Source organism: Spea bombifrons, chromosome 3, assembly GCF_027358695.1.
Source record: "Spea bombifrons isolate aSpeBom1 chromosome 3, aSpeBom1.2.pri, whole genome shotgun sequence".
Classification (NCBI taxonomy): Eukaryota; Metazoa; Chordata; class Amphibia; order Anura; family Pelobatidae; genus Spea; species Spea bombifrons.
The window spans coordinates 58,850,405-58,994,583 of NC_071089.1; the positions used below are offsets into that span (position 1 = coordinate 58,850,405).

Sequence of the window (144,179 nt, forward strand, 5' to 3'; positions counted from 1 at the left end):
ATAGAGGCATGAAGCACTGTTAGAACATAATTTTAACCCCAGAGGAGAAAGTACTCTTGTAACCTATGATAGATTACTAGACAATTACATTAGTGTTTGATTCGAAACCCCACGTTCAAGCTGGTTTTGTAGAGAAAGGTAGTTTTGGGTGGTTCAAAAACTTACAGAGCAACAAAGTGGACATACATGCATTTATTTTGGCCCTTCCAGCACAACTATGGGACGCCACTCACTGAAAAACCAGGCCAGTTGGATATGTCCAGGTCTTGTGGTGGAATTTGGAAAAAGAAAAAAGAAAACATTATGCTGGCTATGGCAACAAGAATAAGAGTGACTTTGAGGTCTAAAGGACAAGTAGATTGGAAGTATGTATGTAGGTGGCTTCCAGGAGGTATAGTTTAGACTAGGCTGGTCACTTTTTCTCATTCTGATATCTAAGTATGGTAAAGACTGTTCTATTAACTCAATACCAACAACTATGTGCTTCATTAGCAATGCTGAGTAAATTATATTATATTTTCAGAAACAAGAGCAGACAATACTTTCCTGATTTAGGATGTAGTATTATAGGCTACATGTGCCAGTTACAGTCCAATAATTGCAGTAGGCCTGCACGTTAACCTAGGGTGATCAGTTCTGCACATTTTGTATAAGTGTCCCTAGTTAAAGGGAGTTTTGGTGGCTTGCTGAATACTTGCTATGAAAGGTTATGCAATATTATTGAAGGCAACAACATATTGTATTAAATGATATTGCTTATTGCTTTTTATGTGATGCATTTTATAGCCACTTAAGAGTCTGATGCCTGCGTGTAGTCGATGACACAGAGAATAGCCAAAATATGAATCCTTTTAAAGGCATTATATTATTCCTTTTTAAAAGAATAAAATATTTTTAATTGTGAATTTCAAATTGTGAATCCTGAATAATACATGGTGCTCTGTATAATGGTTCCCCTTTTTTAATATTTTTAATATTTTAATGCATACTAAGATGCACATCTTAGTATGCTTTTTTTTGTTCCCTTTACAATACCATAAACTGTAAGGAAATACTGTCTATAAAGTGAACATACCAGTGAACATTGCTGGTATGTTTAGTGACATATCTGGACTGCTGAATATACTACGCCAAAACACTATATAGAAAAGTTTAGTAATCCGGATGCATACAGCTAATGCAAGGAAAAAACAAACATACAAAATACCTTTTTTTAACAACTGAAAATATATCCTTGTATCCCTAGGTTTATATAGTTTGCATACCATGGGCAGCTAGCACATCTTCCCTCTAATACATGGAAATTCTGAAAAACAAAAAAAATCTAGTAGTATAGTTATTCCAATGCTGTTTTTTTATATATTAGGTTACGTTTTAAAACAGAAACTACATGGAACCTGACATTAGCTAAACCTCGTATCTTATTCATTTAGCTCCTTCTTTAATGTAAACTATTTTAAATGAACTTTGTCATTAGGACCACAAATTCAGAAACTAAGGTGCATCCTTCATCTTTTGGGTTTATATTGTTGATGGGTCAGTTGAGGTAAGAGTTAACCCAACTGACCAAACTTGACTTAAGTCACCGGCTAAAACACCATATTCCCTTTGATATGTTGATATGGTTTCACCTGCTATTTGATTGCAGCTGTGGCCCTTCAAGGGTGAGTTTGGTTAGTGCTTATCATTTCCCATGTTTTCTATGCGGGAGGAAGTCAGCAAGTCTCATTAAGAAATTACTGTACCATACTGTGATACTGTAGCACTACCTTTGTTCAAGTATGCAATACTACCTTTCAAGGGTGCTTTATTTTTCCTTAAAGGGCGACACATTATGAATAGCTAATATTATAGGGTTTACTACACACACGGGTCCAGTAACGGGTCCAGTAATATCATCTTCCCTTTAGTAAAATAATTCTTTACTCTTGAACCAAATATCCCCAAAACAATTATACATAATGACAAGATTTGCAAGCTTTATGTAATATATGAATTTGTTTTTCCAAAAACTGTGAAAATGGTGGTACCCCTTTAAGATAGCTATGTGGTCTAAAGTGAGAAAATAATACTGTGCTGTGGCCTTATCAGGAGCAGGCTGGCCTGGGGGGCACGGAGGCTTCCGCTCCATATAAGGATGGCCCACGGCCCACTTTGGGCCAGCTCGCATATGGAGACATGGATCAGTGGGGTCATCATGTAACATGATGTTGCACACCATGTGCAATCTGCTCTAAAAACAGGCTTTGCATAAGCTAAGGTGCGTGTGTCTGTGTGCTACATTGTGTGGGTGTTATCATGAGTGTGTGTGTGTCTTGTTGTAAGTTTGTGTGAGCCTCTGTTATGGGGGGGACACTTGGCTCCCCATGCAAGGATGTGTATGCACCCCGGGTCTTTATCCCATTTGGAAAAAATAGAGTATTCAAAATTCAGTATGTCAATATGTAAACAAGTGAAACATGTATTTATTATGAGATACTTTACATATAGGGTCCTGTTAGGAAACTAAGACAACATAGTTGTACAACCATTAGCAACTTTGCAATAAGACACTGGATTTTTCTTCAGTTAAGAAATTACTTCATCTCTATGCTTATCTTATGTCGTCCTCTGTTTGTAGCTCAGAAAACGTTGAGTTTACATCCTGCTGAGAGACAGATTTTGTGTATTTGAACTAACATATTCGTATTATATTTTTCTTTGTAAAACCGATAATGCTAGTTTCTTCACAGTTGAATGGGGGCCATTATAATACTATGTTTTCACCAGAGCAGAAATCAAATCCTATTCAGTTTAGTAAGAAGAGTTTTATTATTATCGTTATGGTTTATTTGTAGAAAATGTGAAATGAATCTCAAAATATATACACCATTTTCTTGTCCGGGTTATACTTTCCATGAAGGCTACAAAAATATTTAATAATAATATTGAAAGTCACCTTGAGTTACAGTGAATTTATCTTATTAATGATCATGCTGTCCATAGAAAGAATATTCCAGCAACCCATGCAACAGGGCAGATATACCACTAAGAACATCATTCATGGAGAACACTAAATGTAAGCATTTCAGCACTTTCCTAGGGGCAGGGTAAGGCTTCTCCAATGTTAATTTTGTAAAACTGCTGGTTGAGTTTCCAGTATTCCAGGAGTTATCATCATCAAACTTTCTTTACTAAGAGGAAGGTTAGGTAGAAGGGCTGACCTTGATGGACTTAGGTCTTTTTTCAACCTTATGAACTATGTAACTATGTAAGAGATCTCTTACAGCCGTTTTTTTCCCATTCCATGGACCTATCTCTGCCCAAAGGCAGGTTTTTGACCGATCTGCTGTATTCTCTTCAGTACAGAAGACATTATGTTTAACTGTAGGATTTTATCTTTAATGGAGATCTATCACAGAACCGGGTCTATACGGATAACTGAAAGGACCCAGCGCGCCCAAAGATTGTGTGCAGGAGTTACGGTGCAGTAGTGGAGTAGGACAGGGCCTGGTTGCAGGGCGACTGCACTCACCCAGGTGATGAGCACCTAGGGTTGTGCAGCCACATACCAGCGCCCTGATATAGCAGCAGATGTAATCCAAAAGGAAACAAAGTGATATCCTGCAGGCACCCTGGAGCAGGCATGAAACATATCGCTAGGATCACGTGCAGGATGCTGCAGGCTGGGAGTATGGAAGCTAAGCAAAGGATATAGCAGAAACATAACAAGTAAGGGGGACAGGGAGCACAAGGGGGACATAGCAAGGAGCAGAGAGACCAAGCAAGAAACAGAACCAGACAAGACATAAATACAGGGCACAACAAAGAACAGGGAACAAGGCAAGGAACACCCCGCTGCCGGGGATGCAAGACAGGACACCCCGCTGCCGGGGATGCAAGACAGGACACCCCGCTGCCGGGGATGCAAGACAGGACACCCCGCTGCCGGGGATGCAAAACAGGACAACCCGCTGCCGGGGATGCAAGACAGGCTAACACACATAAATACAGAAACTAGCCTAGGACTACTTGATAACTATTGGAGATTCCGTCACATTTTATGGCCATAGTATGCTTAGCCCACCACTACGCCAAAGTACTCCAATGACGGTGGGTCCTAACGCTAATCTCTGCTGACAAAGGTACGAAACAAACCAAACATGAAATCCAAACACACAGCACTGAGACATACTTTAGACTGCAGACTGAGACAAACAGAACACACAGGTGGGGCACAACTTATAAAGGAAACAGAGCTGAAGCAAAGAGCAGAACTAGAAGCCAGGAATGGAAGATCAGAACTGAGCATACGGAAATCCAGGAATGGATTAAAGCAAAACAGAAAAACTGAAGCAAAATAGATATGCAGCTCCCCAGCCTGGGTAGAACGTGACAGATCTTTTATGTACAGTTAAATAGGTGACACTAGGGCTGCAACAACTAATCGATAAAATCGATAATAATCGATAATGAAATTCGTTGCCAACGAATTTCATTATCGATTAGTTGAATCGATTATTATCGATTATAAAATGAGGGTTTTTTCACAGCAAACGCTCTGAAAAATACCCCTCATTATATAATAGTTTAGTCTGACTCACAGCAGCAGCTCCTACTTACCAGCCCCTCCCTGTAATCACTGTGACAACTGGCCCCGCCCCCTTCCTTCTCCCAGAAGGCCAGAACCACATGGCTGTGACACTCATCTAACTGTAAGTATAAAATTAATATTTGGGCTGCTGAAAGTTAGGGGAGGTGGGGGTTAATTTAGGGGTTGTTATGGTTAATGGGGTGTTTAGGGTTAATTTAGGGGGAGCTATGGTTAATGGGGTGTTTAGGGGCAGCTATGGTTAATGGGGTGTTTAGGGGCAGCTATGGTTAATAGGGTGTTTAGGGTTAATTTAGGGGCAGCTATGGTTAATGGGGTGTTTAGGGTTAATTTAGGAGCAGCTGTGGTTAATTGGGTGTTTGGGGTTAATTTGAGGCAGTTGTGGTTAATGGTGTGTTTAGGGTTAATTTAGGGGCTGTTGTGGTTGACAGGGTCTTTAGGGTTAATTTAGGGGATGCTGTGGTTAATGGGGTGTTTAGGGTTAATTTAATGATGAGGACTGAGGGTTAATTTGATTAATTTAATAAAGTTAACTTAAGGTGCAGTTAGAGATAAAGGGGGGCCAAACTAAGGGGAATCTAAATCCTGGGGGCAGTGAAGATTATTTATTAAAGTATGGTGTCAGTGTGCTGTGAACGGGTCTGTGACTCTATGAGGGGACTATGAGATATCTGGGGGGGTATAAGGCATATCTGGGGAGGACGGAGTGACATATCTGGGGGTATAAGGCATATACATTATATAAGGCATATGTGGGGAGGGCAGCGTGGCATGTCTGGGAGGCAGTGTGGCATGCCTGGGGAGGATGGAGTGGTGTATCAGGGGGTATAAGGCGTATCAGGCACAGTGGCATATGTGGGAGGCAGCGTGGCATATGTGGGAGGCAGCGTGGAGTGGCATATGTGGGAGGCAGCGTGGAGTGGCGTATGTGGGAGGCAGCGTGGAGTGGCGTATGTGGGAGGCAGCGTGGAGTGGCGTATGTGGGAGGCAGCGTGGAGTGGCGTATGTGGGAGGCAGCGTGGAGTGGTGTATGTGGGAGGCAGCGTGGAGTGGTATATGTGGGAGGCAGCGTGGAGTGGCGTATGTGGGAGGCAGCGTGGAGTGGTATATGTGGGAGGCAGCGTGGAGTGGCATATGTGGGAGGCAGCGTGGAGTGGCATGTCTGGGAGGCAGCGTGGAGTGGCATATGTGGGAGGCAGCGTGGAGTGGTAAATGTGGGAGGCAGCGTGGCATATGTGGGAGACAGCATGGAGTGGCATATGTGGGAGACAGCGTGGAGTGGCATGTCTGGGAGGCAGCGTGGAGTGGTATATGTGGGAGGCAGCGTGGAATGGTATATGTGGGAGGCAGCGTGGCATATGTGGAAGGCAGCGTGGCATGTCTGGGAGGCAGCATGGCAAGCCTGGGCTCAAATGTGCATACATTGAGGGGGCTGGTTGGGAAATAAAGACAAGAAATGCATTTTATCAAAGTTTTTTTTTTATTCTGCTGTTTGTATTTAACATCATTTGTTTATTAACCCCTTAATGACAAAGCCCGTACATGTACGGGCTCAAAATGCATTGTTTTCAATGGGTTTAGGGACCGCCCATTGTCCTTAAGGGGTTAAATTATTTTAAATAAATGAAAAATTTACATTCATTTTTTTTATCCGATTAATCGACAAAATAATCGGCCAACTAATCGATTATGAAAATAATCGTTAGTTGCAGCCCTAGGTGACACTTTTAATCTTTCCAAGCTAGGGAGGAGGGCATCAATCAGAATCCCAGTACAATACAGATAAGTAGCAATTGTGAGGGTTGGTCATGGTTAGACTTTTCTTCTAAACACACATCACGTATGTTGTAGGCACTAAAAAGGTAAAACCCAAGTTTACAGGGTCATATTGCATACAACCAAGCACTTTTGTGTTAAGAGGTGTAACTAGGAGAAGGACTTTTGTTATAGTCATCTATGTAACCTTGTGGCCTAATGGCAGCTTTCTTATATAATTAACCCCTTAATGACAAAGCCCGTACATGTACATGCTCAAAATTCATTGTTTTCAATGGGTTTAGGGACCACCCATTGTCCTTAAGGGGTTAAGACACGTTTTATTTACAGAATTACATTTATTAAAGACATACAGAGATTCCAGCCTATTTTTAGTTGCTATACCCTTTTAATAATAAACTAACATATAGGTACACATGTTTTGCTAGAAAGTATACTGCTTTTAATAATTGTTATATGATGTTTATCTAGTTCTACTTCAGCTTTGTGTAGTTTTTTTTCCGTTTTGAAAATTTCTCCTCCTTCTATCATCTAATTTTGTTTTACAGCATTGATGGATTTGTACCAAATATAGAATGAAGCAAAGAGACAGCTTTATCTTAAAAAAATATTTTACAACTCTCTTTAAAAACTGAAAGAAAGAAAAAAACATAGAAGAGGCAGAAATCATTAAAATATATGGCATTCACCAAGGAAACGAAAGTATCTTTTAGAGATTTACAAACTAGATTTTTGTTACATCCAGATGAACTAAATGTACTTTCGTATTTCTCTTTTTTTTCTGTTAAAGTACCAAAAGCACCATAATGAGATGCGGACCATTAAACCACTTCAGTTAGGCAGATGGTTACTTTTCAAAGCATCCAGTGATGAGAAATTTATGCAAAAATGAATGTGCAGGGGAATCAATGAACAGATCACTTTACAACCGTTATCTTGCACATCTAGCACGTGCTTGCTTTCCTGATTAGACTGTAACTTTGCGATACAATCACAGGGCCTTTTTTAATTAAATCACAGTGGCTCTTATATTGATAAATCTGATACACAGTCACAGATATACATGTGTAGTAGAGCACATCTCTGCTGTTGACAGAGCTTGTAGTCAGACGTGGAAAGTGATAAGACCTATCAGTCCTTATCTCACTGATATCATCAAGTAATTCTATGAAATCTTGGGCATGATGTGTATCCACATATCATACACATGCTTTATTTGGAAGAAAATGTTCAGGAAAACATTAAAAAAGTAATTTTCTGTTATAATACATGTACATCCCAATTGTTCCAATTAAAGCAAAAGGACCAAAAATGATTGAGACTAATTTTTCATCTGCTTTTTGGTCCATTCCTTTTCGGACAATGAATTCTATTGTGTACCCTTTTAGAAGATACACCGGTGTGAATAGTAAACATTTCAAGCTATGGCCAAGGCCTTTTTATCCAGTAATGAGGCATTTTGTCCTTTCACGTTCTTAGCACCTACGGGTTCCTTGGGGATTATAACAGCCTTTAAATACAGGTAGTAATTTTGTACTGCTAGACTGTTTAGATCATGTAAGAAATCACCGATGCCTATCAATTATCCATATATCTAGTACTAGTGTAGTTAATTGTGCAACAAGGTTCAGTGGAGGTTATCAGGGTTAATTTAGTTACAATACTATATTCTTCCATTAGAATTTCACTTCTAATAATGATTAGGCACCACTTTGAGTTAAAATTCACTAGTGAGTGAATAACTTCCCTCTTACTGTGGATTTATGGTATTCATGTTTATTTTTATCAACTGCAAAATGTTAAAAAATAAACATAGAGCTGGTAAGCTGGTGTGAGCTTAGCCTGACCCAAAAGAATGAGAAGAACAGAAGTCAGAGATGCTTTAAACGCCTTCCCACTTTCAAGTTCTGGTCACATAGCAATTTTATTTTTTCTGCTGCTTAATATTTATTGATATATTTTTCTGGCTAATATGCTTTCCCTCATCTGAACTGATGTACTAAAATGGAACATTTGTGCTTTTAGAACCAATAAATAGTATGAGCTTCTTACGCCAATAACTAAAATGCATGGTTTTGTGGCTAAGCCTTCTGATCAGGTTCAGCCAGAGCTTAAAGAGATGTGCTTTTAGAAAGAGGGGACGTTGGATCTTTTGGATGACATAATAATTAATAATTAAGATCACAGAAAAATACAACCGAAAAAATGGTGTTTACCCTATACAGTATAATTTAAAAGGAAAATGCATAAACAAAAACAAGAAAAACTCAAATTGGAAAATGAACCGCTAACACTTATCACAAGATCTTCAGAAGTGGTGATCATGGTTATTTTTTTTAATCATCTCAAGGGCTAAAATACATAACTGGATATCAGGAGAGACACATTTGTAACCACAGGAGGAATTATTCTGCAGGTTAGATTATTATAAAAATTAATTTTAACAAATGCCTTTTTGGCTACACCATTTACATCCAAATGCAGAAATCTTAACAAAATGTTTTGTACTAATTATCACCCTGGAGATGTGTTTTCATATATGTGTGTGACACTGGAAGGGATTTTGATGCACAGTTGAGCACCAAAGATAATCGTTGTACTGGGTTCACTTGGTATGTAATCATCTTTTTGTTATGCTCATGTATACAAGATCATCACTTACTGGTGTTTACAGCCTGCGTGCCATATTGGGAGGGCGCGTTGTTTTCACCTTATGAAATAAATAAAGCAAGTTCAGCAAAGCTGGGACCTATGTACCTTTGTTGCTTTGGGGAAAAAGCAGGAAGCAGTAAAAGCTGTCATTTCTATTCAGTTACCTCCCTAAGCCTGTTTGACAAATACAATTCTCTGGGGGTATAATAATATACTCATCACCCCCCTGAGCATTTTGTTTGTGTAACCAACAATTACACTTGCACATGGGAGAGAATAGCATACATGCAGATAGCTTATTTTAAGGCCTTATTTTAAGAATATTTTCGATATTTTCTACAATAATAAAAATACAGCCGACTTTTAACATATTGTATTAGGGGGATGGTAATTGTAGGTCAGTTCACAAATATTTATTCACTAAAAATGTAAACAAAAGAAAAACTTTAAAAACACACGTGCTTGCCACTCATGGCAAAAATTCCATAAAACATATCTGGAATAACAGATTCTGGTAGGGAAACTTGGCACTCCAAGCACTCCCGCAGATATCCCCCTAGATATGCTCGTCCTACAGCTGGTATGCTGGGGAATCACAAGAGAGTGGGCCCCTGTGTTCAGAGGCCCCTAGGCACACTGCTGTAGTTGTTAGTGGGTAACCTCTGATAGTAGAACTACTACAAGCCATTGACCCAACCTTTGTACAATTTCCCTGCTTTTGTATTCTGTTTGAGTGAGCTTTTCTTCTTCAGTCTAACCTGGAAAAGTCCTTTAAAACATGGTTTTAAGGACACAATTGCCAGTAATTACATAACCAGATGTAACCAGATGTATTTATCATCTCCAACTATATATATATATATATATGTATATATATATATATATATATATACCTTTCAGTATGTATAAATTAATATTTAAATTCTATTTTGCATGATTCCAAATGAAGAACATCAAAAATTTGCTGTTAGGAGAATATGAACCACTATTAATTGCTCTCTAGACATATGTGTCTCTAGACACATAAATGTATTTGCCCCCAAGAAGGAACAAATCTCATTCATTATATTTGCGTGCGGTAATAGAAGAACTGAATGGAGTACATGCGGAGGCTTTTGGGGATCAAAATAAAATAATAAAAAAATAAATACTGACGTCAAAGAAATTGCACATTAAATTAAATTATATATTGTGAATGTCTGGCATACTTATTGATACTGAATGCAATATTCATGGACAGCTGGTAGCACCATTTAGTGTTATGGATCTGTAATGAATATGATACGTAGGGCATCCTTTTAGAGCATAAAAGATCAAATTTCCCATTTTATTCCAGCAAGTCAATGCAAAAAAAAAAAAGCTAATGAATCATCTGAGCAAATTCATGGGAAGCTATTTAAAGAATAAATATGCCAATCCCCAGGTTGCATTTAAATCCTCCCATCACTGCATGTGACGTGAATTATTCAAAGTCCCATTAACAAACTGTTCTCTTCTGCTTGGCTTACTGCAGTGCACCTGGGTCTGATATGTACTTTCTCTCTCTTTTCTCATGGGTAGCTACTAAAAGCTCACACGGCCTCTTTTTCTGTGGATTCTGGCTGCTGCTGAAGGAACACGCTGCAGCCGATTTGTCACGCACCCGTTGGGACAGCACAAACAAATGAAGTGCAGTCTCCACAGCATTGAATGTTCCTCTCTAAGTCATTAGAGATCACATGCTACCTAACCACAGAATTAAATATTCAGCCTTGTTGAACCAACTCTAGCCTTTTATTACATTTTTCATGATCTGGCGTATGTTATTCAATCACTCAAGCCCTCTTCATCACATGTAATTATATTATCTATATCTGCAGTGTCAAAGCTAAGGATACACAAGATTGATATGTTTTGTGCTTTGTGCACTTATGATGCAACCTGTAATGAGTGTGGTTTATATAACGACTACAGCTCCTCTGTTTGGAGTTAGATGTCACATAGACTCATTATGTACAGTAAAGCTCTGTTCCTCCAGACACCATCTGGGATTTTTAGTTTCTAAGGATTATTGAGACTCTAGATATTGCTTTCAAGGAGGCTGAATTTGTCCACTGAGGTCAGAAATGACCAGAGTGCTTGTTACGAATGCTTGAAATACAAAGAGACAGTTTAGTGTATGTTACAGTAAGCGTGAACATGCCATCTTGCTTGACCTAAATGCTGGTCACACATTTTATAATCCAGTGTGTTGTTTCTTTAATTTCTTTGTATACTAAACAGCTGTAACAGCTATCATGTGTAGAATAATAATAATAAAAATAATATCATTATTGTTTAGAGTTGGTCCTCAATTACATCTCATCTACACCACATCTACACCATAACTCAATACCCTACTCCAATAGATCGCAGAGTGGCTCCAAAGACTGGTAAGATTTTGATTTCCAAGTGGGCCCAGTTCCATCTTAAACCATGTCCACCCAGTGAAAGTCCTGATATGGGTATCTGTGTTTGGGGTAATGATTTCTGTGTTATGTCTTAAGATCATCACCCACGTACAGTTCCACCCTGTTCACTGCATATTTTTCATTGATTGTGGTTATGTGTAATAAAATAGAATAGAATTTTGGTGCAAAGTTCTGTTGCAGAGTTTTAAAGCTGACTAGTCTGCTTCAGTGGTTGCTTTGGTAATAAGATCAGTTTTGGTGGCTGTTCTCTGCTGCCTTTGTCGGTAAGTGTGTTTATATAGCAGAAATTTGTGTACATTAAACATAGAATGCTAATTACAAGAAATACAATGCAGTATAATGCCAATGCTCTTGGAGGTGTCTGTAGCAGTATTGAATTGGAGCAGTAAAATTGATTATGGCCCTTTAAGGCCAGCAGCCATTAAATCTCAGGAGTGCAACCACATGCTCCACTTACACCATGCTGCCATACAATAAAGGTAGATGGAAGTTGCTTTCGGACACATGTACCTGGCAGGTTGTCCATGCTTCATCTTTATTGTTACTTTGTTATTAGCTATTTAGCTATTAACCTTGGTCTTATTCTGAATATACACAGCCCACAAAACAGAAAAATATAGCATTTCACATGGTTTATGATCATGAGTGTGGAAGCAGATTTAAATTTTTGTGTTCCCTTTTTTTTTACCAAACCAGCAATATGTCCACAGGACTTACTGGATCTTTCATTCCAATTAAAGGCAGTTATTTTTTTCAAACTAGTTTAGAGTGTGTGTTCATTAGCTCTGGGGTTTGGTATATTCAGTTAGCTCTGACAAATTTATCACTGTTATCATCTCCAAACTGTATCACAAACAGCATGGTAGGGAATGAAGAAAAATGGTGATATGGTTTGCACCAGTAACAGAATTTCCTTTTGTTTTCTAATACCAACTGCCTTAGGCTAGAGCAGATATTTTGGGTAAATGAACTGTCAGGCCAAATTACAGGACCCACCAGCTAGTCCCTCACTCCATGTTTATAAAGCAGTTCCAATGGCCAACAAAGAAATAAGACCTTCCTGATAAAAAAACACCCCAGGGCTTTTTGGCATGTGCACACATTCATACACATTTACACACAAAAATAAATGTGCATGTGCAAGACCTACCATGCTAGCAGTATGCTGAGCACCTACCTCCCAGATACAGTAGTGGATTAACCACTAAAGCAGTGGAGATGAAGAGTGTCTAAGAATGGGACAAGTGTACCTAATGGATGATCAGCGATGAATGCAGATGTTTTCACCAAACAGATATGTCTCCAGCTCATTTACACATGTTTTTATCTAACCTATTGTGGAATATTTTACTTTAGCAATATATTATGGCATAAATAAAACAATCGTGTGTATCCTTAGCATTAGACACAGCCAATATTGTATAATTAGATTTATAAAGAGGAGTTCAGCCATGTTGTACTGTAGTCTTGGCATGTAGTCCCTTAGCTTGACAGAAGTAATGAGTCAAACAACAGAGTTATATATTTATATAGTATAGCTATATATATGTAGGAAAAATGTGAGCTTTGGGGGAAAAGAGAGAGAAACCCCAAGAGCACTACAAATGTAGGTAAAATCAGAAGAGAAAACTAATCCAACAAAATCCTTAAAAAATATTAAAGAAAATTAGAAAATGGTGATATGATTTCTTTACTGAGAGTAAAATTATTAAATTATTATGACATAGATAATTATTGTCATATGCCTTAACGCAGTATTATATTATTATATTGTCTTTAATTATAGTATCAATTATTTGTAAAATATAGCACTGATCTGTAAAGTACATTTCCCCCCCACCAGGGCTGATGTCACATGACACAAGAGCAGATGTAGCGTTTCCACCGAGGCTATATTTCTGCAGTTTTTGTGTGAGCTGTCACTGCATAATTAATAGACTGTATCCTCACCAAAGTTACATTGCGTACTATCTAGCTATGGCCATAGGCTAGTATTTAAAAATATGTGATTGTGTGGAGGAGGCGCTCTCATTTAAGTATTATTTTAGGTCAATTGCCTCAGATAATGTATAAAAAAAAAATCAAACACAGTCACGTTAAAAGTTAGTCAGAAGCTTACTATAATCTGAGTACTGAAAATCTATCATATAGTGATATAATTATTGATTAACGATGTAAAGGTCCTCCAGTAATTTCCTAAACAGATGAATTGTGAGAATTATTTTACATCATTATTGCTTGTGACTAGTGAATACAGCATCTCCTGTGGGATAAGCGAGACAGAATTGAGGTTATTTATGGGGCCTTACCCGAGAGAATAGAGTGAAATAGACTTTTAGCTAAATATACCTATACATTTTAAAAAGGTTGAAAAAGCTAACAAAGTTCCACCTTGGAGGGTTCAGGACCCATGCATATAATCAATGGAATATTTTTTAAGATATAGTGTATCTAGAAAGCTTCATCTCATTACACATCTCAAAAAACATCAGCTGACTGGAAATTTGTAGTGAAATTTGACGTTTCCTATATCCATCAACAATCCGAGTACTATTATGAAACACAAAATGCTTATATCGTTAGTGCATAGAATCACAAAATACATTGGTTGAACTGTACTTAATATAAATGAGTTGGAGACATTTCTGTCTAGTAAAATCATCTGTATTGCACGAAGCCTTTTCAACCATGGAAGCCATTTTATTAAGTGCTGGAGGGATTGGTTTCTGAACCGTTACTTAAGTCTCCAGGTTCACACACCCCTAATATAGGCATAGATTGACAAGACAGAAAAGTGGACCTTGTTACTTGGAGATCTAATACCATTTTTCTTCATGTCCTCCTTTAATCTGTATTGCGTAATTTGGCATTATAAATGTGTCACATGTAGCAGAATATACCAAAAGCCAAAGCACATATGAAACTAGTTCAATGTAAAATAACTTGCTTTAATTAGTATTGTGGCTGTTTGGCAAAACATCCAAGTAAACGCAACTCTTTCTTCTTAAGGTCATGCTAATAGCCGAGCTTTACAACTTCACTATAATGTTAAAGGAGTCAGTCTGATGTGAGCTAAACACTAGAGAAGGTATATCCTTGGGCAGGGGCGTAACTAGACGCCTCAGGGCCCGGGTGCGAGAATCTGTTAAGGGCCCCCCCACCCCCCCAAAAAAACATGATTTTTACCCAACAATTTTTTTTCAACAAATTCAACAAATTAAATTTACATATTGAATCATATCTGTAAAAAATCAAAGAAAAAGGGGCGCATGTACAAAGGGCATAATCAAAGAAAAAGGGGCGCATGTACATAGGGCCCCTTTTGTACATGCGCTCCTTTTTCTTTGAATACATAAATAATGTATGGAAACATAGCATAGCAGATATAGATCAACAGAATAACACACAAACCCAGCATTGCAGATATAGATCAAATAGAATTCACATAAAAACTCTGCATTAAAGGTATATTTAAAACCCCCTAAATTATAGGCATAGATCACAGGTTGCACACCCCAAAACCAGCCCTGGCCTCCACACTGCCCACATAGAACCTGACCAGCACCCAGATAACACACGTAGGGTTTGCCATCTTTGTCCCCAAACAGCCCATCCTGTGCCTGGCTGGATGGGGACAAAGGTGACACTGGGGAGCTGAACTTGTGTGTCTAATCTATATATAAGTGTTTATATATGTATATCTATATAAAAATAAATCTAGAAATCTCCATTTTTTAAAGAAAAAAAACTTTATGCGTTTTGTCCCCCTCCACAGACACACACATATATTTATTTTTATGTTTATAATTGAAATAATAATGAAATAATAATTTAATGCCATATACAATATTTTTTTTTTTTAAATACATTAATGTATCGACCTCCCTATTCCTTCCACTTTGGGGCCCTGATGAAGTGCTGATGGAGTGATAGATGAAGACTGCCGTTTTATTTTCAAACTGGATGTATGTGACTGACACGACATCCGGTGCTCCAGCAGTCTGTGTGATGGGGAGGAGCTTTCAGCCCTCATGCAGCTCTTGTGGCACGATCCAGTGCTCCTGCAGTCTGTATGAGGGGGCGGAGCTTTCACCCCTCATGCTCTATGTGATCCGGTGATCCTACACTCTGAGCGTGAGGGGGCGGAGCTTTCGCCCCTCACGCTGCATCAATGATTAGGCGGCCGTCGCCAGCTCCGTGGCGCGGCTTGCCTTATTTAAAAAAAAAAATTAAAAAAAAACATAAAAAGGTATCGGGCGGCCCCTTGGCTTGGGCCCCCCTTCCACCGGGTCCCGATTTCGTGCAGCCCCTTGGCTTGGGCTCCCCTGCCGCCGGGGCCCCATTTCATGCGGCCCCTTGGCTTGGGCCCCCCTGCCTCCGGGGCCCGATTTCGTGCGGCCCCTTTGCTTGGGCCCCTCTGCCGCCGGGGCCCGATTTCGTGCGGCCCCTTGGCTTGGGCCCCTCTGCCGCCGGGGCCCGATTTCGTGCGGCCCCTTGGGTTGGGTCCCCCTGCCGCCGGGGCCCGGTTGCAGTCGCGACCCCTGCGACCCCGGTAGGTACGCCACTGTCCTTGGGCATTTTGCAGCTATTACAAATGAAAATTGTTCTATACTTAGTAAGCCTTCATTCAAGCAGTAGTAGGCTTTATCAGCTAATACAGAATCCAAAAAAGCAAGGATAAAACTATATGCATGGATATATTTTTATCTATATAAATAAATCTTACTTCATGTACTCAGTGGGAGGCATTTGTTAAAAAGTTACACTTTATAGCGTCCTTGGTTGCATTAATGCTATATTTTCCAATTTTTATGCAAAAAAACTAAGTATTTGTTTCAAAATAATTATGTAGAAAATCATGCATATTCTTAAATTTATAAAGGTTGGAACTATCTGCAAGTGAGTTTGCGTTTAAGTCCACTATAGGCACAGAAATGTTCTAATTAGCATATGTGTACTAGGGTTTATTTGATCTCATCAAGCGAGTTGTAACATAAGAAGGGCTCATCCCAAAAAGGCTCAATGTTTCAGGTACTCGAAGCAGGACACCATCATTGGGGTCATCATGATAGGTGGGAAAGGACTATCAACCTACCTTACATGTACAGCGATGTTGGAAGTAAAACACCACGATATGAAAAAGTTATTGAAGATTGCAAGACGGTTGTTTGGGAGCTAAGATTGAGGTCTGTGCTGCAAAAATACAAAGCTTGATTGATTATACAGTTCAGTAGGCAGTCAGGAGATTCCTCTGATCTCTAACTATTCCATGATCTCCTTTGCCTGCAAAAGCAGACAGGAGGACAGTAAGCAAAAATAAGGTATATGTAAATTTTTAAGGCAATCACACAGATAAAATTATGATGTATACCCCAATGAACATAACTGTCCATCTAGCAGATTATATATATATATATATATATATATATATATATATATATATATATATATTCCGCTTATAAAAAAAAATACCATAGTTGCAAATTTGGCAATTGTTTCTTAAAGATATCATTTTGCGACATAAACACAAAGGTGTTACCTTATGCTAGTAATTATGAATGATAATAATGGCTGGTTATTTTGCATCTCACTAAAAAGCTATGGTGAAAACAAGTACAAATTAATCTCACTCTTGGCATTATAATTATTGAGGGCAGTAAAAATGAGAGAGTAATTACTAGTATATTAGCAATGCTGACATTGGGAATAAGAGCCATTATGGAATTATGATACTGGCATGAAAATAAAGTTCATTAGTCCTGTTTGACAGTATAACACAAAAGGACCATTAAGAGCTGTTTTGTGAATAAGGCTGCCTTGACAAAATATGTTTTATAAGAATTGTTTTTTTTTCCTTTCATGCGACAATCTCAGCATTGTGTTCTCTTTTTTTGTGTTTGGAAAAAATAAACTATATTGTATTTAGAACAAAAATGTTATTTGCATGTGATTTAGTACTGCATTTTTAGACATTAAAACTAGTATCCCTGTGCCTAAAAAAGGACTCTGTCTCATAGAAATTATTTAAAGAATGAAAACAATTATGTAAATTTGATACCTTTAGTTGGAGGGCAAAAGAGTAAAAGGTTTCAGGTCCCTTTTCAGACCTGGCTTCATTTTTGAACTTACAAGCTAGCTGCTAAAGATATCAGCCTTGCTTCGCTGTTAGCAGTGATATTGACTGCAGTAGCATTGACTCCCACCCTAAGCCTCCCAAGAAAAACACATAACCCAATAAGCACAACAAGCAAAGTTGGGTTTGAAAAAGTCACAGACCTTTTATGTTAACACTAGCCATCGCCATGCAGACCTAAAACAAAATAGGTGTGTTAACAGGGCAATGACCACCACACTGAACAAATAAATAACATACGTTAACATAAACTATTAACATAAAGAAAATCATCCAAGCATACCACGTATCCAGGTACTACACCTCTCAGGGAAGGACATACCCAAATTCCCAAACCCAGACCTGATGCTCCCAGCTGCGCCTGCCAGGAAATCACCCACCACAAGTGTCACGGAGCTGGATAGTGCGACCGACTACCTCCGCTGATTTGTGCTCCTTTAACCTGGGACAACACACTCTTTCCCCAGTTTCCCAGTCACTAGCCGAGACTCAGTGTAGGGTATAAACAAAATGAAGACTACTTTATTTTTCACACACAGGGCTGGATATAGCCAGCAAAGAAAACATTAACATAAATCAAGATATTAGGATACAAATCACCCCCTTAATCTGCCTCCCAGAGACAACAGGGTCAGTAAAGAGATTAACAATACAATAGGGTCCCAACCTCCTCTATCTATTACTGGCCAAAATCAGTTCCAGGGATGGTTTGGTCGGGGTAAATGTCTGTAGTGGTGGTACTGGGGGGGAGACCGACATGCAGTTTATATGTATATGGGCAGTTTATATGTGTCTGTATGGGCAGACGTGTGTAAAGGCAGCAGTGAGTATGGTCAGTGTATATGTGTGTAAATGGGTAGATGTGTGTAAATAGGTAGTGCATATGTGTCTGTGGAGATTCGTGTGTAAGGGATGTGTATGTGTATATGTGTGTTTATGGGCATGTGTGTATAAAAGCAGTTTGTATGGGCATTCATGAGTAAGGGCAATGAATGTGTATATGTGTGTTTCTAGACAGGTGTGTGTAAAGGCAGTGTTTATGGACAGTCACGCATAAGGGCAGTGTACGTGTGACATCAACATCTATATATTTAGGGTTAAGTTTTATATAGGAGGGGAAGATGATAACCTGAGAAAAGATTTATATAATAATAATAATAACAATAATAATAATAAAAGGTTCTGATGATTTTATGAGGAGTATGACATTGGTATGGTATAGTTTATTAAAATACATATTTTATCTGTGGCAGCAAACTAGGATAGGATATTGGTATAACTTGGCACCTTCTAAATCTGAATGATGGATTTCACATCCACCAGACTTGTGTCATAGTCACATAGTTATAATTAGTAACGTTAAAAGAGGCACACATCCATCATATCCAGTCTTTATATCTACTCTTATTTGCTAATGAATGCAGGGCAAAAAGTCAGGAAAGGACAGACGAAGGAAACGTCATGTATTTGATAAAACTCAAAAGAACCAGATGTGCCAGTTTGACTTCTTTCAGCAGTGGAATTAATTCTCTTAAGTGTCCTCACTGCACCAAATAGTATTTCTATTGATTAACACAGATCTGAACCTTCTAAGAGAAGAGCTTATTTGGTGACTGATTTGCCCTTGCTAATAAACTTATGTATGGATAACGCTCTGCTGTTTGAATGTGAGGATATTAAACTATTTTGCCTGTATCCGAAATCACCACAGGGACAAAGATAACCACAAAGCAATTACAGTTCACTTGATGAATATTACACAACATTGTGTAGAAATGGCTAATTGAATTTAATAGGGGATTGTACAAGTGTGTTCTGGTGAGATACAAAACCCAGTCTTTCACCATTAATATTTTATACATGGAAAACACGGGCATTCAAATTAATAGTAAACTAGGGAAATATAAACTAAAAGAAACTCTCTTTAATTTCCCCTGAATTTCCATTAATTACAACTTTCCTGCAATTTTCCTAATTTCTGTGTACTGCTTATTTCCTATTTAGTATTTTCAGTTCTTTATTATTTTATTTAGTGGCTTTGACAGCTTTAGAATGATTTCTGTACTATTTCATATTTAAATGTTATTAAGCTCCTTTTTCATGTCCCTTTCCCCCCCTGAGTTAATAGCAACAGTTTTTTTATAGTTAAGTATTAACCCCTGTCAGTTATGTATTTAACTATGTTAACCAAGGACAGTAGCCCCCACACACAAAAAAAACAACAACCAATGTGCACTTTTAATTCCTCCTTTTTTGCATTATATGATTAATAAGTAGCCCCTACATACAAATAAAGTACTATTGTGTGCTCACTGCACTCACTGCTTTTTGTATAGGTTTATCGTCAAGAACCAATGTGCCTATACTTCACAACTGCAAAATCCCACTGGCCACAATTTGGGGGTGAGGGGACGCAAAAGACTAAAGACTCCATGTTCTCTTGAAGCAATATGTATATATCCATTTATTTTATTAGAATCAGCAAATGTAACATTTGATCATAATTTGTAAATACTATGTATCTCGATATAAAAACACTCAGAAGATTCCAATGTCGACAAGTAAATCACCTCCACCTAAATTAGTATGAGAAAGTCCCAAGAGTCGGAAATCCATGGCCCCAATAATTGTACTGCTGGCACATACACTTTTCTTCGTGCGTTACTGTGAGTTTTGCATGAGTTACCAAACTTTGCATATTTCTTTATATATATATTTCTGGTCTGATCGCTTTGTGGGTTATAGTCTGGGAGAACAAACACCAAAGTTTGGCGCTTCTTTCATTTGTTTGATGAGCCAGGTAAGCAATGCTTAAAAGCTTTGCCTTTTCTGTAGTTCTGATGATAAAGCTGAAAGAGGCAGTAAAAGTATTGAAATGTTGCAAAGTGAAAAAAAACAATACAGTGTAATTCCCTTGGTAACCTTTTATTTTCATTGTAATACTTAACACTGACATTTTTTCTTAGTTCTGTATTTATTTGTTTTTATTTTTTCCACACACAAAGTTCGCTAGCTCTGGCTGTATACTTGTAGATTAGGGATGCCCCATCTGCTGTATTCTCCAGTGATCGACAAGACTATAACTTGAATACAGATATGAATCAGTCAGGCAACATTTGTGGATCATTTTCTGGTGAGAGTCAACCAAAAAAGTTATTCATCAACTCTTGACTTTGACTTGTGCATGAATTTCATTTATCATTTGCTATATAAGTGTATGTCTTACTGATTATCTAATGATAACCTTACCATTGGCAGTTACATTATTATTCTACTTATCTTTATTGTGATCAAGATTGTTTTATTTTAATGTTACAACTGTGTTTGGAGTTATGGGATGGTATATTTTTAATGATAAGACAACCACATGATTTACTTTTCCTTTTGGTAATATCATTTATCATTTATAATTTTGTTTCTTTTTTTGTCCTATAGTTTCTCCTGTGTTACTCATTCTGTATGGTATAAAATACAAATTATTTAGAAACTGGTATCTGGTATCTATTACTAGTATTTCACAGTGATATTGAAAAAAATAGCACCTGGTATAGATGCGTGTGTTTTTATATTGCAACATATAAATATTATCAATCCAAATAATAAAAAAACATGATTTATTTTTATAGTTCATAGAATTGATTTGAGTTGGCTTGAATTGGGAATTCAGAGTTGAAGGGCTTGGTAGTTTGTTGCTAGAGATTGTTGCTCCTGAAATAACCATTAGACCTGCACCCATTTTATACATCTCTCACCCATGTTAGAAAATGCAAATTGAAAAGAACAAAGTACACGTAATGATATATAAAAGATATTCCACAGTATATTCTATAGAACATCGGAGACCATCTTTGGAAATTAAGTATTTTTAAAAAAATTTCATAGCCATCCAATCATCACTGACTTTTTTTTTAAAGATGTTTGATGTTATATATGTGTGTTTAGGTGTATATTCTGTGGAACATATGTTATGAACTATTATCTATAGCATACGTGTTTTGTTCTTTTGGGTTTGGTCGTTTACTGCATGGAGTTTAGATGACCTAATGTTAAGGGGAAAAAAGATTAACAAAAACAAAAAAAACTTTGTAACCCAAAGTAGTCATCACTTTGGCCCCATAGATTTACCAAAACATACCTGTACATTATGTGCTATACTACAGGGATGTTAGTAAATACAAATAGCAGTTTTACATGGAGGAGAGGGTCAGAGTCCCTCCATGGTCAACTACAGGCATGTATTTAATTGCAGTCATTACTTCTATAGGTGCTGTAACCTGTTTTAGGGGTTTATTACTCATATGATTGACATAAGTGGGGTTGGTAGAGTATGGAATTACATTCAAAGAATGTAGAAAATCAGACAAGGAGCAAGTTTATTTAAAACTGCACCTTGTATAGGATTCATTTTTCATCAAAATGCTGCTGAGCGTTTCAATTAAATTCACCTGAGAGAAAGGCTATATCTCTAAACACGATTACACTCACAACACACTTTCCACGTAAAGATCTTAGCTTGATATTTACAACCTTGACGTGTGGAACCATTTAGCCTGAGGGAAGTAGAGCCTAGTGGTGCACGCACACACACTCTACAACACAACACCAAATCCTTTCTTCATTACCTGTGATGCCCCAGGGGTTTACTTCTGCTAGCACTTAATGCTAGCTAATGTGTTACTGGTGCTGTCCTTGAAGAATTCCGACTGATCCAGGAGACATTTACCTCTTAGACTAGACATGCCCTAACCTTGGCGTTGCATAAGGAACTATTTTACACTGACACCCATGGCTTCGTATGTAGAACATTTTGACCTATTCCACAGTTGATACATGCAGAGTTGTGTATAAAAGGGTGATTCTGGTGCAGAGTTTGAAAGTGGTCTTCTTATTATAATAGGAACCAATTACACAATGTCCTTAGCAATTGGACCATTTCATTGGTTGCTATGGTGACCACTTTTAAAAATGTGAATCACTTTTTTTTTTATACAATTTCCAAAGACTACCTTGGCATCTGAATCATCCTCAGCTTGATACATAAACCACTCTCAGCTTGACACATGAGACACTCTCAGCTTGATACACAGAACACTCTTACCTTGACACATTGAAACCACTGTCATTTTGAAATACGCTGCTCTCCTCCCACATTTTGTCAAATGGAAAAATTTACCCTTAAAACACGGAACAAGCTTATCTTGTATTTTCCACTGTTTGAGGTTTCAGAATTCTGCTACGGAAAGAAAATCAAAAATAAACTTTCTGATGTTTTCTGTATATTTCTGCCCTTGTTTAATGTATCCAAAAATACGTTCTATTATGTTTAAGCTGATGTATTGGCTCCCAGACTATTATTATTTTTATTATGTTTTACAAAAGACGAAAACATGGTTCTAAACAACATAAAACTAGCAGCACCATGTTATGAACCAAAATAGTAGGTTATTTTAAAAATAGTCTTAAAGGCCTGGATAGTTCGAATGTTAGTAAAAGGCAATATCTTTACATTATTTTACACCGTGAAAAGATCTGCTATTAGTCTCTATTCTTTTTGCTTATGTGTCAAACCACAGTAGGCCTCAAGTTTATTCTTTCTCAAGTCTTGTCCAGATAAACGCAAGATAAAGTAAATACATAAACAAATTATACATAAAAAATAATACATAATAAAAATACATAAACATTAATAAAAGCATGGAAACTCTGACTACTATGAACTTGATGGTGACTTAAAATTGTCCCAGTGGAATTTTTTTTTATCAAAGATCAGATTGTATCATTATTCAAATGCCACACTGCATACAGTGTAAGACTGAAAAAATATAATAAAAAAGAATGTGATACAGAATCTAGCACAGCCAGTCTGTAGGGCACTAGAATTTTCTCATTTTAAATTAATCGTATCATATGGCTCATTCTTGTCCATAATATATTATGCCAGACAAAGTATAGAAAACTGTTCCAAGCAACTATCAAATCCTAAATCGCCGCTTCCAACCAAGGTATTCATAATTCCAAAAGAACAGATGCTTGTCCCTTTTAGGCAATTGTAATGTTAGGATTGTTTTGAAGTAAGATTATGCCACATGAAGCTGAATTCTCTAATGTAAACCTACAACCAACATTTCAAGTATATTTGGAATTCAGAGCAAAACAACATAAGCACCATAATAAAATTACATTTCTCTAATACTTACTTACAGAAGACTCTGGGGCATGTATTGTTCATTTAGTAATGTCAGGTAGAGAATCATAAACAGAGAAACTATGCTAATTAGGGTTCTGTAGGGTCTGTTTTGCTTTGTAAAGTAAGGTCGCAACAAGGGTTAAGTATAACAAGAATTAATATATATATATATCTATATAAATATATATATATTTATATATATATATATATTAGACTTGTGCATTCATTTTCATATGAACTTTACTTTTAACGGAAATTGCCTGTTTTGTGCATTGGTACAAATCAACGATAACTCTGACGAAACTGAATAAAACGAACTGCAAAGTTCGTCATGTTTCATCCGTTCATCGTCATGTGTAGTCGCCGCCATTACAAGCCGTTTTGGCACCAGTTGATAAGGTAAAGCGGGAGGGACTGTATGTAGAAGGATACATATCAATGACTGATAGATAGAAGTAGCCAAAAAATGAGGGACGCTCTCATTGATGGTTATGGCTGTAATTCAGGGGTCCAACAACCTGTGGCAGTTTTTTCTTACTTTTTTCACTCTGGCCAGTCAGCATTCACAAGGGGAAAGGACAAGCATTAGATATATAACTGTGCTGATGCCATGTTAACTTTTCAGTATATATATATATATATATATATATATATATATGTAATATTGGGGAAATTCTTGCTCCAGAGGGTTGCATGTTCATATCATCTGCCCGTGTCATTCCGCCCAGGCCCAGTGCTCTAGTACTGCTGCTGCACCCCTGGGAACCCTTTTTCAAAATTTCTATAATGAAAGGTGAATCCAGAGGGTGTCAGGCACCTCCCTCTTTCTGAATGCCTCTTGAATAACATTCCAAATAAAAAAAAAAGACGTCCGAGCCAAATGGCCAGGAAACAAAATTTGTTGCCTGAAAAACGAATGTGGCAAAAACAAGTCAAATATATAAATATATATGTACTGTGCAGAAGTTTTAGGCAAGTGTGTAAGAAAATATATAGGGCCAATACAAACTTCAAATAATTGGATCACATAAATGTATGTGCGTCAAAAATAGGCAGAGTCACTTAGATGCAAACAAAGGTAAAACATTTAATACGAACAAAAATAAAAGAAGAATATAAAAAGAAGATAACAAAAATAATACGAAACAAGTCTTACAAAACCTTGGAAAGGAATTTAGTTGATGGCATCTGTCCTATGCATTCCTGAGGATGGAGGGAGGGAGTGTTGGGACAAGAAGAGTCTGTGGATGGCAAGTACATCTCTCCTCTACCTCTCCTCCCATGCCTCTCTTACACCAAGCTTATATACCATTTGAAAATGATGTCAGTCTATTGGTCTTCACCTAATTAGGTGTTCAAACATGTTCACTTAGGTCTTACACGCCCAAACCCTATTTTAGGTGGTCGCTGTACGTATATTGTAATGCCCTTTTAGAGTTACAACTATACCATGCATTAGCAAGCTACTATCCTATCTATAGACTGCATGTTCAGCAAATCCTTCATTCTATATTTAAGGTCAAGGAAACCTTGAAACATATTAATATATCTTAATTATCATTTATTTATGCCCAATAATTACATATCTTTGACTATTGCCTATACTAATAATTATATATGGTCCATTTCTTAATTGAGGTTAGAAAATGTATTAGAATATTTTACAATTCCCCCTGATGATAGGATAATATCCTTATCATATCTTTTCAAATATACACATTTACTCACCATTCGTATCACATTCGTATCACATTTATACAACAATCACATCACACTTTACCTGGGACCATATGATAATCATTAGCATGAGACACCCTTTTCTCTACATTTGTTATGGAATGAGAGGATTGTGCCCTTTTTATCAATTCCCTTAATATTCCATCTCCCTTATCTACTTCATACTTAACATGTTTATATATCTTACTTATTCTACACATAAGAAAACTTTGATAAATAATACATAATAAAACAAGTATAGCTATAATAACAATTGGATTCAACAATATATTCCCAGCTGCGGATTTTACTGAAGATTGTGACCACATATTTACAGATTTTTTAAAATTTGACCACCAACTAACTCCAGACATATCATTCCATTGATGTAGAATTTGTTCTAATTCACCTTGTTTATGTTGGAAAACAATTTCGGCATCTTTCAATTGTTGTTTTAATATGGCCAATAATCCCTTATCTTTCTTTATTTCTTCAGTCCATGTTTTCCAAGGAAAATGGTCTATCTGTGTGAGATTAAATTGCTGAGGTAGTGTTTTTAAACGCTCTATGCCCATAGTGGAGACATTAAACTTTTTCCCATCTACCTCCAACTTTTTCAAATCTCCTTCTATGCAATATAATCCTCTGTGAAGAGTTTCATTATGCATACAATTTGAAAAGAATGCTCTGACCAATGACTCTTCCTTCATTACCTGAAAACAAACTTTTCCTATCTTTACTTGAGTCATTAATTCATGCATAGATGTAACACTTTCAATTCTGGCCTCACATGATGAATGATTGTGAAAACAAGAATGATAGACAACTTTTTCTTGCCCTGGAAGACATATTACTTTGGAAACAAAATGAAGACAAGCTGAAACATCTAATTGTTCCAGATTTTCCTATCAAATACAAAATCTGTATATCTTAAATTATAATGAATCAATTGTCCAACAATGTCTCTTGATGTATCAATGTCTGATGTCAGGAGTCGATCCACCCGAACTTCTCTTATTTTATGTGATAACAATGTCTTCTGTGGTAAATCCTTTGTTGGATCATCAATTCCAATTGGCTTCTGATATAGTTCAAACAACACAGCAACCAAAAAACTCAGCACCAACAACCATGGAAGTAATATGTAGCACGCTATCTTGATGTCACGCTTCTTGTATTGCTGTTTCTTTGGAGATTCTCTGTCCAATAGTTAACTGCTTTGTTTCTCCATTTTCTTGCAGAACTGTGTTCCTGCAAGAACAGAATTTAGTTAGAAACATACAATTTACACTGGTCAACATGTACCCACAGCTTCTGTTGCCTACGGGTATTTTTCACTGTTTTTTCTGTTCTTTGAACAAGGATCATAACTTGACCCATCGTGTCGATTATTTCAAACGGTCCTTCCCAATTACTTTCCCAAGGTCCCGCCTTCCTAAAAGTCTTAATCATTACTGATGCTCCTTTCACAAATTTAGAAGAGTGAGGCGGTACCATACGCTGCATTCTAGACGCTGCGTGAGGAAGAATTGTTTTTAAATTCTCCTGAAGTATCTGTAACCACTTAGTTCTTGCAATGGCATCTTTCTGTGGAGTAGACAAAAACGGTTCATGAGGAAAGATCAATGGCATTTTCCTTCCTGTCATTAATTCAAAAGGTGTATACTGGGTAGTTGAGGAGCTTGTTCCCCTAATACTCATCAATACCAGAGGTACTGCATCAACCCAAGTATTTCCTTTATCGAGTAACATTTTTGCAATTCTAGACTTAATCGTTCTGTTCATTCTTTCTACAATACCTGCGGACTGAGGATGGTATGGAACATGGAATTGTTGACGTACCCCCAGGATTGCGCAAACAGCCTGCATGACTTTGCCAGTAAAATGGCTCCCCCTGTCAGATGAAATCATCCTTGGGATTCCCCAAGTACAAAAAACATGATTCACCAATGCTTTTGCCGTAGACAAAGCATCATCTTTCCTGACAGGCAACAGTTCTACCCACTTAGAAAATACATCTACCACAACCAATGCGTACCTGAGACCTTGTTTACCTGAAGGTAGGGGACCTACGTAGTCAATCTGCAATGTAGACCACGGACCGTCTGCAGGTGCAATTCTTAGAAGTGGAGGCTTTTGTCCTTTAGGCCTGGGGTTTACTTGAGCACAAATGAGACATGACTGAACAACATTTTGTACAGAGTCCTCCATTTTGTCCCAATAAAACTTCTCTTTGAGAATTTCCAGCAACTTTTGCTGACCCACATGACCTAAACTTTCATGATTATAGCGGGTGAATTCCGTCTGCAAGTGTTTAGGCACAACTGGAAGTAAATTACCTTGCATTTCATAACAAATCACTCCATTTTCACAAACAAAAGGAGGTGTTATTTTATTCTTACATTCCACAATGAACGGATCTTTCATCTGTTCATCACTAAATGAAGGTAAATTTGCTTCCTTACTCTTTACTGGTAGTACTTCCAACGGTTCTAGTTCCATCACTATCTCTCCTATCAAAGCTGCTTCCTTGGCTAGAGAATCTGCTTTCTCATTTCCCAAAGCTAAATCACTAGTTCCTCTGCTATGGCCAGGTACTTTGACAATAGCATATCGGTTAGGATTTTTAGAAGCAAGCTCAAAGATAGTCTGCAATGTATCAACATGACTTAAGATTTTGTTAGATGAATCCACAAAACCTCGTTTTTTCCACACAGGTAAGTAGTCTGTTAGTGAACGTACGACATATGAACTATCGCTATAGATTACCAAAGGATCATTATTTTCTTTCTCATTAATTTCCAATACTGTTTTAACAGCTTCAATTTCTGCTCTCTGTGCAGAAAAATGTCCTGGTAGTCTATGCTGAATAGCTCGACCTTTCTTTGGAAACCAAATGGCATATCCGGTATAATATTGTCCTTTCAAACAAAATCTAGAACCATCTACAAATACTGGTTCATCAGTTTCCTCTACTTCTTTTCTAAAAAGAGATGGAAAATCCCCCTGAAATGTCTCAACACACTCATGTGATTCACCCTCATATTGCATTAGTTGGGGGAGCACATATTTAGCTTTATGATCCACTTCAATCTGTTTTGGAGATAAAGACAACAACCAATGTGCAAATCTTTGATGTGACACTCCTGGGATACTTTTTTCAAGAAGCAATTTCAAGGTGGAGTGAGGAGTCTGCAAAATTAGTTTGTTAAACCCAACTATATGTTCAGTCGCCTTGACTGCAAAGTGTACACCCACCAGATGTCTTGCACACGTTTCAAACCCTTTTTCCACAGGTGAAAGGAGTTTGGAAAAATAGCCAACTATTCTCCATTCCTTTCCCTGTAGCTGCAGTAAAACTGCCGAGACAGCCGTCTCCGAGGTATGAACTTGTAAAGCAAAAGGCTTAGATGGATACACCGTTGTCAAAGCTGGTGCTCTCTGTAAATCAAGTTTAAGTTGTTCAAACGCTTTCTGCTGCTCATCTCCCCATGGACCAAACAAATTGTCATCATCAGTACTTTTTAGTAAGTCATATAAGGGTTTAGCTTTTTCAGCAAAGCCCTCTATGAAGTCTCTAGAAAAATTTACAAGTCCCAGGAATTGTCTTAAAGCTTTGAAAGTTGTAGGTACAGGCAAAGCTGCTACTGTTGCTACTCTTTCATGCAAAGGACGTCTCTGGCCTGGACTTATCAAAACTCCCAAGTACTGAACCTCTTGTTTCAGTAATTGGACCTTCCTTGGATTTAATTTCAATACTGACTCGTACAACAGATTAAACAATTCTGCTAGCAAGGTGAGATGTTCCTCTCTACTCTCTGTTGCCAACAAGATATCATCAACATACTGTAGAATACAATCTTGCCTTGAGAATTTTGATAACACTTTTGCCAATGCCTGATGAAACAGACTAGGTGACATGTGCGCCCCTTGTGGTAATCTGCAAAATACATATTGCTCATTCAGAAAAGTAAAAGCAAATTTGTATTGACAACTCCTTTCTATCTGAATACTGAAAAAACCATTACTGATATCCAGTACCGAGAAAAACTTTGCCTTAGCATTCAATCGAGACATGATGTCGGGGGTATCTGCTACAATTGGCGCCACATTTGGGGTACATTTATTAAACATACGCAGATCTAGAAGCATTCTATAAGAATTATCTGGTTTCTTAACTGCCCATAACGGATAATTTGTCACCGAATTTGATTTGCGTATGACGCCTTGTTGAAGTAGTTCTTCAATAATTTTGGACAAAGGCTCAATTGAATCTGGAGGCAATCGGTACTGTTTCTGAGCTATGGGATCTGTTCCTTCCACTTTAACAACAACATCTTTCATCGTCCCTACCTCATTCTTAGATTGAGCCCATAACGAGGGATGTTTCTGCACAATTTCTACAAGAGTCAAGTCATTACAATCCATTTGTGGCCATACATGATTTGGGGATACCTCCTCAATTAAATTGATGACGGCCACTACACTGTAGTCACTTGGATCAATTACTACAGGCCCTTTAAGATTATTACTTCTCCAAATCACTTGATTCCCTAAGTCAATGACCCAACCTCGTTCTCTCATTACATCAGCCCCTAAGATATTTTCTGAGCTAGGACAATGCCAGATATCAATTTCAGTACACAAATAGCCAGGAATCTCAAACAAAACACCAGTAACCAAAGTTGCTGAAGTAGTACCTTTACCACTAAAACCTACAATCGTGCAAACAGGTGAGTTAGATGTTATAGGTAAAGCTTGATTAGTCACACTTAATTGAGCTCCTGTATCAATTAGGAATGTAATCTCTTTTCCCTGTAATTTTCCCTTGACATATGGTCTGCCACAGTTGTCAGTTGACACTGGAGCTACATAGGTCAACTTACAGAGTGATTGATTCTTATCTAGTCACTGAGAGGGTGTCAGACCCCTCCTGACATTCTTTCCTGTTACATTAGTAGCAGTACTATTTGTTGTGAGCTCTTGCACCTGTCTAATTAGTGGAGTGTACGGGGACGTTGACTTAAATTGTTCACCAGTAGGTGGGGCTGTTGGCATCAGCCCATTTTCTTTCCCAAAATTTTGTGTTCTAGGGACAAATTTTCTATTTTGAAGAAATTGTTTACACTGCCACTTCAAATGTCCTCTTTGACCACAATGATAACAACTAACATTCGGTCTGAATATCTTTCGGTTAGTATTATCAAATCGTTCAAAATTAGTAGGATTAGTTTGTGGCTTGTGACAGTCATTCTGAGTTAATTCTCGCCGTTTGTCAGTTAGTTCCTGTACTGTAGATACTTTTACCTTTACAGTTGACATTTTCATTGCTCTTCTAATACGATCAATGAATATGGCTGCTTCTTGCAAACTAGGTTTTTCAGAGGCAAGCTGAACAGATACAGGATCTAGATATTTAAATTTCCTTACAAATGCTATAATCATTGCCTGTGGTTCATCTCCATCATCAACTCCCATTACCATTCTATAGGCTTTCTCAAATTTCAACAAAAATGCAAAGGGATCATCTTGAAGATTTACTTTTAGAGATTCGATTAAGTCAAGAGATGGAGATGAGTCACCAGTTGTAAACAGAATTAATTGTTTCAATCTATCCATGTCATTTGCATGCACTAATTGACCTAATGCATCCTCTGTAGGTGTGTCCTGTAACCTTTTGGACATATGTGAAGGTATCCATTGCTTAAAAATGGCGTTTCTTTGTTTATTACTTAATTGGAATTTGTCTGTATTTGTTTCAAAAACATCAATATTATGGAATGCATCCATCTTATCGTCATATTTAGGAATATCTTTGGCAATTTTCATTAATTGATCATTAATTTTTAAAGTCAATTTTGTTGCACTATCTCTGAGCTTTTGTCTCTCAACTCCTCCTACGTCAAGTTCCTCATCAGAATCTATTGTTGAGGTACCAGCTATTTCAGGGACAAAAGATACGCCCTTCTTACCTTCTTGTCTTGTGATAACTGACACCTTCTTATTTTCTAAACATAGTTTAGACAGTAACTGAGCTTGTCTGTCCCTAGCCCTCTCCAAGTTCTCTAATTGCTGAGCTAAAACAAAACAGTCGGGACAGCTGTTAAAGTCGTCAGTACTGTCATCAGGGTTAGATTCTGGTACAACTTTGTTAATCATGCAAATACTTTGTCTAGGTTGTAAATCCTCCACAATCAAGTCATTAAACGTTTTAAACATGCTTAGGACATTTTGCAGTTTCTTCTTAAGTTTATCAATACATAACAATTTCTTATCTATCTTCATATTCTCTAGCTCACATTGTTTGTACATACTAGCCCATAACTGTGCATTAGTAGGACAATTATCAAATTGAAAAGTTATTTTACTTTTGTTAGCATATGTTTTTATAAAATCCATGACTTACCCTGTTTAGTGAACTCTCCTTGAGTGGCTGTTGTATCACGCTGTATGGCTTTCTTGCGTCTGCCGTCAATAGCGTCTTTTAGCACTTTTGGTTCCAATAAAATCTGAAAGTCTGTATCCTCAAAGGTTCTTTCTTAATTCTCTCCCGACAGTTTGCAAAAAGTGTACAGATATATCTGCCCTTCCCCCTGAGCAAGCTGGAGGGCAAAGGTCAGGAAAAAAATACGCAGGGCTGGCACGCCAGATATGTAAGAAAATATATAGGGCCAATACAAACTTCAAATAATTGGATCACATAAATGTATGTGCGTCAAAAATAGGCAGAGTCACTTAGATGCAAACAAAGGTAAAACATTTAATACGAACAAAAATAAAAGAAGAATATAAAAAGAAGATAACAAAAATAATACGAAACAAGTCTTACAAAACCTTGGAAAGGAATTTAGTTGATGGCATCTGTCCTATGCATTCCTGAGGATGGAGGGAGGGAGTGTTGGGACAAGAAGAGTCTGTGGATGGCAAGTACATCTCTCCTCTACCTCTCCTCCCATGCCTCTCTTACACCAAGCTTATATACCATTTGAAAATGATGTCAGTCTATTGGTCTTCACCTAATTAGGTGTTCAAACATGTTCACTTAGGTCTTACACGCCCAAACCCTATTTTAGGTGGTCGCTGTACGTATATTGTAATGCCCTTTTAGAGTTACAACTATACCATGCATTAGCAAGCTACTATCCTATCTATAGACTGCATGTTCAGCAAATCCTTCATTCTATATTTAAGGTCAAGGAAACCTTGAAACATATTAATATATCTTAATTATCATTTATTTATGCCCAATAATTACATATCTTTGACTATTGCCTATACTAATAATTATATATGGTCCATTTCTTAATTGAGGTTAGAAAATGTATTAGAATATTTTACAAAGTGTAATAAAATGTTCTAAAGTAAGAATGCTTTCAAAAATAGACGTTAGTAATTTATTTTTATGATTTCATAAAATGCAAAGTGAGTTAACAGAAGCAAACTCTATACAGTATTTGGTGTGACTACCATTTGTCTTGGAGGCTGCATCAATTCTTCTAGGTGCACTTGCACACCGTTTTTTATGGCAGGTAGGTTGTTCCAAACATCTTGGAGAACTAACCGCATTTCTTATGTGGACTTAGGCAGCCTCAGCTGTTTCTCTCTCTTCATGTAATCCCAGACAGACTGAAGAATGTTGCGATCAGGGCTCAGTGGTGGTTTTTGTTCTTCTTTATGCCAAATATAGTTAATTACTTTTTCTGTATGTTTGGTAATTCTGACCAAATCCCCAACTCCATTTGCAGCCCCAAACCTACAAGGTACCTCCCGCATGCTTCACTGTTGCCTGCCTATCCAGTATTTCAGTGAACAAACTGCCTTCTGCTACAGCCAAATATTTCCAGAGCACCTGCTCCCTTTTTGCACCATATTTCCTGTATTTCCAGGAATAGTTGGGTTGCTTGACCTTTTTTTTACACGTCAAAGACATGGCTTTTTGGTCACAAGTCCATGGACACCACTTCTGACCCACTTCTCTGGACAGTAGATAGGTATACCAGGGTCTCACTGGTTTCTGTCAGTGTTGAGCTGATGTCACTACTGGACATCTTCAAGGTAATTGACAATGATGTGTCTTTTTATCTGCTGCACTAAGTGTCCTTGGCTGACCAATGCATCTGTGGTGCTCAACATTGACAGTTTGTGCTTCTTTAAAAGAGCTTGGACAGAACATCTGTGTGCCTTGAAATTTCTGCCTGGGAGAACCCTGTTGATCCAGTATAACTATCTTGCACCTTGCTGTGCTCAGTTTTTCCATTGTGTATGACATTAAAACCTCACCTTGGAAATGAGTTTGACGCCCAGTTCCTCACCCGGTTTTATTTCTCGTACACAGATGTTTCTGTTTCACTTAATGATTGTGTTTCAACCTGCATATTCAATTGCTGATCATTAGCACCTGCTTTGTATAATTGTTTAAACATACACCTAACTATATGCCTGCAAAAGTTCCCCTTCTAAATCCTTCTTGAAAAGACAAATTGGTTCCCAGCCATTAGAGTTCTACTTGTGTTTCTTTTCAGTATCAGATTACTTCTAGACATGAAAATTATGTTTACTCAAAACTCCTCACGAAGGCAGTAACTCTGTTGTTTTCTAATTATGTTGTCTTTTTAAAGGTGAAATGAGCCTAAGTTCAAATGTAAAAATGAGATTAAAATGTTTTCCTGTGATTTGAAAGGTGTCCCTGTGACAAGCACATTTATTTGCCTCTCCTAAACTTTATGTGACCTTTCTAAAGATGTTGATGAAATTCCCCTGTGGCTCTCTACCTCATTAAACAATTATGACATGTACAAAGTATGCAAAGCCTGAATGAGATCTTGCTGTGTTTCTTTACAAATGTAGAATAGGTGGAGAAAATATCAGAAATAGATCATCAAGTACACATGCATGCTCACAATCACATACAAGTACACATCCATGCTCACACACACACACAAAGTACACATCCATGCTCAAACACACACACAAGTACACACAGGGGAGGGCTGGCAGCCTAAGGCCTGGGGGGCAAGTCAAGTGAAGTGGCTCCGCCCCCTCGCACTTACCTTTCACCCCTCAAGCTGCTCCCATCACTATGCGGCCATCAGACTGCTGGGAAACTTATCTAAACGGCCGCTGGGTGCTGATGCCACCGGCCGGAGCTACTGAGTACACATCCATGCTTACACACATACATACATCCCACCTGCCTCCTGCCCCCACATCCCACCTCTCATCGCTCCTGCAGCTTTCTATCAGGTTGCTCACGCACTGTGCGGGCAGCCTCGGTTTCACAGGGGGGGGTCACAGTGCGGTCCAGGTCGGAAGGGCCCTTTGTAAACTATTTTGAACCGGTGCAAGGAGACATTAAGAAGGGGTCGCATAAGTCGCACCATGCCTCCTAGAGGTACGGCCCAGCTGCGACTACTGTGACCCCTGTAGTTACTCCAGTGTCTGTAGACCTTGGTGGTGCCATTCTTGTCAATCATGAGATATTTTGAAAGACTTTCCCTGCTGAAACCACACACTGGGCTGATCCTTTATGGCAGTGCTCATGAAGTCCATTCCTCCACAGTCTTTCATTAGTCAGAGTATCATAAAGTATGACAGGGAGTCAGAGTGTTTTATGCAGAAAAACTCAAATACCGTATTTGCTCGATTATAAGACGACCCCGATTATAAGACGACCCCCCAAAATCAAAATATTAATTTAGGAAAAAAACAAAAAGCCTGAATATAAGACGACCCTATAGGAAAAAAAGTTTTACCAGTAAATATTAATTCATGTAAATATATTTTTTAAATTTCCTTTTATTTGCCAACCTGCCCCCCCCAGTTATGCCACTCTGCCCCCAGAAATGCTTTATACCCCCCTATTTGCCACTCTGCCCCATGATATGCCTTATACCCCTATATGCCACTCTGGCATATAGGGGGTTAAAAGGCATATCATGGGGCTGAGTGGCATATAGGGGGTTAAAATGCATTTCTGGAGGTATATATGCATATCATGGGGCTGAGTGGCATATAGGGGGTTAAAATGCATTTCTGGAGGTCCAGAAATGCATTTTAACCCCCTATATGCCACTCAGCCCCATGATATGCCTTTTAACCCAGCATGTACTGGCTGCCTTGGCTTGATAGGAGTGTGATTGCTGCTAACAGCAATCACACTCCTATCAAGCCAAGGCAGCCAGTACATGCTGGAACCTGGGGATGATAGTAGTGGGATTACAGCCTCCCTATGCCATGCTACAACCCCCACCCCCCTTACACATCCATGCTATCACACACATTCACAAACATTTAAATACTCATTCATTCCATTAATCACACATACTTCACACATTAATCACACATACTTACCCAAAAACCCTCCCCCACCCCCTTACCTGAACTGCAGATCTCTCACTCGAAGACTTCTGCAGGGGACCGGCTGTACCAGCAACTTCTCTGGCCCCGCCCCCAGAGGAGGGAGGGGGAGATAGAGTTCTGTGAGGAAGCTACAAGCTTCCTGTCCTCCTGCTTCTAACGGAAGAGACGCTGCTCGCGACCGGTAAGCAGCATGGCCCCAGCCATTTTTTTGGGGTCTGATTAGAAGACGACCCCGATTATAAGACGAGGGGTATTTTTCAGAGCATTTGCTCTGGAAAAAACCTCGTCTTATAATCGAGCAAATACGGTAATTTAAGACTTTAACTTCAATTACAACCAAATAGCTAGTGTTTTTTTGTTTTTTTTTCTATAAGTTCACTATGCCTAAAAGTCTAAAACTTCGTACTTATTATTTTAATGGTTATAACACAAGCTTGCAGTAAATACAGAGGCGTAAAAATAATGGTTACTTCGCCTGTAATTGTAGAAATGTCATGGTGTCCTAACAGATGTTCCTTCTCAAAAATGTCAAGAAAGATGAATTTGAAGCATGAATTAAGGCCTTAACCTACTGTTAGGGGTTGTTATAACATATTTCCAGTCTCATAGTAATGATCAATAAATAATGAGATCAATAAATTTGAGTTTTTATAGTCTAATGAATTTGACCTAACATGGTCATTTAAAAGCATGGCTATAATACATCCATATATTTCGTTAGTAAAGCAGAACAATACATACTGTTGAATTAATTGGGCGAGCAACAAATTTCAAGTAGTACTGAACATTATGACCTAGTTACCAAGACAGCGATAAAATAGGATGCATTTCTACTTATGTCTTTATTGTTTTTAAGAATATTTTTTTATTTCAATCTGTCCATACATCTATTTTATTGTGTTCTTTCAATAACATCTTGCAACAAGAGTTTACCAAACCATACTCTGAATAAAGTGTCCTAACCAAATGCGTTGTATAGTGATTTTTGTGACACACACAACATACAGTGCATATCTTATTTGCCAGCATTAACCCCCTAAGGACCAATGTTACTTAACAATGTTTACCAAACCAGAGCAGTTTTCCTGTTTTTGCAATGCCTTTTTTAACTATGATTTCCCCTAGCTCATTAAGTTATCATCATGTATGGGGAAAAAAAGTGATTCACCTATAAAAACTATACATAACCTGTGCAAATGAAAAAAATGTATTTAGGTGTTTGTTCTAATTTTGAAGAAACACATCATATGACTGGTATTTTCATTTGTTTTTGGTTGGTTTTTTAAATACTGATTTGCTGGGAGTTGGGCTCCAATCACGGATAGAAAAAGCATGAGTGCTGAAAAAAAGTATATATTTTTTTAAAGTTACAGCTGGAAGTATTTTATTAGGGGTACCATGGTAACCCATGAGGCTGAGGACACATAGGGATGGATTTAAGTTTGGGAGGGGGATACTGATGGATTTCTGGGGAGACTTCTTGCCTGCCTGCCCAGCCCTCTCTTTGGTCTAAGTCACCCTGTGCTCATTGGGGGGCACAGGGTGAACGCTGGTCCTCCAAGGGCATATTTGCTAAAGGGATAGTAATTCTCCCTAAAATTGGAAATCTCTTTATATGAACTATTCTTTGTTCTCGGATCTGTATGGTCATTTAGGGAAATGGAAAGGCTTATATTTGTCATGGATAGGAAGGATGAACCCCGTAAAGGCATACCTTCCGAAATGGCTTTAGATATAGTGTATGATTCACTTTGGATAAAATTTTGGATTACACAATTCCAGACAGCAGTTGAAACATTTGTATGGGCAGATAAAATAAGAAAAGAGAACTAGAGATGCGTAGAGATGGAAACATGCTGGTATAGCTGTAATCAAATTAGGAAAAGTACACACTGTTTAAATTTACAAGAGCTACACTATAAAATGCTGAATAGGTGGTACTTAATTCTGCAAGTTTTACATAAATTTGATTCTTCGGCTTCTTGCAGTTTTCTGGAGATGTAAAGAAATCTTTCAGCAGCTTTATTCAAATGTGGTGGGCATGCAAAAAAATTAAACATACATGGGAGAAGATTTTTTGTATTTTGTCAGATGATTGGTTCCCCTCAGCCTGAAAGGGCACTTTTTTATATGAACGTTAACTCAGTTCCTTGCAATCCAATTTTTTTTATGGCAGCAGTATTTTACCAAATACAGCATCAATGCCTAATGGGAAAACAATGTTGCTAATCAAAAGCTAAGTAAAGTTTCCAATAGTTTCTCAGATTGGATTCAGAAATTCCCTGGTAAAGGTGCCTCTCCGCTCCATAAATATATTAATGACAGAGAATGTCCAAGTTCCATGCTGCATGTAGATTCTCTTAACGTATTGTGTTTGGTTTAATTTTTGATTGGTTTGTTATGCATTTTATAAGTACTGTAATGCATGTGGAAGTACAAGTTAATTACAATTCCTGTTGTAATTAAGTAAAATAATTGAAAGATAATAAAAGGCAGTTAAATTACAGTTCTCCATAGAAATACAGGAGGACAGGCAGAGAATGGAGTATCCCCAATTTGCCTTTTAATGCTTTTTAAAAGAGAATGTGTTTTGGTTTTTTTTATACTGTTTCAACAATTATTAATTGCATGTGCTTTATGCAAATTAACCTTAGGTTTTCCTCCACCCTTAACATTCCCAGAACCAGCACTGATGTGACTGGCGGTATAAATAACATGTGCCAGGAGATGCGTTCAGTGGGACACATCTGCTGAACTGAAAGCATCTGGGGGTGGGCAAACGGGCAAATGCATATGAAAGGATTTGGCAGAAACCCCATAAACATTTGCAAGGGGGGTACCACATGAATTTATAGGTACTACCACACAATGTATATAGTTTTCCGTAGTTTACAGATGAGTAATTATCTACTATGTTAACATGATAAACATCCATGAACAGGTTCCTACAAAATACATAGAACAGGTGATTAAAACCCAGCTTGGTTGTGATCATTTGTGCTAATTTCTCTTTTATAATCATTTGAAATAATTATTAATTATACACATTTTGGACGTTACTCCTCTGAGTATTTGTTAATATTTTGTCAGTAATGAGGCGGTACATCAGCAATATACTGCAAAAAATGTGCTGATAAACAAAATAATTAGCTTTTCCCATGACTACATAATAATAGTTCAGCTTTTGAACCTATTACAAACCAGCATACTTATAATTAGTTGCTCTGCCAGCATAAAGCTGATATTTAAGCTGACTCAGACATTTAGCATAAAGGATATGGCTTTGGAAACTAAAATTCAGAGTTTCATTAGAATCATGATTATTCCCAAGTTCACTGCACAATTTAATTATGTATTGTTAAAAAAAAAAAACAACGTAGAATGATTTGACATATTATTCAAAGTGCTTGTTCCCTTAAAATGACTATATTTTGGAAATTGGTAATATACTGTAGAATAAATGTATAACCCTTTGTAAATGGGGACGATAACATATTAAGAAAACTAGGCACTTAAAATATCCATGGTCATAAAGTCTGGAGATGACCCCTTGATTTTCTACTCCGATTTCATAATATCTGTACAGCTCTTTGCTTTTCTCACTGGTATCACAGTTGAAATCAGTGTTTGGATAGGGACAACATTAATATTATTGTTATCTCCTGACAAGTCATGATTTTCATACGATTGTCCTTACAAGTCAATGGAATCTATTATTGAGTTAACATTTAAACCGTATCTTAGCCCATTTCAGTTCAGGTATGTTCAGGTATGGCCATAACTTGATACATTCTGATAGTTTTCTAATCGTTCTCAAGTTGCTCTTGAACTACAAACTTAAAAATCCTGGCAGGGGATCATAGGAATTGTAGTTGACTTACATTCACAAGGTGTAGATACAGGTTCTCTTAACACAGATTGGCAGTTTTATTAAATAATAGGGCGGCATAGGGTGTTTCTGCATGTCTTCTGAAGTTTCATATAATACATTTGCCAGAGAACGATGCCAACAAAAATATCCTAATTTTTAAAATAATACATATCCATCAATGCAGCAGATGTATCACTCTATGAAGATAAAAAGTTCTAAATTAATCGTAATCAGAACCAGTCTGAAACTGGCAGTATATTCTTACAGGCCTTATGGTTACAATATGTATTTATCCAGATAATCTCATGAAAGATACTCTGTAATTCAATTAATTATGTTAAGCATGGCATTTAGATTGCCATTTTTATTTTTCCATCAGACAAGCCCTTATCACCTATCCCCAAGAAGCCCACCTCTCCTTAATCTAAATCCTTACCTTCCATTTATGTTTGCTTCTAAACTGATTGAATGATTTGTCAACAACTATTTCATATACCACATATCTAATGATTCCATTCAGCACAATGGGTTCTAGTCTTTGGAACAGCTCTTGCTAAAAAAGCTTTGCCGGCATCTCCATCACAGTTGCACATTTCTTGTCTTACCATCGGTAGGTTCCAGTAAATGTGGGACAGTGCTACGGTTCCAGGAAAACCAGGACTATTTAGAAGATATGCACTGGATCTTTTGCCCTCTTTCCCCTTGGGCCAGATGCAGCCAGCCCTCTGATTTTGTTTAGATTGTAAGATTTTACAATGAGGCTCCATTGTAATTTTTTCACAGTACTTGTCCTTCATAATACATAATGATTTCAGGGAGTTAAAATGTTTAGCTCTCCTGCAAACTGTCTCTGTAGTCAATGGACCCCACCGATTCTTAATTGCTATCGTTTCACTCACTCGTACAAAGTAAACAGTTGTTGTCTATGTCGCACTAGCTAAAAATATTCACATTATCTTCCTAGCCAAGCTTGATCATACCTCACATGTGCTATGTTCATCCCCTTTAATGGAGATAGCATGAAATCATAGAGGTAGTTCAAAGAAGACTATTAGTCTTGAAGAATGTACTTCAAATGCAATGAGTCAATAATAGAAACAATGAGGACAATACGTAATATGGCATTTGCAAGAACAGGGTCAATTTAAAGTACACAGAAACATTTTAAATTAATATTGATCTATTTTTGCATTATTTACAGGTGCCTTAAAGTCTGTACACATGACTATAATGGAGCTTAGCTATATTACGATTTTAAGATAAACACTACATTAGTGATCCCTGGGGTAAAAAGCTTTCCACGGATAGGGATAATGACAAGGCTGTATGCCGTGAATGTTGAAAATGATTGCACAGTCTTGCACTTTGTAAAACTATTGTTAGTCTAATTATTGCTCAGGAGTTTGCAAGCAATTGTGGAATAACACGATGGTTGAAATTGACATTTGGTAGAACACAGCAAACATTTATGTTTACTTACCCTTCACATCGGGTTAATACATCTTTATTTCAGAACATAAAATGTACATAGTGATAGATCTTACTAGACAACAAATATATTCAGCTGGTCTAATAAAGTGATCTCACTATAACTTTGGAAATCCATCTCAGTGTTATCTAGATATATGCTATAGCTTCCATTGTCCCTTTTATGGTACAATGGATGAGAGAACATTGAGAGAACATTTTGTATAATGTTCTCTGTAAAATCCTATATAATAGATATTTAAGAAAAATAATTTTTTTTCTATTTGACCTTGAAAATGCTAGTCTGTTACTACTGCACAGACTGAAATTAAATTATGGGAAGGGGTGCAGGCAGGAAACATTAATGGCGGAGCTTGATTTTTTTTTTTTGTATTGCACGGTCCCAAATGTTAAGTAAATTATAAACTGGCTACTGAAAACTGATTTACTCTTCTTTAAAGACATTGATATTTGTTCACTGAACAACTGTGCGCTTTGATCAGTGATATTGTTTATACGTGACCTAGTACAGTAGACACGCTTACTGGCAGAAATCATATGAATTACCAGACGTTTTCAGTAATTTAGTTATTTGGCCATTCTCAAAAAAAGACTAGATAAAGACAAGTGGAAACTGGTTGGGATGGGACCGAGAACAATATAATCGACCATTACCTCATAGCTGTGAAGAAAAATAGAGTGAATGTCAAGGGGCATTTTTTAAAAAAATCTTTGCTTTGTTTCTTTAAGATTTCAGGTTTTGAGTAAATATACTTTGGGCAGGCCACTATATAAGAAAATATATAATATACATGTGGAAAATAGATGCTTATTATGACATCTGGAAAATTCCCATGTTGGGCTACCCAGTGCTGTTCCTCTTCTGGTGGAGTGGCTTTATGTAGGGGTGGAGCAAGCCACACATGGAGTGGGACTTACTTCGAAAAGCCTTTAGTGAAGAAGAAAATTGGAGGAAAGTAGGCCCAATGTGGGCAGCAAGTGGGTGTGGCCGAACACCAATCCCATTAAACTGACCCAGAGGCTTGTGGAAGCAGGGCTTCACCCAGAGACTTCAGATTACATCTAAAGCATTCAAAGATTTAACCATAATGTCACGACACAGTGTAAGAAGGAGACACCGAAGTCAGGTAGGACTGGAGAGGGATGGTCCAGAGCCGAGGTCAGGATACTGGAGAGCAGGAACGTCGTGGGAATAGCCGAGGTCAGGATACCAGAGAGCAGGAACGTCGTGGGAATAGCCGAGGTCAGGATACCGGAGAGCAGGGATGTCGTGGAATAGCCAAGGTCAATAACAGGAAAACAATTGAAACGCGTACTGAGATAGGCACTACCGAGATAGGCACGACCATCAGAAGGCAATGTCTCTGAGTTAGGGAGTCTCTTAAATAGGCACAGGAGTTTAGGCACTAATTGGAGATTTCCCGCCAAATTTTCAAAGTGCTGTTACGTCACTTCCTGCGCGGCCATCTTGTGTGTGGCAATTTCGTAATCTCCCAATATAAGTCGAGGTAGTACCTCCCGGCGCCACTAGGTGGCGTGAAGAAGAACGAGTCCGGACTCCAGAACCGGACCTGTCTCCTGGCTGCAGCTGCTGGGAACGCAGCGTGGAGGTAGGAGGTCTCCCCCTTCTTCGCGGCGGCTGCTGTGTAGAGGCTGGGGGTCTCCTCCTTCCCCGCGGAGGCGGAGGCTGTAGTTGCAGTGCAGAGGCGGGGGGTCTCCCCCTTCCTCGCGGCGGCGGCTACTGGTCCGAAGCGGGGGGTCTCCCTCTTCTTTGCGGCAGCTGCGGCTGCCGGACCGAAGCGGGGGGTCTTCCCCTACCTCGCGGCGGCAGAGTTTGCTGACTGGAGGATCTCCCTGCCAGGTACGTAACACATAATATTTATTTTTAGTGCACCCTACCTCAAATTGTGTAAGAAGAGTATACACTATGATACTACAAATGGTAAAAAAAAATTACATCTGGATGAAACAACAAAACATTAATGTTTTTGTGTGTTTCTCATTGTGTTTCTCAGTAAATGGTTAAATATCCTGGAAATAACCCATACCACACTTTTGTTTTCAAGGTCCCTGACTTTGCCCCTTCAGTTTTTCTGAGGCTTTTCATGTCTTGAGTACAAAATCATTATGTTAAGTTAGTGGAATTTAGTGTTTTATACATCATTTAAATCATTAGTGCTCCCTTGTGCTTAACATCTGCTCATCTACATTTTCATACTTTATGACTGTCACTTTATGTGTTACTGCATTGAATGTATATTTGGAAACTCTGACTTTAAGAACACTTCCTAAGTGTTGATTCCAAATTCGAAGGTGATAGCGTTCTATGCATTCCTGCTTCTCGGGGCAGCAGTTCACACCAAAAACGTGTGCTCTAGAATTAATTTTGTTCAGCCGTTAATTAAGCACTCACATCTGTTACAATTGTTTTTAAGTTTCCATGTTTAATTCATGACATGTTGACTCATTTTACTGGGTTCAGCTGCAATGTCTCTGTGTTTACATTAGTGCATGTTTCGTTTGCTTGGTGGTTTAATTGAGGGCCTGTAATTATTATAATCATGTAGACAGTCAGCCACAGGCATGCCCAGACAAGCCATGCACACAGCATTCAGAATCACAACATTTATAAGTACTAAGAAATAATTATGAAATGTATAGAAGCAGAAGAAGAGGGACCAGACTTATTTATCACAGAATTATTTTTACTTAACAAATTATAAAAATGGGTACTTTTTATTTTACATTTGTAGACTTTAAGAAAATACTGTGCATAAAAATCTGTTAAATTAGTTAAAATCTCAAGTAAAGCTTTAGTAATATATATTTATATCAATATTATACAAGTACAGAAAACTTTTCAGGGTAAGTATATGTTGAGCTCCTTGATGGTCTTCCTGTGTGGTGAAAGCTGGACCTATGATTATTCTTTGGCAATGCAGATCACAAGGATAAGACATCACATAATGGTGTTCTGTCTGTTAAGGTGGAAAAGTAACTACGGACAAAGATATGAGAAGCAGAGGTTTCCGCTTCCCTGAGCCATCTGGGGGATACAGACATCTGAGACATCTGTGGGATAGGGTAGCCACTCTCAGAGTACCATTGTATGCATAGTCACTCTTGTTTGCGACTGTCTGATTGCTCAATACCTTGATTAATCAGGTCTTGAGTAGAAAGAAGATAATGATGAATTCTAGTACATTCCATGTGTCTTTTTCCCCATTGTATTAAATTAGGTGAATAACAATATACAGGAAGACAGTCTGTGGCATATTATAAAGAAAACACTAAAATCACACTACTTTGTAGAAATAATCATGATTATTTATGTAAATTCAATGCATCATGTTGGACTAATGGATTGGGAGGCTTTTTAACTGTTCAAGTTTACTTATGGTTTGCTTTGAATATACATAACAGTCCACGTTTGGTATTTCCAATTTCTTATATGCTAAAGTGGGTGTCATTTACCATTAGTATTTTTAACTGCACAAATGCTACATTTGATTTTTTAATGTCCTTTTTTCTTTTTTTCAGATTGCTATTTTTCTGTGTTCTCCTATATAATGGAATGTACTTTTGGATGTCTTCAGTATCAATGATTTTAATTACGGAGCTTATATGAATTAAATGTCTGATGGTCAGAAGTAACTATCCCCAGCCAGATGTATAAAGATTTCTGGATGTGCAGAAGAACACAAAGGTCTGTATAAAGTGCCTGCAGGCCCTAAATAAATATATCTAGATTTTTTTGATATTGTGAAAATATGTTGCTGTCTAAAACAAATCAAGGCTTGTGTAAAGATCACCATGAAATAAACAGTCTGTAGAACGCTAGCTTATTAATTATATACAGCAGAAAGAAGCACAAAGTATACTCTTCTGTACACTGTTTTAATTATGGTGCAGGATATCATATCACAAGAGACCAAGGAAGTATGCTTTATAGCACTAAGCTAAGTGAGCCAGCATGGGCTTGACCTCAACCAACTCTTTTCCAAGGGATCTGATAAAAGACTCTCTGCCTTCCTTTTTTGGATCTTTGCTCATGTCTTTTGAGGCTGGTGAGCAGTGCTGAGTCTTCATATGACTGGAAGAGTTGAGCCTTCCTTCTGACTTCCAAGGCCAGCGCTAACGTATTGGTTAACTAGGTGGCTACCTATGAAGCTAAACTGGTTATGGGCACCGCTATGAGGTTCCTTCTTATGTTCACAAGCGAGGAGTGGTGCACCAGACACATAGTTCACCAAGGGTGCCAGATGCTGCTGTTTCTGCTTATGCTGCATCACTGGCTAGCTTCTCCACCGCTATACCTGTCTTCCTTTCTACCAACAGGGTTCACAGGATGTTTATTGCTGTCAGAGTTACTTGAGACTTGTTTGATTGCAATTGCACTCCAGTGACCCTTTTAGTTGTACCATTCATATAATTACAAAGATATATAAAAAGATATCTTTGGTGTAGCTGTATCTTTCTATATAAAATACAATATGAATAACCACAAAATATAAAATCACAAGCTGCATCACAAAAGAGTGGCCGTATGACTACAAAAGATATATATAGAAATTTCACAGCATATGAAAGGAGAGAAAATAAAATGTTCACGTAAACCTGAGCTGGCCTGTAGGGGCCTGCTTAAACATCTGGTAGAACTGTATTTCAGCACCATGGCCAGTTCACTAACAATGCAAATATAACCATATGTTTCTTCATTCGTTTTCAGTGTACCCAGTCTAAAACATCTCTGATTACTTTCAGTTGCCTAAATATTCACTTTAAGTGAGATGTGGAGATGACAAATATATATGGTATCCTTGAGTTGGTAGCTAGATAGATGATAAAATACATAATTATAATACATAACGATTACACTTCTTTTGTTTAACACAGAATATAACTTACCAGAGAACTGGCTTGTAAAATAAAAAAAGAAAAATTAAACAAAGCAAATGATTGCAAGAATCCTAGCGTTATATATTAATATGACTCAAGTATTTATAAATTCTTTAAAAAACTAATTTTATATCTTACTGTTACATTTCAAATATATCTACTATAAGAGCCAATGTGTACAGCTAGAAATGTTCATATTCCACATCTTTCAAAACTCTGTGACTGAACATGTTTCTTATTTTCCATATTGTGCTACGAAAAATATCACAATTACAAAGCTTCTCTAGAAGGGGTTAATCTCATATAAGCCTGAGGCATTTTATTGTTTATGACAAAGCAGTATGATAAGAAGCAAGTGTGTTTGTCTAGTATGTTCGGACAAGAAAATAGACCTACACACAAACAAAAACACAATATACAGCAGATACAAACATATTACATTTATTATATTATAACATTATTATATTATAAAATAAATGTAAAGTGATACTATTCAAAAAGCAGTATTGAAATGGCTTACAACTGAGCCAGTTGGACAGTAAATAACGGACATCACTGCCCTTTTACAAAATATAATGCAAGATGACCAACTGTTAAAAATTAAAGGTTACATACAAAATAGTCGGAATTCTATATTGTATGTAATCCAATTAAAAATGTAGAGCTATAAAAGAAAGTTTAAATGAACAGAAATATAACTATAGTTCCAATTATTAAACTATTGAATTTGGATACACCATTCTTTTCACTTTTTTATCCCTGCTTTAACATTCAAGGATCAGAGTCAATAAAATATATTTATAGATGTTGGGGTAGGTTTAGGAGCTATTAGTAACTGGAACAGAAGTATCAGGCGGAGGGGGTATGTGGTCAGGTTAGTATAATGGCAAGATTTAATCTACATACTTATCAAAGCTAAAAATAAATGTAATTCCTGTGATATTGTTGTTTCGGTACTAAAGCATATGCATTGTGCATCCAGCTGTTATACCTTTGGGTTACGACATTTTTAATGGCTTTAAATAAAATGTTCTCTTTTTCTTGTTTAACGGATCCATATATGATTTTAAGAGATTAAAAGCAATGGTGTCGTATAAATGAACAGGAACAACAGAGTTATTTAAAGCAGCAGGGAGCAATTTTTGAATGTTTGCAGTCGGCTCACTGTCTGCTTAATCAATTATGGGATGCAGATTGCAATCATTATGCAGTCTAGAACCCAGCAGGTTGCCTACTACCAGTGTGTAGACTGCAAACTGCTTCTAGTTATGTCTCAGTTTACGAAATTCAGTTGTTTAGATATTTATTTAGTCTTCAACACAGAAGAAGCTCAACTCATGCATGCAGTAAACCTATACATTACTCAGTAACTGTTTAATGATTACATCATGCTAAAATCACCTGATATCCAATTTTGTATAGGATATAAAATTATAGAGACCTTGCAACTTCGGTAAAGTGATTTAAGGGGCATCAAAGTTCCCGTAAGAACATTGGGAGGGGAACGTTGCCACTATGTTTAGAACATCATTTTTCAATGTACATTGACTATATTCTCTCCAAAGTTGTTGGCTGTTTTAATGGTTCATTTGGCTAGATAGTCATACCTGATTATGATATCCTAAACATGAATTGAACACAAAAATACAAATACACTGAATTTTGTGTCTTTTCAATATAGTAAAGTATACTGAATAATGAATTGCCACTAAGTAATTGTAAAAATCAAAAGAAGATATCAGAAAATGGAATGACAGCATTTACAAGAAAAAAATCTTGTGATTCTAAAAAAAAATATTATTTTAAATGAACTGCTTTGCAATGGCTATAAAAAGATATAGTTTAAAAAACAGGGAAACACACATCAGTACATGACAGTGGGACGATGGATAATCTGTTCACACTGCATGTTTATATTTTACTGAGCAGTTCATAAAGCTGAACAGAAGGTGTCTGTTTTGAATTCAGATTTGCTTCCTGTAAGGAAATGCTTATTCATGCAGGGAAATGGGCTAACAGCCTTCATGTAAATATTTGTTTAGTCCCTTAAGCTTTACTTGATTCCAAATAACATAATACACTTCAGAAGGGATAAGACTTTTGCGATAAGACATTGTGAGAAATCAGAGAGAATGTCATGTAATTGTTGTATGGCAGGCTCTGGACCTTTAAGCAGATTCTTGTAGAACATGATAAACCAGACACTAGACATTCTGTTGTGTGTGGTATAATAGGTATATAGTTAGATATATTAGACATGTGCAAATGGGCCAAAAACAATTCAGACAAATTTTCAGTTCGTTTTTGGCCCATTCGTTTTTTCAGGCGACAAATTGAATTACCTGCCCATTTGGTTCGGCCCTAAATTCGGGGGCATTCAGGGGCGTTTTTAATTCGGTGCCCACATTCACTCTCATTCACACTGTCACTCACATTCTCATTCTTGTTCAATCTCGCTCTTACGGTCTCTAAATGTTTTCCTACCTTCTCTGCAAACCACTTCTGTTTCTGCTGACCACTTCCACTTCTGCATGTTCTTCTGCATCTTTTTCATCTTCTCTGTTCTACCTTCAATCCTTAATCTGGCATCTTCGTTGGCATCTTCGTGGGTATAACTCGTCAATTACCACCAAAATGGTGACATCTCCTCGATCCTTCAATCGGTGGAGAGGACGTCACCGCAAGCGTTGCCATAGTGTCATCAGTTGACGCTTTCAGTGACGTCCTCTTCTCCGATCGTCACTGCAGTGCCACCATTTTGGTGGAAGTTGCTGGGTTATCTCCACAGAGATGCGGATAAAGAAAGATTAAGGATTGAAGAATAAAGAGAGAAGAGAAGGGAGAAGAAAGAAGTGGTCGGCAGAGAAGGTAGGGAAACATTCAGAGAGCGTAAGAGGGAGAGCAAACGAGAATCCGAGTGTGAGAGAGTGAGAGATTGTGAGTGAATGTGGACCCACAAATTTTGGATGAAAATTCTAAGCTTTTTGCTTTGTTTTAGTCTGATTTGTGGGGGGGTCTGGTCTCGTTTTCGGGCCTTCATATGAATTGCAGAATAGTTTTGGGACACCAACAGGGACTTTTATGACATTGCATTCTAAAGACATTAATGTGCAGTTGGTCCCCCCTTTGCAGCTATAACAGCTTCTACTCTTCTGGGAAGACTTTCCACAAGATTTTGAGTATTTCTATGGGTATTTTTGCTCATTCATCCAGAAGCGCATTTGTAAGGTCAGGCACTGATGTTATATAAATATATATTGGATGCTATTTATTATATTAGATGTTATATATTATTATAAATTCCTTTTTCTGTGAATGTGTGTTACAAGTACACAATGATCATGTTGTCTGACAAAAATGTTTTGAGTTCAGCGTCACTGGTCACCACAGTAAATTGCTAAAAACTGACATCCTTCCTCTGGTTACAGCGCAAAACTGTGTTGCCTGGTTTTAAAAGAGCACACTTAAGCGGAATTTGTAACGAACATCACATTAGTGTACCATGAACCATGCACCATGATATTGCACTCTGTAGGTGATAAATTGGCTGTATTAAAATTGTTTTCATTTAAGTTGGGTTAAGGTGGAACTAATCAAAAGAAATAAACAAAGAAACTTTTAAGTGTAAGTGATATAATCCAAAACAGTAAAAGTGAAGCAGATAAAGTGGCATACTCTTGTATGTAATAACACCAAACCATAACAATGCATTTTTTTCTCCCATCAACAATAAAAAAACACGGTTTATCACAAAAACCTAAATTGTAGAGACAAGAGGCAGACACCTCCATAAGATCCTCCAACATTTCAGTAGATCACTGCTCTCAAATTTCAACGATACTAATAATTTAGTTGTAACAGGCAAATCTTTTTTTTCCTAACTTGTCTTGAATGTAGATAATGAAGGGGTTATTATATAAACATGGAAGGCTTCAACAGTTTTGAGGATTTTAAGACCCCTTTTTAATTAAAGAGGTACCCCAGATGCAATGAATGCAATTCTAACTTGAATACAAACAGGTTTAGTTTTGACTAAAATGAATGTCAGTCCAGCCTGTATATTTGCAAATATTGACTTGTATTGACTTGTTTTTACGTGTATGTGAGTTGAGGTGGAATGGGTCATAGTGTATACACAGACAGGGTACTTAAGAATGCTTTCTGCTTCAGTAGAAGCAGGCAGGGAGGAAGTCAAAATAGAAGTCTAGTTTTGTAGCCCCAATAAAAAAAAACTCATGTTCGACTTTGCATGCAGTAGATTGCACTGAAGTCCATGCAAAATTGACTACCATATACATTGTTTTTTAACACGGGACTAAAATCTTCCTTTAATATAGTTACAACAATCTCGATTTAGCAATTACATCAGCTAATACTGATGATCAATGACTAGTTTGATGAATATATGAGTTCAAAAGCGGAATTAATTTTGTATTCACTTTAGATGTTAAAATGTTCTTCATAGGCTGTGTTTCTTCTATTTTAATTGGTAAGGTAAACAGCTTTTATTGTACCTTAAATTAAACTTCCACACTCAATCCTTCAGGGTCTTGTAATAACAATGCACTTTGTGTAACATCTAGCAGTACGTGACACAAACCCTGGAGCATGTTTTCTTTGACCTTGCCTACATATGTTATCTGAATACCTTTTAATATAATTACCATCTGCTGGAAATTGTGATTAGAATTAGGGTGTTGTTCACAGGATTGAAAGCTCTTCTAAGGCCTTGGTGGGTTTTAAAAAACATTGTAGACTAAATTGCAAATTAATAACACATAATAATACATAGATTGTCTGTATATATACAAACAGGTATCTACTTCTGTTACAGACGCTTTAGACTGTAGAAGTTAGCTATTTTCATTATATTATTGTTACACACTGTACTACTTTGAAAATTGAGTACGACAGATAGATAGATAGATAGATATCCTATAGATAGATAGATAGATAGATAGATAGATAGATAGATAGATAGATAGACAGATAAACAGACAGATCATAAATAGCATAATTTACAATATCAGACCAACATCCAGCCAGTGAGCAAGTTCAGCCAAGTGGCCCAACACATTCTGAGATACATGCTCCATGTGGACTATTCAGTTTTGTCCATAATACATAGAGTACTTTATTATACTTTCTTCTTTATCAGGGCTGTCAAGGACACAAACCTGTCCCTTTAAGTCAGACCAGCCCAGGGGGTAAGTGCGCCCTGTCACTTGTCAGTCCTTCCCTGTACAGTATTTACAACCAATGCAGGAAAAAAAAGACCATGTACTTTTTAACATTCATACTACATATACTATAATAGGAATAAAGTAACGAAGAAAAAGGGTAAAAGAATGCATTTAGTATCGGAATTTAGCTGAATTTGATAACACATGCACAGTAGTAACAAACAATTAGTACATTATTTAGTAACATGTTAACATTCTATGACAAAAAATATATTAAAATATAAACTATAAATAATTGAATGGGAGACTACCTTTGGTTTATGGAACATTAGAGGAATGTATAGGAGAATATAATATGACGGCACCTAAATATATCACAGTTCTTGAAAATAATGTAATATGTAGATGGGCATTTATTTTTAATCACTCTACATTATTTTTAATGTTATATTTTAACTGTCAAAAACTTCCAGTTGTGTTTGCACACCAATTTAGAGAGCTTTTTCTTACACGGTTTGGAATATAGTACATAAAGCTAATTAAATCAAAATACATTTTCTTGTTTCCTTCCCTTTCCCTATAACATTTTGTATGCATGCTACTTCTCAATATTACATTTTTACACCCCAATATTTTAAAAAGAGAATTTGACCACATATAAGAACCATTTGCCCCATCTAGTCTGCCCATTTCTCCTGATGTAAGATTCCAGTCTACATTAGTCCTTGATCTTGTCTTAGATTCAGGACAGCTTGTATACTAAACAAATTAAATAATTATCTTTTTATTGTGTAGCTAGTAGATATATTGATGATATACAGCGGTTTTACAGAGTTTTACAATTATTTTCTGCGCAAGCCATAACCTAAATAAAAGACATATTGTTTAGTTGAAAAAAAGAAATTATTTTATAATGTACTGAATGTGCTAATGTTTCGCCATATAAATTATAACGTAGATTAAATTATTACAAAAATAACAAAGTAGCAAAAAATATACTTAAATAAAAGACTTTTAATGCCCACCATGTTCCCACTTGTGTATCTGTAACTACAAAAACTATGTGGCTTCTATGCGTCACACAAGTGAATCTCCATTTTCAAAATCATTTAGGAAGTCCCCTTTGTTGTATCTGTTTACTAACAGAAATGAATAGAATTATAAATCATGGTTTTCATTCACAAAAGAAAATCAATAAAGATGGATTGGATTTATGATGAACTTTTAGCTATCAATGTCACTGAACTAAGAAACCTTACAAAGAATAGATAAAATATTATATTATGTGCAGTCAAACACAATAAAAATATTTAATGAAGCCTGTGGGTAAAAGGTAATGCAACATTTTCAAGAATATAATGAAACTGTAAAATGTCATAAAACTGGAAGGCATTAAGATGAGTGACCTCAAGTTCCTTCCACTTACTTTGAAATCTAAGAATGAATTGGGGTTATGATGATTATTATTATTATTATTATTATTATTATTTATAGAATACTATTCAACTTAAAATTTGTGCAGAGTAGGGCTGGCAGATTCTGGGCTTACCTTGTTGAACCAAAAGCAAGCAAACAATACTAACAAAGGAGACAAGGTAGTGTTTTAGCCTGCCTATCTCTAGCTTTAGACAAGCCTGTCAGGCATTGAGCTAAACCCAATCTGGCCTACCAGCTATGCAGTAGATATATTTCTTGATTTTCTCTAGGTTTGCCTTAAAAGCAAATGTATCATTATTCATTGATAGTTTTCAATTTACATAATTATAGTAATTTTTAGATGCAAAAAACAAACATTCTGGAGCAAAGAAAAGAAATCAAAGTTGCCATATGAGATGAATTAAACCATTATAACCAGCTGTCCACATTACATATATGTTATTTTCTGCTAGATCTCATACATAAAAAACATATTCAGACATTGACCTCAGGGCAAAGGTGTCTAAATATTCATCTGAAAAAACAACTTTGATGGATATCTGGAAAACAAACAGTGCCATCTAGTGGAACTGAGAAAATTGTTCCTAATCCTTACACAACGCATTGGGTAGTACCGATCAAGATACAAGAACAGACTAATTCTTAGTGCCGACTAATATTCAAAATATTCCGCGGAAATCCATGTTTTTGATTTTTTTTTTTCAAGCATAGTAAAGTTTAACAATCGTTTCCAACATACCAAAATACGCTAAAACTAATGAAAGGCCGACATATCCTTTGTAGATATATGCTACTTTTGGTATTTAATATTAAATAAGGTTACGTTTTTTTCTAGGTGTTGGGTGTAGATTTTGTAAACATAGTATCTATATATAGGGCTTTAATGCTTTGTTAATGCAATTCTTTCAATAACAAAAGCATGGATCCAACATTTATTACAAAAAGTTACTACTGTTGTGGCTCTGTAATGGCAGCAATAATAGTTCTAGCAGCTGTACTTCTGAAAATTGTGATGGGAGTTATACCTATTCCCGATCAAATCACATATATTCAAACAGAGCCTTTTTTTCATTCTTTTAAATGTTGTCTATTATTTTATGAGCTCTTATGATGCTTAGTAATTATTTAGTGTGACAATATACAGTAGGTGTTAAGTGTCAACTCCAGATTGTATGACCCTGATAATTTGGGACTGGGAGTGTTCCCAGGTATGGGCATAACCATTTGTCTTGCAACATTTATGGAATGTATTAAATGTCTTGAGTCCAATGACTCGATTGTCCGTGTAAGTTAAGGGAAACAATAGTTTCAAAGTTTGCATGCTTGTATATGTGATGTATTTACATAGCATTACATGTTATTAATAAGAAAAGACCCTTTTCTCTTTTCTGTTTTGATTTTTTAAGCAACAAATGCGAATTGAATACTCTGGAGATATTTTAGCATAAGGTACAAGAATGTCACAAGATTCCTAAGATCCATGTAATCACAATGACACACTTCTGAACAGGTATTGATTGATGCAAATAATTATTACTTGGTTTTGTCTAATGTTCCTTCCTGTGTTTGACCCATGGCTTAGCCTGAGCTGTATAGACATAGTGCTGCAGATGCATTACATATGCTACTCGATCAATTGCGCTACCAGCCTACATTTAATATTGTTCCAAAGGGCAAAATAACAGTATATAATGAATGCAGAAAATATCTATCATGAGGCAGAAGGCTGCTGACACCATGACATAAAATGCACAGTTGCTATGCTTTTGCTTTATAAGTGTCTTCTGTCTTCACCTTTGTGGATATTGAATGAATAATGCAACACGATTATTTAATCCATCCAGTGCTGAAATTGTTAAAAACAATGCATAGGGTTTTTTTGTGCATGATTTGGCTCTTGCCTCTTATCCATTTTGAACCACTTGGCAGTAAGAGCAGGCTGAGAATAGACGCAGAATCGGCTCTCAATGGGAGGTAAGAGAAAAATCACTTCTTTTGCAACATTAGACTGTTAACGAGTAGACCATAATGGGGCAATATAAAGTGTTTCATATTTTTGTGTTTGTTAGCACAAGATATGTAAATTTGTATTTTTTCAAACTAAGTGTGGAACATTTACAGGACATGGATTCTGAGCAACACTCTTCTTTCACGTGTATGTACGTCAGTTTTTTGTACTTTGTAACTATGTAATACGTCGGCGCAATAAGAAAAAATTATATTAGGAATGTTATAATAATATCTATACAAGAAGGGTTAATATTGTTCATCGATACTGACACAAGGGGTTAAATCAACAATGTCTCGTGTAAGTTCTAAAATATATGAATGACAGAAGCATCAGTATCATCTTCTGCCTATTACTGTTGTGACAATCTAACAGATCTTCAGATTTATAGTTTAATGTATGCGGTGCTGTAGTAAATGATTACATTTAATGTTACTTCCGATTTTCTCAGTATAGTGTTACGTTTGAAAGAACACACTGTGCTTCTCTCTAGGAAGTGAAAAAGCTGTTTAGTTCTGATCCGCAGACTCTCAGTTGCTGATGTGTGAGCGTCAATTTCTGGCCAGACTTCAAGCTATTCTAAGAATATTATTTTACATGCACTGCTTTCAATAGCGTCCCTTACGGGTGATATTATTACAAATAAGGCTGACTGGCACCAACTCATTTGTGTTGTGTGTGGCATGGAGATTTCCATCTGGTTAATTTTGGCTTTGTTCGGAGATAGTTTCAAAGCAAGCTATCCTTGATGTTAGCAGATGCTCTGATCATCTAAATTGAAACTGGAAACCCTTAAGGTACTGTAATAAGATCACGGTTTAGAAAATTACCAGCTATTGGCAACATAATTAAAGTCCATTTTTTAAGGATGCTATACTCAAAATAAATGTAAAAAATACCTACAGGCTAAAATACCCAGGAATGTTTTTTAATCACTCCATCTCATACAGAATGTGTGTTTGTAATTAACAGTGCATATAAATATTTTGTTCTTTCAATATTCATTCTATTCCCCTTTATTTTTTTTAAGGTGCGTGATAAGAATACTGAAACGGTGAATTTGAATATAGGCTTTAATATTGTTATACGTCATGCATTCTATTTTACAAAAGGTAGATCATATACTCACCTATGGGTGCCACTAGTGGCTAGTCAATTAGGTAGCACATCTTTCCCATTCTAATGTCCAGTTGAACAACTAAACATTTTGACCTACTGTACATGTATATATTGATTCTGTTATTTGCAGGTGTTCCTAATAAAGTGGCCACTGAATACAAATACATCATCAAAATGTTGCCATAAGAAGACATGTTCATGACATTTCTATAAATCTTCCCTGCATCTGCACTATTCCTACAATTTGTAAAACCTACTGTTATTGCAAAGTTTATTGATTGAGTTTTATGACATAGTTCACTTTTGCTTGTGCTTGGCTTCCATGAAGGTCAAGGGTTTAGCTGACATGGTTCACATGCGACGGTGCTCAAGCAACCACTCCAAAATAAATACATACGTTCTGTGCTAAGAAGTCTAGTCATTAAGAAGTACATTTGGGATTCACATCTAGGTATCAAGACTAATTGGTATCAGTAGTAGTTGGCTAGCATCCTCCTACACTGCTCATAGGACCTTGGACATAAAATTTAATATACCTCCAAAATAATATCTATAATAACTGTGTGGGATGCTATACTTAAAAATAGACCATTTTTAAACATTAGCATTACATCCATCTAAGATATGTTTTGAGCTGGCAATGAATGGTAATGAAAGAATGACAGAAAGTATAAATGGGACATGGGGGAGCAGAGAGGTTGCTGAGGTGGGCGAGTGACAGTTGGTAAAGGGAAAAAGTCCTTGGGATGAGAGAAGGGGAGAAGAAGGCAATGTGGAAGCAACAAAATATGGCGTGGTGGTGCTTGTGGCTGGAGAAAAAATATATTGGTAATAAAATGAGAGAAGCAACAAGAAGATAGTGGACATGGTACATTGGGAATGATGAAGGTGGTGGGAGTGAAATGGTAGTGGAGAGTAAAGGGAGTGGAACAAACACAATAAACCAATATGGCAGCAGCTGATGAAGGATCAGTGCAGTATTGATTAAAGGGGTGTCTTACAACTTGTCTTTAAATGAAAGTTATGACCTTTACTGAAACAATGCACTAAAATACCATATAAGCACCTCAGACATTTAATAAAAATAGTTAAGATCGATAAAACATTATCTTAATACTATTCTGGGGTGCTTCTGCCTCGCCAGTTTTTTTTTAAATATAATAATTTTTAGATTCTTTTAAACCTGTTGGAACCTTTAGTGTTGTTAAAAGAAACCTCACAGCAAACATTAATTTATGCTTCCAGTTGAGAAGACAACTAAGGAATTTGATCATTTGTAACAGCCAAAAACTAAGCAAGAAGATAGATTGAAGAGCATAGTAAGGCCTTGCTGTTTTTGTAAAAGGATGTTGAATTAGCTGCTGCTGGAGAGAAGAACTATCTTTATCAGCATGTTTGTCAGCCACTACCCAAAGCACTGACACGTCTTGCCAATAAAGTGACAGATGTATAGCGTGTGCTTGAGCCTGATATCTCAATGCTGTGACAATAGACTAAAAACATGTCAGTGTTGCTTGCTGAGTACTTGGGACACTTAGATAATGGCAGAAATAGCAATGCTTATCCCAACCACTGCATGCCAAAGGGTTAACACATTTTTAGGACCTCCTAGGACAGATAAAAGTGTCTCCTCAGTGCTCAACAACACCGCATCTACCATAATAATGTTGGCGCAATTAACTATAAACAAAAAGATCTATGTTGGATGTGAGTTTGTCGGACAACTGGACATGAGAATCCACATGCTATTATCCTCCTGTACCATGCAGCCGTGTATCATGCATGTACCTGTAACGTATGTAACGTGAAATTCAAGCAGGAACTCAGAATGCAGTGATATGCACAGGTAACAAACACAGTCCCAAGAATAGAATGGTCAAACAAGCTGGGTCAGGAATGGAGAAATGATCATAGTTTTTTTTTCCCAAAATTTCAGCTTCACCATAGCAATGCAAGGAAAACGTGCCACTGAGTTCAGTTTAAAAAGCAACGAAATTCAGTTAAAGGGTATTTTTTTTTTATAATTTCTGAATTAGTCTATTCAGCCGCGTGAGAATTGAGTCTGTCAGTTATTGCTTTGCAAATGAACATTTTCTCCCACAGAGAGGAAACACAAGAGCATTTTTCTGATTCCACATCACTGTCTATAAAATTAATCTAAATAGTTTAATATGTGAAATTCAATTAAGAAACAACAAAAAGTCAATGTGTCCCTTCTTGTTCACTGCTGTACTTCCACTTATATTTCACATTATTCTATCAACCATGAGTGCTGTTGATTCCTTCCTATTAAAGGATCTAATCAAAGAAAATCATTTTCCTGCCAGCTATTTTCTTGCTAGTAATACGATTCGAGAGCCATTCTTATTCGACTAATAGAGTAAATGCATTCTAAGCGGTCCTTTTCATTTGTTGACCACTGCTACAGAGTATTTGAATGTCTTCTTCACATTCTTTCTCTTATGGAATCAGGATTAACTGGTGTTGTAACATTTTCACACTTACTAGCAATAAATGGTTCTTACAGTCTTATCTTGTAATATGTGCTCAGTTCACAAGAATGTTTTATTGATGTTTGCAAGCAAAAACACCCTGGTTTTAAACACAATGAGCTTGATTCAGTAACCCTTCTAAACTTTAAACTTTCAGATTTAACGGAGGTGGAAAAATTCATGGTTATTGATTCAATGGCTCATCTTTTCTTTCTACATTCCCTTTCCTTTAATTGATTTCTGGGACATTTGCTAGCAACTTGCTAAATTCCCCAACGATGGTTGACAGAACTTTGGAATGTAAATTTTTACTTAATGTTCCCTTTTTCTTATTGAAAGGACCCTTCTGTAGTTATTATTATTTTTTAATATATTTTTTTTTTACATCGATCCGCCATAACATTATGACCACTGGGTGGGATATATTAGGCAGCAAGTGAACATTTTGTCCTCAAAGATTAGGTGGTAGAAGCAGGAAAAATGTGTCAAGGGCCAAATTGTGATGGCTGGTCTACTGCTGCAGCTCGTGTGGGGTGTTCCCAGTCTGCAGTGGTCAGTACCTATCAAAAGTGGTCCAAGGAAGGAAAAGCAGTGAACCAGCGACAGGGTCATGGGCTGCCAAGGCACATTGATGTGTGTTGGGTCTGGCTGGCTCGTGTTGGTCAAATTCAACAGAAGGAGCTACTGTAGTTTAAATTGCTGAAAAAGTTCATGCTGTTCATAGTTCATAGCCGCAGACCAGTCAGGGTGTCCCTGCTGTCCCCTGTCCACTGCCAAAAGCGCCTACAATGGGCATGAGAATTGGACCACGGAGCAATGAAAGAAGGTGGCCTGATCTGATGAATCACGCTTTCTTTTACATCATGTGGATGGTCGGGTGGGTATGCGTCATTAACCTTGTTACTAGGTGAAAGGTCTTATTGAATATGTGGAATTGCGTTAAAATAGTAGTGAAATGTCATCACACTGACATGCACTAAAACACAGATCTTTGATAGGACATATTCTGCATCAGTAACATAACTTAATATTATGAAGCCAATAAATGCAATGCTACTCAAAATATGAGCAATGGTATCTTAACAAACACCTTGGGTATACTGAGTTTTAAAAAAAAACATGTTTGGGCTAATTTCAAAGTTCTCACTCCTGCACCAGGGATGTTTGAGGGACCCCTGAAGCCCAAGGAGCTAGTGGTCCCAATAGATACTAAATATAATGAACAAATATAGCAGTGTATCGAATGCTTACCATGTCGGAGTATAGCGGGTATGTCCAAAGTCAGCAATCCACAGGCTGTACTCATGGTGAGATTTATAAATATATACACTCTCTGTGGTATTCTTGCTTTTTACTTATGTTTTTTTGCTCATCCCAGTAGCAGCAATTATACATATTTACTGTTTATACCATGTCAACTTAAAGTTAGCCATGTGGATTATATTGCTATATAAAAAGCAGTTGTGTCAGAACACATATAGCATCATCAAAAAACACTGTTAGCTTTAGGCTATCAAATAGTAAGCTGTATAACAGCAGTTAATAGAAAGAGATGGGTTAATCCTATTTTTACACGGACAGGTTGTATTCCATCCATTAGAGAGAGTTGTTAGCTTTCAATTGGGAGTAACGTTTATTGGACAAGTTTATCCCATTAATTTCCATTGACAGCAAAGAGGAAACAAATATCAGATTTCTTCCTTGCTTCTTTCATACTAAGTCCATTAATTGTTTAAACAACATTTCAAGGAAGATGAAAAATACAATTCCCTGAATCAGACCCGCTAGAGTTAGATACTATATCCAAAAATCAATTTGGATTCAATCTATAGCCTTCTTTATATAGTTTGACTTGGTCAATAGGATGAAACGGTAGCTTATTGACACAAGTCTGAGAATTCTACCAGAGATCACTCTTTAAACTGGCATTCTCTGTTTACTCTCTTTTCAAACTCACTTGTGTGGCATGCAGTATACCATTTAAAACCTTAGATAACTCTGGGTTCATAATAAAAAATGTATTCAAAAAAGTCAAAACCCTGTACTAAAATGTCAAAGCACCATATTAATGCCCACCAGAGACAATGTGATTGCCCTGGGAAGAATAAATATCTAAAGGGATAAATGGTGTCCATGATATTGCATCGGCAGGTCCCATTACTTTGGAGAAGTGCAACACAGGAGAATATATAAATGCAATTCTGTTGAAAACTGTTGAATATGAGAGACCCCAATTTCTTCTTAATTGCTGTGAAGAACATACTTTTGGCACTTGCATTGCTGACATCTGGAAAGGAATTGGCTTAACCTGCACTTCATCCTAATATAACATAAATAATGATAATGAGAGGAATTAAACTACATAGGGTATAGCCATAGAGGAACTCTAAGATCACCTCTACTCTAACACTATACTTGGAAAGCATGTGGTTATCCATGATGATGTTTATATTATTGGTATTTACAACTGTTGAACATATCAGGAATTTTGTCTAAGGAATGCTTACTTAACAAATACCGTATTTGCCCATGTATAAGATGGTTATAGATTGCAGTTACTACTTCCCAGTCCCTCCCTGCAGTCACACTGACGGTTGGCCCCACCCCTTTCCTGATAGGGTCCACATGGCTAAGCAACTCGTCTAACAGTAAGTAAAAAAAATAATATTTGGGCTGCTGAAAGTTAGGGGAGGTGGGGGTTGATTTAGGGGCAGTTATGGTTAATGAGGTGTGTAGGGTTAATTTAAGGGCAGTTATGGTTAATGTGGTCTTTAGGGTTAATTTAGGGCAGTTATGGTTGATGGGGTCTTTAGGGTTAATTTAGGGGCAGTTAATGGATGAGAGTGATGAGGATGAGTATGATTTTTATGATAAATAAAACTTGAGTTCAATAACTATGTAATACTTTTTTTCAAATTTCGTATACATGGGAGCGTCTTATACATGGGGAAATACGGTATATTCAGGAATGTGAGTCATTTGAGGTACGATGTTCCTCAATTGGAGTTAAACATGGGCTGTACTAGGCTTCACCTTAATGATGAGACCTATAGACAGCAAATTATTAGATATTAGAGTATGGACACTGGTATTTTGTTCCCTGTAAGATGGCATCGTAACTATAACTCGTGCAAACAATATGAAATACATATACACATATTATTTTGATATATATAAAAGCACATACTGTATATTTTGACTTGCACTTAAATGCAGAACAGCTGAATGTGTAAAGACATATAGTGTTGTGACTGCTAATGGGTGCTGATGAGACTGTAATTAGAAACAATATTTTGCGGCGGATCTTTGTGCCAGGATTGACTTTGCAGCAATTATAGCTTCTTTAAAGCAATGACTTCCAGAAAATAGAAAGAAGTGTGACTGTTACAATAAAGAATCTTAATGAGCCCATAATGTTGTTTTAATTGCTACATTACGGCAAATGTTAAAACAGTTGTAATTGTTACATCGTATGTGTGTGCATTTTGCAAGCCCCTGGTGTGCATTGGAAAGGAAACAAGCATTGCTAGTGGTTCATTTATTTCTGTACTCTTAAATGCGTTGGTGTCGCATACACAAGTTTCACCAGCATGCGCATAATGTTATGGTATACAGCAAAATAATTATTTTGTACATTATACATGCATGTAGCTAAGAACATTAATGGGTTGTTGCAGCCAACATTTTACTATGTCTAACGTTATGTAAGATATAGTAAGTTAATAAATCATTATGCTGCATACATAAAAACACAAGAAGCTGCACATATAAAGAGCCTCTTGGTGTAATGCATAGTGGTGAAATTCTAAGCGGGAACAAAACAGACTTAATCTTTTAAGTATTTCTTAAACTTTAATTTTACTTACCTGGAGGTTAAATACAAATGCTCACCTAGCCATGATCCTCTGGCATTCTCCAGCTTGAACCCCAAAGCGATGACTTTGAATGAAATGTTGCATGTAAAGTACGAAGGCTGCAAATGGCATCCAATGCCCCATACTGAAGCCACATATCGATGAAAAAGCTGCCAATTGCAGCCTTACTTTTGGCAATGTGTTTCTTTACTCAAGGTGCGTCTGATATCACTGCTCCATTTGGTCTGTGGTTCGGTTAGAGGAGGGAACACTGGAGCACTATGAAGCCTGAAGATACAGAGGGAACCAGGTAGCAAGGACCCCCATAGACACCCTTTCTAACATACTCCTTCACCTAGAACACTAGAATTTATAGATTTTGTATACTTTTTGGTATTTAGGGAATACTACCAACTGGAAGTATTGCAGCAGTTCCTCTATTCCATTTTTTTCTCTCTGATTATTTCTTTGTTTTATTTTTTTTTTATTTTTTTTTTTCATTTACTTGATTTATATTATGGCGCAGACAATACACTGTTGAACAGAGCACTGAGTACCCTAGTAACTACACAATACCCCAGAAAAAGTAGACGTTATGATAACCAATGATATGCCTTATGAGAACATTAATACCAGTCCGGACACTGATATTGATGGGCATATGGGTTATTTCCTTTGGATTTCCTTTTGTGTAGCCCATATTTGTTTGGTTTTATTTGTTTGTATTGGTAATATTATCAGTGGCATCTCTAGGGAGTGCCTTGCCTCCCCTACATAATATCCTGCCCCTCCATGTGCCCCCCAAACTGAAACACCATGGGCATTGTTTTCTATACATCTGCCGCGAGAGAGCACTGAGCAGCGGTATGTTTTTTATATACGCATGCTGTATTTACAGATTTATTTTATTTGGCCATTATTTATTGGGCAGAGATTTATTTAATCTCCACACAATAAATAAATAAACCTAATAAAATAAATCTTATTTCTCCGATTTTATTAGGTAAAATAAAGCATCATTCGTTTTTATAACTCTCCAAGTCATTCAGTCACATACGAACCAAGTTTAAAAAATAGTTATATTATTACAGACCTGACTTTGAACGAATTAGTGCTCAATTTCTTTTGTATTTAGCTATTGTTTTGTGTTGATCAACTGATTAATTGTATTTCTACGTAGTACATTAGCTTGCTATTTAAAATGTATGGGGAATTAGCGACCACGGATAATGCGTACACATTAAGCTGGTTAGTTAACCTTATACTTCTGCGCATTGTTAGTTACGTTATTATACTAAGTGCTGTATATTCTGAGCAGTCAGTGTGAGATGAGCAGTTTAAAGTCTCAGTAATTCCATTCCTTTGACTGCATTAGCTTTAAACATTACAATTCTCAACAGTATCATGTTAAAGCCCAGCCATGATTTTCTATTTCCGAAAATTCAGTTAAAAGAGCCCTCCTGCAGAATGAAATGAATTGGGAATGTGGGATCCATTGTGCCATCAATGTACCTGATAACAGTTCGGCTTCACAAGTTCACGCCGATTAAAATGCATGTATCATAAAATGCTGTCTCTCTTGTGTATGTGGTTTGTTTGCGGAATTGTTTGCGACTTTCCCTGATTGTTAGAAACACAATATCACATCAAATTAAAACAAACACTCTCCGATGCCTTAATTAACTGTGTTAATGTTTTTGAGGCACTCCAACAACTAATGAGGTTCTATTTCTCTATAGACTATGTCTCTGTAAAGAAATATACTGCCAAAGTGTTCAAATGAAAGAAGTTGTTATAGGAAGCAAATCACATTTTTGTGTGGCTATGTGTGTGCTTATGGTCAGGACACATGACACTTCTGAAAATGGTAGGTTTCCAAGCAGTTAAGACATTTTAAGAGCACACAAAGCATATTGTTGCGGTTCATTTGCCAATGCATTTCGAAAGAAACAATAGGAGTTATTCATAAAAAGTGATTTAAAAAGTGGTCTGATCACCTTAGCAACCAATTCAGTAGTTGTGCTCAATGAACCATTACATTGGTGACTATGGTAAGACCAATTTTTTAATTTAGCAATTGAGGCTTTCTATAAAATCCAAAAATCAACAGGGGTTATGACTTTTTATACATAACCCCTGGTGATTTTTAAAATTTTTAGAAGCCTAATGCACATTTCTGGTTGTATCTCCTCATCAGGACAACAATGTGCTCAACCAAACGGCTACACTGTAGAAATATCTTATGATGTTCTTCCTTTAACATCAAGGTTCATCATCTTCTTTTAGCCAGCATGCTGCTACTTTCTCTTCTACTCATAGGTTAGGAATGTCTCTTAGATTTTCATTATACAGAAGACCTTGCTGTGTTTTACTGGCTCATCCAACTATAAATCAGGACCAGAGAAGGGACTCTTCTACTTTCTCTTCTACTCATAGATTAGGACTGCTTAGATTTTCCTTAAACGTTATACAGAAGACCTTGCTGTGCTTTACTAGCTCATCCAAGTATAAATCAGGACCATAGAAGGGAAATTTTAGACATGACAGAATATTTAATTTACTCCACTTTACTTTCCTTAAGACCTCCTATATACAGTTAGATTGCCGTCTATGTTTCCACACATTATAATGACACTCGGTTGTTTGTTTGTACATATTTTGGATGGGGTGATTACATTACACTGAAGACCAACCCCTGAAACCATTACAGTTGAGAACATCACCTCATCATCTGTAGCCTTTGTGCCATTACATTTCGAGAATGCATGTCATAATAACACATTAATCTACACTTTATAATGATAGAAAATGCATTCTTCAAAAAATACTAATTATTTGTTATACAAGTAACTTTCGTGTCTGTACTTGACTTTAGTTATGAGTCTCATAGGGGTGAATAATTATATGAAATTTGGTAGTGAACTAAATTCAGAATTAGTTACACCAACTTATAGATATAATATATATATATATATATATATATATATATAACAGCCTGTTGCAGTTGATAGAACATAGTGGATTCCATTTTTACAAAGGTAGTTCAAGAGCGAGCATTACCTGTTTTATAGAAAGCTGCTGTTCACTTTTTAAACCACTTTTTATTTGGCTGTATAAGAGCAATCATGGCCAACTGTGAAAGCTGGCATGGGACATATCAAGATGTGCTAGACGAAATTACCTTTCTGCTGTTCCGGGTCACTCCCCCTTTGGATTAAAGCTAAGATGACAAATAAATGCCACTGAATGGAGTTAAGTGAACTGCTACAAAGCACCGCAGGATTTCAATCTTACTGGCACTAGTGTGACCTAGAGTAGCAAAAGAGAAAATGAACTAATTCAGCACCATGCCATTGCATGTTGTAAGTTATAGGTCCCCTGCAAGCAATCTAAAAGAGACTGATCTTTAAACTGTTCAAGGTTTCACGATGTTTGTAATCGGTCATGTACGGATTTAATTGCTATATATATATATATATATATATATATATATATATATATATATATATAATACAGCATCATTCTCCCACTACTATAATATGAGATACCTTAAAGATGTCTCTTGCTACAACACCTGTTGTCTTTAGAAGCGTCCATCAGAGGGTCTGTAGAATTTATTCAAAGTGGGGGTTCAATAAAACTTTATAAAGAATTAACCATTTGGCCTCTTTTATTAGCCTTTTAGGGGTCTAAGGGATCCCAGCAGATCTCATTGGTCACATTCGTCACTGGTGTTACTTGGCAAATGTAGAATCAGACAGTCAATTTCAGTCTTAGTACTGTAGTTTATGTCCAATAGCATCCTAAAGTGCTAAAGTGCTAAAGTGGTCTGGGGCAACAGATCGTCACTTTGGGAATTTCCTGTCACCTGTAGGTAAGTGTGCGTCAAAATATTTGGAAAGCATTATTTAAGCTTTTAATGCTAAAAAAGGTAACGTAAAGGAAAATGTAGTCATATTCAGTCAATTACTTTGCCTCCAATGCATTTTATTACATTCTTTATTTAACAGGTTTCATTCAAAATACACATTTGTTAAAAAATCCTTGGGAAATTTTTTTGGTAGAATAATATAAAACTCAGTATGTATAAGAGGTCATTCAAGGATGGTAATTGGTAAGCACTGATGCTAATCAGCTGCTCAGTGGTCGGAACATGCTGCCGATTTTAAATTAGTTCATTACTGATCAAGGGGATGGTACATCTGTCAGAAATATGGGAACATAACCCTATTTCTAGAGCATTAGCACTATAAACATTGTATAAATAACTCTACTGCCATATAATTGACCAACATTTGTTGTAAATATTACAGATTTACATATTCTTAATATATATATAAGCATACCTATGCTTAAAGTGTGTGCAGTACCACTTTCTAATCTTTAAAAAAAAAAAAACATTGTTAGTGGGTGTAAAAGGACAAAAAAATCCCAGAATCTGGTCATTCCTTGTTTATGAAAATTATAAACTCAGTCTGACAGATGGTGAGAAATTCATACATCAGAAAAATAGGGCACTGCTATTTGCACATATGTTGCCGATGTGTGTGCCGATGTTATATATGTGTGGTATACCTGGGTGGTGTGCGTAGTGTATGGCCGTATAAAAATCTGATTAAATGTGAGGTGGCCTCAAGTCTGAGATGAAATGTGAGCCTCGCAGCATCCTCGCTTCTCACCAAAAGGTATTATCTCGATTATGCGTATTATAAGATGACATTGAGCAGTTCTGCAGAGTATGTGACTCATGCAATGGATCGTTATTAAAAGTATATACATTTGACTATATCCCACAGCTAATAATTCACCAGCCATTCTCAGCAATCTGGCCGTATGTCATGTTTTCTACAATACTGCCTTGCTTCACCTACAAGCGTAAGGTCTCATTGGTCTCATTCCAGGCAGGCAAGTACAGGGTCATGGTGCCAGATTTAAGCCAACAAGCTGTCCCAGAATAGATGCCCAAAATATATTTTTTTTTATATGCAGGTCAACACACATGCCAAATGGCTTCTTCAAGATCAGAGACGATGGCAAGCCAGAATAAAAGCAATACATAAAATCATACTACATTAATAGAGAACCTCTTTTTACTAAACTGTACACAATATCTAGCACTTAAAGGATTATTGTGCACAATATAAAAATATTTATGACCAATGGTTTAGCGTGCAGCTGCATGCGTCCACCAAGTGGCCATACGCATGTATGTGCCAAAGACGATTTTCATACCCAGTCCTTTCCTTGATAGCACAAAATCATAGGGTAACGTGCCATATTGACATACATAAAGCTGAGAGAAAACAAACACCACTGTTAGCGCAAAGTGAAAAAACATAAATAAAAAAAGATTCCTGTATGTTTCAAAATGATACACGAATGTGACCAGTGAGATTTAATGGGATCTTTTAGCCCCGTAAAAGGCTGAAATAGTTCTAGTATTATCATGTATTTCACTTGTTGGTAATTTATGCAAATATAGGAACTTTGGTATTGTCATTAGTGCCTATTTATTTTTCAATAAGATCATCTTATCATTTCTAAGGGTGTATCTTACTTTGCTGATTTGTACTAGGATGAGCAGGTACTTAATGTCTCTACCGGCCAGCAGGAAAAGGAGCAGAGATATGCCTCTAATAGCATAAATCTAATAATGCTGCTAGGGTTTATAGGTTGCTTACCAACACTAATAAAGCACTTCTTTGTTATAAACTTGATTCGGTGGATTAATGCATCCCACTGTTTTCTGTTCCATTTTAGTTGTGGCACCACCTAGGATTGTAAATGCATCCCAGCACTTTCTGTACGGCTGTGTGCAACTCTAAAAAGGTGTGAAAAGTGTAGACCACACACCTTAAAGATACTTCTTTAGAGGGTAACTATATGAAATGGTGGTGGATCTGTATATTACGACCCATACTAGGGCTCCTTGAAATCTTAATCGAGCTCTGCACGGGATTTCATAATTGGTTTGACATTGGTATGTAAGTGTTCCACCTACTACCTATAATGAATAAGTGGTGAATACTGCCTTTCTACAGCATCCCATTTAAAGTATTGCAGTGCAGTTCAGGGGTCTGTAATCCATAGTACATTTATATCACTCTGTTTTATCATCAGGTTTATGTGCTTCCCAGACTTAATATGGAATATTAGAAGAAGCTACAGAGCCATGCCTGTGAATATTAATATAATTAAAAGCATTACCAATGTAAATGGGAATCCTGCAGTAAAAGCGATTTCTTAGGAGCACTCAAGATTCAACCTTCAACCCCTGTGCCATTTACTAATCAGATAATGGGTGCTGTCTGAATTATTGACATGATAATCACCATTATAATCATCATATATATAATACTTATTGGCAGACCAGGTGGACTTGGTTTTCCTCATATCCAAAGCAGTACATTTTTATATGATGGTATTTATCAAACTTAAATAAGGCACCAAATCTATTGCATTTTGTTTTGTCTGTTCATCTACTTAGCAATAACAAGGACATGCAGACATTACTACTTTAATTCTTATTTGTAATACACTTTGCCATTCCATCTGAATTTCTTCAACAGCTTTCAATGTTCATCGAAAACTTCATGCAACACACCAGTACACAGTGTTTGATTTGTCTTCATAATAAAGGGATGGTCAGAAGATGCACAAGCCAACATACGTACCAGTCTAGGCTCTGAAGTTAAAGGAAACTGCTCATCAAATGATTGATGTGTGACTTGTGTTGGCTTAGACAAAAGCTTTTCTGCATTATAGTTGGGAGGCATCTTCAAGAAGGTTGTCTCAATATTGAGAGTGAACAGTTTAGTATTCCACTACTGTGGCTTCCTTTTGATGCAGTGCAATAAATAGCACATTATATACCATATGGCAAAGTTGACTCTTTTTGGGGGTCAGTTTAACTCATGGGAATCAGGCTAATATCCATTTTTTTCTGTTCAACACCTATTTTTCTGAATTCACCACACAATAATAAATAGTATTAGCTACAGGAGTTTACTTTTTTTCAGATATATAAGTAGTGATTTTTTTTTTCTTTTGCAGCACTTTTTACTTTATTCAGAGCATGTGTGGGATGTCTTGGTCACTAAAGATTTAACTCTAAATTATTGACCTGATAAGTGAAGTGGCTTCAAATGGCCTTTTCAGTACATAATGTATAGTAAGCAGTTCTATAGCAGTTAACGTCTAGAAATTTGGACAGCAACTATTATTCCTCTGTCATTGATTTTTTTAGTCCACATGACATGAAAAATATTCACGGACTTTTGTAATTCCCTGTCGTAGCTTCATGGTGTCTATTACACTTGAGGAGATATAGTAGGTGTCCACTGCAAATTTAACAATGTCTTCATTTATCTACACTGAACTCTGAGCGCACAATGGCTGGATATGCGCTAAAATGTTCTACAGAACTGTACTGTTTGAATCTTCTGTATTTATGCTATGATTTATTTTATTATATATGGGAATAGTCTTATTATTAGTGTTTATTAGAGATTTCCCTCAATGTTGTGTTATGTTATGGGCACCATCCTATTTCTTTCAGTGTTGTGTTTGCTCTCTTTGAAATTTGTTATACCTACTGAGATTTGAACACATTTTATAGAAGGGAAGATGCATCCATACAATAATGAGCTGCTTAAAGATTACTTAATTACAGTGGCTTATGTAGGTTTAAGGTAGGTGACCCTGTTGCAATTAAATTCTTATATTCATGACCATACCTGATAATTTTCTGGCTCCAGCTAAATGGAGTCCCTCTTGAGGGATGCGGGTAGCAGGTCCTGCTGATGTCGGTGGACAGCCCTTCTTTTGTTGTGGACAGTTTCACTGATGTCAAGCTCTCATGCATCTCAACTATTTGGAACACCCTGGAGCTACAATGAAGGTTCAACAAGACCTGTATGCAGTCAAAAAAACATACTGCATTAGCATACCACACAACATTTTTGGTGCGTAAACAGGACACTTCACTGGGGTTTATGGTTAGAGCCAGGTGGGCATTCAGTAAAGAGCAATGTACTTTATTGGTTAAAGGAACAATTTTTATTTACGTTTTACCTATTAGCATGCCTGGGGACAGTCTAAATGAGCTCACCCTGAGATGCTTGAAATAGTATATATATATATATATATATATATATATATATATATATATATATATATATATAATCCCAGCAGTGTGGAATAGGAAGGAATCGGTTCCAGACTGTGTGACCCTGAGAATCTGCCCCTTTCCCCTGAGATTAGGGCCAAAACCCTGATAACGAAGGTCAAACCCTGAGGTATGCTTAATAGTGCAAGCTAACTGGAGTGCGTTTTATGTACACAGAAGAATGTAAACATACAAATTAAATGTGTCTACACAAGTATATTTGATAATTATTATAGAGTAAAACTATTTACAGTATCTTTTATTTTAGATCTAGTCTACCGGTATACAAAACAAAATGCAAACCCATTTCTCCTAATCGTCCCATTTTGTATTTTTTTAAGTAATAGAAAAGTCTGTAAAGCTACTCTGAATTCAAAGGGGTCATCAAAAGTATTTTTTTAGTACAAACCTCTATGTGCAGAGAGTACAGATTAGCAAGTAATCAGTACTTTGGTTCCGGCAAAAGGAAGAAAATGCTCTTTTCCTTGTCTGCTGCATAACATGGCACGTTACACACTGCATACACCTTCTTCACAGATGATCACTATTTCCATTTATCACACAACAATGATTTCATATTCCGTTTAAATTACTTTAACATTCAATTCTGTGCTTATCTCAAACTGCTAATATTAAAACCACAAGTCTGCAGATTTTGCACCTCTGGTATCATTACCTTGAAGAAATATCGAAATTACATTTGTTCAGCTACTATATATGGTGTATGACACCATCAAATCTTGATTGTAATTTATTTTGTCAGTCTATTAAGTTGATTTTATGACATCAAACACGAAAAGTACCCATTTTTCATGAAGCTTACTGATTTCTTCAGGATCCATTGAAGGCCATTTGATACCTGCCTACTTTTACGACTGACCTTGAGAGTGGAGTTCAGTTCAAGAATTTATGGCAAATCTTGTCATGGAGGGACTATTTGCGAGATTCATTGTCTTTCAGTACTAAGCGATTGTTCCTCACTCCAAAGACAATTTGTGTTTCTGACAGGCCAATCCCATAAAAATATAGCCTGTCCACCTAGGTATCCTATCCAATTATCTGAAGTAGAAATTAATATTTTTAAAAGCTGTTGGTTTGAAAGGTTATTGCAATTTATTCAACTGGTGATCCTTTGTACATAATGCTAAATTAATTTATTAGTCTGCTATTTTCCACAGCAGAACATAGTGTATTGTTGTGGATTCAATTTAATTATATATTCAGTATTCAGTAAGAGGCAAATTGCTTATAAAAGCATATTATTTTCCTGTTTCTTGTTGCTGTGTCAATATTATGAATGTTTTGAGGTAAGGTCGGAAAAATGCTGGACAGTGAAAAAATGTAATAAAAATACTGCCAGTGAATAGACACTTTGCTTTTCACTAGTTTTAATAGTCAACCAAAAAGAGCTAAATGTAAAAAAGGAATTGGTAAGAAGTCAATGAATATAAAGTATCACCATACCTGGGAACTTCTCGGCTCAGGCTACCCGGAGCCTTCCCTTGCGGGGCGGTCTCGCTGATGTCGGTGGGCGGTCCCGCTGACGTCAGGGGAGTTCCCGCTGAAAATGGGCAGGGAGCCTGGCGTGTCAAGGAGGACTCGGGTCTTGACCCTTAGAACCGGATGAGCAGCGCTCACCCGGTTTAAGTATCACGTTGACCTTAATGAAGGCCTCACTTTTTACTCTATGGTCATTGTATCTAGGTGTACAGTATATATTTAATAGCAGAAGTTTTAGAATCCATGTTATGTATTTTCCTATTAGTCTTAGGCATGTGGACTACTGGGAATTTAGACCTATGGTATGGTTATTAATATTTGTGTAAGATATTTAGACAATGTCAATGAATTTTGCAATGCTGTGCAATGGAGAGCCACACAAAGACATGGTCCTGGGTCTTGTCTTCAGTGTAGTCTTATGCCTATCCCATGTAACTGTATTTACTCCAAGCACTTCTGCTAGCAGGCATTTCAACCCCACAGAGAACAGTAGTTATAAGGAAATGCTTCTTCTACAGAAAGCTTATATTTATGTGTAAATTTTAGAAATGTGAAAACTGAACAGGAAAGTATGAAGGTTACCAGCATGATGGCAGGGGGAGAACTAAAGGGGAAACATAATCTAAAAAGGGTTTGGGGAGTTGTAACTTCTAGAAGCAAGGATGCGATCAGGGATCAGAGATTCTTAATTTCCCATGTTGCTTTATCCAACTCATCATCAGAATCATTCTCTTAATTTCAATCAATAATTCTTTTTCAGCTGTCTGTTTTTTTTGTTTGATTATGCCCCTGCAATAACTTATTATCTTAGTTTTTTCCACTTATGCAATTCCATATGTGACTAGAATGTTATGTATCATTTAAGGACCAGTAGCATCCTATGCATAGTTTGTTTAATTATTTATTCTGGGGGATGATGCAAATAACCTGACCTTTGGATACCCGCATGTTTCTGGAATTTTATTAATACTTAAAAATGTATTCATTCTGAATATATTGCAAGATACAATATTCAACAAATCTGATAAGAGACCCTTTGCTTTCCAGCACTGCCTAAGAGGACATTGACACCCAGTCACTTGCACACCAGTTTTGGGTCTTAGAGAGTTAATTTGACTACAGCATAAAAACAGATTATGTTGAAGACTGTTGATTCTATCAATATCCATTGAATTCTTGACAAAGCCCTTACAGTGCAGACTCAACTGTATATATTAATGGATGTGTATTACAAGATGTGGATCAATGTTGGACCTACATAGGAACAGTCAGTGCAAACTATGTACTGTGTAATGGTTGTCTTTTAGAAGTGCCAACCACAATAGTGGTAGTTGACGTACTACACTGGCTTGTATATATGGAGTATACTGTAAACATAGTGTACTTCTTGTTTAACCTCTTTATAAGGCAATCATGCAGGTTCGCATTACCTCAACATTTCGGATTTCCATAGTTGGGAAAGTGGCTAGAGGTGGTGGGAGTTAGAAGCAAGGCAATATTACCTATCTTACCCCCTCTAAAAAGGATTTTATAGCTCTGAGCCTGTCAGGGGAGATCACCTTAACAGGCCCATGACCCTAACCATCCGTATAATTGGGGCTGTAAGGCTGGTTGGCAGGACAGTGGAGCAGTGCCTGAAAATTGGGACTGTACAAAATAAAGCATGATATTTCGAACAAGTTTGTATCACACGGGCTACAGGGGTCAGCTCAACTGCCAACTCAAAATTACTGGGACTAAACGAGTTGCTATTCATCAGACCTTTGTGAATAATCACATCTCCACCTTACAACAAAGTTATCCAGCTTTAAGAAATAATTTTTGAATGTAATATAAGATACTACAATAAAAAGCTGGAAGACATGGCCCTGAAGCAATAAGAAGGCAAGGGTATTTTTTGCCATCCAAGCCCTTGTAATTATAATTGTTTTTTTTTTTTATTCTTCATACCTGAAAATAGTTATTACATGAAAATGAATATATACATTTATAAACATGAACCAGACTGGCAGTTAAAAAGGCCAGTTGCCAATTAATCAAGCATGTGTTGTCGCCTGCTGAATACGTGCATTAATACGCTGCTTGTGTTTTGTGGCTGAGATAAGTGTAGCATGTATTTAGCAATAGGGTGCTCTCCTGTGATTTATTGACTGACAGCCATAAAGTGCCAGGGATGATTTTCACTGCCAGCCCAATCCTGATCCAGGAACCGGAAATAATTACTTGGGTATAAAAATGCAAATATATATGTATATACACTCATTGGCCGCTTTATTAGGTACACCTTGCTAGTACCGGGTTGGACCCCTTTAGCCTTCAGAACTGCCTTCATTCTTCGTGGCATACTTTCTACAAGGTGCTGGAAAAATTCCTCAGGGATTTTGGTCCATATGGAGATGATGGCAACATGCAGTTGCTGCAGATTTGTCAGCTGCACATCCATGATGCAAATATCCCATGCCATCAGATCCCAAAGGTGCTCTGTTGGATTGAAATCTGGTGACTGTGGAGGCCATTGGAGTACAGTGAACTCATTGCCATGTTCAAGAAACCAGTTTGAGATGATCTGAGCTTAGTGACATGGTGCATTATCCTGCCGGAAGTAGCCATTAGACGATGGGTACACTGTGGTCATAAAGGGATGGACATAGTCATCCTCAGGTAGTCTGTCAAGTTTAAACAATTCTCAATTGGTACTAAGGAGCCCAAGTGTGCCAAGAAAATGTTCCCCACACCATTACACCACCAGCCTGAACCGTTGATACAAGGCAGGATGGATCTATGCTTTCATGTTGTTTACACCAAAGTCTGACCCGGCCATCTGAATGACGCAGCTGGAATTGAGACTCATCAGACCAGGCAACGTTTTTCCAGTCTTCCATTGTCTAATTTTGGTGAGCATGTGCAAATTGTAGCCTCAGTTTCCTATTCTTAGCTGACAGGAGTGGCAACTTGTGTGGTCTTCTGCTGCTGTAGCCCATCTGCTTCAAGGTTCAACGCGTTGTGTGCATTCAGAGATGGTATTCTGCATACCTTGGTTGCAATGAGTGGTTATTTGAGTTACTGCTGCATTTCTGTCATCTCAATCCAGTCTCCTCTGACCTCTGACATCAACAAGGCATTTCCGTCCACACAACTGCCGCTCACTGGATATTTTCTCTTTTTCAGACCATTCTCTGTAAACCCTAGAGAAAATCCCAGTAGATCAGCAGTTTATGAAATACTCAGACCAGCCCGCCTGGCACAAACAACCATTCCACGTTCAAAGTCACTTAAATCCCCTTTCTCCTCCATTCTGATGCTCGGTTTGAACTTCAGCAAGTTGCCTTGGCCATGTCTACATGCCTAAATACATTAAGTTGCTGCCATGTGATTGGCTAATTAGCTATTTGTTTTAACAAGCAATTGAACAGGTGTACCTAATAAAGTGGCCAGTGAGTGTATGTATGTACAGCTGTACGGGGTCTTGTTGGGACTTTTTTTAACCAAGACCATGGACTCCTACTTTAATGTTCAGATACGTTTTAAATGTCTTTCATGCAGAATAATAACTATTAAATATCAGGAATTTTTTTACCACCCAAAGGTTCTGTCGTGCACAGCAATTATAAATATTAAACTCATGTTGTTATCATTCTCGGTTAAATATTAATTGATTCTGTGTAATTAGCTTCACAAATTTATTTAGCAACTACATTTTGAATTAAAAGTGTGGAAAAATCAATACCAGGTGATGCTGCTTACTGAATTGTAAATGCTGTAGATGTCTATGACGCAGGGACCTGTAATGTCTATTTAAAGCTGCTTTATGCTGGATACTCGTTGTCATTTAGAACAGTGTATTAACCCCACTAAGGATGTTCACTAAGGATGGAACAAAACTATGATGTCATAACAGCTTCCATAAGTCCTACAATGCAGAGCACGTTAGAAGTCCAACAGGAACCTGACAGCTAGAACCAAAGTTTATAGGCGTACCTGGGAACTCTCAGGGTTTCACCCAGTGTCTCTGGGTAAAGCACTGCTTCACTGGTCTTTGGGTCACTTTCATTTTTCTCAAGGCACACCAGCTAGCCCCCCCCCCACCCAGTAGGGTGGCGGCATTAGCCATGTTTTCCAGGACACACATAATTTTTACATATTGCTGACCAGCCCAGATAAAGTGCTACCCAGTATGAGGGATGCATGACTGACTAACTGGTTCCGATCCATAGGTCTATACATCCCACATACTGCAGAGCAGAACTTTATCTGTCCTGGTCAGCAATATGAAGATACATGGTTGATGTGGTCACCCTAACTGCTACCTTTCCCTCATAAAGCCACTCAAGGTATGTTTGTAACCCCTAGAGAAAGGCCCATCTGTGGGAATGTGGCATTATTCCTAAATAAAGATAGGCATGAATTTGGTTTACCTGGCTAAATTTATGTCTCTTCAACTAAAATGTATTACTGTCTATTTAACAGAAAATCGACTGGAAGAAACTAGATGCTTTGTTGTCATGTGCAGGGAACATTTTAATGGTTCCCAAATGTCTAAACCACTATGAGAAAATATTTCCTACTTAAAGAGTAGCAATTGGGTTATCGGTACTGAAAAATAAACAACTGTGTAGCTAACAGAGTTAGGCCATGGAACAGGAAGAACTCATTTCAAGACTGAGCAACAGAAAACAGCAATACATTATTCACGGAGACCCTTTAATCTTGTTTTCCTTCTGCTTAATTGGTTTTGCAGCCTTGTTTTGACATTAACTCCAGGCAAAAATAGCTACTGTAAAAAAAAATCTATGTATAAAAAAAGTATGTACCATGCACTAATGGGGTTTCCCAAACTAGTCTCTGAATTTGTCAATATGTAATTTCTTCTTTGGAAACTAATTTTGAAGCTGGCTGGTTGTGTCCCTATGGAAAGGTCACACATTGCTACAAAGTAAAAGTGACAAATTCTAAGCACACATTGCATTCTAAGTAGTTCTATGTTTGAACAGGACACATATTTGTGTGGAAAATATATATAAAATCAGAATAATAAATAATTATAAATAAATAATAACTAAAATTTCCTGCACTTTAACGGAAATCACCGCAAATTATAATTATGCTACAATAATAGAACTCACTTCTGTGATACACCCATTGCACTGCTTAATAAATCATTTATGTACATGTAGCAGTTTAATTGGGAAACCAACTGCTAAACTGATTGAATGAAACCAAGAATTTGATCCCTGCTGTTATTATTTAGGCATCAAATAGCTGCTCTTTTGCATTCAACGGTGTTGTGTATTTAATTCATATGTCTTTTAATTATTCAACTTAAAAGAAACTAATTTGAGCTATATGAGAATATTTCAGTACTCACCAGTTGAAAAGATGTATAGAGGTGGACAGAGGTTCATAAAGACATGGTTGCCCTTTGATGCCAGGGTGAGGGTGGTAGTGTCCAGCCCTGCCCAATCCTATTGCTTCCATCATTTTTGCACCCTCATCGTGCCCATTTTAGATATTCACATACCTCTGCATAGCCAGCACATGGTTTTGTGCTGCCTCTTGACATCATTTTTAAGCAGGACTAAGTCCAACGCGTTTCGTCATATGTTGACTTCATCAGGGACTAGTTATAATACTAGTCCCTGATGTATTAGTCCCTGATGAAGTCAACATATGACGAAGCGCGTTGGACTTAGTTTCTTAAAACATTAAGCATTTTTAATGGGCTATTTTAAATAAAGAGCTTTTGATAGATACCCTGCCTGCCTATCATCCGTTTACATCCAGCAGATGACTGGTTTTTAAAACTTTGAGGTGGTTTTAAAAAGTTCCAGTAAATCTTCAGGATTCCTAAGATACAGGCTATCTTAAAGGCGCAGTTCCTACTACAATCTTGTGAGTGTGGCACAACTAGTGGGGGCTGTTTTAAACCTTTTAAACATTATTGCACCATTTGTGGTTTTTATTCTTTTTACAGAGTATTTTTAAAGCTATATCCCCAGAATTTGTTCTGTTTTATCCATATACCTGTTATAAGGGGCTTTTTGAAGGAAGATTCCTTGGGGAAGCTACCACATATGTGTTCCGAGGAATGAATAGAGGGTTAAAAAGCTAAGTACCCTGTTTTTATATTTTTTATATTTTTTCATTCTTGTAGAACACAGTTACAACTGTATTGTATTCTACTTTCCTAATATCTGAGTCCTCGACCACCACAACCTGTCTAAGCTTCCTAGCCTTTTCTTCTCCATCTGTACTAGAGAGACTACTCACCTAGCTGCTATGTGAATCAGCCTACCCAAGCAATCCCAGATCTGAACTGATCTCCCAAGCATCTTCATACAAACTGCAAAAAAAATGCTGGGTTCAGAAAGTCCACCGCTACCTTCCCCAAACCTTTTACCCCTAATTCCACTTTTCCAACATACTCACCCCATCTCCTGATCTTAGCCAGTGCTTGCTCAGTAAGGAGTATGCTTTACTCCATATTATCAATGTCCCTCAGTTGCTAGTTTCTTTCTTGGATCCAATATCTTGGATTCCAAGTAGGCTACTTGCCCACACTTCTCACATTGCTCAAGGAGTGCATACATTGGCATTTCCCATGGTACCCCTGATGTTACAAAACTAGTTAGATACAAGTACAAGTGTATAAATTATACTTTCCACTCCTGTCTTTCAACTCCTTGGCAGTTCACTCCTCACTTACCAGTTTTGTTCTCGAAAGTTTCGCACTACAGCGCTGTTTAAATAGAAATAAAAGAAAAATCATACTAGCCAGCCAGGGCAAACACAATTATTTTTCTAAATATGCAACAACCTGATAATGCCGCCTTTCTTTTTTATTCCCAAAAATGAACTTTTTTTATTCCACAAAAGCAAACAGTGTAGTTGAGAGCAGTGAAGTTGAGTAGAACTCCTTGTCGACAATTAACTCCTTACTCACATTTGCACTTCAAATTTTTGGGTTTGTCGGGTTCACCAAAGCTCATGATTTGACTTGCACCTCTGTAAAATAGAAAAGAAAGACCACTCTCATAAATCAAGTCTGGATTACTTACTAAACCTTGAGATGCTGTTGCTGTAAGGCGAGTCCAGAAAGTGTCACAGATCTCCCCCTTTGGAACCCTCCACTGAATTTTATTTCAGAATCAAAAAAGGCCTTCGCATTTCTTCTGAGCCCATGTGGTCCGAAAACATAATTTGTTGTCCGAAAACAAACGCATGACAAAAGAAACAAAAATTGTGTCCTTGCCGTGTACACGTCTAAACTGTATATAGAATAACTGAACACATATAAAACAAATAAAACTACAGCTGTGATTAGAAATATGTTTTTCTCTGTATTTTCTGAAATTCTCATTACATGCTGTATTGATTAGGTAAGACATCTTGTCACAGGAAATAGCAAAACCGACATATTTTGGATATTTGAATGTTTTTCACAATGCCGTATAAGTTACCATATTACTGACCCATTAATGAGCAGACTTATCTCCAGAGGCAATTTGCAGTAGCATTTTTTTTAATTATTATTTTTGCCACAGGATCTGCTATGCCATCGCACATGGAAAAGTTGCTCATTGATGCATATCTAGTTTTCTTGCCTTGGAGCTTCTATTTACAGATGCAGAACTATCCTGAGTACTCATTTTTTTATGATGTTTTATTTCAACATCATGTTGCATAAAATATATCAATGGGGAACAGGTGTCTTCACGCAGAGGCTCGTTTTCTCAGTACTTTGATTACTGGTCATCAGTCTAAATTCATATATATCTATCCATTAGAGTTGTGTTGCCTTGGTTAATTCTATAAACTTGCAATAATGTACTCACAAATGATACCATAGCGTTGCTAATAAGAGTACTCACCAAAATGGATCTCAGAATGAGTATCATGAATATTCTATGACTGGGATCTTACAGAAATATTGAGCGTTATGTAGGTATGCATGTGTGTGTGTTTAAAGATAGATAGATAGATAGATAGATAGATAGATAGATAGATAGATAGATAGATAGATAGATAGATAGATAGATAGATAGATAGAAACTGTCACCATAGAAACCAAGGAAGCAGTCCAATCAGCAGGGACATTCCATTACTCACTATGGTGATAACAGCACTTTTTAAATACTTAATACATACAACATACACATATTGTAATCTTTAGATAACTAATAAATATTTGTTTTTGTTAAATACAGATATAACATAAAAGCAGGCATATGGATAACTACAATTATAGCTTAATGCATACAAATGAGAACATCTCCGCTTGAAAAACTAGTTTGCATGGGTCTTCTCATTGAAGCATTCAGAATCAATGAAATTGGCTTGATGTATGCAAGAAACTCGGATGATTAAATGTGTTTATACACCTGATTCTCTGCGGACAGAGCAAAAAAATGGAATTTATCGGCTTAAGGGCTGTACGCTATGAGCAAAATAAGATATACGTTTTTTGCACTTACACTAATGCTGATTTACAATGTTATGAGGAGCCTTTACCATTAATGAAACAACTCCAAATACTATAGTATTGACTCGGCGCAGTAGTTACCAAGTCAATACTTAGGATTGGATTGGATTTTTATCCACAAAGTCCACAAGGCTTGCACTCAGCTTTTTTCAATCAATAATAACTACTTGGCCGGGTGCAGCTCCCGCCAGATGAATACAAAGTCTAGAAAGGGTGATTTGTACTCACGGGTCTCCAAATAACCATTTAGTCAACAAACAAGCAGCCATTATAGGAAAAATCAGATCAACATTTTGGACTACAGCATGGCCCTTTACCAAGATAACTAAGCTGCACAAATACCTTCAATAAAAACATAAAGCACACAGCACTTACCCAATGCCAGTGGGCAGCATCATAAAGCACCCAGTGATGTGATGTAAGATGCCCTGCCCATCTGATCAACAGTGTTGATCAATTACCATATCTACTAATTACATTATCCAAAATAGTATCAAAAACATAATAACAGCATGTGATTCACACAATAATAAAAAATAGAACACAAAGGTTCATCTACTTTAACAGATATTTAATAAAAGACAAAAACACAGTAACCTACAATAAATGAGTGACAGCCCAACATACAATGCAACACTTTCCAAGACTAACCTAAAGGCCCAACATAACCCAGCACACCACAGATTGCCCCATCCATGCAGGATGGTGGGCAGAGAGAGACTGAACTAAGATTTTGCATTCAACAGGCATATTGAATCACTGTAGGTGTGCCCTTGTTAACATATCAAAAGACACATGTGATACAGGAAGAGTTCAAGTGACAAAAACATTGACAATAATACTTGTTATGTTACCACAGATGTGGTCTGAAACGTAGATTTGATTTTCCTTATCATGCTGCTTGTTGTTAAATAAAGTATTATTTGGAGATCCATGAGGGCAAATTTCCATTTCTCTCTCTATATATATTGTAATGAATGTTACAGTCCACTGGTTGCTATGGTAAAAAGGCCATTTTCCAAACTTTGCACCAATCACTTTTTTTTACATAAGTTTCACAGTCTTCTACTGATTGACTAGGAATGCACATACAAAATGCATGTTTCAGAGATACAATCACATGGCCTTGGTATGTAGAAATGGGAAATCAAATAAGTCCTGTTTTGTACCTGGGAGATGCATTCGCTGGTGACATGGGCATGGGACAAATAAGGTATACACAAAAACCCAACACACACAGCTTTAAAAGTTTAAAAGTAGAACTTCTGAACGTATTACATCTTGGGTCAGTGTTGCAGCCTAACCGAGGGATTTTGTTAAATATGCACAAAATATAAAATATGTTCCGCAACATGGAAACATTTAATCATAAAAAATAATTAATAGTAATAAACTCCAAAATTAAAAAAAAATGTTTTGACCCTCCATTTGCACATTTTCTTTGCCTGTGTAGAAGTAACTAGTCCTGTGAACAATGACAGTTAAAGCTCAAATGCATTATCAGCAGAGTCTGTCTAAGCAAGATGATTATACTGAGATGCAGGCTTTAAATTGCCTGAGAAGTGATTCAGTCAATGTAATGTACCAGTGATTTAGCAAGTGTAATGTATCGGTGATTTAGCCATCAGACCATTATTTTTCCTGTTTACTTGCAAGTGCACACCAACAACTTGGAAAGTGCAGGTAGCATCAATTTCTAACTTGTAAGACTTTCAAGAAATGTATTACTGTGCGCTGTGGCAGTTTGCAACGTTTTATGGATCTATGTAGTAAGAAATCAATATAGCATTTTATGTCAACATTCTACTCATTACATTTTTATTCCTATTTATATACTCATCTACATCTATTTCTAAATGGTGAGACATGAGCCAAGCCTGACCTCAAGCTTGATTTGTTCAGCCACAAATGAGTCCGAATCACACACTATGTAATTAAATAATACTACACTTATGGTGAAGTCCTGTGGTGGGAGTGGGAGGCCTCAGCTTCACCGATGAGCATTGGGATATGACATCATATTCCGGCGCTCATCATGAAGCGCCGTACCGCGACCAATCATCAATAATTAATATAACATAATATATGCATTTGAGCAGTATAAAATGTAACTGGTATAAATAAAAAATTTTAAATGTTTAAAATTGTTTTACATTACAGAATCAATAATCTGTTGTTCACCAACTATGATTATTCTTTCATTACGTTATTTTAGAATGTGTTTTTCTACCCTGTTGTTTTTCTACCAGAATATTTTACAGGCTATAGTACTTTTGCACATAAGCAATATAAACATAAAATAAAAACAGCTTCGTCCAGGAACACGCAAGTAATCTTTTGTAGTATCTCCCTGGCCCCCAACCTGAAAAACAGAAATATTTTTACGCACACATATATATTTCTGTTTTTCAGGTTGAGGGCCAGGGAGATTCTATAAAAGATTATTTGCCTTTTCCTGAACTGACATGTTTTTATTTTGTTATTATATTGCTTATGTGCAAAAGTACTATAGCCTGTAAAATATCCTGGTAGCAAAACAACAGGGTAGGGAAAAAAAACTCTAAAATAATCTAATAAAAGAATATTCATAGTTAAGGATTATATTACGGTCCCAATATTTGCTAATGAGAACACATGTATTAAATGTTTACCACATGACCTTTGATTTTATCCCATCGATTTCCAGCAGAGATGCACCTGTTCCGAGATGATTATTTTAACTAAATGGCATAATTTTTCCATGTTAACTCCCCACACACTTTGCATCAAAGTAAAATGTAAGACTACTTCAGTGCTTATGAATTAGTAACGAGGAACATTAAAGGCACCACGTTGTGTTTCTGCACAAGACATCCCACTGAACTTATAGAACATCTCTATTCTAGAAGCAGCAAACATCTTTATAATGTACTACTACCGACTTATGAAAGATAGATGCATCTTTATAATCTGGAAAAAAGCTGTGTCTCTAAGCTTTAACTTGCACAACAATATGAATATAAACATTAAAGGAAATGTCTTTCCTTATTTTTGGTCGTAAATAAGAACTCTGAAGTATTGAATGAAGTAAAAGTGTTGTTTCCTAGGAAATACAGTATATAAATTCAGTTTATTGCAAAACTCAAGAGTACTAAAAATATGTATTTAAAAACAAAATAATAATGTGAGGAAAGGAATAATAAGACTGCAAAACTAGTGGAAATAATATAATATGTTTGGGATTATCTCCAATACTTTATCTATATGAGCGCAATACATTAGATTTTAATGTACAATAGGATGGTGGTCCTCTTAGAGAGAACATTTAAGGCACACTCCATTGTCCCAGGCAGCTTGCTGCACAATGAATGCATATGAAAGTAGTTTGTAAGTATCACTTGACTTGAGGAAGTGGCGGAAAGCTACGGCGACACAGGGATGTATGTTCCAGCCCTAGAATCTCTCGTTTGGTGAAGACATTAATGAGGTGGATTGTCACAGTCAGGTGAAGGACAGCCATACCTGGTTGGCTAGTCCAACTTTACACACACCTTAAAATACAGCCAGCTTGTTCGATGTGAAATACAAACACAAACATTTTGGTGACAATGTGATGCTGTCTATGCCATGAGGCATATATACACACACTTTGCATAGCAAGTCAAAATGGATAATCATTGCATATCAGAAATATTAACTGGTTGAACTGGAGCTCCATCCACACATTGAAAACCTTGTGCTGTCCTTAAGTAATGAATTCTTAACTCATTACTTGAAGATGTAGGAAGACATATGAAAAGTAACTAAAAATCAATATATGACAGCTAAATCATGTGATTCCCAGTACTAGCTGGACATTAACCAAGCAATTGGATCATGAGGACAAGATTTTATTCAGGATTCTAGACTTTTAAAGTGTCCCACCAATGATTAACATGACTGTCAGTTTAAAAAAAGGAAAGCTCTGAGTTACATGTGTGTGCCTGCCCTATATGACCTCATACATACATTTTGTAACACAATAATGTGTAGCAATTACAAGGAACAAGAACTTTTACTGTTAACCACACAGGCAAACACTATTATTATCCAGGTTATTTTGTACTAGCATACAGAGGGCATACAGAGAGAAGGAGTCTAGTTTGTAGCTTTATTCCATTCAATATATTTATGATTAACTTCCATTACTTTATTTCCAATCTGGATTTCATAACATTAACCTCTCATGTGCAAAACTGGGATCCTTGTTGCTGAGTACGATAAACATTGAGCTTAAAAAAGTTAGAAAATCCTACTTGTCAGGGAAAAAAAGGCCTTTTTATATATTCTTGAAGCTGAAGTATATTTTCTAACTTCCCTAGAGTAAACAGACAGTGCTTTAAAGTAGCATGCATTATTCAGACTTCTTTAGACATGCTATTTTGCAGCAGCTGCTATAATATTTCATCTCTTGCAATATTGTGCCTATAGCAAGATTAGTGCTTGCTGCTAATTAGACTTTTTTGGCTGAGGAGATAAAATAATCTTTGTAATATGATTGATGCAAGCAATGAAATAATTTTGAATAACTGTCAGGCAAAACTTTTGTAGGTTATTTTAATTAAAAATGAAGACATCACTTCAATTTATTCAGCTCTAACATAAAATGCATTCTAAAACTTCATTTCACAGAAATATGCTAACTTCCTTGGCCAAGATATCTAGTTATTAAACCCCATTTTTACTTAAAAGATGAGGCAGCTACCCCTGAACTTGGTCCCACTATTTAACTAGTTATTCAAAGCCATGCTATCTTAAGGCTCAACTGGCTCCAGTGGATTTTTTAGATAGTTCCGCTCTTAAGTACTAGTAAATACCTTAGTACTGAAGTATTCAGGTAGCAAATCAAACTCACAGGGGCATATATATATGGTTTATATATTTTATATATCACCTTTTTCACATTAACCTTTAGGTAGGGTGTCTAATAGCCCATTATAGGTAACAAGGAGATCTGATTTAACAGACAGATTATTCTGCTCCTCTCTAGTTCTTTATAGAGGCTAAGGATGCAGATTTATGATTATGTGACTTGTGCCATTAGTTTCCGTGCACATGAGGCCTGTCCCAATGAAGTCTCAGATCTCCCTGCATCCCCTACTCGAACATCACTAGAGCAACACGGTAAGGGGATAAAAGGGGTTAAGTGATGTTACTTTCTGAACGAGAGGATTTGAGTTTGTAACCATTCAGGCAATCACAGTAACCATCTATTTATACTGGTCCATAAAAATGTTTCATACCTCCAAAAGACAATGTGATCAATGAAACCAGTTGAGGTCACATTCCAGAGGTTTGTTTTAGTGTTTTGGTAAAATAAAACGAATTCAACAAAAGTTACTTGTAACAGTAAAAAATGTGTATGCAAATCAGCCTGCCTTTACGGAGATTTAGCTGAGCACAGTTGAATTAACGCTCTGTAATTAAAAGAAATGAGGACAACCACGAGAACAAAAACCATGAAGCTGAAAACTTGGTCACTCTAAGCAAGCGAGCCAAGCATGAGTACTTTTACTAGCTTTACTTATTTCTTTTGTGACCATTATGTTTTGCAATAAAAAGTGTGTTTGATTTGCCGTTGGAAGTTGTTTGATCAATTCAGTGCCTATTTTAACTTATCCTTTAATTTTTTTCTCATAGACTAAGAAGCAGTTTTACTTTGCACCCTAATTTAATTCTGTGCGCTAAAATGGCTCTCTAATTCATTACACAATAAAAACAAAGATGACAAACTGAAAGCATCGCAAGCATCTTAAAATATGTGAAGCTATGAAAAGTTTTACTTTAGCATCCATGGCGGCGGTATGTTTGCGAAAAATCATAAAACAATGCTGAACATTCGTTAAAAAGTCAGCGGGACTAAGTTTCCTTTCTGAAATGAAACTCCGCTTAATGGCTGCAATACTGAACTGTGTAGGAATACCCCTGACATGTTTAATGCCTCATTATCAAGTCAAAGTACATTTTCATGTTTGCATGCGACTTATATAGAATAGTTATTTATAGTAGGGCTTTCTGCCCCAAAAGTCTTGTCCTGTTCAAACGCACACACACACAGATGGTAAGCGTCATGTTAAATAAATTATTTCTTATATAACCAAGTGAATAATTTAAAACAAAGGCAATGCTGAGAATTGACTTCCTGCACATAGCAGTTGAAATATTCATCTTGACATGTGGAGAGGAAATCTTGCTAATTAACATTTAAAACAGTTTTTTTAAGTGTCCGCTCCCGAAAAAAAAAAGGGCTACGGGATTTCAAGCCATATTGTTTCGGTAGAAAGTTTTGGTAAAGTCATCTAATTATTGCCAATATAATGGATAATAATATTTATTTATTTATTGTTTTATATAGCCATCAAATTCCATAGCCCTGTACGATGGGTAGACAGGACATAATAAGCAGTATATAACATAACAATTTTACTTACAGAAACAACAGGTGAAGAGTGCCCTGCTCAAACAAGCTGTCAACTGGATAACTAAAAATAGAGAATTGCGCAGGCAGAGAAGCGCAACCCACATCTCATCACTGTATTTAAGTGCATATAATGCCTCGGGGTTAATAGCAGAAACTTGCAAAACTATATTTATAGTGATTATATATTCCGCGAATATTTGCCTGTTCCTGTGTTCGGGTCGGGCGAATATTTGTGTACATTGTTCGTGTTCGTTTTTTTTCTTCGTTTTTTGTAGAAGGGGTTAATACGGGGTTAACAAGGTACGGACTATGCAGCAGCTTTGGTGCCAGGATTAAAAAAGGCCATATGAACAACTCTATTGGTCGCCTGCAGGGGGCTCCTCTGGCATCAGCCAATTGGTTGATGCCAGAGGAGCCCCATGCTGGTGACCAATAGAGTCGCTCGTACAGACTTTTAAACTCCTGGTGCAGCAACTGGTGCCACTGGTCTCCCTGCTCCAACAGTTAAAGGTCCGTACAAGCGACTTTATTGGTCGTTCGTACAGACTTTTAACAGCAGGGAGACCAGTCTCTGCCGGCCAAGTTGCACCAAGTTAACCCCTGACGGCGAACCTCAGGAGTTAAAAAGGCAGTGCGAGTGATCCCATTGGTCGCCAATTGGTTGATGCCAGAGGAGGACCCTGCAGGCGACCAATAGAGTCGTTCGCATGGCCCCTTAACCCCTGATGGCGAACCTACGGATTTCTGCTTCCATCAACCCCTGCGATGCTGCGTAAATAAGGTAGGCTAAATGGGGAAGGGACCAGGGAGATTAGTAGATGAACACGAACACGAAGATTCTTCGTGTTGTGTGTCTTCATCTTCGTCTACAGAACAAGACTTCATAATTTAATACTGGAGGATCAGAGGTTTAGATATATATAAAGAAGTTTTACTTTAATGAGGGAGTGGTAGATAAGTGGAACAGCATGCCGTTAGAAGTAGTAGAGGCTAATATATGCAATTGGCATCAAACTGCTGAAACTAGGACTGGTCAAACTAGATGGGCTGAAGGGTTCTTTTCTGCAGTGAAATTCTATCCTTCTATCTTGTACATGCTCAGTAGCACTTCTGTTGAAGTCACTGAGCAGCAACAGCAGCTAATCCCATGTAAACTAGCAAAGCGTTATTGGCTGTAATTACTCAGTTACGTTACAATTATATTGATTTCAACGGGACATCAACTCGTATTGACTACAGTGGGAGTTCTCCTAAGCACGTGCTATATTGACAAATGCTCCTCGCATTCAGTAGAGGCAGCTGGGGTATGAGCTTAATGTGGCAAAAAAAACTCTAACTTATATAGAGGGGCTGCACCAAATAAAGTGCTAAATACACTGGACTCCAATATGCAGTTGAAATGAAAGTAGGTCAGACAAATATACTATATATACTCTAAAAGGATTTAACCTTGGGAGCTTTTTTTATGCACTCAGCTTGATTCTCTCAAAAGTTAAGAGGTGCCTACTGCAAGCAATTCACTACTAGCAAATTGTTTGCCGTTAGATTTGAGGGTAATTTTGTTAAAGGGGCGCCAAACGATTGGCTTTAGGTAAATTCACAAAGCAGACATAATGGATAACTTAATCTACAAAGCATCCAGTACGCTTTACTTTATGAAAAGTGTTTTTATATGCAGGTGTTATTTAATAAGTAAAAAACAGTTAATTGCATTGGGAATAAATTTTATTGAAACTAATATGATAGAGAGGCCCACTAGCAGATCCTTAATATTATTCTAATTTTACTGTTTTTGTACACCAAACCATTTCAGTGACTCATCTCTTTCATGCATTTATATAAATTCATATAAAACCAGGATAAAGCAGATCCTACTCATCTCTTCTCAATACCTCTTCAGCCAATCAATACCTATCATATTAATCCATCCCATAAGAATTACCTTCCTTAGCCTTGTCATTTTACTGATTTCTTTTCAAAAGCCCCTTGATCCAATTAATCATCTTATGCTTTTAAAAGCCTGTGAATTATTTCCTTCCTAAATACAGATAACTTTATATTGAATATCTTTAAGTAAAGTTGATTTACTGTAGTTACCGCTTAATGCCCCTTCTTATTGAAATCCAGTATCATGTGACATGTTTTTGTTTTATTGTTTCTTATTAAGCAATTACCTTGTTAATAAAAGCAAATGCTATTTATTTGAAACTCATTTTGCTGTGCAATGTTCTTTTTTTCTTAGTTTTTATTCTCTTATTTCTTTGGTATATATTCCATTTGTCCTGTGTTTTCCAATTAAATTGTTCTTTTCACTCAAAATATTTAAGTGGGTCCTCTAGTAGAGGAAATTGATCTTTGACAGAATTTAGTAATATCCCATTTAGAAGGAAACACATGAAATGGTCACTCATCCCATTTTGAATGTCTAAATGCAGCTTTTACAATCAAATCTTGTTTTTTATGAAAAATCGGATTGGGGATGAATACATGCCCTGGCATTTTTTTATTGAAAGCGGATATGGTCTATGTAATGGCCATAGTATAGGCAAAAACAAAGAACAAAACTGTAAAAATGCCATGCAAGGTGCACATTAGATTTAATTATGAAGATATTAAAATGGCTTATACAGAAAGAGATTTAACATAATCTCTAGAGTTGGCATTGAGGAAAGGAAACATTACGGAAAAAAGGGTAATTATAAACCAGTAATGATTTATCTTCCAATAAAGATGGGTGAGCTTGCGGGACCTGGCCTGGCATTTTAACACTTGGTACACCATGCATGTATCCAACAGCTAACTGCATGCTACAGCATGGACACACATAAAGATATGCAGAAAGACTATTTCATACTGACTTTCTTGGCATATGCCCTGTTGTTGCTGAAGGCTAGTCTGGAACTGCAATTATTTCCGTATTATTTTTATGGACAAAGGCTGTAATAAACAATGATATCATTTTTGGTACTTTCCCAATACACCATTTTTTTATTTGGTTAGTTGGGCAGCAAAATGATTTTCAAAATTTCATGTGGGTACTGGGAGGGGTATAGGGTCTACTGATCTTTTTACTACTTATCAGTCTGGGCTGGACATATTCTTCTAAAAAGTTCATAGGAATAATACAAGCAAATGGAAAATACTGCCTAAGAATGTATTGTCCTGTATACTGTCTCTCATGGAAGGGCATTGAACTGATAATTCCTAAAGTCATAATTTCCTGGGAACTCATCAACATATCTAGGACCTTCCAAGCTCTGGCTCCTTGGAGCCCTCCCTCTTCAGGTAGCCAGAGGACATGGGTGAGTGGGGCTGACAACATCAGTGAGTGGGCTGACGTCATGATGCCAGGTCGACATTGTCCATGGATGGGGCGGGAGTGGGCGTGTTTAAATGCTGTTCCACCAGGGCCATCAGTATAAGGTGGTATGTAAACCGTGAAGAGGAATTCCTAGTTTAGAGATCTGATCAGATTTTTCCTTGCTTACTTCCACCTAGAAACCCTAGAAGCTGTTGAGCAGACCCAAGATTATGGAGCTTTGGTTCCCCAGGGTATGCCTGGACCAGGGTCTGCTGCCCCTTTTGCATGCGTTTAAAGACAGCCCTGTGTAGAACTAACCCATTCTTTACCTGAGACTTTACAGCTTTTGCTGGACTATAACTCAGAGTTCATCTAGTATAAGAGCTCCAGTCCAACCATAGCTACGGAATCAAAAGTTGCTATCTCAAGGTTTAAAACAGACATAGATGTCTCATTTGTGACATGAAAACTGTAACGGAGCAATGTTTTGTTAAATTCTCTTCATATCTTCTGGAACTTCCACTAATATGATACATATTTCCATTTAAAAAAAACACAATTCAAAAATACTATGAAAAGTGGAAATGCAAGAAAATAAATTCTGTCTGTGTCAGTCTCTAGATTCAGTGTCAGAAATGGATGTCAATGTGATGTTTCAATACAACCCATTTTTCTCAGGCTGAATTAAAAAAATGGTACATTGTTAAACTTGAGAGCCCCACAAACAAGATGAGGTTTGAGCCTTTACTGTTCCTGAACAAAATATTTCCCCTATTATCCTGTCTATTGACTTTTTGTCTGTTGAATAGTTCATCGCCTCTCGCTAAATTCAAAGTCTATTAAATGCTAGACACACTGAGAAAATGGCATGTAATGGAAGGTACAGTTTAGGCTATTCTAATACTTTCGAAAGGCAAAAGGGACCTTAGTTTGTCTTCTTCTACGTACTCGCTGAAGGAAAATAAACCTTAAACATGCCCAAAAAGTCCAAGGTTCACAAAGAAACACTTTCTTATTTTACACAGAACAAACCAGTTGAGTAGCATTAAAAGGTACTTATTGATTTGTGCTCAGACTGAAAGCCCTGCTCTGATGTAAATGTAAATGTGTCAAGAGTCAATATTGATTTATTATATATTTATTTATTTACTTACTTACTTTGAGACGAGACTGTCCCTTGGGAAATACTGTTGACCATAGTGGCAGTACCTGTCACTGAATGAAATAAGCGTTTTTCCACAAGACTACACATGTCTACACTTTTCATTCTTTTTTCCCCCTTCATTCTTGTTGTATTTGTCTTCTGTGATGCTGAGACTGAAATCAAATTACTATTTACGGACAGAATCTATGTAGAATTAGGTGACATTAATCTAAATGCTTACCCTGGACTTCTAGTATTGCTTCTATACTGCAGACCAAGGTTTGAACACAGCTATGCATGGTTTGTTAACATTTGTTGCACCAAGCTGCATAATTTCTATGTTTTTGGCTCTTTTTTCATAAAATCAAATGTTTTAAAAATATTACTCACCTGATATACACCAGTAAAAAAAACTAGGGGGCAGATATTCTTGTAAAACCACAAATATTTAGATTTGAGCAGTATTTATCTGCATGTGTCTTAAGTAAGTGAGATGGTAGGGGAAACAGGCTGTTTTTTCTGCCATCATGGGATTATTTTTGTTACTGAATTAGCAAATCACAATACATCACAATATGGTCACAATACATGCACAGCCTCCTGGCATACCTACTAAGTATACCATACGCCTGTTTGGAGATGACATATCTCAAGATTCAGCATAATAATGTCACTAATCTGAGGAAATATACCTCCATAACTGATCACTGATTTCAGAAAAAGAAGAAATTCCTTTTCTCTTCTACTTCACTCGTGCTGACCCATACCTCTGGAACTTACTTCCACCGAATCTTGAACTTTGACCCTCCCAACACCCAACACTCAAGAAAAATCTTAAAACCCACTTCTTCAAAGATGCATACCATCTTGGTTGCTAGAACTTTCCTGTCACTGATACAACCCCACACTACCTCTCACCCTTTTCTATTCCTTATGTTTATCCTCACCCCATTCCCTCAAGATTGTAAGCTTGCAGGCAGGGCCCTCTCCACCAAATGTATCGGTTTGTTATAGTCTTTTTCATGCAGCACTATGAAAATAAAAGATAATAATATAATTGCACAAACAAAATAGAACAAACATGTCACTTTTCTCTACTAAATATCAAAAAGCTACATGACATTGGGGTTAAAGATTACCCTGATCTTGAGGCTCACTGTAACATGGACTCTTGGTTCTGGTCTTGCTATAATTGGTCTTCTCTCTGGAATTAAGAGGTTTACAATCCTTTACCATGCCACAATCTGCATTAGCACTAACATTCTAAGGATATCAATGATCTGAACAGAGGTGGTGCTAGATAGAAAGCCAATTTTTAGAGTTGAAGCTTATCATGAATGAACAAGTTGCAGCTCAGGTACCTTAAGTGCCCTTAGCCGGCCATATTTCACAAGATTGGAAGGCAACAGTTCTCTTGATGCATATTTTCATTCCTTGTTTTACATTCAATCCATCAAAGCCGTTTTTTTTTGTCTTTTTTTAATAATATCCACCAAGCCTGGGTTTTGTAGAAGAATAACACATATATTTACAGTGGGGTTCTTTTTGCAAATATTATTTGCTTTGTATTTGGAATGTAGGAAGACTGTGAATAGAAAAATGTATGCTGTGAATACAGAAAATGGATGTATTCTTCTGCGCATTATACAATGCTGTTTCCCTTGGATGGTCACTGCAGTAGAAGAATGAGTTGAATGATTTATGTTTGTTCTCGATATAATGAAATAGTCATTGCATTAAAAAGTAGATTTCAATGGAACAGTACTATGCCTGTACAAAAAAAGAAAGAATACTCAAATATCTCAATATACCTAAAGGTGTATGATCTGTAGAATATACAAAACCAAAAATGAGCATGCGACTTAATCACCTGGTACAGAAATTGTAATTCATGCTTCATGTTTATGAAAATCTGTATTGGATTTTGCTTAAAGCTGCTTGGTACGTGATGACGCCTGTATTAAAACAGGAATAGAAAGTAATATTCTTCCATCTGCTTTGTAGGATAAATGCATTAGGAGACATCATTAATATTTAATTATACTCAGCCTGCTTCTTAATTGCATTCTCCTGAACAAAGTGTCCACGTTTACGAAAGAGACTTTTCAAATAAGTTGGCGAGAGAATGGACAAATTGATCAAACGGATTTGAAAATCTCGTCCTTGAGAAATTCATTTACTAGTATTTATTAACACTGAATTAATAATCACCCATTATGTGAATTGTAAGATAAAAGTTGACTAGCAATCATATTAAGAATAGAAGCAGAAGGAGAAAATGAGATCTTATCAAGATAGTATTAATAGAAGAAGCTGCTTATTTAGTCCAAAGATTTGAATTTTAAGCTCCTGCCTATTTTGTTTCTTGACCTCAGAAAAGTTCCTATAGAAACAACGAACATAGGCTATACTTTACTGAATTATATAGATCACATATTATTTAGCAAAGCATTTTCTTTGTGTGTGTTTTTGTTACATTTTATCCGGTGATGGACACAGAGAAAGTGTATCCTTTCTGTAAATTGGGTTGATGTCCAGCTTGTCCTTAAAATGTCCTACCTTCTCAAGTGAATTGCTTAATATTCGTTCGGTTTCCTGATCAGTTTTGAGATGTTTAAATGGTACTTTGGTCCCAGCATAATGAAAAAGCTTAATTAATCATGTAAGAGGGCAGAGTGCAAGAGAATCCAACAATTCTAAAGGGTCTATGCTGTTGCACATAAAGTGACCCCTGACTTTCCATCCATTTATTTTATGTTGTTCCTTAATTTTTTATATATTTGTAGAAACAAACAAACAACAGGCAGCAATAGTACGTTTTTGGAAAAGTGAACTTACAAATAAATATAGTGATCTTAAATATTACATATTATATTGTAAGCTCATTTACACCTGTTTCTATAGGTCAAATTGTTAGATATTGATATGTTTTGTGTACCCTTTGTATAGCCGTTCAGACTGTAATGGCGCCATATAAAACAATAAATAATAATAAATATAACTAAATAAAATATTGAATATTGAGAGGACTTCCGTTCTCCTTGAAGATATGTATTATTTTCTGATAACTCCCTTTAAACCATTGTCTTTCATGAAACCAATTTCAACAAACAAGCCTTGGACTGAGTGGCTATAAAATTCAGCAATTTTTCTGCTGGCGCTAGACAGTCACTAGGAATACAGCCAAGAAAAGGGCTTAACATATAATTACAAGGTAGGAGAGGAGAGAGCATATATCTGTACAAGTGGGGACATACAGCAAAATCAATTTTACATTTACTCAAGCACACACATGCGTCTTTAACCTATTTATTTAGACGTGAAATCCCACTAGGTTTGGGAGGTAGCAGAATTTTGAACATCGCATGTGTTCGTAATACTGTTCCAGAATTGGTTTTACAAGGTCCAATGAATTATATAGCTCATTTAATGCCTATGGGGTATGATGTATGATGCCTTCATATTTGGAGTTGAATTATAAATGGACGTTATACCAAACCAGAGGAACTTATTTTAGACTGTGTCATCTCACACCGATGTGTGTATATTTGGCATCAATTTCTTCCAAAAATAAGTAAGTGGACATGTCCTTCTTGTACAACAGACAGGTTGACGCAAGGCTTCATGGCGCCATGTATAAGATTTCTCTTGAGAATGATTAGGGCCTTGCCTAGAAAGCCATTTCCTTATGGGCAACAATAGAGGTAAATGTAGCCTTACAAAAATATTGAATAATAGTAAATATATTTCAGGAAGGGAGGCCGAGGAGAGAGGGATCTGTATCCAATCCTTGTGCCTAGTAAAGTATCACATGAAGGTGACCCCGTGTACTCATGTGTTTAACCATTTAACACTGTTATGAGGTAATTCTAATTTTTTTCCTGTACTGAATACGTGTATTTATTTATACATGGCTTCCCATCTGTTAATTTGTGTGTCACTCTATATATCCACTTATGGAGTCTATGAAGCCTATTTAACCATGTAGCCGTTTTTGCGCTTAACTTACTTCCATTAACTCGGGTAATACATTTAGCGTATTACTTATGTTGTGGATGTTATTCTTAATCATCATTTTCTGTGAAATGAAGCCTGGGGAATAGCCTCTCTATTAGATGAAAATCTGCAGACTGTATCACCTTAATGGAACAATTAGTTCCTCAGCGCTCCAACTCGGTACCCACCAAGTTTTATGCTTTAAATTAGAACTACGGGCTAATGAGCAAATCTCATTGGTTCAAGAGGTGGGTCATATCAGTTATAAATCCACAGAGGAGATATTAACCTGATCAAGACCTGATCAAGACCTTCTATTATAAAAATCTGTCTGTACTGGATGCAATGAATATTCAGAACTCAATATGGGTTATGTAGCCCATGAGTGTAAATAAACATTTGCTTTATGAAGGTCAATTGCATATTATATATATTGTATTAGGTCACTTTTAAGTAAGTGTTTGATCATGTTACATAGCTCACGGTTAATATATGACTTGTGTTTAACTATTAAGATCCGTTGCAGCGCATTAACTCTTGATGGTCTCATTCCTTGGTTGCGACGGGGATAGGAGTGCACCAAAATATAACCTTATTAAACGTCACCCCATGCCTTTGTCATTAGAGCCATATGCCTAATTATCATTGATGTATCACGTCTATATTTGCGGAACGCTGACTTTGTATCTGTAATAACAGATCTGATTTGCCTAGGTTAAATATCAGTCACTCAGATATGTGTTGACGATAAGAGCACTGCAATTGTTACATCATTAGCAATAATTTGCTGCCATAAGGAGACGTTTATTATGTTTGAATGATTCATATGCTGGACATTTTCGTAAAGCATTTGCTTTTTTCCACTACTTTGTACCCGTATAATACAATTAGATGTTTGATGTACTGTCATTTTTTTCTACTTTTGAAACATTTCATGGTTTCTTTTTCTGTCCAAACAATCGCTACTGAGGCAGTGGAAAAGGGTACTAGTAAGAATATTTTATTGCTGCGGAGACAAAAAGGGTATAATGTAAGACAGCTATTTGTCATTTTGGCTATCAGGGTCTTGAAAGAAGTATTTTTGCGTGCCATCTGCCAAATAGTTGGCCTGAATGTGTATAGTCTTCTTTCCGACTGACATAATCTTGTTTCAATTGATCAGAGCTCTAATGCTCGAGTGCAACATTTATCATCTTTCTGTCAGCTGTTCCTTTCTTGATTTCTATCTGTACGCTACCTCATCTCCATTAATTCTAAAGTATTCTAAACACGGTAAAGATAGTCCCTTGGTGAAAAGAAGACAAGACTTAATCTTAGGTGTCTAGTGCCTAATGGGAATGTAATTTGTGATTACTTGATTGACAAAATTAATACATGAAATGGAAGCCTGGCTTTTAGAGGCAGTAGTCTAAAAAAATAACCTCATGTCTATTCTAAGCAAATACCCCCCCCAAAAAAAACTATCCATTATTTATCCGATTTATTTATCCAATGCACTCAATGTGTCAACAAGAAAAATTATACACCATAACATTATGACTGCCAACAGGCGAAGTGAATAACTCTGATAATCGTGTTATCATGGCACCTGTTAGCAGGTTGGATATCTTAGGCAGCAAGTGAACATTTTGTCCTCAAACTTGATGGGTTAGAAGCAGGAACAACGGGCAAGCATAAGGATCTGAGTGACTTTGACAAGGGCCAAACTGTGATGGCTAGACAACTGGGCCAGAACATCTCCAATACTGCAGCTCTTGTGGGGTGTTCCCGGTCTGCAGTGGTCAGTACCTATCAAAAGTAGTCCAAGGAAAGAAAAGCGGTGAACTGGCGACAGGGTCATGGACGGCCAAGGCTCATTGATGCACGTGGGGGCAAAGGCTGGCCAGTATTGTCAAATCCAACAGACAAGCTACTGTAGCTCAACTTGCTGAAAAAGTTAATGCTGGTTTTGATAGAAAGGTGTCGGAACACATAGTGCAGCCGCAGACCAGTCAGGGTGCCCATACTGACCCCTTTTCACTGCTGAAAACACCAAGAATGGGCACGTGAGCATAAGAACTGGACCATGGAACAATTGAAGAAGGTGGTGAATGACTGAATTACATTTTCTTTTACATCACGTAGATGGCTGGGTGTATGTGTGGCGCTTACCTGGAGAACACAGGGCACCAGGATGCATCCATGGAGGCCCCACCACGCCACTTACAGGACTTAAAGGATCTGCTGCTGATGTCTTGGTGCCAGATACCACAGCACATCTTCAGCGGTCTAGTGGTCATACCTTGACAGGTCAGGGCTGTTTTGGCAGCAAAAGGGGAATCTACACAATATCAGTCAGGTAGTCATAATGTTATGGCTGATCGGTGTAGATAGCAAATATCTTTTATCAAAATTTTAAAAAGTGAAAATGGAAAATTTCAGACATGCTAACCAATTTTCATTTCTTTTTTTATTTACAAAAGATAATTTGCTATATATAAAATTTGAAAGCTAAGATAGTAATGATAATGTATAATGCTGAAAAGGTCTAAAGAAAACTTTTGTACATCCATTGTTCTCTACTTTGTGCTCATGATATAAAGATCTGAAAGTTTGTATATTATAATAGCTTAAAGAAGTGAGCTCACATACAATATTTACGCATTACCTTACATTAAACCAGTGATAATGTAAGTACATATTAGACATGTGTAAAAGGGCCAAATTAGGGGGGGGGTTAGTTTTTTTTGTCCCATTCTTTTTCAGACAACAAATCCTGTTTCCTATCCATTCATTTTGGACAAAAATCTGGAAACAAAATTTGTTTGTGCCTCTCTTTTTTCCTTCACTCTACTCTTTCATACTCTCTGAATGTCTCCCTACCTTCTCTGCCAACCACTTCCGTGTCTCACATCCTCTTGTTCTAGATTTTTTTGTACTGCTCTCTTCTCTTTTCTCTCTTCTTTCTTCATCCGCATCTCTGTGGATATAACCTCCAGGCAAAGTTCTTGCAAAATGGTGGAACTTCCAGTGATGTCCTCTCCCCCGATCCTCCAATCTTGGGAGAGGACATCACCAGACGCTCCACCATTTTGGTGGAAGTTCACACGAGGATATTTTAGAGACTGATGTCCTCTCCCCCGATCCTCCTACCAGGAGGAGAGAGTGTCACTGGAAGCTCTGCCATTTTCCGCTCACACAGGGTTATCTTAGGGCAAAATGGTGGAGCTTCTGCTGACATCCTTTACCCTGGCCCTCCAATTGGGGAAAGTACGTCACCCGAAGTTCACTGTAGTAGTCAGACTGGTTCAATAGAAGATGGAGTTCTTAGTCAGCTGTGGTACATTTTATTGGGACAATTTAAACAGTCTGGAGTCACATCAGCTTTTAGGACCACTAAGACCATAGATGCCATTGTGTTACATTATTTTATAGTATTATGCCATTGGTATTACAGTTTGGTCCTTCAGCATGTGTTTCTTAATGCAGCTGATATGCATTCTGCATTCCCACTAAATAGAATAATTTATGTATTTGATAGCTTGTACCATCGCCAATCGATGGTCTGGTGTTAGCTTGAGCTGCAGATCTTGTGTAGAAAGGAGGAAAATGAGCTGTTACTAAGATTGCTTAAACTTTGGTCGGCATTTTGACTACTGCAAGCTTCAGTAAGTTAATTCACTTATCATATTCAGCGTACATTTTTTTCCTGTTTGTGTCCACACGTGGCCTAATCAATCAATTTCTACTTCTCTAGATTTTATGACTTAAATGCCACTTTTGTTTATGTATTTATGTATGCATATGTATAAATTGGTTACAATACAATTTTTTTTTAATACATTTGAATCATCCTACACTGTCCTTCATACTATTGTAGCCAAATTTATTATTGTAATATATTTTTTTCGTATTTGCTGAACCACAACTATATAAAACAGTATCTCTATTAGCATGTCAAGTATGTCACTTGTCTATGACACCAGGAAGACGACATCCTAAGGAACAGTCAGTGCCGGCATGCAACATCAGTTGCTGACATGTTTGCTGTGAAATACATTGTGGTTTCTCTATTATTATTTTGCACAAACAAAATCTTTATAGACTTTTCTCTAAGTAAGTGCTCTCAATTTATTTTTATATATTTGTTTACGCAGGGCATTAGAAATATCTAGTTTAGTCATGTAGTCTCTTAAGTGTAAATATCCTCCACCCAATAAGAATAATGTTTTTCATATTTTTGGGAACAAAGTTAACAGTTTTAACATGCACTCTTGTCCGTCATCTGAAATACTGAATTACTAATAAAGTATAATACGCATGCTTAATTTAGACCTAAAATTCCAGGAAAAAAAACATAATACACAGGCCATTGCTATTTTGCATGTGTCCTTTCTGTAAGTAGGAAACAATATATTAAATTGAATTTTATTGTTCTGTATTTTAAAAAATATAAGTTGAATCAGAGATTTTTTCTTTTATAATTAGAGAAATCCGCGATGTGATTTTTTTCTTATGTGTTAGATCCTGTTTTTTGCATGCATTGCTATGTTTTTGTTTCTAGGTTAACATCATTTCTATTAGTCTGCTCTTTATATATAAAAAGACAGGTGGCATACAAAAATCAGCTAGCAACAATGACGTATTATTTTCTAATATCACATGTGCTTGAAATAAATGGAAATTATTCTGTATAACGTGGGCCAGAGGACAACTGTGACATGATAAATATTTTATACACAATATCAAAAGAAGTATGTGCTCAACACATGGTATGGTAGGGGATTTGCTTACTATAAGCCTTAAAGCATTCCCTATGCTAATGTAATGAATCTGATTAACACAGATATATCAATAAGACAGTGTTCAAATGGGGATTCTGAACGTGGACTTATAAAGCTAACCTACATAATGCAACCAATTTAAATAAATGTATGTCCCATTGCTGCTTGTATTTGAAGGTTATCTTATTAGAATTCTCAAATAAATTGCAGGTTTAATTTACTTTTGCTTATATACACAAACCTGTCCTGGCTCCATTGTCCATTTTATATCTTGGAAAACAGCAGTAGATGCTTTAAATAGACCCAAGTCTATATTTTTTTTATCTTTCTGCATGTAAAGCAGGCTGTATTATATGGCTTTTCCCAAACAGTGATGAATTCTGCAAAAAATGTTCTGTAAAAAAAAACAAAAACATTTCATATACACACTTATATGCCATAAGCATCGCAGCTGATCAGTAGCAGTACCACATTAAAAAGCATGGCTGTTTCTTAGGGGCAAGATAGATAGATAATTTGTACAATAATTTTAATATAGGAAATGTGTGCTTTGTCGTTTAATCCTATATGATTAACATTTTATTAATCTTGTAAACTGTATAGGTATATACATCATATTTTTCCGTGTATTGTAGCTGTGTGTTTTCACTAATCTGTAAAAAAAAAAAAAAAAAAAGAAAAGAAATGAATACACAGCTATTAGACACTCAACGCATTAAGAACATATTCCAGATGACAGGGTGGATGTGTGTTAAGGGATATTAATTCATTTATACATGTTTATTTTTGAAGCTACCAGCTGCAGCTTACCTAAGAAGTCAGATTGCATTTGGGCTGTCATCTTGTTATAGTAATTACAGATAAATATTGTATGTTATACTTCCAGTTTTCATCCTGAATGCAATTATGACCAAATTAACTTAGTTTCGTCTACCCTGGTACTAGGTGCATTAAATCATGGCTGAACCTTTTTTGTTTATTTTTGAAAATGTTTTTTTCCTTTGCTCTAATTGGGAATCAAGGTGGAAAGACACAAACACACACTTACTAAAAACCCTCTACAACAAACTATTGTATTGCTAATTAAGAATTAAATTCTGGGACCACAAGCAGCAGCTGTAGTATTTACAATGTAGTCAACTAGCGACCCCTAGTGGATATTTTTACCATTGTAATCTCTAAATATTCTCTTTTTCATAAGACTTTTTTTTTTTTTTTTAAATACCAGTGTCTACAACCTGGCTATATTTGCTATACAATATACATTTGACCTTTTGCTGAATTCTGTCAATTTCAGGTGAGCTCTTAAGCATAAAGTTCAAGCTGACACTACTGAAAATTGAAGTTGGCAGAGGTTTGCTCGCTGAATGAAACAATTTCCTACTTGACCTACGCTAGGTTTACTTTTCTTCCATCTTGTCCATTTTGAGTGGACTATCTTTTCTTTATAATAGAAATGGAACACGTAGAATGTCAACAAGCTTGTTTTGCTTTAACAAGCTCAGAAAGTGAGCAGAGACATTTGGTTCCCACATAGCACATAATGTGATGTATATGCATGAGATTTCCAGGTTGCACCCGGAATGTATGGATAAAGTGCTACTTCCCAGGGTCTACGGGTAACTTTTACTTTTCTCTGCGGCATGGAAGTGATATTTAGCCATGCCCACTCTCTCCGCCTAATTCTCCTCCCACTCTCAACCCATACAATCTCCCATCCTTGTCAAAGCTCACATGACCTCTCGTGACTAGCCCCATCTGTGTATGTTGTAAACCCCGCCCCTCAGGAGCCTCTAACTCAGAACAAGGTAGAGCTCTGGGAAGCCTACCATAGAAAGCTCCCGTGTATGCATATATGTTGGCGGAAAATCACCCACAGGTAACCAGCTTTTTCACACAAGTTCACACAGTGCTCCTTTCCACCCATTTTCGGACATCTCCAGCAATAGCTTAAACTTAATAATAACTCCTATAGTTACATGTATATTTTAACTTTATAGTGTAACTGTCTAACCAGTCAGGGCCGGTCGCAGTCATTCATTAGAAGCACGTCCGCGGCTCGCGGTCACTTAATGGGAGGCAGACAGCCGTGCAGGCAGTGCAGGCTGCAGCCGCCATCCGCAGTCATTCAGTAAGCGCGTTTCGCAGTCACTATGGGGAGGACTCGGATATTAGTGGGTGTGGTAGGGGGAGGGGCTTGTGGGAGTGGAGCCAGGGGCGGCAAAATTATGTTTTGCCTAGGGTGGCAAAAATCCTAACCAGTATGTTATATAAGTATGTGTGTATATTTTGTTGAATGTGCTATTGATTTTCGTTATGATATTTTACTGCCTTGGCATAAAAGATAGATGGATTTGGAATATAGTGTGAACAAAAAATATTCATATTTTTAAACAAAGCCTAATTCAAATGGCAAAGTATAAAAAGTGTCTGTATTTTATTTATACAAAAGTAATTACTTTAATTAAAAATATCAAATCATTATTTTGTAAACATTTTGTAATGTCCAGTATGGTAATAGCATTGCCTCTACCTATACCACTAATACCTTAAAAAAATGTTTAGCCGCATGGATTATTTGCAAACAAAGGAATTTGAGCTGAATAACTAATTGGGCTTGAGAGGTTTTATTTTTCAAGTGTGCCTTAATAACTGGTAAGAATTGATTGACTGCCTGTTAATAAACATTAGCTTGTACGCTGCCACTTGCTGATGGATGACTTGTGTGTGTTCATCTCCTCAGACTGAAGAAGTCCTGAAGATTGATGGAGGGCCATGCAATTCAAACAGCAGGCGTTGCTGAGACAGAAGCTCTTAGTGTTAGGCAGCCTTGCTGTTGGAAGTCTCTTATACTTAGTTGCCAGAGTTGGGAGCTTGGATAGGTGAGTACATGTTCCTTTATTTTAAATTATTTTACATTTCATTTACAATAAATCAATACTTGTCATATTTAAATGTAATCTTAACCATGGTACTTTTAGTATTATATATTAAAGGGTTAGAAACAGCTAAGATTTCCAACAAAAGCTCTCTCTTAACGCTTTGTGTATATGTACAATGTAGGTTGTGTAAAGATATCATTATTCTTCTGTAATCAGATTGCATACTAATAGCACATTTTTGCTTAAGTGTTCTAGAAAGACTATATCACTAAAACAAAGGGATCTCTATAGAGTGGAAATCCCAAGCAAGGACATTAAACCCCAAGAGATTGTATGTTTTCGGTGTAGATCCAGGAACGCCGCTGAATTTAAATAACAGGATGAGATGCCACTCAAGAGAATGAGGATTACAAGCTAACCCCCTTCATCATCATGAATTAGTGATATTCCTGCAACAAAGAATAATTGCCCAAAAATGAAAACAGAAATATCCCTAGTGTTCTTATATCCATGTATTTCATACATTACAATAGAATCGCCCATGACTGTCTACTCAGTGTATATTTATCAGATTGTTAAAACTATATATTTTTAAATCTAGCCTTTAACAGCTGAGAATAAAGTTGCAAAGTGTGTCAGGTAACAATTTTGCTCTGAAATATATATTTTGTTTCTATCTATCTCTCTATTTATTATGGTGTGAGTAGAGCCTAAATATATATTTATATATTCTTATATTAAATAAAATATTACACACTTTCAATTGTTCTTTGTTAACTCTTCAAATGTTGGGTTTAAACAGATGATTAAAGTCAGTTTTCTGGATTTGAAAGATATGTTGTTTTTAAACATAAAATTGTAGTTAAACTATAAAGTTTATTTTAATTGTGTCCGCAGATTACCTCCTATTTGTCCGATCGAAGGCCGGTTCGGACCACATGGCCAAGATGCAATGACTCTCCGAGCTATGCAGTTAAAGAGAGGACTGCTGCATGAACTCCGTAAAGGCAATGCCAGCAAAGAGCAGATCCTCCTACATAATTTGGTTCAGCAGCTACCAAAGGCCATTATTATTGGTGTAAGAAAAGGAGGAACTCGAGCACTTTTGGAGATGTTAAATTTACATCCAGCTGTGGTCAAAGCTTCCCAAGAAATCCACTTTTTTGATAATGATGAGAACTACGCAAAAGGCATTGAATGGTATCGAAAAAAGATGCCTTTCTCCCACCCGCACCAAATCACTATTGAGAAAAGCCCTGCGTATTTCATCACAGATGAAGTCCCTGAAAGGATTTACAAAATGAACTCATCGATAAAATTGCTCGTCATTGTTAGGGAGCCTACCACAAGAGCTATTTCTGACTACACACAGGTTTTAGAAGGAAAGGAAAGGAAGAATAAAACTTACTACAAATTTGAAAAGATGGCCATGGATCCAAACACGTGTGAAGTGAACACCAAGTACAAGGCTGTGAGGACCAGTATCTACACCAAGCACTTGGAGAGGTGGCTAAAGTACTTTCCCATAGAGCAGTTTCACATTGTTGATGGGGACCGTCTAATAACGGAACCACTGCCAGAACTGCAACTGGTGGAAAAGTTTCTAAACCTACCACCCAGGATTAGTCAATACAACTTGTACTTCAATGCCACTCGAGGGTTTTACTGCCTGCGGTTTAATATTGTTTTTAACAAGTGCCTGGCAGGAAGTAAGGGACGCATTCATCCTGAGGTCGATCCCTCTGTTATAACCAAATTGCGCAAGTTCTTTCATCCTTTCAATCAGAAGTTTTACCAGATCACTGGGAGGACATTTAACTGGCCCTAAATAGCTATTGTCTACAACACTGTGTGTTGCACAATGCTTTCAGTAAAGCCTTTAGTAGGACAATGATGCACTTTTCATGGGCACCTTGAAAATGGTTTGTGTTTTTGTTTTCATTTCTTGAAAAATACATGTATTATGTGTATGTGACCAAATAAAGAGAATTGGTAAGGAAATGGATATACCCAACAGAAGAAGACAGGATCTTTACTCGAAAGATGTCTTTTCCTTAGATGGAATGACAATTGGGTAGCCATATAAAATAAGCATAACTCTGTACTTAATAACATCATTTTGAAATATAGGGAAATAAAAAAAAATAACAAGTGTAATGAGAATTTGGCGTGAAAAATGCTATAAAATGAATATCATTACTTTTTCCATTATATAAGCATTCTGTTAGAATAATCTTTATGATATTCAAGTAAGAGAAGCTTTATGTCATAAAATCCTAAAAGCAGGGTTGTGAAACCCTGTCCTCGAGGGCTGAAAACACTGCATGTTTTCAGAACGATACATACATTGCACACACCGTGCACATTGTTTAATTACATGTTATTCGGAGAAACCCTAAAACTCGGGCACATATTCATAGTATATTCCTGTTTTCTTTTTCGCTAACATAATTTATACAAGAAAACAGAACCTTATCATACTATGTGAAAAAAATAAGATGCAGATCCTTACCGGTGTCATTATTTTAATTTACTCCTAAACTGCTGTTGCAGGAAAAATGTAATAACACTATTTTCACGTTATTTAGAAATGCTTATCTTTTTTCCAGTTATATTGTTCCAAAGTCTCCGTGGTGAATTTGCACTATTCTTTTTTTGTACAGTTATATGTCCACCTGTAGCATGTTGACAATAGCATAAAAAAAAAAAAACGTACTAATCATTTCTCCCTACAGCGTGTACGTCTGTCAGAAGGAACATTTATGTAAATAATGTATATTTTATTGTACATACTGGTTTCACATTAAGTAACTATATTTTGTAAAACTGAGTATGGCTCCTTAAATTATTGTGAGAGGTTTTATTGTGGTATTCAAAATGGAATGGATTAAAATCACTATATGTAGCTCTTTATTCCCTGTGTGGTTACTTTTGATTGGTATGTGTTGCAAAGATCCTAAAAGAGATGTCATTCACGTCCTTCTCTTTTGAAATAGTTTCTGGAATGATGCACACAATGGGAATATATAGTGCTTATGAGGCAAGTAAAGGCAAGTCAGGTGTCACAGTCAATGTGTTTTAGAACTAGACAGAATGGTACACTATAGGTTGATGCACACAGAGTGTCATTAAAGTAGAAAATCCGTTCTGTAACACTCCATATTATGTATTTTGTTAAATACAGATCTGAATTTTTTTTTTTTAACTTCTCCCGGCAGTCCATTGATTTTTATTTAATTCGGAAATAGCTATAACCAACAAAGGACTCCCCACTAAATGCGCCCAAGCTGGTTTGACTTAACACAAGATAGAGGCACGTGAGAAGGACCAAGGATCAACCTCTTCGAAATGTTGATGGTCTTATTTCACTCAACGTACAGGCTGCCAATTATGTATTACATGGGAGAAGTCTACTCCATTAACTATTGGTAATACCAAAAAGAGAGCAAAGGAAGTAATCTCATTCAATTTCTTATGATAATTTCTATATGTAAAGGGAATCTTTATATTCCAGAGTTTCTCAGTCATCATACTATATACAGCAGATTGATTTAACTTTCTTTTCACATAGCTGGCTATCTAACATCTTTAGTAATAGGCATGCTATTTACAGTGCTATGATCCATTAAGAGTAATTCATAGGGAAAAAAAAGCCTTGCTTCTGTCTTTGTTCAAATGAGTAAAAAGTCCAAAACAATAGTTATTTCAGAACTTTCATTCACTATGTTCTGGTTTTATAAATAAGATACTAGTCCTTGTTACATGTATAAGAACATGGAAACAGAAATAAAGTGCACATGGAGAAGTGATTTGAGAACAAAAATCAATAACTCAATGGCTACAACATAGAAACAAAGGTATCAGATACAATATTGGTAATTTCTGAAATAAAAAATGACTAATAGTTCTTTTTCAGCTGCAACTTGTAAGTTTTATTTACAAGACACTAGGAGACTGAATAAAGTACCAAAGGCACAATGGTCATTTCAACAAATGCTTCACTTGTTGAATCCATTTTGACAACAGTACTGACAGTGGTATTTTATGACCTACTGAAGAAATTGAGCAGTGCAAATAAGGATTGAAAGGTTGTGTCCATGTTATGATCTAAAAATAGTTTTATTTTGATATAATAAAAATCTGGTTTGACATTGGTTGCATATAATGGGCATGTGGGAGTTGCAACTACTCTCAACAGCTAAATCTGAAGACAAAAGTTCACTTTTGTGAAAGTTTGAGATTGTAAAATAGCAAGTGAAAAATATTTCATATTTTTACAGTTTTTTATATTTTTATATTTACGATCTGCTCTGTTATCTGTGCCCCTATTACTTTGGGTATTTACAGTGCTTAGTACATATACAGTACTATACAGCATCACCATAAATTAATATGTTAAGGTGGGTACTGCATCTTAAACTGTCACAATCATTTCCTAGATATAAATTGGAATTTAAGGGAAAAACTTTACAAGGTTAAAAATCCAAAAGATATTTAATCCAAAATATATGTTTTTACCCACTGTGTTTTACCTACCAAGAGGCTGCTGTGGTCATCTGGGAGAACATTTTCCCCAAAAAAATTTAATGAGCTGTATTTCAATTATTTACATTATATTTATTTATAAAGCGCCGGCAGATTCCGCAGCGCTGTTACAGTCAGTTGAACTATTTAGAATCACATACAATAACAAAATGGTGCAAAGGAGAAGAGGGCCCTGCTCTTGCGAGTTTACAATCTACAACGGGTGGGTTTTCAGAGAGGTTTTGAAAGTTGCGTACAAGGTAGAAAGTCTGACGGAACGGGGAAGGGAATTCCACAGGAGGAGTGCGGCGCGGTTGAAATCCTGAATACGGGAGTGGGAAGGGTCAGAAGTTTAAATTTGATTCTGAAGGGTATGGGGAGCCAATTAAGTGATTGGCATAGTGAAGCGGTGAAAGACGGGAGAGGGGGAGACCGGTTAGTAGGTTAAGAAGAATTAACCAGACCACTGTGATATAATTTTTCTAAGCATAACAAATGATAAAATCTAATATGAAAAAGGACATTTTGAAAAGATGCTACATTTTATAAGGAATATTTAATTTTGAGAGTAAGATGGGGACAACAGAAACATTACAATGAGTGGTGAATCTTCTACATAGTGTGCAATGTAAAACTAATTGGAAAAAAAAGGTAGGTCAGAGAGTGGTCAGGTTAGAATAGTGACAAGAGAAAAGGCCCATAATTCACTATGTTCCCAAGAAAGACAGATGTAGAGATGGTGAACTGGATATTGTAAAAAAAATATTAATTGCACCTGACCTTATGTTATTCAGTCAGTCATTGATCACACCTAGACAAATGTGCTCTTTTTTGTGTAAAAAAAAAAAAATGAGACATGTTTTTCACATGATGTTGCTTCTACTCTAGGGATCCATGTCACCATTGCTTTCAAGTCTAAAATGTCTGGTGATGACAACTGTGAAATACAAGGAAATAGGGTTCACTATGCAATTTCTAGCCATAAAATAACAGTGAAAGCTGGGCAAATCCCAGGAGTTCCTACAAAGTTCACTGGCGGAACCTGTTTTGTGGCATTGTATGCCAATCTGTGCCGGTACATCCTTTCCATGATGTCCCCTGAATTCTTGTTTTGAAGTGTGTGAAGGACAATCTTGGCAGGAAATCCCACTTTCCTCCGTTTTAGTTTAGCAATGCCAGAATAGAATAGAGACAAGGTTTCTTCATCTAGGTGGACTCATGGCAAAGAAAGGGAAGTGACACAAGTGGATCAACATGAATTGTCTTTGCCCTAACATTATTACTACCCCTCCACCACAAGTTTTCATACAAGTCCAAGGGGCAACTGTAGGACAAAATCTGTTTTGTTTGAGAGAGAAAGAGATCTGTGCTGTGTGGTTTCCTCTCTTGGGACCTCTTTGCCTATCACTGAGGAGAATAATATCGTACCCAGGTATCACTAACAGTGTAGGACGATGTACAGCTATTAGCTGTGTCTGTTGGATTCTTGCAACAATTTTGTGCTGTGCACATTTGTGGACATCCTGAAATACAAATAATTAAAGTCATAATGGTGATAGCACTGGACCTTCGTAGACATCTGATGGTTTCATGTGATTGGCAAACAAATGAATGAAAGGTCTGTTATCTGCCATTATAACAGTACAGTACGCTCTATTTCACTACATGTTTGCTACACCATTTCATGTTCTTTAACATTTCAAGCAGTTTGGTTATGATTTTCAATGTATGTATTAAGCATGTGTGACTATATAAACCTGATTTTTTTTTTCTGTGTTGCATTGGTTGTGAAAACCCTTGTTACCATCTTCAGGCACCTGCAAATAAAATTATCTCTTGTGGATAGCAGGTAAAATGGAAAGCTTTGTCCATGCATTCAATATAAATTCTCTGTAACGTACATGCATTTACATATTGATTCACATACTCTTGAAATATGGACTCTATCATAATAAAAGAGGATAATACTGAGGTTCATTTTACCTTTTTTTCAACATTGTTCATTTCCCAGTTCACTGTTCTGTGAAAGTGGCCTCTTCATCATTGTTCCCGAAATGAATCAAGAATTATGCCATTCCTGGTTAAAGTAGGAGAAGTAAAACCAACATCACAAAGAAATAATTTTAATTTTACAATAATGCATTAATACTTCACAGTAGGAGTTTCATGAAACCTGCGATTGCAGAGCCAATTATATGTATTTTAATGGTAGAACATTATGAGATGCATACCCAAAATAACTGAACCGCAATAGTTTCTCAGTAAAACGAAATCTGAATATATCATTTTAGGGTTTTTTGCACATTCTTGTCTGTATTCCCTGTTGTCATGTAGCGCTCACTCTGTTCCTTATTGAATAATTGACCTATTTTAACCCAATTTCTATTCATGAACATACTTTTCTTTGAACTTGCCTGATGCCAGGTCATTAAAAAAAGGGAGAAAATTCAAAGCCTGATGTGTATTGAGTGGCCTCTGAGCAAAGCTAATTATTTATTAATGGTTTGGTTTTTGTGGGCACTAGTAGCTGTACACAAGGCTCCACAGCTAATCTATTTCTGCTAATTGGAAGTGCAAAACAGCAAGTTCCTAAGAGTAAAAAGGGTGTTCATTTATACATAAAGCATTAGCTGAAGTCATGTCCTGGTGAAAGAAAATTATATAGCGACACTATGTATGTTTGTATGTATGTGAGCATGAATGTCTATGTATAAGTGTATGTGGGCATGCATGTGTATGTGTCAGTTAACGTGGGCATGATTGTCTATGTATAAGTGTGCATGGGCATGGATATATTTGTATACATGAGCGTAATCTGTTCATTCTCCATTGTGGGATATTCATTGTATCTTTATACGCAGCTCCACGTTCATATTGGAGTCCATTTTGTGAGTGTCATTCATATCTATTTATTCCTACGACGCATTTTTATCAGTTTGCACTATGTATCTTTTAATGTTTTTTTTAGTTAATTTCTGGAAGTTTATTACACAATGAGTGCAATCTACTGGGAAGACTCAAGAATAAAAAGGGCAGATTAGACTTTGCACTGTGAACTTGCCATCTAGCCTTATTGTTCTTTTACACAAATTTCCTGTCAACAATGGTGGGCTTTTGAGGGTCCCGCTTGTGAGCTTATAATCTAAATGAATAGTATGGGTAATTGAAACAAATGGGGTAGCATTTGTCTTGTAGCATTAAAGTTCTACCAGTATGCAAAAGATGATAGTGATGGTGTGAAGATGGTGCCTAGCAGAGAGGTTACAGTGATTCAAGGAAGCTACAATAGGGGAAAGGCATCAGGAATGTGCATTTCAAAAAGGTAAACAACATTTGCCTGAAAAGAAACAATGTCCCCAAAATACATATCTGGTACATATGCATAAGAACACATGCATAATTAGATCAAACATTTACTAACAACCTTGCTTGTAAAAATACATCTACTTTTTCTTGTAACTCATTTTTATGTTGTTCATATATCCTATATGATCTACTGCTATATCCACTACTGCATACAAGTCTTGTCTGTAAAGCTATACCTCAACAAAAGCAGTTTAAATACTGGAGATATAAAGCTAGTTTAATGATAATATATCTAGCATATAGCTATTCTGTAAAGTAACAAATCTCTGTAATGAAATCAATAAATGCAATGAAAGAATAGCTGAAAGGAAATTATCATACGAAACAGACACAGGATGAATGCAAGTAAAAGTAAAGAAAAGAAGTGAATTCACAAAAGGTTTTGTGGGAATGTACTTGCAAGCAAATAAGTAAGAAAACGGATTAAGGACTAAGGACTAAGCACCAGGCAGCGTGTAGAGTTCTACGCGATTCGTGTACACAACTTCCGCTGCAGCCGGGAGGAGGTGCGGCTAGCAGCGGGGGTGGTCTGCGTCCATCGCGCAGACCTTTCCCCGCTGTCAGAGGTCAGAGTTCCCGGCACCGGTGCGGCACGGGCACCGGTGCGGTGAATTCTCTCTGACAGTCGGGGAAGGTCTGTGCGATGGACGCAGACAACCCCTGCTGCTAGCCACACCTCCTTCCGGCTGCAGCGTAAGTTGTGTACACGAATCGCGTAGAACTCTACACGTAGACATTTCCACTTAGGGGTGTACTCACTGTTGTTGCCAAGGTTTAGACATTAATGGCTGTGTGTTGAGTTATTTTGAGGGGACAGCAAATTTGCACTGTTATACAGGCTGTACACTCACTACTTTACATTGTAGCAGTGTCATTTCTTCAGTGTTGTCACATGAAAAGATATAATAAAATATTTACAACTGTGTTTTTCACTTGCTTGGTCAGAAATACTGTTAGTCCAATAAAAAAAGATATTACAAGGTTCTTCAACATTTTGTTTTTTTTGCATTCTTATACACTGGACTAATACGGCTACTCCAAACTACAGTTTATTGTTATTGGCATGTATCCGGCCCATACAGAATAAGTGATAACGTTTTGTCTTGAAAAGCGAAAGGGGGACACAATCAAAGATTGTCTTTCAAGCTACTGCCAAAGTCAACTGTACCAATTAAGGGTGGGCTCGTCAACAAAGGAAAGGTTCTAATTCTCTTTTATTCTACATAGCGCTTTCTTCCCTTCTAAAATCTAAAATTGGTGAAACATAACATGTTAATTTAAAGACTTATTTTAGACAAATCATCCATTTTACTAGGAACCTGATAATAAACTAGAGAAAATAAATATGCATATAAGACATCTAGGTCTAGATACAAAAATCTAACAACATATGGTAAAAATCCCAGAAATATTGTATCCCTTTTATTGTTCCAGATTGCCTCATTCTATTACTGTGATAAATATGTTTTATTAAGTTTCATAAGTCTTTTTTATTATTTATATATTTGCAATGTCTGCAGTGCACCTTCTACTGTAATTGCACTCCATCCTAAGCGCACTGCTATATTAAATCTGAGGATACATTTGAAAGGAAACACACACTGGGACTTTAATATGGCAATATATAATGAAAAAATTTAGGTTCAATAATGAATATGAAAAAAAGCAGAAGTCTCAGCCAGGATAATGGTCAAAAACAGTTCTCCTCTTTATTAATGGAAACACCGACCGGTTTCAGCGTGAACAAACCAGTCGGTGTTTCCATTAATAAAGAGGAGAACTGTTTTTGTCCATTATCCTGGCTGAGACTTCTGCTTTTTCATATTCATTATTGATGGTGATACGCTTGTATCCAGTGAGTACCTACTCCTCTGTTCACCTGTCTCTCTCATTGAGAGCTTTTTGAATATTTATTGTTTCTACTTACAGAGTGGAGTTCATATTTAAAAGCAGCTCCAGTGATCCTTTGCTACAAAACATTTAGGTACCTTTTCTCTGATCCTCTTTTTATATAATTTGTATTACACCACATTTTTCTAAAACCTAGAGACATATCTGCATAACTGGGAACTTGCGGGGGGCGGCGAGGACTGCCCACTGACGTCAGCGGGCGGTCCCTTGACGTCAATGGGAGTTTCCCGGAAATCAGTAAGCGGTCCAGCTGACATCGGGGGCGTTCCCGCTGACGTCGAGTGCGTTCTCACTGATGTCACTGGGACACCCCCCCCATTAAAAGGGAAAATGGGCGGGGAGCAGGGCTGGTCAAGAGCCCGCTCTTGCGACCCGGAGGATTCAGGTCTTGACCCGGAGAAGCGGTGCTTCACCCGGCAATCTCCGGGCAAACCCGGAGAGTTCCCAGGTATGCATATCTGAGTGTGATGGTGGCCAAATGCGATCTGTGTGGCTGAGAATAGTGCGTATGGTAGAATGTGACTTGTGTGCTTGAGAGTGGCATGTATGAAAGACAGATGTGTGTGGCTAAGAGTCGTAAGTATGCTAGAGAGGGGTTTGTGATGCTGAGAGTTGTATGAGGCATAGTGTACTTTAAGTGACTGAGGGGCCGAGAGTGTAGGAGACAGTCCTGATGCAGCTGGAACACAGGACTGCCTAGGAAACACAGGACTAATCTGGGGACTGCCCAGCGGATTGTTGGACAAGTGGCAACTATAAACTAAAGATTTTGTAATAAACTTCAAATTTGTCATTGCACATTCAGCAAAAAATACCATACTCATTATGAATCAAGTGGGATCAGTTTATTACCATGACACACAAATAAGCTTAAGCTATGTTATTTTGTTGCAAACATACTAAAAAATCACAATTAAGTGATATTATAACCAACAAACTTGTGCTTTCAGATCTGTGTGAATTGCAAATTCAAGATTTTTGTCAAATTTGGCGATTCCTTCTGTCATTAACTGGGTCCATACAGACGACTGTAATGACCCAGAGATTGTGTTCAGGAGTTCAGGATGCAGAAGCGGAGCCACAGGACCTGGTGCAGGGCGACTGCACTCACCCGGGTGTTGAGCACCTAGGGGTGTGCAGCCACATACCAGCGCCCTGACATAGCAGCGGATGTTGTCCAGAACAAAGCAAAACGTAGCGATATCCTGCAGGAACCCTGAAGCAGGCATGAGACATAGCAATAGAATCATGTGCAGGATGCTGCAGGCTGGGAGAATGGAAGCTAAGCAGAGTAACAGCTGAAACATAGCAAGCAAGGGGGACAGAACGAGCAAGGGACAGGGAGACCAAGAAAGAAACATAGCCAGGCAAGACATACATGATACAGGACACCCCAATGGACAGGGAACAAGACAAGGAATACACAAGATCCAACATGAACAGGACAGGACACCCCTCTACCGGGGTTCAAGGCATGATACCCCTCTACCAGGGGTTCAAGGCAAGGCACAAGACAGGACAAAAAAAGCACAGAGCTGACAAGACTGACCAGGCTACACATGACAAGAGTACACAGAAACCAAAGGACCAAACGTGAATAGTCTAGGACTATAAGATAACAATTGGAGATTCTGTCACATCTTATGGCCATAGTATGCTTAGCCCACCACTACGACAAAGTACTCCAAATTTTGGTGGGTCCTAGCACTAAATCCTGCCCACTGAATTACTAATAAACTGAAACTAAACATTGAACCTAAACACATATCAGAGAGACATACCTGTAGACTGCAGACTGAGACAAACATAACAGGACTGGAATACAGGAATCAGAGGTTCAGGACAGAACATACGGAAATCCAGAAATGGACCACAGCAAGACAGGAAAACTGTAGCAAGACAGGAACAAACAGAGACATGCAGCTCCGCGGCCTGGGTAGAGCGTGACACCTACATGCCATGAAAACAAGACCAGACTCCCCATAAAGCTGATGAAAACTAAAACCTCTGAATTTTCGCCTGAAATTTGTGTGCCCTTTCACACGCACTCTCTCTAAATGTTTCCCTACCTTCCCTGCTGACCACTTCCACATCTTCTCTGTCTTTTATCTTCTTTGTTTTATTTTCGCCCACATCTCAGCGGACATAACCTGGCGCAAACTCCCGCCAAATGGTGACATCCTCCAGTCCTCCAATCAGGGCAGAGGACTGAAATTTTGGTGAAACTTTACCTTAGGTTATGTCCGAACCTCCAATCGGTTGAGGAGCAGCCATTTTACCCAAAGGTTATGTCCGTGGAGATGCGGACAAAGATAAAAGATAAAAGAGAGAAGATGAAAGAGAAAACAGAAGATGAAGAACAAGAAGATGCAAAAGCGGAAGTGGTCAGCAGAAAAGGTAGGGATACATTTAGAGATGGCGTGAGAGAGTGATTGAGAATGAAAGTGAGAGTGCTAGAGTAAATGTAGGCACGGAATTTTGTTCCCAGATTAAATTTCCTCCCCCAATTTTCGGTCGAACCAAATGAGTAGGGAATATAATTCATTGCTCAAAAATGAACGGGCCAAAAACGAACTGAAACGTGTCCTAATCATTTTTGCCTCACTTGTACATCTAATATCCAATGTCCTGGTTTATTTGCATGTAAAAGCTATAGTGTGTGAAGCATACACATTGTTCATAATCAGTGTTTAACCCCTTCATGACCAATTACATACTAGTTACTTCATGAAAAGATGTCCCTATAGGACCAATGATGCACTTGGCGCCAGTCTACAGCAGAACCTTTGCCTTTGTCTCTGTCTCTCTCTTCCGAGGAGGGAAGGAAGGCCCTGGCACATCCCTTCGGGGAGTGTCAGGCAGGCCCGGACTGGGACAAAAAATAGGCCCGGGCATTTAAGACTGAGCAGCCCATTTTTATTTATTTATTTATTGTTAAAGCCCAGCCTTCATGTACCATCTTTGCATTTCCCCAAATCACTTAAACATTCATGATAGACACAAACACTTATTCACTCATTCACACAAATCATTAACACATACTCATTAATGCAGTCTCACAAATCATTCAAGCAATTCATCCACACATGAATTCATTAATTCTCATACGCATTCACACACTTCATCCACACGTTTACTCATTCATTCTTGTACGCATTCACACTACCCCCTCTCCCCATCCCCTTCTTATCTGCCCCTTCTAACTATGTTCCCCCTTATCACTATGTACCCCCTTCCCCATTTCTCAATATGTACCCCATCTCACTATCTATCCCCTCTACCCCTTTCTATCTAACCCCTCTCCCCCCTCTGCCCCTTCTCAGTGCACCCCCCTCCCTTACCCTACTTACCTTGTTGCCGGAGTAAGCAGCAACTGCGCCTGGGTCCGCCACTCTAGGGGGCCGGGCAGCCCCCAACAGGGCCGGCCTTAGGGGTGCACGACCGCACAAGGCTTAAATTAAAACATTGGGGGTTTTTTGTTGTTTTTTTTTAACTTTATTTAACATCCTCTATGTTAAATAAAGTTAAACTAACTTTATTTAACATGAAGGATGTTAAATAAAGTAAACAAAAAAAAAAAAACCCTGGTTGGGGCTGCCTGGCCCCCTGGAGGGTGGACCCGGTCGCAGTTGCTGCGGGTTTACGTGGCAGGTGCCCCTTATGCCCTGCATTAATGCGGCCGCATAGGCCCAGTCAGTCCGGTCCTGACTGAGCCTATTTTAAGGTAGGGGCCTGGAGCTGCAGCTCCATCAGCCCCTACGTCAATCCGACCCACCGGGAAAAACCAGCTCAAACCAGCAACCTGAAGCTAAGGAGTTGATGCACTTACCATTGTCAACACTAGGAGGCTCTGTGGGTACCGCAATCTCAGTATCCCCACGTCCCCTGGACTATGTGCTAAAGGCCCTTATATATCCATGCTTTTGTGTTTTGCTCACTTCCTCAGTACCTTGTTTTGGATCCTTGATTGCCTGGTATTTGACCAGGACTTGGAATATGTATTTGTCTTATCTTTGTACCATGCCCTGGTTCCCGCCATGTATGACCTTAGTTAGCCTTACCATGATTACATCTCTGCTATTCACCCTAGTGCCTGTCCTGCTGATCAAAGATGTGCTCCTGGTTCTTCCTGTCATAGCCTCCTGCTATCTGCCAGTCTCCTAATTTGTATCGGCCCTGCCATAGTCACATGTTCACAGGTCATCCTGTGACAAAGGCACAGAGGTCTCTTGTGTCTTCCAACTAGTTTAGAGCAGATGGCTCCCAAGAGCAAAGCTAATCTGCAATTAGAGGCACACAGGTCTAACTGTCCTGCACAGGTGCCTTCCAGAGTTCCTGCGATTCACCCGATAACTGCAGTACAACTATATATATTACACACACACAGTATTATACACATACTGTTGTTTTTGTCTTGTATGCGTTTCAAGGGGATCTAGACACATTTTTTCAGTTTAGCGGAATTGTACCTTTTTGTTTATTTACTAATTTATTAATCATCTCCTAATGTCTTGCTACTTGAAGACATTATTGCTCTGATTTGACAAATAATGATTTTTTATTGAAATTAGCATGCATTGTGTGGAGATACAACATTGTGTGTTAAATGTGCACACAGTTGAAAAACTTAGCAAATGTTATATGACTGTACCATAGGAAGTGAGTGGCACTAGGTAGACAGGTCGTTTTATAGGACCCATTATTGCCATGAATCTTCAGCAATGGCTTGGGTCCCACACAGAAGAGGGAAAAGAGTGTTCATATATGATGAAGCAGTTGCTTACTTGCTTATGGTCAACATTGGTGTAAAGAGCCCCCTTAGAGGATGTGGGATTGCCTTACTAAACCTAAACCTAAAGTAGCCGCAGTCGAGGAAATCAGTAAAGAAATCCACATGCTCTAGAGAAAAGTGTTATAATAATTTTGCTTGTTTTAGAACCTTTATCCATTCATCTCATCTCCTAAAACAATGACATCTTTAGTTTAAGTTGATAATGCATATCCATTGGGATGAACAAAAAGTTAGTAGTTGAGTGTACAGGAGTTATTCTGTTAAACGTCACAATAAGCGTCGGCTGCTAATTCACTAGCGGTATTGGATACCATAAAAATAATTGATTATGATTTTTGTAAAGTTTGAAAGGAAATAAAGAATATTTGTTTTGCATTCATATACTTGTACATCCACATATTCCATACCAGACAGACTACTCATCAAGCTTAGGAAGTCACATCAGAGCTTTTATTGAAGTACCTAAAGTCACAAATACCTGGCCCTAAAATAATAATTCAGCAATTTGTGTAGGGATGAGTTTCTAACATCTAAAAGGGACAATGTCTGCGTCACTGGCGAACTTTCTTAAAAATCTGTTTGCATACAACGTCTCCAACCCGCATCACCTGTAGACAGAACACAGAGAAAGAATTAAAGTCTTATTAAACACTTATTAAACACTTAAACCTCTACAGGTGCTCAGCAGTACGTGAATACCTGTTTTAGGAGACGGGTCTATGTGGAGTGCCATGGCTGAGGTGAATGGCATGGGGGGCGGCGAACAGTTACAGGAGCATTCATGGCCCTTGCTGTCTGTAAGCTGTAGAATGTTGAGGTTTCATTAGGTTTGTGGTGGTTTTTGGGTAGAGGAGGTGTGGGAGGCACGTCAGGTTTAAATGTTAACAGGCTGTGGACAGACATAAGAGAGGGTTGGAGAAATACCATGTTGAACAAAGATGGGAGAACACTCGGTCAATTTGATGACCGTCATGGTGAGAGAGGGAATTGGTGGAAGACATTGAAAGGTGCATAGGTAGGAGAAGAGGATTCCAACAACCCCTCTTGTCGGTCTCCAGGTCTAGTTGTATGACTAAAGTGCAGGCCATTGTAAGAGAGAGCAGCAGGGGAGGTAGTGCTGGAGGATGTTAACCATGTTTCAGTGAGTGCAAAGAGATGAAAAGGTGGTTAGAGATGAATAGGTTGTGAACAGCAGTGAGTCTGTTGCATACAGAGCATGCATTCAAGAGGGCACAGGAGAAAGGAGAATATCTGTTGAGATTGGAAGGGTTGTGGTAGTTTGTTACCCTAGGTTTTTTTGGTACAAAATACCCCCCCACCACCTAAACTACCCGTGTTTTTTCCCTTTTGTGCCAGTAGTTCTCATTCATGTTTTCAGGTTTCCTCATTAGTAAAACCAGTCCTTGTTTCTTCTCCAACTTCCATTATTTCCAGGTATTTGTAGCCAACCCCAACAAGACCCAACCTGTCCTGGACATCCTGCTGAAGAACCAGAGCAAACGTATTGAATTATTCAGCAAATTCCAGAATGACCGCACCGAAAATGAGCAGTTTAACGATGAGAAACAGATCCGGTACCTGAAGAGACCCGCACAGCAAGAGGCCTGAGGTGGAAGGGGAAGCAGAGTATTCACCACCCCATGGACTTTGCGAGCAACGCACTCACTTGCAACCAAAACGGTTTCCCATTATTGTCCTTAATTACATTTGTGTTTGAGGTATAAATCAGAGTGTAACCCCTTGCCTGCTGGAAGAACCCAGGTGCTGCACTATCCTCCAGCAGCTCAGGGGTTAATAGAGTGCATTAACTACCTTTTCTATCTTTTTTTTCCCTGTCTTGCATGGGCACTGCCCATGCCCTATTTGGTACATCTTTGAGCCGGGCCATTTCAGTGTGCCCAACAAAACCATATATTTTTGAAAACTAGACACCACAGGGTATTTTAAATGCTGGTATTTTAACTCTTTGCATGCACACGTTTTACCACCAGCATTGTTTCAAAGTTTGCAGTAGTATTTTTGTGTGTGTATTTTTCCCACACACACCTACTTTATGTATGAATTTACAGCTCCTGGTATATGCCGCTGTCACACAAAACCCCAATATGTGTTCAGCAACATCACCTGAGTACAGCGATACCCCACATGCATGGGTTTGTCATTTTTTGGGGGAACTAAAAGGCCACATTTGGTACGTGTGCATTTTTCTAATTGGAAATTAGATGTGTGGCCATCCTTCCCCCCGTGTTAATTGGGACCTTGTTGAACCTCGCCAATTCAATTTATCCCATCAAGTAGACACCCCATGGGCATTTAATATGCCAGTATTTTAACTCTTTCCATGCGAGAATTGTTTTAAGCTAATATGCTAATTTTAGGACTTGCTCACAAAAATATATTTTTTATATATATATTTTATTTTTTTTGCCTTTTTTAAAAAAAGTTTTTTTCAACTTGAAGGTTCCCCTAATTATTAATTTTATTTTTTACTAATCACACTGTGATTAGAAAGCTGAGCTCCATTGACTTGCATGGTTGAATGCATTACCTGTATTCAACCTGCAAGTGGAGCCAGAGTTCTCTAGAGGGTCTGGAGACCATCTAGCGAACTTTTTCGTCTTTATTGTTTTTTTATACAGTGCGCTGAAAAAAGTATTCCCCCTCTGCTGTTTTCTTCTGTTTTGCATATTTGTTGCACTTAAATATTTTGGATCACCAAACTAATTTTAATATTAGATAAAGATAACCCGAGTCAATACGAAATGCAGTTTTTAAATGATGATTTCATGTATAGAGGGGAAAAAACTGTCCAACTGTCTTCTGATGGCTACTTCCAGGATAACGCACCATGCATTATCCTGCTGGAAGTAGTCATCAGAAGATAAGTACACTGTGGTCATAAAGGGATGTAGATGGCCAGAAACAATACTCAGATAGGCTGTCGCATTTAAACGATACTCAATTTGTACTATGGGGCCCAAAGTGTGCCAAGAAACTGCCCCCCCCACCATTACACCACCACCAGCCTGAACTGTTGATACATGGCAGGATGGATCCATGCTTTCATGCTGTTTACGCCAAAGTCTGACGCTGCCCTCTGAATGTCACAGCTGGAGTTGAGACTCATCAGACCAGGCAACGTTCTTCCAGTCTTCCATTGTCCAATTTTGGTGAGCCTGTGAACATTGTAGCCTCAGATTTCTGTTCTTAGCTGACAGAAGTGGCACTCAGTGTGGTCCAGTGACTAACCTACCCAGTCACTTACACTAACTAACCTACCCACACAAAAACACATGTTCACAAACTAATATAACCGGACACACGCTACCATACCCAATGTTCACACAATAAAATACTCAGACACACGCTAAAGTGCCCACACAAAAGGGCATGTTCACACACACTGGCATACCCAGTCATACTTTCAATAACATCAGACACAATTTTTTTTAGGATTTGAAACATACACCATAACAAGACCGAAGAGGCAGTTCTAACATTGGAATATATACCGATCAGTCATAACATTATAACCACCTGCCTAATATTGCGTACGTCCCTCTTTTGCCACCAAAACAGCCCTGACAAGGCATGGTCCACTAGACCGCTGAAGGTGTGTTGTGGTATCTGGTACCAAGACGTTAGCAGCAGATCCTTTAAGTCCTGTAAGTTATGAGGTGGGGCCTCCATCGATGCATCCTTTTGCAATGTGTTCTCCACCTTCTTCCACTGCTCCGTGGTCCAGTCTTTAGGCCTAGTTGACCATTGTGGGTGCTTTCGACCGTGGACAGGGGTCAGCACTGGACAGGGGTCAGATGCACTGTGTGTTCTGACAACTTTCTATCAGAACCAGCATTAACCATTTGCAGTCCAATTAATTTTTACTAAGTGTGCCAAGCAGGTCCAATTTAATTAAACATACTTTAAAATTTTATACTTATTTAAATTCTTATAACTACAAAGCAATTAATAAATACTTTTCTAAAAACATATATTATGTAAGTCTCTATATTTTTTCATTGTATGAAACTTTTTTATCATCTTCACTAATATCACATTCAGAATCACTCTGTACTAATAATATGGCTAATTCTTCCTTATAATAGCGATATCTAGTGGTCACTAGGAAATCCAACATTGAACAACAAGCTGTAAAATATTGTTCTATAATAGCGGCACCTAGTGGTCAAATAGTAAATCCGACATTGGACCTCAAACAGTAAAATTTATTCCGGATATATATTGTCGGATATATTCCAACATAGGACCGCAAAGGGCTAACTTTTCAAGCAGTAGCTCGTCTGTTGGATTTGACCACATGGGCCAGTGTCACGTTGGTGCCATCGCGCATACCTATCCCTCCCAAACAGGACCCCTCACCTTACTCCTCTCCGGACCCATCCAGGGTCGGCAAACTTCCTGGACTCCAGTGGGAGTTCCCGCCCCACACGCTTGCCAGCCGTGCACCCCCTTCTGCATTCTTCCAGCAGAACGGAGCGTGCATAGCTGGTTCACTGCGCATGCTTAGTATCATTTCTGGCTTCTTGCCCTTATAGGATCTTAAAGAGACATACTTAAAACCTTTCTTTCTTTCTCCTCCCTATGCTGCTATTGACTCAATTACTGGAGGGATATTTAAACCCTCAGTACTCATTGTACCTTGCCTGTAATAGTGCCTCTAAGCCTTTACTAGCATTCCTGCGTTACCTATCCATATTTCCTGGTTCCTGACTCGTGCCTGATCCTCACCTTGCCTGATTGCCGACTGCACCGACTTATTTGCTCGACTGACTATTCTCCTGCCTGCTCCCGTTTATTTCTGCTTTGGTTTTCTTGGTTATTTCTGCAAGTGGTTCCTTCACTATATCCTGCTGTGACAGTTAGCCTTCGCCCCACACGTGCATCAATGAGCCTTGACCGACCATGACCCTGTCGCCAGTTCGCGGCTTTTCCTTCCTTGGAGCACTTTCTAAAAAAGGTACTGATCGCAGACCAGGACCCCAAGAGCTGCAGTTTTGGAGTTGCACTGTCTAGCCATCACAGTTTGTCCCTTGTCAAAGTCGCTCAGATCCTTACGCTTGCCCACTATTCCCGCTTCTAACACATCGGCTTTGAGTAAGAAATGTTCGCTTGCTGCCTTATATATGCCACCCACTGACAGGTGCCACTATAACAAGATTATAAGTGTTATTCACTTCACCTGTCAGTGATCATAATGTTATGGATGAACAGTGTACATAAACCATATACGACACTATGTTGGTGTAGATTTTTTCAAATCCCCATTCTATCTGTATATGAAGAGGTATGCAGGCTTATTGCAGGACTCTTTAACCACTCAAAAAGTTTGGTTTATTGAGTAATGCACACTTTTAGATTGCTACAAATTAGGGAAAATTCTGAAGCTGTTTGAGATTTTATAGTAATTTGCTTTTCTATTTAATTTGCTTTAGCCAATATTCTGACAAATTTGACGCAATCATTATCTAAAGAGGTTCAATAAAAAGCAAAGTGATGCTCACTAACTGCAGTGTGGCTTCTCTGTTGTAGCTGACAATAGAGGTACTGGAAGTGTTTTTTCTTCAATAACATTTTGGCTTCCTATGGTCCACTTGGCTAGCAACAAATCCCACACATGATCTGGCAATGCATGATGTGTTACGAGAGCAGGGAAATATAATCTTATATAACTTAAAAACTGAACCTTAAATAAAAATAATGACAGTCCAAGGAATTGTAGGGTTTTCCTTTACTTTCCTCTTTACCATGTGTACCAAACCCATAAAATCATCTTCAATCCGCAATACTCCAGTCAACAGTGCAAAGTTAGTGCAACAGTCTGTAATGTTACATAATGCTATCGTATGTACTTTAATGCATGTCATAGCTGAGCGGTCCATTAAAGTGCGTGGAAGGATTCTGCAGAATCCCTCATATGTATCTGCCTCATCTCCAGTCCCACAGCACCTTGACTACCTGGTGATTTGTTCAACTAAACACATTTCCTCCCATGTCATATATGCCCTGCTTTCTTATGTTCTAATGAGACCCCAATGCACATGCACAGAGAGCACACGTGAAAATAGGACCATTAAGCAGGTGTTGTGCTGCATCTCTGGGACTGCAGCGTCTACTAAAAGTGTGTGTGTTTCTTTTTTAATACAGGTTAAAGAATGCATATTACATTACATGTCAAGTACCTTAATATGCATTCTTTGTTGGTAAGGCTGATGGGACATTAGACGGTGCCTTTAAAAAAAGAACATATTTTCCCTTAAGAGGTTGAGTCATTCTACGCTAAATAAAAACATCACAACTGAACATTTAAAGTGCTTGAAAATTTAAGAATAATTTTATCTACTGTGAAGTGCCTCTCCCTTTTTGAGATGCTTCATTGCATTGTCTGCTTACCTTTAAGTCATCAGAAATAATTACTGCTAAGTCCCTCTCTTCGGTTGTTACCGACAGTACAGTGCCACCATTCTATATGCTGCCTTGGGCTTTTTACATCCCAAGTTTGCCATTTGAGTTGTTCCACCCGGAAAAACTTGGTGCAGACCTTTGTATCATCTGCAAAAAGACATATCATACCAATAAGACCTTTTGTAATATTAATAATAAAAAATATAAAAAAATACAGGTCCCAATACTGACCCCTGAGGTACTCAACTAGTGAAAAACCCTTCATCTGAATATACACCATTAACTACAACCTTCTGACTCCTATCACTCAACCATTGGCTTACCCATTCAACTATTATCCATACCCATAGATTGCATTTATAAGTCTTCTATGAGGGGCAGTGTCAAATGCATGTATCTATAGATCCTACATAATGCAGGGCAGCACTTTGCCTCTGGTTAGCAATATGAAAAAATTATACTTGCCCAGGAAAACATGGCCGGTGTGGTCATCTTACTTGTTCAGTCCCTGGATTGCACTCAGTGGACAGAGCCAGCCCAAGACATTGTGCTGCCTGGTAGAAAACCGCATTGGGAAACTCGCGGACGTTTTTTTGGGAGATGCGGGCGGTCAGACACTGTACCTGCGGGTCCCAGTAATCCCGCAAGGCTGCCTTCGCGTTGCTCCCTCACAGCGTCTCATCTCTTGTTCCGCCCAGGAACCCAGCCACAAGTCACGTGATTTTACGTCATGTCACACGACTCTGCTCCGTTCCTGGGCGGAACAAGAGAAGAGACCCTGTGAGGAAGCAAAACACACTGACATACCGTCACTCACACTAACCTATCCACACAAGGCGCATGTTAACACACTAACATACCTAGACACACATACACTAACAGACCCAAAGACATGTTCATATCCTGACATAACTTTCACTAACAAACCAAGACACAAAAGCTAACACACCCAGACACACACTAAGATACATGTTTTTACATTGACACCCACAAACATACCCAAAGAAATGTGTTTACACACTACCCAAACACACACGTCCATTATACCCACATACCCATATACACCCAAAGACAAATGTAAAGACGCTGACGTATCCACACACGCACTAATAGACCCAAACATACCCAGACACACAAACAAAAATACCCGCTCACTCACACAAACATACCCAGACACCAACATACCCACTCAGGCAAACTAACACACCCAGACATGGACACTAACATACCCAAAGACAATTTCACACACTAAAAATACCTGGACACACACTAATATACACTCACACTAACCTACCCACACAAAGACACATGTTCAGGCACTAACATACACACATACTTTCATTAAAACACACACACAATAACATATGCTAAGACACACATTCACATGTCGACATACCCAGTCACACTTTGAATAATATACCCAGACACAAACATACCCCCCCCCCCCCAAAAAAAAAAGTTTATGCACTGACACCCAAAAACACACCCAAACAAGCATGTTCACTCACTAGCATACCCAGATACACATACAGAAACATACCCAAAAACGCATGTTCATTAAAGTACCCACATACAATAACATACTCAGACACCCAAACACATACATGCATACATGCATGCATTCATACATACATAAATACCCAGACACCCAAACATATGCATATACATACATACCCAAATACATGTTCGAATACTTACATATCCACACACTCATAACAATATACCCAAGCACAGGCAGAAACACTAACAAACCACGACACACACTGAAGCAGCTCACGCACTTCACTCACCGCGTTGCCTCATCACAGCAAGCGCTTACTGTAGCTCCCTCGGGGTCACGCAACGACGCTGCGTGACCTCGCTAGACCCCGCCTACTCCAGAAAAATAGAGAGGCAAGTCTGGATGACGGGCCGTTACCTCTTTATCTGTACCTGATCCGCCAGTGACTTTGGAGCGGCATAGTGCCGCCTGGGTCCCATGAAACCGAGCCGGTTGGGGAGATCATTGACGGTTGTGAAGCGTCGTCTGTTAGAGGGAGATCAATGATCTCCCCAACCGCCTCTTCTCCTCCTCCAGCAGTGGGCGGGCTAGCCTGCCGCGGAGGAGGTGCCCTCAGACCGAGTGTGCTCTAGGCCGGCGCCTACGTTGCCTGTGTGTAGCGCCGGCTCTGTGTGTAACTGGTTTTAATGCAATTCATCCCGGAGGTCATGAAGTCATCAGGAATAATTATGGCAGGAATAAGCATGTCTTGAGTGGTGTGTGATTTTGTGGTGATTTATATATTCATCTTATAACTGTTGCCACCCGATATTTGTTTACGGTAATGTCCCGGTGTTCTGTTGTAGGAAAAATTTAATCATTTTACATTAGTTTCAGCTCATTGAATGAAAAACATAAATGTGGCAGCTCCCAGGATAGCTGCTGCTTAATGGGATGTTTACAAGGAGTTTTCTTGTTGCGTGGTTATGCGGCCATATTAGTATGGTCTGGTAAGCGGTTTCGCACTGATGATGTCAGGGTGATGCAACAATAGGCACTTGCATTCTGAAAATCTTCTCTGCACATCTCCCTCAGATGCGTATAGATGTTGCTAGCTACCTGGCAGTTTATTAGGGTTAGGACAAATTATCTCTGTCCAGAATAGATGTCATAGACACTGATGATGTCAGTGTGATGCAACAATAGACACTTGCATTCTGAAAATCTCTGCACACTCAGCTCCCTCAGATGCTCATGGATGTTGCTAGCTACCTGGCAGTTTATTAGGGTTCCAGTTGGTATATGTGAAGGTCACTTCTACAGGATGAAGAACTGGTGGTCCCAAACAAATACAGGTCTGACATTTTATTTTCTAAATGGGAACTTTCTGTTTTAAAGGGATAACAGCAATGGAGACTGTCAGCCACGCAGGTGCCGGCTCAGGTTTATTCAAATTATTATTTATCTCAGCAGCATCCAAGCATTATAACTCAACAAATTATCAGCCATCAGGAAAATCCTATAGATATGTTTCAAGCCATGATTTTCTAAGGTCTCGTACTCTCTGATAAAGTGCATGGACTCCCCATCTACTCAGATTATTCAAGCAGAATCCCTAACACTGTCAGTAAATTATCTCTGTCCAGAATAGATAGACAATATAGCTTGATTCAAATAACCGTGTAATGCATCATTTTCAGATGGTGAGAACGGTGAATGATGTTATAGACACTGATGATGTCAGTGTGATGCAACAATAGACACTTGCATTCTGAAAATCTCTGCACACTCAGCTCCCTCAGATGCGCATGGATGTTGCTAGCTACCTGGCAATTTATTAGGGTTCCAGTTGGTATATGTGAAGGTCACTTCTACAGGATGAAGAACTGGTGTTCTCAAACAAATACAGGTCTGGCATTTTATTTACTTCATGGGAACTTTCTGTTTTAAAGGGATAACAGCAATGGAGACTGTCAGCCACGCAGGTGCCAGCTCAGGTTGGACTCCCTGTGTTGGAGCAGGATGGGGCCTAGCACTCGGCTGGAGGCAGACAGGTTTTGCTCTGTTGAGTTGCAGACGGTCGTTTGCTGTAACCTTAGACTTTCTCTTTGGGCTCACCTGATTAGGTGATGGTGGGAGTCTGTGCTACAAGACTTCTTAAGCTTAAGTCAGAAATATGATAATAATTTGTAACAAAATATTTTAGCATTTCATGTTTCTAGATATGGCTGTTAGTGCAAGATGGTTATTGCTAGACCTGCTTTCTGAAGGCATAAAAGGATTTTATCCAGTTTATTGCAGTATGTTTTCATGGGCTATCAGTGAGGGATGCTCTGCCTTCACATTTAATTTTTTATTTCAGTAAGACTAACAGGGAAAGTGGTACACATTTTAGTATTGAAGGATTAGGTTGTTTTTGTTGCAAAAGTTGCCAACTAACAAAAACATTGCCAATAGTTTTGTTTGTCAGCGCTTTTAACAGAATACGAATTCAACCACAATGTGGTTAAGATGTACCCAACCTTTGAACTCCTTTTTTTTACCATTCAGACCTAGCCATATCCAGCTGCATTTAATGTTTCTACACGTTACTTGTGTATCTTTAATGTTTGTTGGACATTATTAGCAAGAACCGAAGGTCATGTGAAGTACTAGCGCTGTTCATACTGTATGTAACCCATACATCCTGCCAATAGACATGAGCTATGCACTATAAGCAGCATAGAAGCAAATGGTTAATGGTTCTTTTTTCTTGAAGTAATTCAAAGAAACGAAGGCTTGCCTATTGATAATATTTGATGCATACACTCACTTGATGGTTAAAGCTCTGAAAAATACCCCTCGTCTTATAATCAGGTCGTCTTATATGAGACTAAGATCCAGATCCCCCGCAGCGATGCAGGGGACCTAGATCTTCCTCCTGTGTTATGCCCCCCCCCAACTTACCGGTGCTTCTGAGTCCCTGGTGCTTAGTCCGGGCAGCGTGTAGAGCTCTACGCAAATCGTGTAGAGCTCTACACGCTGCCTGGACTAAGCACCGGGGACTCAGATGCAGGGGACCTGGATCCTCCTGTGTTATCCCCCCCCCCAACTTACCGGTGCTTCTGAGTCCCCGGTGCTTAGTCCGGGCAGCACGTAGAGCTCTATGCGATTCACGTAGACAACTTCCGATCAAGCGCGTAGAGCTCTACATGCTGCCCGGACTAAGCACCGGGGGACTCAGAAGCACCGGTAAGTTTGGAGGAGGGAGAGGGAGTGTTAAATGGGGGGGGGGGCATAAGGCATTTCTGGAGGCAGAGTGCTCTGTGAAATGCCTTTTAACCCCCTTAATGCCACTCTGCCTCCAGAAATGCCTTTTAACCCTTTATGCTCCACTCTGCCTCCTGAAATGCCTTATACCTCCCTATATGCCACTCTGCCCCATAATATGCCTTTTAACCCCCTAAATTCCAGAGTGGCATATAGGGGTATAAGGCAATTCTGGAGGCAGAGTGGCACATAGGGGGGTCAAAAGGCATATCATGGGGCACAGTGGCATATAGAGGGTTAAAAGGCGTATCATGGGGCACAGTGGCATATAGGGGGTATAAGGCATTTCTGGGGCAGAGTGGCAAGCCTGGGGGCAGATGTGCATAACTGGGGGGGCAGGTTGAAAAAAAGGAAATAAAAACAAAAACAACATATTTTTCTCAATCATAGCTTTTATTAACAAACAATTGTTCACATAGTTTACATGAATTAACATTTACTGTTAAAACTTTTTTCCTATAGGGTCGTCTTATATTCAGGCTTTTTCTTTTTTTCATTAATTAATATTCAGATTTTGGGGGGTCGTCTTATAATCAGGGTCGTCTTATAATCGAGCAAATACTGTATATATGACATCCAAAAATAGTTACCGGCACTCCAGGGACTTCTTTAAAAAATCAGTCGAGAAACTCCAGTTTTCTAATCAACGTTTCAGTCTGTTTATTAGACTTTCCTCAGGTCCTGATGAAAGTCTAATAAACAGACTGAAACGTTGATTAGAAAACTGGAGTTTCTCGAGTGATTATTTAAAGAAGTCCCTGGAATGCCGGTAACAATTTTTGGATGTTATATGATTTGCAGCTACTTGGCACCGGGCTAAAAAAGTGGTGATTGGTGTGCAATTGTTAATTTTGGATATATATATATACACACACACAAAATCCAAGATACACAATTGCACACCAACCTTAAATGCTCTGCCCGGTGCCTGGTAACTGTAGCAGTAATGCATATAAATTCGAAGAATAGTTGCCGGCACTCAAATATATATAAATATATATGTATGTACATTTCCGAGAGTCAGGTAGCTTACTTGATGCATAGGTGTGCGGCTATATTATTATGGTCTGGTTAGCAGAGCAGCAGTGTAACACAAAATCCTGGAACCCTAAGCTCTGTTATGGAGTAATTCCTGACATATTTATCCTGTTTTTATTCAAATGGCTTGGAACATGTAATTTTACAGTGTGTGAAAGTTTAGCTTGTGGCGAAACCAGCCTAAGATGTCTGTGGTGTGGGTGAATGTGCAGCTGGCCAAGAGCAAGAGTGGTGTCTGTTATTACAACTGGCCTAAGGCGAGCGTGGTTTGCATGTATATGAATATGGCCAATGCCGACGGTGGTGTCTTTTAACACAACCAGCCTGGGACGAACGTGGTTTGGGTATATGTGAAACTGGCCGAAAGGCGACAGAACCAGTTTAAGACGAACGTGGTATGTGTTTATGTGAGAATGGTCGAAGGCGACTGTGGTGTCTATTGGCGTAAGTGGCCTAAGGCGATCATGGTAGAGGCTTGTGTGACGCTGGCCGAAGACGACTATAGTGTCTGTTGGCACATCCGGCCTAAGACGGGCCATAGGCGACAGTGGGAAGAACGTGGTTTGGGTGGATGTCAAAATGTCCGAAGGCGGTGTCTTTTGGCACACCATGATATGGGTGTATGTGAGAATGGCCATAGGCGAAGGTGGTTTCTGCTTGCAAAACCGGCCTGGGAGCAATGTGGTTTGGGTGTATGTGACACTAGCCAAAGGCAGAGGTGTTGTCTGTTGGCACATCAGGCCTAGGGTGACCGTGATGTGGGTGTGTGTGAGGCTGGCCAAAAGCGGTGGCGATGTCTGTTTGCAGAACCGGCCTAAGTCTAACTTGGTTTGGGTGTATGTGAGATTGTCTTTAGTCGACGGTGAAGTCTTTTGGCGAAACCAGCCTGAGGTAGTCATGGTAGTGGTGGTTGTGAGACTGGCTGAAGGCGACGGTGGTGTCTGTTGGCACAACCAGCCTGAAATGTACGTGGTTTGAGTGTATGTGAGATTGGCCGTTGACGGCGGTGGTGTCTGTTGATGCAACCAGCTTGAGGCGGTCATGGTAGTGGTGGTTGTGAGACTGGATGAAGGCGACGGTGGTGTCTTTTGGCACATGAGGCCTTAGGTGAACGTGATATGGGTGTATGTGAGACTGGCTGAAGGCGACGATGGTGTCTTTTGGCACATCCGGCCTTAGGCTACCGTTACATCAGTGTACGCGAGACTGTCCTAATGCGACGATGGTGTCTGTTGGCGCAACCGGCCTGAAATGAACGTGGTTTGGGTGTATGTGAGACTGGCCGTTGACGGCGGTGGCGTCTCTTGATGCATCCAGCTTGAGGGGTCATGGTAGTGGTGGTTGTGAGACTGGCTGAAGGCGACGGTAGGGTCTTTTGGCACATCCCGCCTTAGGTGACCGTGATATGGGTGTATGTGAGACTGGCTGAAAGCGACGGTGGTGTCTGTAAGCACAACTAGCCTGAACTGAACATGGTTTTGGTGTATGTGAGACTGGCTGAAGGCGACGGGGGTGTCTTTTGGCACAACCAGCTTGAGGCGGTCATGGTAGTGTTGGTTGTGGGACTGGCTGAAGGCGACGGTGGTGTCTTTTGGCACATCCGGCCTAAGGCGACCGTGATATGGGTGTATGTGAGACTGGCCGAATGCAACGGTGGTGGCTGTTGCCACAACTGGCCTGAAATGAACGTGGTTTGGGTGTATGTGAGATTGGCCGATGACGGTAGTGGTGTCTGTTGGTGCAACCAGCTTGAGGCGGTCATGGTAGTGATGGTTATGAGACTGGCTGAAGGCGACGGTGGTGTCTTTTGGCACATCCGGCCTAAGGCGACCGTGATATGGGTGTGTGTGAGACTGGCTGAAGGCGACGGTGGTGTCTGTGAGCACAACTGGCCTGAACTGAATGTGGTTTGGGTGTATGCGAGACTGGCCGATGACGGCGGTGGTGTCTGTTGGTGCAACCAGCTTGAGGCGGTCATGGTAGTGGTGGTTGTGAGACTGGCTGAAGTCGACGGTGGTGTCTTTTGGCACATCCGGCCTTAGGTGACTGTGATATGGGTGTGTGTGAGACTGGCTGAAGGCGACGGTGGTGTCTGTGATTACAACTGGCCTGAACTGAACGTGGTTTGGGTGTATGCGAGATTGGCCGATGACGGCGGTGGTGTCTGTTGGTGCAACCAGCTTGAGGCGGTCACGGTAGTGGTGGTTGTGAGACTGGCTGAAGGCGACGGTGGTGTCTTTTCGCACATCCGGCCTAAGGTGACCGTGATATGGGTGTATGTGAGACTGGCCGAATGCGTCGGTGGTGTCTGTTGGCACATCCAGGCTGAACTGAACGTGGTTTAGGTGTATGTGAGATTGGCCGAAGACGACGGTGGTGTCTGTCGGTGCAACCAGCTTGAGGCGGTCACGGTAGTGGTGGTTGTGAGACTGGCTGAAGGCGACGGTGGTGTCTTTTGGCACATCCGGCCTAAGGCGACCGTGATATGGGTGTGTGTGAGACTGGCTGAAGGCGACGATGGTGTCTGTTGGCACAACCAGCCTGAAATTAACGTGGTTTGGGTGTATGTGAGATTGGCCGATGACGGAGGTGGTGTCTGTTGGTGCAACCAGCTTGAGGCGGTTATGGTAGTGGTGGTTGTGAGACTGGCAGAAGGCGACGGTGGTGTCTGTTGGCACAACCGTCCTGAAATGAACATGGTTTGGGTGTATGTCAGATTGGCCGATGACGGTGGTGGTGTCTGTTGGTGCAACCAGCTTGAGGCGGTCATGGTAGTGTTGGTTGTGAGACTGGCTGAAGGCGACGGTGGTGTCTTTTGGCACATCCGGCCTAAAGCGACCTAGATATGGGTGTATGTGAGACTGGCCGAAGGCGACGGCGGTGTATGTTAGCACAACTGGCCTGAACTGAATGTGGTTTGGGTGTATGTGAGACTGGCCAATGACGGCGGTGGTGTCTGTTGATGCAACCAGCTTGAGGCCGTCATGGTAGTGGTGGTTGTGAGACTGGATGAAGGCGACGGTGGTGTCTTTTGGAAAATGCGGCCTTAGGTGACTGTGATATGGGTGTATGTGAGACTGGCTGAAGGCGACGGTGGTGTCTGTGATTACAACTGGCCTGAACTGAATGTGGTTTGGGTGTATGCGAGATTGGCCGATGACGGTGGTGGTGTCTGTTGGTGCAACCAGCTTGAGGCTGTCATGGTAGTGGTGGTTGTGAGACTGGCTGAAGGCGACGGTGGTGTCTTTTGGCACATCCGGCCTAAGGTGACCGTGATATGGGTGTTTGTGAGACTGGCTGAAGGCGACGGTGGTGTCTTTTGCCACATGCGGCCTTAGGTGACTGTGATATGGGTGTATGTGAGACTGGCTGAAGGCGACGGTGGTGTCTATTGGCACAACCGGCCTGAAATTAACGTGGTTTGGGTGTATGTGAGATTGTCCGATGACGGAGGTGGTGTCTGTTGGTGCAACCAGCCTGAAATTAACGTGGTTTGGGTGTATGTGAGATTGGCCGATGACGGAGGTGGTGTCTGTTGGTGCAACCAGCTTGAGGCGGTTATGGTAGTGGTGGTTGTGAGACTGGCAGAAGGCGACGGTGGTGTCTGTTGGCACAACCGTCCTGAAATGAACATGGTTTGGGTGTATCTCAGATTGGCCGATGACGGTGGTGGTGTCTGTTGGTGCAACCAGCTTGAGGCGGTCATGGTAGTGTTGGTTGTGAGACTGGCTGAAGGCGACGGTGGTGTCTTTTGGCACATCCGGCCTAAAGCGACCTAGATATGGGTGTATGTGAGACTGGCCGAAGGCGACGGCGGTGTATGTTAGCACAACTGGCCTGAACTGAATGTGGTTTGGGTGTATGTGAGACTGGCCAATGACGGCGGTGGTGTCTGTTGATGCAACCAGCTTGAGGCCGTCATGGTAGTGGTGGTTGTGAGACTGGATGAAGGCGACGGTGGTGTCTTTTGGAAAATGCGGCCTTAGGTGACTGTGATATGGGTGTATGTGAGACTGGCTGAAGGCGACGGTGGTGTCTGTGATTACAACTGGCCTGAACTGAATGTGGTTTGGGTGTATGCGAGATTGGCCGATGACGGTGGTGGTGTCTGTTGGTGCAACCAGCTTGAGGCTGTCATGGTAGTGGTGGTTGTGAGACTGGCTGAAGGCAACGGTGGTGTCTTTTGGCACATCCGGCCTAAGGTGACCGTGATATGGGTGTTTGTGAGACTGGCTGAAGGCGACGGTGGTGTCTTTTGCCACATGCGGCCTTAGGTGACTGTGATATGGGTGTATGTGAGACTGGCTGAAGGCGACGGTGGTGTCTATTGGCACAACCGGCCTGAAATTAACGTGGTTTGGGTGTATGTGAGATTGTCCGATGACGGAGGTGGTGTCTGTTGGTGCAACCAGCTTGAGGCGGTCATGGTAGTGGTGGTTGTGAGACTGGCTGAAGGCGACGTGGTGTCTTTTGGCACATCTGTCCTTAGGTGACCGTAATATGGGTGTATGTGAGACTGGCTGAAGGCGACGGTGGTGTCTGTGAGCACAACTGGCCTGAACTGAATGTGGTTTGGGTGTATGCGAGATTGGCCGATGACGGCGGTGGTGTCTGTTGGTGCAACCAGCTTGAGGCGGTCATGGTAGTGGTGGTTGTGAGACTGGCTGAAGGCGACGGTGGTGCCTTTTGGCACATCCGGCCTTAGGTGACTGTGATATGGGTTTGTGTGAGACTGGCTGAAGGCGACGGTGGTGTCTGTGATTACAACTGGCCTGAACTGAATGTGGTTTGGGTGTATGCGAGACTGCCCGATGACGGCGGTGGTATCTATTGGTGCAACCAGCTTGAGGCGGTCATGGTAGTGGTGGTTGTGAGACTGGCTGAAGGCGACGGTGGTGCCTTTTGGCACATCCGGCCTTAGGTGACTGTGATATGGGTGTGTGTGAGACTGGCTGAAGGCGACGGTGGTGTCTGTGATTACAACTGGCCTGAACTGAACGTGGTTTGGGTGTATGCGAGATTGGCCGATGACGGCGGTGGTGTCTGTTGGTGCAACCAGCTTGAGGCGGTCACGGTAGTGGTGGTTGTGAGACTGCCTGAAGGCGACGGTGGTGTCTTTTGGCACATCCGGCCTAAGGTGACCGTGATATGGGTGGATGTGAGACTGACCGAATGCGTCGGTGGTGTTTGTTGGCACAACCAGGCTGAACTGAACGTGGTTTGGGTGTATGTGAGATTGGCCGAAGACGGCGGTGGTGTCTGTTGGTGCAACCAGCTTAAGGCGGTCATGGTAGTGGTGGTTGTGAGACTGGCTGAAGGCGACGGTGGTGTCTTTTGGCACATCCAGCCTAAGGCGACCGTGATATGGGTGTATGTGAGACTGGCCGAAAGCGACGGTGGTGGCTGTTGCCACAACAGGCCTGAAATGAACATGGTTTGAAGGCGACGGTTGTATCTTTTGTCACATCCGGCCTAAGGTGACCGTGATATGGGTGTATGTGAGACTGGCCGAATGCGACGGTGGTGGCTGTTGCCACAACTGGCCTTAAATGAACATGGTTTGGGTGTATCTGAGATTTGCCGATGACAGCGGTGGTGTCTGTTAGTGCAACCAGCTTGAGGTGGTCATGGTAGTGTTGGTTGTGAGACTGGCTGAAGACGACGGTGGTGTCTTTTGGCACATCCGGCCTTAGGCTACAGTGATATGGGTGTATGTGAGAGTGGCAGAAGGTGACGGTGGTGTCTGTGAGCACAACTGGCCTGAACTGAACGTGGTTTTGGTGTATGTGAGACTGGCCAATGACGGCGGTGGTGTCTGTTGATGCAACCAGCTTGAGGCGGTCATGGTAGTGGTGGTTGTGAGACTGGCTGAAGGCGACGGTGGTGTCTTTTGGCACATGCGGCCTTAGGTGACTGTGATATTGGTGTATATGAGACTTGCTTAAGACGACGGTGTTGTCTGTGATTACAACTGGCCTGAACTGAACGTGGTTTGGGTGTATGCGAGATTGGCCGATGACGGTGGTGGTGTCTGTTGGTGCAACCAGCTTGAGGTGGTCATGGTAGTGGTGGTTGTGAGACTGGCTGAAGGCGACGGTGGTGTCTTGGCACATCTGGCCTTAGGTGACCGTGATAAGGGTGTATAGGGTGTATTTGAGACTGGCAGAAGGCGACGGTGGTGTCTGTTGGCACAACCGGCCTGAAATGAACGTGGTTTGGGTGTATGTGAGACTGGCCAATGACGGCGGTGGTGTCTGTTGATGCAACCAGCTTGAGGCGGTCATGGTAGTGGTGGTTGTGAGACTGGCTGAAGGCGACGGTGGTGTCTTTTGGCACATCCGGCCTTAGGTGACCGTGATAAGGGTGTATAGGGTGTATGTGAGACTGGCAGAAGGCGACGGTGGTGTTTGTTGGCACAACCAGCCTGAAATTAACGTGGTTTGGGTGTATGTGAGATTGGCCGATGACGGAGGTTGTGTCTGTTGGTGCAACCAGCTTGAGGCGATCATGGTAGTGGTGGTTGTGAGACTGGCTGAAGGCGACGGTGGTGTCTTTTGGCACATCCGGCCTTAGGTGACCGTGATAAGGGTGTATAGGGTGTATGTGAGACTGGCAGAAGGCGACGGTGGTGTCTGTTGGCACAACCGGCCTGAAATGAACGTGGTTTGAGTGTATGTGAGATTGTCCGATGACGGAGGTGGTGTCTGTTGGTGCAACCAGCTTCAGGCGGTCATGGTAGTGGTGTATGTGAGACTGGCTGAAGGCGACGGTGGTGTCTTTTGGCACATCCGGCCTTAGGTGACTGTGATATGGGTGTGTGAGACTGGCTGAAGGCGACGGTGGTGTCTGTGAGCACAACTGGCCTGAACTGAATGTGGTTTGGGTGTATGCGAGACTGGCCGATGACGGAGGTGGTGTCTGTTGGTGCAACCAGCTTGAGGCGGTCATGGTAGTGGTGGTTGTGAGACTGGCTGAAGGCGACGGTGGTGTCTTTTGGCACATCCGGCCTAAGGTGACCGTGATATGGGTGTATGTGAGACTGGCCGAATGCGTCGGTGGTGTCTGTTGGCACAACCAGGCTGAACTGAACGTGGTTTGGGTGTTAGTGAGATTGGCCAAAGACGGCGGTGGTGTCTGTTGGTGCAACCAGCTTGAGGGGGTCACGGTAGTGGTGGTTGTGAGACTGGGTGAAGGCGACGGTGGTGTCTTTTGGCACATCCGGCCTAAGGCGACCGTGATATGGGTGTATGTGAGACTGGCTGAAGGCGACGGTGGTGTCTGTTGGCACAACCAACCTGAAATTAACGTGGTTTGGGTGTATGTGAGATTGGCCGATGACGGAGGTGGTGTCTGTTGGTGCAACCAGCTTGAGGCGGTCATGGTAGTGGTGGTTGTGAGACTGGCTGAAGGCGACGGTGGTGTCTTTTGGCACATCCGGCCTTAGGTGACCGTGATAAGGGTGTATAGGGTGTATGTGAGACTGGCAGAAGGCGACGGTGGTGTCTGTTGGCACAACCGGCCTGAAATGAACGTGGTTTGAGTGTATGTGAGATTGTCCGATGACGGAGGTGGTGTCTGTTGGTGCAACCAGCTTCAGGCGGTCATGGTAGTGGGGGTTGTGAGACTGGGTGAAGGCGACGGTGGTGTCTTTTGGCACATGCGGTCTTAGGTGACTGTGAAATGGGTGTGTGTGAGACTGGCTGAAGGCGACGGTGGTGTCTGTGAGCACAACTGGCCTGAACTGAATGTGGTTTGGGTGTATGCGAGACTGGCCGATGATGGCGGTGGTGTCTGTTGGTGCAACCAGCTTGAGGCGGTCATGGTAGTGGTGGTTGTGAGACTGGCTAAAGCGGACGGTGGTGTCTTTTGGCACATCCGGCCTTAGGTGACTGTGATATGGGTGTGTGAGAGACTGGCTGAAGGCGACGGTGGTGTCTGTTTGCACAACCGGCCTGAAATGAACATGGTTTGGGTGTGTGTCAGATTGGCCGATGACGGTGGTGGTGTCTGTTGGTGCAACCAGCTTGAGGGGGTCACGGTAGTGGTGGTTGTGAGACTGGCTGAAGGCGACGGTGGTGTCTGTTGGCACATCTGTCCTAAGGCGACCGTGATATGGGTGTATGTGAGACTGGCCGAAGGCGACGGCGGTGTATTTTAGCACAACTGGCCTGAACTAAACGTGGTTTGGGTGTATGTGAGACTGGCCAATGACGGCGGTGGTGTCTGTTGATGCAACCAGCTTGAGGCGGTCATGGTAGTGGTGGTTGTGAGACTGGATGAAGGCGACGGTGGTGTCTTTTTGCATATGCGGTCTTAGGTGACTGTGATGTGGGTGTGTGTGAGACTGGCTGAAGGCGACGGTGGTGTATGTTAGCACAACTGGCCTGAACTGAACGTGGATTGGGTGTATGTGAGACTGGCCAATGACGGTGGTGGTGTCTGTTGATGCAACCAGCTTGAGGCGGTCATGGTAGTGGTGGTTGTGAGACTGGCTGAAGGCGACGGTGGTGTCTTTTGGCACATCCGGCCTAAGGCGACCGTGATATGGGTGTATGTGAGACTGGCTGAAGGCGACGGTGGTGTCTGTTGGCACAACCAGCCTGAAATTAACGTGGTTTGAGTGTATGTGAGATTGTCCGATGACGGAGGTGGTGTCTGTTGGTGCAACCAGCTTCAGGCGGTCATGGTAGTGGTGGTTGTGAGACTGGATGAAGGCGACGGTGGTGTCTTTTGGCACATGCGGCCTTAGGTGACTGTGATATGGGTGTGTGTGAGACTGGCTGAAGGCGACGGTGGTGTCTGTGATTACAACTGGCCTGAACTGAACGTGGTTTGGGTGTATGCGAGATTGGCCGATGACGGCGGTGGTGTCTTTTGGTGCAACCAGCTTGAGGCGGTCACGGTAGTGGTGGTTGTGAGACTGGCTGAAGGCGACGGTGGTGTCTTTTGGCACATCCGGCCTAAGGCGACCGTGATATGGGTGTATGTGAGACTGGCTGAAGGCGTAGGTGGTGTCTGTTGGCACAACCAGCCTGAAATTAACGTGGTTTGGGTGTATGTGAGATTGGCCGATGACGGAGGTGGTGTCTGTTGGTGCAACCAGCTTGAGGCAGTCATGGTAGTGGTGGTTGTGAGACTGGCTGAAGGCGACGGTGGTGTCTTTTGGCACATCCGGCCTTAGGTGACCGTGATATGGGTGTATAGGGTGTATGTGAGACTGGCAGAAGGCGACGGTGGTGTCTGTTGGCACAACCAGCCTGAAATTAACGTGGTTTGGGTGTATGTGAGATTGGCCGATGACGGAGGTGGTGTCTGTTGGTGCAACCAGCTTGAGGCGGTCATGGTAGTGGTGGTTGTGAGACTGGCTGAAGGCGACGGTGGTGTCTTTTGGCACATCCGGCCTAAGGTGACCGTGATATGGGTGTATGTGAGACTGGCCGAATGCGTCGGTGGTGTCTGTTGGCACAACCAGGCTGAACTGAACGTGGTTTGGGTGTATGTGAGATTGGCCGAAGACGGCGGTGGTGTCTGTTGGTGCAACCAGCTTGAGGGGGTCACGGTAGTGGTGGTTGTGAGACTGGGTGAAGGCGACGGTGGTGTCTTTTGGCACATCCGGCTTAAGGCGACCGTGATATGGGTGTATGTGAGACTGGCTGATGGCGACGGTGGTATCTGTTGGCACAACCAGCCTGAAATTAACGTGGTTTGGGTGTATGTGAGATTGGCCGATGACGGAGGTGGTGTCTGTTGGTGCAACCAGCTTGAGGCGGTCATGGTAGTGGTGGTTGTGAGACTGGCTGAAGGCGACGGTGGTGTCTTTTGGCACATCTGGCCTTAGGTGACCGTGATAAGGGTGTATAGGGTGTATGTGAGACTGGCAGAAGGCGACGGTGGTGTCTGTTGGCACAACCGGCCTGAAATGAATGTGGTTTGGGTGTATGTGAGACTGGCCAATGACGGCGGTGGTGTCTGTTGATGCAACCAGCTTGAGGCGGTCATGGTAGTGGTGGTTGTGAGACTGGCTGAAGGGACGGTGGTGTCTTTTGGCACATCCGGCCTTAGGTGACCGTGATAAGGGTGTATAGGGTGTATGTGAGACTGGCAGAAGGCGACGGTGGTGTCTGTTGGCACAACCGGCCTGAAATGAACGTGGTTTGAGTGTATGTGAGATTGTCCGATGACGGAGGTGGTGTCTGTTGGTGCAACCAGCTTCAGGCGGTCATGGTAGTGGGGGTTGTGAGACTGGATGAAGGCGACGGTGGTGTCTTTTGGCACATGCGGTCTTAGGTGACTGTGAAATGGGTGTGTGTGAGACTGGCTGAAGGCGACGGTGGTGTCTGTGATTACAACTGGCCTGAACTGAATGTGGTTTGGGTGTATGCGAGACTGGCCGATGACGGCGGTGGTGTCTGTTGGTGCAACCAGCTTGAGGGGGTCACGGTAGTGGTGGTTGTGAGACTGGCTGAAGGCGACGGTGGTGTCTGTTGGCACATCCGTCCTAAGGCGACCGTGATATGGGTGTATGTGAGACTGGCTGATGGCGACGGTGGTGTCTGTTGGCACAACCAGCCTGAAATTAACGTGGTTTGGGTGTATGTGAGATTGGCCGATGACGGAGATGGTGTCTGTTGGTGCAACCAGCTTGAGGCGGTCATGGTAGTGGTGGTTGTGAGACTGGCTGAAGGCGACGGTGGTGTCTTTTGGCACATCTGGCCTTAGGTGACCGTGATAAGGGTGTATAGGGTGTATGTGAGACTGGCAGAAGGCGACGATGGTGTCTGTTGGCACAACCGGCCTGAAATGAACGTGGTTTGAGTGTATGTGAGATTGTCCGATGACGGAGGTGGTGTCTGTTGGTGCAACCAGCTTCAGGCGGTAGTGGTGGTTGTGAGACTGGATGAAGGCGACGGTGGTGTCTTTTGGCACATGCGGTCTTAGGTGACTGTGATATGGGTGTATGTGAGACTGGCTGAAGGCGACGGTGGTGTCTGTGATTACAACTGGCCTGAACTGAATGTGGTTTGGGTGTATGCGAGTTTGGCCGATGACGGTGGTGGTGTCTGTTGGTGCAACCAGCTTGAGGCGGTCACGGTAGTGGTGGTTGTGAGACTGGCTGAAGGCGACGGTGGTGTCTTTTGGCACATCCGGCCTAAGGCGACCGTGATATGGGTGTATGTGAGACTGGCTGAAGGCGACGGTGGTGTCTGTTGGCACAACCACCCTGAAATTAACGTGGTTTGGGTGTATGTGAGATTGGCCGATGACGGAGGTGGTGTCTGTTGGTGCAACCAGCTTGAGGCGGTCATGGTAGTGGTGGTTGTGAGACTGGCTGAAGGCGACGGTAGTGTCTTTTGGCACATCCGGCCTTAGGTGACCGTGATAAGGGTGTATAGGGTGTATGTGAGACTGGCAGAAGGCGACGGTGGTGTCTGTTGGCACAACCGGCCTGAAATGAACGTGGTTTGAGTGTATGTGAGATTGTCCGATGACGGAGGTGGTGTCTGTTGGTGCAACCAGCTTCAGGCGGTCATGGTAGTGGGGGTTGTGAGACTGGATGAAGGCGACGGTGGTGTCTTTTGGCACATGCGGTCTTAGGTGACTGTGAAATTTGTGTGTGTGAGACTGGCTGAAGGCGACGGTGGTGTCTGTGAGCACAACTGGCCTGAACTGAATGTGGTTTGGGTGTATGCGAGACTGGCCGATGACGGCGGTGGTGTCTGTTGGTGCAACCAGCTTGAGGCGGTCATGGTAGTGGTGGTTGTGAGACTGGCTGAAGGCGACGGTGGTGTCTTTTGGCACATCCGGCCTTAGGTGACTGTGATATGGGTGTGTGAGAGACTGGCTGAAGGCGACGGTGGTGTCTGTTGGCACAACCGGCCTGAAATGAACATGGTTTGGGTGTATGTCAGATTGGCCGATGACGGTGGTGGTGTCTGTTGGTGCAACCAGCTTGAGGGGGTCACGGTAGTGGTGGTTGTGAGACTGGCTGAAGGCGACGGTGGTGTCTGTTGGCACATCCGTCCTAAGGCGACCGTGATATGGGTGTATGTGAGACTGGCCGAAGGCGACGGCGGTGTATTTTAGCACAACTGGCCTGAACTGAACGTGGTTTGGGTGTATGTGAGACTGGCCAATGACGGCGGTGGTGTCTGTTGATGCAACCAGCTTGAGGCGGTCATGGTAGTGGTGGTTGTGAGACTGGATGAAGGCGACGGTGGTGTCTTTTTGCATATGCGGCCTTAGGTGACTGTGATATGGGTGTGTGTGAGACTGGCTGAAGGCGACGGTGGTGTATGTTAGCACTACTGGCCTGAACTGAACGTGGATTGGGTGTATTTGAGATTGGCCAATGACGGCGGTGGTGTCTGTTGATGCAACCAGCTTGAGGCGGTCATGGTAGTGGTGGTTGTGAGACTGGCTGAAGGCGACGGTGGTGTCTTTTGGCACATCCGGCCTAAGGCGACCGTGATATGGGTGTATGTGAGACTGGCTGAAGGCGACGGTGGTGTCTGTTGGCACAACCAGCCTGAAATTATCGTGGTTTGAGTGTATGTGAGATTGTCCGATGACGGAGGTGGTGTCTGTTGGTGCAACCAGCTTCAGGCGGTCATGGTAGTGGTGGTTGTGAGACTGGATGAAGGCGACGGTGGTGTCTTTTGGCACATGCGGTCTTAGGTGACTGTGAAATGGGTGTGTGTGAGACTGGCTGAAGGCGACGGTGGTGTCTGTGAGCACAACTGGCCTGAACTGAATGTGGTTTGGGTGTATGCGAGACTGGCCGATGACGGCGGTGGTGTCTGTTGGTGCAACCAGCTTGAGGCGGTCATGGTAGTGGTGGTTGTGAGACTGGCTGAAGGCGACGGTGGTGTCTTTTGGCACATCCGGCCTTAGGTGACTGTGATATGGGTGTGTGAGTGACTGGCTGAAGGCGACGGTGGTGTCTTTTGGCACATGCGGTCTTAGGTGACTGTGAAATGGGTGTGTGTGAGACTGGCAGAAGGCGACGGTGGTGTCTGTTGGCACAACCAGCCTGAAATTAACGTGGTTTGGGTGTATGTGAGATTGGCCGATGACGGAGGTGGTGTCTGTTGGTGCAACCAGCTTGAGGTGGTCATGGTAGTGGTGGTTGTGAGACTGGCTGAAGGCGACGGTGGTGTCTTTTGGCACATCCGGCCTAAGGTGACCGTGATATGGGTGTATGTGAGACAGGCCGAATGCGTCGGTGGTGTCTGTTGGCACAACCAGGCTGAACTGAACGTGGTTTGGGTGTATGTGAGATTGGCCGAAGACGGCGGTGGTGTCTGTTGGTGCAACCAGCTTGAGGGGGTCACGGTAGTGGTGGTTGTGAGACTGGGTGAAGGCGACGGTGGTGTCTTTTGGCACATCCGGCCTAAGGCGACCGTGATATGGGTGTATGTGAGACTGGCTGATGGCGACGGTGGTGTCTGTTGGCACAACCAGCCTGAAATTAACGTGGTTTGGGTGTATGTGAGATTGGCCGATGACGGAGGTGGTGTCTGTTGGTGCAACCAGCTTGAGGCGGTCATGGTAGTGGTGGTTGTGAGACTGGCTGAAGGCGACGGTGGTGTCTTTTGGCACATCTGGCCTTAGGAGACCGTGATAAGGGTGTATAGGGTGTATGTGAGACTGGCAGAAGGCGACGGTGGTGTCTGTTGGCACAACCGGCCTCAAATGAACGTGGTTTGAGTGTATGTGAGATTGTCAGATGACGGAGGTGGTGTCTGTTGGTGCAACCAGCTTCAGGCGGTCATGGTAGTGGTGGTTGTGAGACTGGATGAAGGCGACGGTGGTGTCTTTTGGCACATGCGGTCTTAGGTGACTGTGATATGGGTGTATGTGAGACTGGCTGAAGGCGACGGTGGTGTCTGTGATTACAACTGGCCTGAACTGAATGTGTTTTGGGTGTATGCGAGTTTGGCTGATGACTGTGGTGGTGTCTGTTGGTGCAACCAGCTTGAGGCGGTCACGGTAGTGGTGGTTGTGAGACTGGCTGAAGGCGACGGTGGTGTCTTTTGGCACATCCGGCCTAAGGCGACCGTGATATGGGTGTATGTGAGACTGGCTGAAGGCGACGGTGGTGTCTGTTGGCACAACTAGCCTGAAATTAACGTGGTTTGGGTGTATGTGAGATTGGCCGATGACGGAGGTGGTGTCTGTTGGTGCAACCAGCTTGTAGCGGTCATGGTAGTGGTGGTTGTGAGACTGGCTGAAGGCGACGGTGGTGTCTTTTGGCACATCCGGCCTTAGGTGACTGTGATATGGGTGTGTGAGAGACTGGCTGAAGGCGACGGTGGTGTCTGTTGGCACAACCGACCTGAAATGAACATGGTTTGGGTGTATGGCAGATTGGCCGATGACGGTGGTGGTGTCTGTTGGTGCAACCAGCTTGAGGGGGTCACGGTAGTGGTGGTTGTGAGACTGGGTGAAGG

The 144,179-nt window shown here is 39.3% G+C and overlaps 1 protein-coding gene and 1 long non-coding RNA gene across 2 annotated transcripts; one reads left to right on the forward strand and one right to left on the reverse strand.

Annotated features, from left to right (window-relative positions):
• Nucleotides 1–6,541: 6,541 nt before the first annotated feature.
• Nucleotides 6,542–6,766, reverse strand: LOC128484469 (uncharacterized). The gene is made up of 2 exons (XR_008351154.1): nucleotides 6,683–6,766; nucleotides 6,542–6,592 (listed from the first exon to the last, which is right to left on the reverse strand). It is a non-coding gene; the product is annotated as an uncharacterized LOC128484469 (long non-coding RNA).
• Nucleotides 6,767–44,801: 38,035 nt separating this feature from the next.
• On the forward strand, nucleotides 44,802–105,799 carry HS3ST5 (heparan sulfate-glucosamine 3-sulfotransferase 5). Its single transcript, XM_053459320.1, has 3 exons — nucleotides 44,802–44,929; nucleotides 102,748–102,886; nucleotides 103,784–105,799. Exons 2-3 carry the CDS (start codon nucleotides 102,780–102,782, stop codon nucleotides 104,712–104,714), a joined length of 1,038 nt encoding a protein of 345 aa, XP_053315295.1. The 5' UTR covers nucleotides 44,802–44,929; nucleotides 102,748–102,779; the 3' UTR covers nucleotides 104,715–105,799.
• The last annotated feature ends 38,380 nt before the right edge of the window (nucleotides 105,800–144,179 follow it).

Bases quoted from the DNA above. Each gene is read 5' to 3' on its own strand.
- HS3ST5 (XM_053459320.1), top strand. From the start codon at position 102,780: ATGCAATTCAAACAGCAGGCGTTGCTGAGACAGAAGCTCTTAGTGTTA. The intron at 102,887-103,783 runs GTGAGTACATGT...TTGTGTCCGCAG, and splicing joins AGAGTTGGGAGCTTGGATAG to ATTACCTCCTATTTGTCCGA.